We start from the raw sequence: 129309 nt of genomic DNA on the forward strand, positions 1-129309 counted from the left end.
GGTTTCGTGCAGGAACCGGAACCTGCGGTGCTTGAACAGCCATATGGTGAGGATGGTGAGCGTTAAGAGCATTATGAATATGAGGAGATTGGCGCTGTCCTGGCGGTGGCTCTCCTCCGCCATCCGCTCCGTCGCGACGTTGTCCATCGCATGGCTCTCGCCCTGGACGCCGACCAACACGAACGTCAGCACGAACGGCGCCAGCAGGAGCGTCTTCAGCGGCTCGACACCAGGGAAAGGTCTCGGTGCGGTTCCCATCGTGGTTCCTCTGTGAGCCGCTCACATTTGCCGTTCGATTCCCGTCGCGGTTGTGTGTTGACTGGGGGGTGGGGGGGAGAGAGGAGAAAGCGACAGCGGATGACAGCCTCCTTCCGCAGCCCGCTATCAAAACACCACGACTTCCGCCCCTTCAAAGTAAAAGTCTTTTTTTGGGGGAAAGGGGGTCTTTTCAGTGCAAACGCAGATGTTTCCCAGTGTTTGAAGGGTTAAAGGTTGAGGTTTGTAGAAATTACTCAACTCGCGATTGTGCAACGAGATCCACTGGAAACCAGAACAGCACCGAGTGGAGCACAAACCTCTGCCAGAGTTCAATGGTCCCATTAAATTAAGCTGCACCACATTACACAACCTCATTGATTTCAGTTCCCTAATTATGCTTATTTTTTCATCACAATCCATAACAATAATATATTGATATGTTGATGATAATAATAATTATGATAATAATACTTTATAAAGCACTTTTCTTAACAATGTTACAAAGAACTATGTATTGTCGACCGTGGTGGTGAATAATAATAATACAAATAATAATAGTAATAATAGGGATAGTCAAAAAATAGAAGTATAAAGGAAGTATAAAATAGAAATATAATAGAAATTATATATACAATTGAAACAGAATATATACATTGGAATGCATTGCACATTAGCCATTGAATTCCACAGATAAGACAGAGTCAAATGGATAATACATTTTGGATGTCAGACTTGTGAGTTATTTGACATTAAATCCACACAGCATGAGGCCTAACTATAGATATATCATCTTGATCTGTCAACTAATACGTTAACAGTTTCCTGACAGGAAACAAAAGCCACAAAAGTCAAGCGTAGAGCATCAGAGGCAGAAATACATCATTCGATGCAGCAATACTCTGATGTAGAAGTAGACCTACGCTGATCCTGTTTGTGTTACACACGATGGCGACTAGACTGCTCCTACTTCTCTGTCTGTCTGGACACGTATTTTCCAAAGAACCACCTGGTAAGAACATTTGAAGACAAATAAACTTTAATTTATAGATTATAGGCATGTTGTGACAGTAATAATAACTGTTTTAGTCTTTTTAGACATGTGCGAGAGGTTATTCCGTTTGCTTGAGGCATTCTAATGATATCTTCCAAGATGACAATGTCAGACTGCTGTATTTGTTGATATCTACAATGTCAGTTAAAATTCTATCATAAATCAAAATCTTGAAAAACAGTGAATATGATTGATTTGAACTATTTTCTGATCATTTTCCTTAGCGTAGACTCAAGACAACAAATGGAAAAAACAGCACAACTGCCTTGAAATAGGATTACGCCTTAATAAACCAATTAATCAATGTCAATGTAAAACATTAGTAACTTGATCAATAACAACTGACAAAATAGGTTAAATAAGTTTGAGGTACAAAGTTACTTCCTTGATGATGCATGAATTCCCCTTGTCGTCATTTTACTGCCATTTCCTCATTGTGTGTGTGTGTGTGTGTGTGTGTGTGTGTGTGTGTGTGTGTGTGTGTGTGTGTGTGTGTGTGTGTGTGTGTGTGTGTGTGTGCGTGCGTGCGTGCGTGTGTGTGCATGCGTGCGTGTGTGTGTGTCAGGCATTAGTCTGCTTGTGTAGGTTACACAAAAGTAGCCCTAATGATGTTTATTCTGCTGCCTTAATAAAACCTTTCTATTGTTATCAACCTCTTGTGTGTCTCTGACAGATGTGGACTGTTGGGTGATTCATCTGGAACATGTCAACTGTTCCTGGAATAAACAAGGGACCCCAGACGTCAATTACACCTTCTACAGTTGGTTCGTAATGTGGTGACAGTTACAGGAACAAATCTCTTTTTAAGTCATCTGAATTTATCAAATGGGTAAAAGTAAAATGTTTAACTTGAGGGAAAGTAAAAGTCCATTTCAGACATGTGTTTTAAGTTAGATAAAGAATCATAGGTGATCACACCTACATTAGCTGAATAACTATTTTTTTAATTAAAAAGAGGGTATACTAGACTTTTGCATTTTATTTTGAAATTGAGAGGAAGTTATACCACTTTCTGCAGACAAAGATGTTTGATATACCTTGAGTAATGATTTTACATACTTTTTTGCTTCAGTTCAGTTTTTTTGTGTTGGTTTCTCATTACATTATTTTATATAAATTTAAATCACATGTTTTTGCGAAAAGGCTAAATGCAACACCAGGAGCACACGTGATTAAACCTGAAATCTGAAGGACTTACCTGTAAGTGAATGTTAATAATAAACAAATGTTTCTTATTCCTCACTAAGAACAAACTTTTAAAAACTTTTTTTATTTTTTTTACTCCAAATCTTGAACCATGACATATTGCATAACTCTTAAAGGTATGATGAATAGAAAGCCTGATACGATATCTAAATGCAGCAAACAGGCCCATTTTCACTGCAGACATCTCACAGCAGGGAAATAACAGGTATGACTAACAAAATAAATAACGGCTGAATTCCATTTAGCTCATTCGGTGACATGTAAAAATGTCTGCTGTGACAAAGGCAGATTACAGACGAAAACATCACCTAGAAAAGTACAAGCCCGGGACTGATTGGATTTAATATTGCATTGAAATAATCCCTATGTACAATATTCTTATTACAGTTGACATAGCTGTATACTTTGCTTTGAGTGTGAATGAATAAACAGGGATTTCTACACAGGTTCCAGGGTGACGAAAAGAACTGCACCACCTATGTGTCCGAGAACAGCATGAACACTGGATGTATCCAACCCTACGACGAGCTGTTAACCAGAAGGTTCCTCACGTTTCACACACGACTGTCACACGGCAACAAGACATGCGAGGAGCCGCATGAACTGAAAGAAAATGGTGTGTTTATTAACTGGGGTGCAACATAACACTGTGATTAAAAATTCAATGAGAGATATTTACACCCACTGGTGCATCAGTGAAATAAGTTGGATTTATAATTTTTAAACATGGAACAAAAAACAATTCCCAGATCTGGCTTATTCTCTTCTCCTAATACAAGAAGTATTCTCTGTCACTGAGTGGTCTGTCTTGTCTCCAGTGCTGTTATATCCACCAATCAACCTGACTGTCAAGAATGGCTCGGACTATAACCTGTGGTTTTACTGGAACCAGACTGCTGCACATTGTGCGGCGAGTGAAGTTCGCTTCAGGGTCAACGACAAGAATTGGGAGGTATGAACACAAAATCATATTGTTTATCATTCTTTGTTTACATTTTTTTTCTCACTTCCCATCTTTCTGCTTCATCTCCACAGAATTCTTCGGTCAGTATTGGGACTCAGGAATATTGCATCAACTTGCCTTCCAGCAGTTCCAGGTATGAGCTGCAAGTGAAGAGCAGAGTGGGGAAAGACTGCGGAGAGTCTTCTAACTGGAGTAGCTGGAGTGAGCCTGCAGTCTGGGGATCCAACAACAGCATAGGTAAACTAAAACTGGGTTTGTACTAGAATTGAGTGGATATGTAAAAATAGTGTGAACGGAGTGAGATACAGTAGTAAATGGAAAAGAGGAAAGATCTTCTGATGAATGGCAACACGTGGCTTCGCCACGTTGAAAACAATCTGTGAAGGGATGCACACTTCTTTGTTGGTTTCCTGACACAACACAGTTTGGCAAATAAAAGCCAGATTCAAAGCCAGAAATATAACTGAAAACCCAGTAATATTCATCCTAGGCCTATGCAAAGTATTTGATGTATGAGCCATAAAGCAGTAAAATCCTTATTTTAAAAAAAATATGTACTCAGTTATTTGACCCTGCAAATTGAACATTGTCCATAAAGTTCTGTCTCCATTTTTACCTGAGTGCACATCAAACGTGGCTTTAACGATGCATTTGCTGCTCCAAATGTGCACGAAACACTGAGGATATATGATTGAAAAGAATCTGTCCCCCTCTCTCCCTCCTACACACCAATGCAGATGTGTCTGTGTCTACGTGGACTCCACTGCTTTATGTGGTCGCTGCTGTTGTTCTCATCCTGTTTGTCGTGATGTTGGTGCCCAATGAAAGGTGGGTTGGCCCATATGCCATGTATAAATAGTGGTAGATTATTGCAGTGTGTTCATAATGTGTACTTGCTTCCTCAGTTTATTTTGCAGTAAATTGTTTAAAGCAACATTATGTAACTTTGACTGAGCAACAGTGCCCTCTGCAGCCATATGTGGTGATCCAAGCCATAGACTGTATATAAAGCCTGACATGTGTCTCCAGTTCCTCCCACTGTCCAGAAATGAAGCCTAAATACTCTGCATACAAATGCCACGATCTTGCTTATTCAAAGTCTGTGCAGTAGCGATTGGGGGAAGGAGCTGCTGTAGCGAGGTGGTTCTGTTGTTGATTGATCATGTGGGAGTAAGAATGTGTTTACCTCCCATACAGGCTCCGAATCATCCCAATCCCTGTAATTCCAAAGCCATCCCTGGTCCTTTACGACATTGAGGTGAGTATACAGCACCCAGCAGCTGATACCTCTCCCAGACTAAATGTCTACAGATATGCTAGTGGCCACTGGAGACTGAACTCGTTAGAAGGTTTACGACTTTTTCTACATCTTAGTTTAGCGAATTTCACTGGTCAAGATGGGCAAATTTATGTTTTGACCTAATGAGGTCACAAGGTCACAAACGTAATTACAACTCATCCAAGGCAGGAATATGAAAGTTTGTTACCAAATTACACGTCAACATTTCCAACAGATATTTTAAAAACTAGACATTTAAAACCACCAGTTAAGACCACATGGGGACAAAATGGAAAATGTTTTTTATGTCACCATTTGACAGTGAATTGATCGTAAAACAGGTCAAACATCTTCACTTTTTATCTTTCCTAAAGGATTGGCCTCAATTCTCCAAAGGCCTGAAGGGGAATTTGAGCTACAACGAGCACGCCTGTCCTGTCCGGGAGTACTGCCACGTCTCTGAGTCCGACAGCGACAGCTCTGATGGCTCCACCTGCTCCGTCACCACCGACCAAACCGATTGCTCCGTCTCCATCGCTGTGAACAATGCAGACGACCTTTCCACCTCCGCAGGTCTTCTCTCCTCTCAGGAGGAGGAGCAGGTCTCTGTGTAGGAGGCCTCTCAGTCAGGGTCGGGGTTTGCCGTGACTTTTCGATCAGGAAATTCTTATACTGACAGACACATCTAAGAATACATGATGTATGCTCTTTAAATTCTCCTTGTCAGATGATATCATAGTATATTGAAACACTTAAAGGCAAACAATTAAATCTAAATTATTTAGTGTGTACGGAGTCCAACCACAAGATGCAAAAACCCAGCTTCACTATTTTTGAATGTAACTTTGTCAGGAGAGACATGGTCTTAAGAAGAAGCTGCAATAAAATGACCCATTGAAAATCTATATAAGCAAAGCAGGACTTCATTCTTCACAACACTTATCGTTTAATAACATGGTAAAACCAATGAACTCTTACTTTTTGCTTCACGCAGGTATTTTTTCTTTATATGCATCTTTGAAGATAGATAATCTGTGGATGTTTCATGATAGATTTAATGAAATATATGTACACTTTTCATATATTTAACATTTGTAAGACAATGGAACAAAATGTATACCCGGGTATCTCTGCTGCACCAGAAATATGTTATCTGCTCTATAGACTCTGGAACCCAGTTTTAAATATTTGGGATCTTATTTTTGATATTATTCCAGTGGTTGACTGAAAGTTCATTTCAGTCTATGAGAGAAAATGGCTTGTTCAAGATACATTTCTGTTTGCTTTGTAACATATAGTTTTAGTTTCACGCAGTTGGATCATGACAAAATATATTATCCAAAATACATTTTTGACAAAATACCTTATTGGCAATCTAGATTACTTTTGTTATTTACTATGAAAAATAATCAGATAAATTATAGAAAGTAGATGCAAGAAACACAATGTAGATTTTTTTACAAACACCATTTGCTGTAAACTCACTTATTACGTATTACTTTACTCTGATAAGGCACCTGATAAATGTTTTTAGAGGAAACTTATAAACTCTTTGAGTTAATTGTCGGGTAAAACTCACACATAGAACTTTGATATTGGCAAGTCTATAAAATCAATTTGGCTGCTGTCTCACACATTACACTTGTTTACTCTTTTTAGTCACCAGAAACCAGAAGAGCACTGAGTGGAGCACAAACCTCTGCCAGAGTTCAATGGTCCCATAAAATTAAGCTGCAGCACATTACACAACCTCATTTATGACAGTTCCCTAAATATGCTTATTTTTTCACCACAATCCATAACAATAATATATTGATGTATTGATGATAATAATAATTATAATAATAATAATTTATATAGTTTACATAGCACTTTTGTTAACAATGTTACAAAGAGCTGTGCATTGTCGACCGTGGTGGTAGATCATTATAATGACAATAATAATGATAATAATAATCAGGAACACGGTTCTTTGTTATTTTTTTTTTTCTTATTGATATTTTTTGGGAACGCTGAAATGAAAGAAGCAGGTTACAAATGCGATAGATGGATAGATGGATGGATGGATGGATGGATGGATGGATGGATGGATAGAAAACATAAAAATTATCCTCTCTTCATCCCACAATGGGGAGATTTACTGTTGTGCAGTAATAATAGGGATAGTCAAAAAATAGACATTGGTAAAAGTAATAAATAAGTAAATCTAATATGAGCTCAAAGGAAGTATAAAATAGAAATATAATAGAAATTATATATACAATTGAAACAGAATATATACATTGGAATGCATTGCACATTAGCCATTGAATTCCACAGATAGCACTGAGTATTAAATGGATAATAAATATTGTAAAAATAATATCAAAGACAGAAAGTCTCCAATCTTTCTTTTTTAACACTTTTTACTTTATGTGTGAATCCTTGATCCCGCCTTTCCACCTTTAAATACGGAGGAGTAGAGGTCATTATGGCGCCTCCCTGCAACAACAACAACAACAACAACAACAACAACAACAACAACAATGGCGCATGGCCATACTCTGAGTCTATGAGACAAATTGTGATTTGTGAATATGGGCTATAAAAATAATATTTGATTGATTGATTGATTACTCCCTGGGAAATTTGTGAAAATGTGGTATTTAAAAGTATTTGAACAATTCTTCATTGTGTTGATATAGCCCTACAAAACACCACATGATTTGTTCCACAGGTGTATCTTCTCAATCATTATTTCTGTAACAGTTTCCGTTCACAGGAAACAAAACCCACAAAGACAACCTGAGAGTAGCAGGCAAAGTACGCGACATAAATATCAGAGAACCACTTTCTGTACTTTAGTTCAAGAAGGCCATGATGCTACACACAGGCTATACAGCGGCCCCTGAAAATCTTCAGACCATAACGTCTTGCACTTATTTGTATTGTAGATTTAATTATAAATTAAATAAATGCTGTTTTGTCTGTCACTAGACGCAAACTAAGCCAAGAGATCAGAGTGTGGGTAGAAAACAATTTTGTAGAGCTTTAAATGTTCACAGGAGAACATTGGCCTCAATGTTTTTAAATTGGGGGAGGTTATGGTATCACAGAGTGACCAAGAACTCGTGGATCACCTTTAAACGAGCTGCAGAAGTCCTCTGAAGAAAGGGGACGACCACAACATGAGCAGTGCATTGATCCAGCCTTTATGGTGGAGGGGCAAGATGGAAGTCACTTTGTGTAAAATGCATTGGACAGCTAGTTTTAAGTTTGGTATGTAAAGGACTCTGGGGACATGAGGAAAATGATTCTCTGATCAGACCTGGTTAGACAAAATTGAACCTTTAGAGCAGAACCCTTAGAGATGTGTTTACCGAATACCAGACGCTGCTCATCACCAGGTAAGTACCATCTCTACAGTGAAGTATGGCATGGAAGAAAGTTTAAAAAACTAAAGCCTCTGTGCACTATTTAAGTTTTTGATTGCAGTTGCAAGCTTTATTTTTATTTTATTTTATTATTTTTCACCTGTAAAATTGCAATTTCAACCATTTGAAATAACATTTTAAACACAACCTGGGCAGTAGACCAAATGCACGTAAGGTATCTGGTTTGTTCACTGTAAAACCAATTTATGGAAATTAATTACTTTCCATACAATTGTTGAAAAGACCAAATAAATGAAGTGTGTGGTTTCACTCACATTTATTTTTGTATGTCAGACTTGTGAGTTATTTGACATTAAACCCACACAGCATGAGGCCTAACTACAGATATATCATCTTGAACTGTCGACTAATATGTTACCAGTTTCCGCTAACAGGAAACAAAAGCCACAAAAGTCAAGCGTAGAGCATCAGAGGCAGAAATACCTCATTTGACGCATCGATACTCTGATGTAGAAGTAGACCTACGCTGATCCTGTTTTTGTTACACACGATGCCGACTACACTGCTCCTACTTCTCTGTCTGTCTGGACACGTATTTTCCAAAGAACCACCTGGTAAGAACATTTGAAGACAAATAAACTTTAACTTATAGATTATAGGCATGTTGTGACAGTAATAATAACTGTTTTAGTCTTTTTAGACATGTGCGAGAGGTTATTCCGTTTGCTTGAGGCATTCTAATGATATCTTCCAAGATGACAATGTCAGACTGCTGTATTTGTTGATATCTACAATGTCAGTTAAAATTCTATCATAAATCAAAATCCTGAAAAACAGTGAACATGATTGATTTGAACTATTTTCTGATCATTTTCCTTAGCGTAGACTCAAGACAACAAATGGAAAAAACAGCACAACTGCCTTGAAATAGGATTACGCCTTAATAAACCAATTAATCAATGTCAATGTAAAACATTAGTAACTTGATCAATAACAACTGACAAAATAGGTTAAATAAGTTTGAGGTACAAAGTTACTTCCTTGATGATGCATGAATTCCCCTTGTCGTCATTTTACTGCCATTTCCTCATTGTGTGTGTGTGTGTGTGTGTGTGTGTGTGTGTATGTTTCTGTCTGTATGTGTGTGTGTGTGTGTTTCTGTCTGTGTGTGTGTGTGTGTGTGTGTGTGTGTGTGTGTGTGTGTGCGTGTGTTTCTGTCTGTCTGTCTGTATGTGTGTGTCTGTGTGTGTCTGTGTGTGTGTTTCTGTCTGTGTGTGTGTGTGTGTGTGTGTGTGTGTGTGTGTGTGTGTGTGTGTGTGTGTGTGTGTGTGTGTGTGTGTGTGTCAGGCATTAGTCTGCTTGTGTAGGTTACACAAAAGTAGCCCTAATGATGTTTATTCTGCTGCCTTAATAAAACCTTTCTATTGTTATCAACCTCTTGTGTGTCTCTGACAGATGTGGACTGTTGGGTGATTCATCTGGAACATGTCAACTGTTCCTGGAATAAACAAGGGACCCCAGACGTCAATTACACCTTCTACAGTTGGTTCGTAATGTGGTTACAGTTACAGGAACAAATCTCTTTTTAAGTCATCTGAATTTATCAAATGGGTAAAAGTAAAATGTTTAACTTGAGGGAAAGTAAAAGTCCATTTCAGACATGTGTTTTAAGTTAGATAAAGAATCATAGGTGATCACACCTACATTAGCTGAATAACTATTTTTTAATTAAAAAGAGGGTATACTAGACTTTTGCATTTTATTTTGAAATTGAGAGGAAGTTATACCACTTTCTGCAGACAAAGATGTTTGATATACCTTGAGTAATGATTTTACATACTTTTTTGCTTCAGTTCAGTTTTTTTGTGTTGGTTTCTCATTACATTATTTTATATAAATTTAAATCACATGTTTTTGCGAAAAGGCTAAATGCAACACCAGGAGCACACGTGATTAAACCTGAAATCTGAAGGACTTCCCTGTAAGTGAATGTTAATAATAAACAAATGTTTCTTATTCCTCACTAAGAACAAACTTTTAAAAACATTTTTTACTTTTTTTACTCCAAATCTCGAACCATGACATATTGCATAACTCTTAAAGGTTTGATGAATAGAAAGCCTGATACGATATCTAAATGCAGCAAACAGGCCCATTTTCACTGCAGACATCTCACAGCAGGGAAATAACAGGTATGACTAACAAAATAAATAACGGCTGAATTCCATTTAGCTCATTCTATGACATGTAAAAATGTCTGCTGTGACAAAGGCAGATTACAGACGAAAACATCACCTAGAAAAGTACAAGCCCGGGACTGATTGGATTTAATATTGCATTGAAATAATCCCTATGTACAATATTCTTATTACAGTTGACATAGCTGTATACTTTGCTTTGAGTGTGAATGAATAAACAGGGATTTCTACACAGGTTCCAGAGTGACAAAAAGAACTGCACCACCTATGTGTCCGAGAACAGCATGAACACTGGATGTATCCAACCCTACGACGAGCTGTTAACCAGAAGGTTCCTCAAGTTTCACACACGACTGTCACACGGCAACAAGACATGCGAGAAGGAGCATCAACTGAAACAAAGAGGTGTGTTTATTAACTGGGGTGCAACATAACACTGTGATTAAAAATTCAATGAGAGATATTTACACCCACTGGTGCATCAGTGAAATAAGTTGGATTTATAATTTTTAAACATGGAACAAAAAACAATTCCCAGATCTGGCTTATTCTCTTCTCCTAATACAAGAAGTATTCTCTGTCACTGAGTGGTCTGTCTTGTCTCCAGTGCTGTTATATCCACCAATCAACCTGACTGTCAAGAATGGCTCGGACTATAACCTGTGGTTTTACTGGAACCAGACTGCTGCGCATTGTGCGGCGAGTGAAGTTCGCTTCAGGGTCAACGACAAGAATTGGGAGGTATGAACACAAAATCATATTGTTTATCATTCTTTGTTTACATTTTTTTTCTCACTTCCAATCTTTCTGCTTCATCTCCACAGAATTCTCTGGTCAGTATTGGGACTCAGAAATACTGCATCAACTTGCCTTCCAGCAGTTCCAGGTATGAGCTGCAAGTGAAGAGCAGAGTGGGGAAAGACTGCGGAGAGTCTTTTAACTGGAGTAGCTGGAGTGAGCCTGCAGTCTGGGGATCCAACAACAGCATAGGTAAACTAAAACTGGGTTTGTACTAGAATTGAGTGGATATGTATAAATAGTTTGAACGGAGTGAGATACAGTGGTAAATGGAAAAGAGGAAAGATCTTCTGATGAATGGCAACACGTGGCTTTGCCACGTTGAAAACAATCTGTGAAGGGATGCACACTTCTTTGTTGGTTTCCTGACACAACACAGTTTGGCAAATAAAAGCCAGATTCAAAGCCAGAAATATAACTGAAAACCCAGTAATATTCATCCTAGGCCTATGCAAAGTATTTGATGTATGAGCCATAAAGCAGTAAAATCCTTATTTTAAAAAAAATATGTACTCAGTTATTTGACCCTGCAAATTGAACATTGTCCATACAGTTCTGTTTCCATTTTTACCTGAGTGCACATCAAACGTGGCTTTAACGATGCATTTGCTGCTCCAAATGTGCACGAAACACTGAGGATATATGATTGAAAAGAATCTGTCCCCCTCTCTCCCTCCTAGACACCAATGCAGATGTGTCTGTGTCTACGTGGACTCCACTGCTTTATGTGGTCGCTGCTGTTGTTCTCATCCTGTTTGTCGTGATGTTGGTGCCCAATGAAAGGTGGGTTGGCCCATATGTCATGTATAGGTAGATTATTGCAGTGTGTTCATAATGTGTACTTGCTTCCTCAGTTTATTTTGCAGTAAATTGTTTAAAGCAACATTATGTAACTTTGACTGAGCAACAGTGCCCTCTGCAGCCATATGTGGTGATCCAAGCCATAGACTGTATATAAAGCCTGACATGTGTCTCCAGTTCCTCCCACTGTCCAGAAATGAAGCCTAAATACTCTGCATACAAATGCCACGATCTTGCTTATTCAAAGTCTGTGCAGTAGCGATTGGGGGAAGGAGCTGCTGTAGCGAGGTGGTTCTGTTGTTGACTGATCATGTGGGAGTAAGAATGTGTTTACCTCCCATACAGGCTCCGAATCATCCCAATCCCTGTAGTTCCAAAGCCATTACTGGTCCTTTACGACATTGAGGTGAGTATACAGCACCCAGCAGCTGATACCTCTCCCAGACTAAATGTCTACAGATATGCTAGTGGCCACTGGAGACTGAACTCATAAGAAGGTTTACGACTTTTTCTACATCTTAGTTTATCGAGTCAGTGCTAAATATCTGATGGGAATTTCACTGGTCAAAATGGACAAATTTATATTTTGACCTAATGATGTCACAAGGTCACAAGAGTATTTAAAACTCATCCAAGGGGAGAATATGAAGGTTTGTTACCAAATTACACATCAACCTTTCCAACAGATATTTTAAAAACTAGACATTTAAAACCACCAGTTAAGACCACATGGGGACAAAATGGAAAATGTTTTTTATGTCACCATTTGACAGTGAATTGATCGTAAAACAGATCAAACATCTTCACTTTTTATCTTTCCTAAAGGATTGGCCTCAATTCTCCAAAGGCCTGAAGGGGAATTTGAGCTACAACGAGCACGCCTGTCCTGTCCGGGAGTACTGCCACGTCTCTGAGTCCGACAGCGACAGCTCTGATGGCTCCACCTGCTCCGTCACCACCGACCAAACCGATTGCTCCGTCTCCATCGCTGTGAACAATGCAGACGACCTTTCCACCTCCGCAGGTCTTCTCTCCTCTCAGGAGGAGGAGCAGGTCTCTGTGTAGGAGGCCTCTCAGTCAGGGTCGGGGTTTGCCGTGACTTTTCGATCAGGAAATTCTTATACTGACAGACACATCTAAGAATACATGATGTATGCTCTTTAAATTCTCCTTGTCAGATAATATCATAGTATATTGAAACACACAAACAATTAAATCTAAATTATTAGTGAGTACAGATTCCGACCACAAGATGCAAAAACCCAGCTTCACTATTTTTGAATGTAACTTTGTCAGGAGAGACATGGTCTTAAGAAGAAGCTGCAATAAAATGACCCATTGAAAATCTATATAAGCAAAGCAGGACTTCATTCTTCACAACACTTATCGTTTAATAACATGGTAAAACCAATGAACTCTTACTTTTTGCTTCACAAAAGTATTTTTTCTTTATATGCATCTTTGAAGTTAGATAATCTGTGGATGTTTCATGATAGATTTAGTGAAATATATGTACACTTTTCATAAATTTAACATTTGTAAGACAAAGGAACAAAATGTATACCCAGGTATCTCTGCTGCACCAGAAATATGGTATCTGCTCTGTAGACTCTGGAACCCAGTTTTAAATATTTTGGATCTTATTTTTGATATTATTCCAGTGGTTGACTGAAAGTTAATTTCAGTCTATGAGAGAAAATGGCTTGTTCAAGATACATTTCTGTTTGCTTTGTAACATATAGTTTTAGTTTCATGCAGTTGGATCATGACAAAATATATTATCCAAAATATTTTTGGCAAAATACCTAATTGGCAATGTAGATTACTTTTTTTATTTACTATGAACAATTATCAGATAAATTATAGAAAATAATAATAAATAAGAAACACAATGTAGTTTTTTTTTAAACACCATTAGCCGTTAACTCACTTGTTACGTATTACTTTACTCTAATAAGGCACCTGATAAATGTTTTTAGAGGAAACTTATAAACTCTTTGAGTTAATTGTCGGAAAATAATAGTAGTAGTTACATCCCAGCAACATCATTTTCCTAACCTATTATACCTTATGACTTTGAATGTTACTTAAAATCTTTGCATGTACTTTTTTTTAATTTGCCTGGACGTTGTTGTTGGAACCTATTTGTATTTGTATTGTTCATTTACAATGTGACTTCCTGTGATGTTTGTGTACTGTTAAGCTTTCAGGCCAATTTGGTCTTAATTAGTTAATTGAGCCTATATAAACGGGGTGAATTGTTATGATTGACAGCTGAGACTGACTCGCGAATGGTCGAGCATGGGAATGGGCAGGACCTAGTTACATATTTTAAAATCTTTGAATGTACTTTTTTTTAAATTTTCTTGGACGTTGTTGTTGGAGCCTCTTTGTATTGTTATCGTTTATTTACAGTGTGACTTAGCTGTAAACTCCCACATGTATCTTTTTGTTTTAACTGGTTGGACGTTGTTGTTGGAGCCTCTTTGTATTGTTATTGTTTACTTTACTTAGCTGTTTACTCCCACTTGTATCTTTTTGTTTTAACTGGTTGGACGTTGTTGTTGGAGACTCTTTGTATTGTTATTGTTTACTTTACTTAGCTGTTTACTCCCACTTGTATCTTTTTGTTTTAACTGGTTGGACGTTGTTGTTGGAGACTCTTTGTATTGTTATCGTTTATTTACACTGTGACTTAGCTGTAAACTCCCACATGTATCTTTTTGTTTTAACTGGTTGGACGTTGTTGTTGGAGACTTTTTGTATTGTTATCGTTTACTTTCCTTAGCTGTAAACTCCCACATGTATCTGTTCTTTCTAAATAAATATGACCTGATAACAATCCCGACGCTGATTTCTGACTCAGCCTTCCCCCGGTGCAGTGATCGTCATGTCCGGTAGGGGGAGTGCGGAGTGTCCCGCACAGCGCGGAACTGAGTCAACGTATTTTCCAGATTCTCGAAGGGCAGGGCGCAGGGCGGCTGGCCCCCGCAACAAGAGACTCCAGTCGGCTACTTCCCTAGCTGAACCCACCCGGCTGCCGCTAGCGATCGATGCCTTCAGATGAGATTTAACACTCCGCCGTGCATATAGTTGCTTTGACGCTGATTCGCCGTTGGTCGTCCAAAGATTACAACCTGACAAAATGACAGATTCCACGGTGGCCGACACTCGCCGGTTGAATTCCAAGCCCCAGGACCTGACGGATGCCTACGGCCCCCCCAGCAATTTTCTGGAAATAGACGTTTTCGATCCACAAATCGTTGGAGTCGGACGGACCCGCTACACAACCTACGAAGTTCGCATGCGGGTGAGTGTTTGGAATGAGACGCACCATGTTGCAGCATTAGCTACTAGGGTTGTTCTTCTCGAAGCTAACTGGTTATTGCACAGTCGCTGCTAGCGTTAGCATGTTTACCCGCCGCGCTGATGTCAACACACGGAGCGGGCTGTGACGCCGGCGACGGGCGGTCCGAGGCGGTTCCGGGTGGGGCGCCCGGAGAACTCGAGGAACGGGGATTCTTCGCGGCCTAGCCGGTTGGTGTGGCGTTAGCATAAAGGCTAACTCGTAGATGAAGTTTCGCGAATCTATCGACGACCCCCAGCGCGCACGGAGAAAGCAGATGTAGAATGTAGTGTTAACGGGATATTTTAACGCTTTAATCAACTTTTAGGCTTCCAGATAAAGTGAAAAATTAGGCAGGAAGGGGAACGCGTGAAGCTAACAGCTACTCCTATTTACACATATTACATATAACCACGAATTTAGCATTGCCTGCCTATGTACACATCATTTACTAGTCTACGTTAATATAAAGCAAACATTCCTACTGTAATCGGTGAGGAAAGTAGCTGAGCGAGGAACAATAACAGGAGTTTTATGGTTAGCAGGTTATCCACTTCAATTCCACACGTTCATATACATAATCAGACGAATAGTAACGTTAGTGGTTCTAGTAAAAGTTAAAATTTAACTTCCTCGTTCAGTTCACAGTGAGCGTAACACGTAAAAGTGTGAAAGTGATGAAATAACAGACACGGCACATTGTCTGACATTTTAGGGAAGCTGATATTTAAAAAATTGCAGGATTGCTGTTTACTTCTCTGGTCTTGATCACAGACTGGTTATCTGTGTTTGCTGTTGTCTCCTGGGAGAGTTTCTCCATCACAATGTAAACAAGGTGCTGCTTATGGCTCTTGAAAGGCTTTTTTCTCTCTCAACGCAACGTTCATACACTCACAGGTTGGGATGGTTTCCTGCATCAGAGGTGGGGTCCACTAGTTTACGGTAGTGTCTGTGTTCTTGCGCATCTAAAACCAAATTACAGACCAAATTGGATGAAAGCAGAGTCTGTGTGGTTAACAGACACCAGCCTTCACACTGACTTACAGTCTGCCTGCAGAAGGATCACCTATACTGTAGCCACTGACTCTCTAGCAGATATGACTAATTCATCTATTAGATAAGTAACTGACAGTTATATGCTTTAAACACATTTTGAAAAAGCAAAGACATAATTTGCGCTCCACTCCAACTGGACATATCTCAGCATTTGTGTTAAACAGGATTACTTGGTAAGCATCTTGACCTGCATTTCGAATAAAACACAATATTGTCGAATTACGTTTTCATGCACATAATGTTAAACTGTGAACTTAATTTGACTGACATTGTTTCAACCAGATAAAACGATATACATACTTGAAATCCTTAGTTCAGCAAACCAACATTGCTGCATATCTTTCATTCTTCCACCTACCTACATCTTAAGCATTTACACTGACGATTATTCCACTGTTTTAATGTTTTTAATTGCCACAGGTCAGCTTTTTACTTAATTTTCAACTTTTACTCCTGTTACTTTTCAGTATGTTATAAATATCACAAATAAAATTTTGGATAATGTATTGTGACTGCCTATGTACTGTATTGTATTCTTTTGTGCGTCATACATCAGTAAAAGAGACATTTCCAATGATACCTGCATTATTGGACAATCAAGCTTTGAATCTTAATCAATTGTGTGAATTACGAATAAATCAAGGGCGGTTTTGCTTTTCTCTCCCTTTTCCTTCACTGTGTAGACAAACCTTCCCATTTTCAAACTGAAGGACTCCTGCGTGAGAAGAAGATACAGCGACTTCGAGTGGTTAAAGATTGAGCTGGAAAGAGACAGTAAGGTGAGTGAGCAATGATTGCACGCTTAAAGCTAATCATTTAAGCAGATTAGCAGGCAAAAGTAAGTATTTACAATGATCTGATGAGTGATAATATGTTAAAGTTACAAGTGGAAAAATATAATCCTTACTAGGGCTGCACGATATTAGGCAAATATGCGATATCCTTGTTGAATATCGTCTTTCTGCTTTGGTTTCATTGCTAACATAGACCTTATACAGTAAGTGATCTATGCAGACACTGAAAAAAAAGAGAAAAACATTATTTCCATTCCAACAACATGGTTTTATTGAAAAAATTCTACCTGGCTACGGCGGCAGGGACCACGGACGGCAGCATGGCCCGAGGGAGAAGGCGCACAGCCCGGCCACAGCGCCACCGAGTCGGGAGCAGACACCCAGGGAGCCGTGCACAGTTCCACTAAGTCCGCTTACAGTGATCATTTGGGGTCTTTTCATATACGGTTGGACCGTGAAAATCACCGGTCACACTGTTTGTGTGTGTGTGAGAGAGGGGGGGGGGAGCGAGCAGGACGGCTGATGAATGCGCTACTCTGAAGAAAGATTTAACTCATAAAGAAAAGTGTCGATCATTATGTGATGATCGACACTTGATATTGAGGCGCCATTTCAAACAAACCGACATTTAAACTGTAGCGAGTCACAGACGTCAGCTGAGAGAGAGAGAGAGCGCCGCCGAATCAGTGTGTGTGCATTACTTTTACCTCAGGTTCTGGGATCATAATTAAGCTACAAACTTCTTTTATATAATCAACCTCTATGATGAATCTGATCTGGGACAAAAGTGATCACTAGAAGTTTCCACAGTAGAATTTCGTCGGGAGGAGGCAGAGTGAGATCAGACGGAGCCGCCTTGCAATGCTCTGTTCTCTCTCTATTCTCTTACATTGATTAATCGACAGAAAAACCTGTCTGAATATCTTTAATTTATTATCTAGGGCAGCAGGGCTCCATCTGATTGTCCAAATATATTGACATGCAGAGCTTGAATGCATGGCACATGAAACACCATTTATCACAGTTCAAGCTGTCTTTTGCGATACCTATATGCATCTTGATATCACGACGACGATACATTTTCGATATATCATGCAGCCCTAATCCTTACTTAGTTTCTAATGTGTTAGGATTTGGGATTAGATTTCATCTTGAGCACCAATTAAGAAAAGCTAATTTAAGTTTTGTGGTGACTTTCATTAACTACTATGCCGTTGAATTAGACAATGAACGTTCAAGGTTGTAGTAGATATATTTCATCTTCACTGTTATTATTTTGACCTCTTACAACAGATTGTAGTACCACCTCTGCCGGGCAAAGCCCTGAAGAGACAGTTGCCGTTCCGTGGAGACGAGGGCCTTTTTGACCCAAGCTTCATTGATGAGCGGCGATCTGGCCTGGAGCAGTTCATCAACAGGTTAGTCAGTGAAAATACACTAATTAAGCGACCTTCTTTTTATGTATAAAACATCTAACAATCATATTTGACACATAGACTGGTTATAAAGATGGATGACATGATGGCTCCCCAAAAGTGGAGCCAAAGAGTCTCGATTGCCCCCTGGTGGCTGGCTGCAGTATAGGTTATAACCACTGTGTGTTGTATAGTCATAAAATGCACTGGCCGAGAAATTCAGTATGTCAGTGAGTCAGACATTGCAAAAAGATGTCTAGCCCTACACAAGGCTGAATCTAATCTGTGTGTGGAAAAGCAGCCTCACGTCAACTAACAAATCCACAGTTGCATTTTGCCACATCTCCACAAACAGCATTTAAATGAGCAGTGAGTGAATTGTGCATTGTCTGTGTGTCTTTGTGTGTGTTTCTGTAGAATTGCAGGTCACCCCTTGGCCCAGAACGAGCGCTGTCTTCACATGTTCCTGCAAGATGAAAGCATTGACCGTAACTACATTCCTGGAAAAGTACGGCACTAGGGTTTACTCGGGGATATGAGCATGTGGGGGTTAAACTCTGGGTCGTAAAACGGACTGACTTGCCTTTCTCTTCCCCCACAACTTCTCTTAATCTCTCTCTTTATGCTTCAATAAAATTGTATCTGCATAGCCCATATTCACAAATCGCAATTTGTCTCAAAGGGCTTTAACAAGGTGCGACATCCTCTGTCCTTAACCCTCAACCTCTTAGTAAGGAAAAACTACAACAAAAAAAAACTTTTAACAGGGTAAAAACAACGTAGAAACCTCAGAGAGAGCCACATGTGAGGCACCCCTCTCCCAGGACAGACAGAAGTGCAATAGATGCCACGTGTAATATTGCTAATGTTTCAGAGAACTCTGTGACTCCTCTCTACCCTTGTGCATTTGTTTTATAATTGTACAATAAGGGAAGCACCCCTCCATAGCGTTGATTGTATGGTGAAAGATTTGGCTCTTAATCGCAATTTTCAGGAATGGGAAAATAATGTGTGATACATTTCAATCTTTCCTTGATGAGTGTCATATATTCATCATTGTAATATAATGTGAATAAAGTAGAATTGTGTCTAAATGTGTGTGTTGGCACAAATGTGAACTATGATGCACGCAGAATGTTAAGGAGATTCTGATGATGTTTTGTTCTCTTTGTTTTTCTGTTGTTGTTTTTAGGTATGAATGAAGTAAGTTTGCTTTATTTTATCTCGCCTCTAAGAGCTTTCAGGAAGTTAAAGGTAGTTGCATGGGCGCAAAGGCGATAGTTCACAGATACTAAATTAAGATAATGCTAATGTGATAAATAAATCATCACAAAGATCTAAAAACAATCTTGTAAATATGTTGCACATAGACACTGGTTGTCACACAACACAACCAGTTATTCCCCCCAAAAAAGTTGTTGAGTCATTATGGTGTGTTGTGAAGGGAAAAACACTCTGCAAGCCAGTTTTAAATAAGCCCAATGTAGCATGTGGAGAAAGACTAATGTAAAATCATTTGCAGTGGGACTTTTTAAGCCATAAACTGGCTTGCAGACGTCTCTCAGTCCACCAGTATCAGACCAGTGGAAAGAAAAAACACCCACAGTGTTTTGAGTTCTGTGAACTATTGTTTGATAGAGAAAGTTTTGTACGTCACCTGTGACTAGAGCTCTTGTTGAAACATTTCTTTCCAAACTAATTCTGATACACTCATTAGCAAGCGCACTAATCATCGAATGCATGGCCAACCTGCACGCTTACTTTGCAATATATGTGTCTCGCCGGCAAATGATCTTACATGCAACTGATCACCATCGTGCTGTTCAGATCTTTATTTCCCTGAATCCATTTGTTTTTATGCATAAATCCGCTTCTGAAAAACAAAGCAGTATATTCTACCATGAAGTAAATATTGATATGTTCGAGTTGCCTTCGAGTCAGTTTTGAACTTGCGTCACTTAATTTGATGCAGTTTATGTCTTAAGAACATCAGTTAAATTTAATGTCTACACATAAACCTCCAATAAAAAACCCTCAGTCAAGCCACCACAAATTGCACAGACTCATATATAGTGTGTAATATATATATATATATATACCAGTTATACTCTTAATATGCCTGTGTTTTTTTTGTCACTGAGATCTAAGCGTTATTGTCAGGAAAATTGCTGAAAATTCCCCCCTATCTCACATTAAAGCATCTGATTAATAAATCCACACCAAAATGTAAAGTATTCCTTCTTGGCCCAAGTCCCATCCTTCCACCAATTTTTCTGGTAATCCACTCAGTAATTTTTTCGGAATCGTGCTCGACCAACAAACAAAATACAACCTCCATGGTGGAGGTAATCATGAGATATTGAACATTGGCAAAAAACACATTAGTGACACAACCATCTGCATTGCATGATGCTTATTGGTGAAGTTTGATGCACTGCAACTCTGCAGCACAAAAACTGTCACTGCTCAGTTCCAGCATCACGTCATGACGCACTGCATGCAGGCCTGTTTAATGTACCATGTTTAATTCGTATTAGAGCTTCCATCGCAACTTTGTTTTATTCATGCTGTCTGATCAAGGAATAGTTTTACATTTAAGTCCAAGAAGTGTTGTCAATCTAAAAACAACGCATTGAAAGAGGCCACAATCTATTTAAGGAGACACCACTCATCTACTCACCACTTTGCCGATGGAGGGGTGGGTGAAGTGTTTGAGTCCACAGAACACTTCACTCCACAGTCAAACTTTGTTAGAGCAGAATCCAATACAATGGAAGTCAATGGTGAGTCCTCCTCCATACTGCTCGTGTCCGCAAGTCCCAACATTCATATTCGACTCCAAATTAGGTCATTTACTCCATGTTTTAGGCCTAAAGGTCCACCGGAAGTGGCTTAGCTAGTGGACTTAGCACGTCCGACGTACCGTGAAAGCACCTCGTCGGAAGACATCAGAGGGCATTTTAGCTTAAAACACTGATCAAATTACCTCGTTTTGAGTCATATTTGAATGTCGGGGCTTTGCGGACACTTGGATGACACCACACGAGCAGTATGGAGGCATATTATTATTTTTTCTGTTTTATTCGTCGGAAGAGGACACCAGTTACTTCAATTGTATTAGATTCTGCTCTAACAAAGTTTACCCCTGAGACTCCTAAAGTGTTTTGTGGACTCAAACACTTTACCCACCCTCCTATCGGCAAAGTGGTGAGGAGATAATGAGTGAATTTTCATTTCTGGGTGAACTGTCCATATGAATACATTTTCATGTTAGGACTCTGCTATATGACCAAATTCTATTGTGTCAAAATAAGCAAATTCATATTAGTTGATATTGGTAATTATTACAATAATTTTGTCTTACTTTTAAGTTTAAATAATTGTGTTTGCTCCTGACTGAAGGTTGTGGTTTGAAATTCTACCTCACATTTCACTTATGTGAGGTAAATCAACTGTGTTATACCTCCTTACTGTGTTATTATATCAGAATATATTGGACTTTTGTTGTTGAGGTATCGACGAAAAAATTACACTGCGATAATTACTTATATTGTGTTATTGTCCAGCCCTGAAGTTAACTCTTGAGTGTATAACTCTAGTCCCTTGTCTATATACTGTGAATTATAATATTGTGTCGTTGTAATTAGTCAGTGCATCAGATTGTTTTCACTCAGTTCCACTTACAGCTTGAACCTGTTTGAATATTGTTTCTCATGTTTACGTGTCTTTTTCTCCCAACACAGACTGCTGCACCTGCCCCGTGTACATTTATTTCTACATCACGTCATTGTAAAGCCGCTGGAAATGTCAGAACTGATGAGTGTCAACGGTGTCGGAAAAACACAACTATTGCTCAAAACTTTATTGAAATCCATTGTATTAAACATTTGATGTTATGTCTTTATTCAGCCATTCCACATATTATATGTACATTATTTTTGATTCAGTAATCAGAGAAAATTAAAACATGTTCCATTTTATCATAGCTAGATTTTTCTTTTTTTACAATGATGGTTATGTTTTCTGAATGTCTCTTTTTTTAGTTTTTAATTGAGTCAATCACGTTTTAAAAAGAGTTTAATTTCCTGCTTCAATTTGGGTTTCTCGGTGCGAGCACATATGAGATTTTGATGGAAACCTCCCAAAGTCGAGCAACATGTAGCATGTTGGGAAATAAAGACAGCGACGTGTCATTCCAGTCAGTGTATTTTCTCCTGAGGTTTATTTTCTGGAAACACTCTTGAATCAGGATTCTTTTACAACTAACTGTTTTAACTCTGCTGTCTGAGTTACATCATCCTGCTGTGTTGTCAAGTCAGCTATTGGGAATGTTAATTTAGGTAAAATAACAATATCTAAGCACTGTGACAAGAGGTTCATTATATGAACAATATTTCATTGCTCCAAAGGCGTAATCAGCATCTGGTTCATTGATCCACAATAAGGATAGTTCTGTGCTTATTTTTCCAGTTTTCCAGTTTTGTTTTTCTTTCTGTCAATATTATTGTGAAGTGTATTAATACATGTTACCATTGCAGTTCCGCTCTGGGTGACTGGGAACCTCCTTGTTACTCTTGTCCTCCCAATTAAATTTCCTGCTGCCTGCTGTGTCATGTCTGCATATCTCTTCTGGGTTATGATTCGAGGAATTGCAACAAAATCACTAAAACTGGGCTCAAGGTCAGTGATTCGTGCGTCACACTGAGACAGATCAAAGAGTCATGGGAGCTGGATGAGTGGCTGCAGATTGGCAGGTGCCCTAATTTAACAATGACGTGAAAACAACATGAAGTTGGAAACATAAATATTATACCTTATGCATAAAGACTTTATTAAACAGGGTTGAAACATTAAAACTAGTTTTTATTTGTGGCCTGGATAGTAAAGGACTGAATTCCTGGTGTAGTGAGAAGATATGAACATGTTTTACCTTTGTAAAGTCTCATTTTTATGTTTTATTTCCAGACTTTTACTTTGAACCGAGTAAATTAAAATGGTTGTACTACTTCCACCACTAAGGAAAACATTTTGGTTAATAAATTAAGATAAATACATGGCAACTATTGTGATGTCATTATTTTTAAACATAACAGCCAAACCTTTTCTATTTGTAGCTTTTAAACTATGAGAATTCAATGCTGATTGCAAATTAAATATATTTAGGTTTTTGCTCTGTTGCTCGAATATAACAAGTAATTTGACGACATCAGCTTTGGTTGATCTAAAAAAATAAATAGATTTATATGAAATAACAGAGCACAGTCCTGTAATGCAGCAAATATAAAAACTGCCTTTTTGTCTGGAAGGAAGTAAAACGGTGGCAATGCTGGTTCTTTTTGTTTCGCCAAACATGAGTCTCAAAGTCCTCTAATCTTTTTCTTGTTGTTCACCCTCAGGAAATACAGGGATTAACAGGGGAGAGGGGAGTTCTGGCCACAGGTGGATTAAACTTGTCCCAGAATAGTGATCTTGTGATGTAGGCCTTGAACTGCAGGTGATCTCAATTAGACACAAGTGTAACTATACACAAGTAGGTGTGTGAATATAAAATAAAAGGAAATAGAAACAATTAATTGGTTATTCTTATACCCTCTTACTCACAGTCTTGCTTTTTTCCCATTTATCCTTACACAAGATATTTGCAAGAAAAACAGTGGGAAACCTCAAGAAGAGTAACAGGAGAAGGACCCCTCTTCCAGGATGACATAAACATGCAATACATGTGTTCGAGCAGTAAAGAGAAAGAAGAAAATGAATTCGGTATTTATGGGATATGTGTTTTTTGGGGATGGTTTGTTTATCAAAGAAAAACATGCTTTATAACCTTAAGTTCAATGGAACAAGAACATAATGAGTAATCAAATTAGAAAATATGCAGAAACCCTGGGATCCACACACCAACCCTGACCTTCCTCCTCAGTCAGGACCGTGACCTATAAAACTAGAGAGCTTTGATGTGCTCGCCTTGTCCTGAGTAATGAAAGTGGGCAGACAGGATGGGCACGCTGAGCCAAGGCGGAGATTAGGTGGTGTTTTGTTAGCAGTTCTAACGCTGGAGCCTAGTGTGCAGCCATGACGCTGGTTGTGTTTGCAGAGACACCCAGTTGGGTTAGGTTGATAAAGTGGAAGTAAATTGAAAGAGCAACCCAAAGCAGTGTGGCTGGGCAAGGACAAAAGGTGAGACGAGTGGCTACTTTAGTACCGTCGGACAGAGAGCGACGGGTGGAGAGGGAGAAAATGCAATTTAGGAATCCATTTCATTTCAGGTTACCTCTCGGGTTATTTCCCAAGGCAGGAAAAGCAATTCATTGGGTGTAGAACAGATGAGGAGCAGTAATCCAAACCTAAACACTGAGAGAAGAAGACAAACACTTCACAATAAGCATCAACAACTGAAACACAGAATTCCATTGTACGAGACTGTGGGTGGCTTGGCTTGCACAGACTAAATGTCTCATTCATAAAGCCACGATTGGCCCTTTGTTTCTATTTTAAATTCTATATGAAAGCATGAATCAGTTAACTTAAACTAAAAATAGTCAGCAGTGTGCTGAATTTAAATGCTGGACTGAGAATTTGGGTTGGCATGGTGGTGCAGTGGTTAGTACCACCACCAAACAGCAGGGGACCTGGGTTTGACCAGGGCCTTTCTCTGTTCTCTCGGGTCTGGATGGGTTTTCTCCGAGTTCCCCCAAAGTTTAAAAGTAATTAATTGAACTCTAAATTGCCTGAAGGTATCAATGTGATCATAGATGGTTGTTTGTCTCTATATGTCAGCTCTGCTATCAATCAATCGATCAATCAATCAAATTTTGTTTGTATAGCCCATATTCACAAATCACAATTTGTCTCATAAGGCTTGACAAGGTGTGACATCCTCTGCCCTTAACCCTCAACAAGAGTAAGAGAGCCACATGTGAGGGATCCCTCTCCCGGGACGGACAGAAGTGCAATAGATGCCACGTGTAATGGAGAACATCAGCAAGATAAGAGTATTTACAGCATTGATAGAATAAACAGTTTGTAGCATAATGCAAAGTAAATGAATTGAGGAGTTATTGTCAATAATGGTTGAGTATCTGAGTCGGCATATTGTATATCAAGCAGTCTTGTTAAAAATAATAGACCACGATCAGCTGCCCCCATGATCAGATGCCATCGTAATCCACATCGTCATGCTATGGCCTGATTTAACCTGTCTCCCACCCATGGTCAGCTGGGATCGCCTCCATGCCCCTGACGACCGACAAAGAATAAGCGGTACAGATAATGGATGGATGGACAGTCAGAATGATGTGTTCCTCTGCATGGCTGAACTGTTCACAAGGCAAAGTGGGAAACGTCATTTGGAAATATGAGCACCAAACCACAATATAATTTGAAATGATTTATCACAGTCAAGAGAGAATGTTAAATTTATTAAATTGAGGTTATTTATACATGCATTTGACTCATTTTCTGTGCAATTATGTGTATTCATAAATGTGAATTTAAATAATAAAATATATGTATATGTTAATATTGCCCAGATACACACTCTGTCTACAAGTCTGTGAGTTCTGGCACCAACATTGAGACTCCAGTCTCTGTCAGACTATATTTGGCATTGGTATGCTGATACTGTATTTCGGCCACTGTATTTATTATTAACTCTGATGCCATATTGTATTGGCGTTGCATCAGATGGTTTTAATTTGAAATTATTTTTGTATTTTGTGCATCACCTCCTCATCTAGCCTACTGCACATACATGATGTCATAGAATGTCATATCATACAAAGGTGGAGTACAACTGAGATAACTTACTCAAGTGAATGGTAAATAGTCTGAGTTTATATAGCACTTTTCTTGTTGACTACTGAAAGTGCATAACAGTACAATATATTGCCATTCACCTATTCAAACACACATTCATACAGTGCATCTATGGGCAGCACTTTTTACTATGGGGGGCAATGTCGGGGTTCAGTATCTTATCACTCTACATCGCCATGTAGATTGGGGAGGTCTGTGATCGAACCGCCAACCTTATTTTCTGTCCCAATACATTTGTCTGACTGAGGTAGTAACTTTACAAATACAAACAAAATATACAAGGAGTTAATAAAGTATGATACTTTGTCAAAATGTTATTACCCAACAGTACATACAAATGGATCTAAAACGACACAGAACTATTGTGATCATGTTTCCTGTTTAGTAGAAAGTATTTCTAAACATTATATGATCAGGAGATCCTGATTCATCCACAATGAAAAGGTTTTTTTTTGTTGCAGCCTTATGTAAAATAGCACGAATGAGCCTCACCTGAGCCAGTTACCACAGTAAAATCCACCTTTACACATGGACAGAAACCACATGCCAGTAATATGACATTATAATATATTACAATTATTATGAATATAACAATGCACTAATGTAATCTTATAATCAAATAATGTGATTGCCTATATTAAATAGTTGTATTTATGTAATCTGGAAAATGCATTTAAAGTATCAAAAGTATCACCCTGATGACTTTTGAAACTTAAAATACATTTTCCAATTTATATACTTTCATTTTAGATCCATTTTCATCTCAGGACTTTAATTGTTGAGTGTATAGAATTGGACTTGTAAGTTAAAGTAACTTGTGTGTGTGTGTGTGTGTGTGATGTGTGTGATGTGTGTGTGTGTGGTGTGTGTGTGTGTGTGTGTGTGTGTACAGTTTCTGTGTAGTCTTAGTTCATAATGTCCTACATCACAGGTCAGGATTTGGACGATGACCTCAATGAGCTGGAGAGTAAAAAGTTCAATATCACATAGTTTGGTCAACATCCCAGGGCACAGGGAGAACTCCTGTTCCTTTGATCTACAAAGCACTGGCGTATGTAGCTGCGGCGTCGAGGCCGGATCCAAACGTGGCTGACGCAGACTGTCCATATATGGACATCTCTACTACGGGACAGCGCCAGTCTATGAACAGCACGCGGACACATCAACACACAAATTCTCTTTCGCGCGTGCTCACGTTCTCCTGCGTTTATACTTTTCACTCAAACTCTGGTTAACAACAATCGATGATTTTAATCGGAAGCGTGAAAAGATCTACGCTGTTTTCCGCGGTGTCGAATCGTGGCAACGTTATTGTTCTTTCCGCCCCACCCCTCCATCGATACGGAAAACCCCGCCCCCACCTGCGTCACATTGTTTACACGCCTCCCTTCGCTTAAAAACAGACACGCACACGAGCGAGCGGTAAATTTCATCAGCGGCCACGATAACGGTTCCCGGGTGTTTTCTCCTGTGTCCGCTCACCGTCATCCACCAGAAGACAGTGAAGGTAAACCACCTTTATGTTTCATTTACACGACAATAGGATTTGTTCTGCGTTCATCGCGCTGTAACGACGTGTTTCCTATGTCCACTCGGACTGATGCAATCCCCCCCCCCCCCACGCGTGTGTCGGTGTCAGTTGTATTAGCGCTAGGTTTCATTTTCTAACAACGTGTCTTTCGCCGTCTAAAGTCGGCGTAAACTTCTTTTCTTTGAACGAACCGACAATGTGGTGTTGTGCGTCGTTATTCATATTTGCGCTTCGTCCCGTGCGGCTGGGTGTTAGCGAGGCGGCTTAACGTGTCACTCGAGCGGGGACTGAACCGATGTAGTCCCGGGAAACTGGTAAGTTGATAAAAGGCGGCCATTGTGGAACATGTTAAACCCGCTTTCTGCTGTTTGTAAACCCGCCGCACGACGTTTGGCGCGTGTGCACCGATGGGTTTTATTCATTGCTTTGCCCGGTTTAGCACCAAATTAGCGCCCGGTTAGCACGCGACCGAGGCGTGGACAGACCAATACGTGCTGCTTTCAATGACCCGAGGAAAGCGTGGAACTTCTTGCAATCTAGTGAGTTATCGATACATAAAAACAGAGTGTGTCACTAACGAATGTAGCTATCGATCATAAGTGCATGCATTTGTATTTAAGCAAACACGTGACTGCTGTGCAACTGATGCAATACAACAACAGTGGGTTCACGTGCAGTAATGCGTGTGTTTAAAGCTACAACACACAGACACTGATGCAACATTGCGTCTCAAGTCAATCACCTGCGGCGGCTGGCATGGTGCATACAGCAGGGCACCAGGAAATGCAAAGTGAACACAGATGGGTTAAACCAGTTGTGTTCACGTCAATGGCACATTCTGATGTTTCCGGGAGTTGTGAAGGCGGCATTAACACCACGCGAGAGCCGCGGCCACGTAGTTGGTGTTTCAGCCTCCGACAGACTTGACAGCTCGGTGTCTCCCCGCGCGGTCCACTCTGCGTGTAAGTAACCGGTTTCTGTCTAACGTGGATTTCTGTTTATTTACACCAGCTTTGATATCCGTCATCCCGCGAGTGGCCGCGTCAATGTGACTCATCCTTCCGGGTTCGTTACCCCCGTTCTCGGGTGCTCGGGAGTGCCACCCCATGCTTCCGTTGCATCAGCCGGTTGAGAGCCGCACCGCGTTTAAAACCTGCCGTGCGAGTTTGGACAACGTGATCCAGACCCGCCGGGTTGCAGCTCAGATTGAGAAAAGGAAATGTAACCCTAATTGGGAGGCTAGATTTGTCAAGTTTGGTCTTACACAGCCTGTTAATGGTTGTTTTTTTTTTGAATCCACAGAATGTTGTGGTGTCAATTTTACAGTTGATACAATTTAATTCTGTTGAATTATGTCGCTTTATACTGAGCTGGTCGATTAATTGATTAGTCAGTTCACAGAAGAAGAAAAAAAGTTGTAATCAAATTTTTTTATTTTAAGAAACATTTTCTGGCTGAAGTTTCATAAATAGATTTGTTCCTTTCTCACACATGATGATAGACTGGTGCCTGGAGAAAACAGGATGTATGAAGACACGTAAGAGGGAATTAAAATAATCACTTTCTCTAATTTTATATAGACAGATAACTGAAAACATATCAAACTAGTACCCCAGAAAACGATCAGCAGGTTAATCGATAATGTAAATCATAAGTTGTATCTGTACTAGTTAAAAAAAAAAACAGGTTATGGACAGGACTGGTTTTGTCAGACAGCGTATATATTAGTTGTAAATATGGGCTGTCTTGCAGTTTCCCATTGACTAGGAATACTTGTGTTTCATAACTTAGTTGATTTAAATGTTTTTAGTACATCATTGCATTAGCCATCACCAACCAGGTTATACAAACACGTTTTATATGTCTGGGCTGTCTGTTCTGCTGCCTTTGTAACATCCCCCTTGTTAAAAATCCTGAGGAAATTCTGACCATTTCTCGTCAGTCAAGGTAAACCTGTTATTTGCTGTTTTCGAGAAGTGAGGTTGAAAAGATTATTTTTGGACAGGCTTCCACCACACCCTCAAAGTCACTAGTTTAAAAATTGTTTACCAGCCTCGTCTTTGTGCCCACGCAGGTCTTTATTGGCCAGTTGTCCTTTGACTCTAACGTGTACTTCTGTTCTTGTGGCTGGTGTTGTTATTGTGACGATAGTGTTGGCATTGGTCGTGGGAAAGTGACCAGATCCCGAGACTGTCACATTCAATTTCACAGCGATCACAGTTTCTTGGCAGGGGCCGTGGTGTCCGGCCAGGTGACTTAAAGGGTCGTTCGGTTTGGTCTCAGCGGTCGGTCCGATCACCTTGTACAAGTTCACACACATGCATCGGTGCAAAAAAACCAAACGCATACAAACTTCTTCATGAAACTGCACAGAGTGTACCTTAAACATACAAACACTGGGGAGAACATTGTTTGTAATGGCTAGAATAATAGTTCACTGCGTCCGGACGTGATATTTGTTCCGTCCAGGGTTATGCAAGGTCATGTGTGCTCTTTTTCAATAGCTGCCCCGGATCATGTCGTCCACTTCGCTCGGCTGCTGGTCTCACAAATGATGATACAGTTGTATTATCACCAGAATTATTTTTTACTGATTTAATTTACAGTTCATTTTGCTCTTTCCATTTCATAACTGGTAACTATATAAATGCCGTTATGATTCTTTTTGGAAATAACGTTGCTGGTCTTGTCATAGAACCCAGGTGCTGTGTTACTGTTGACAACAATGGGAGTCAAACCAAAGCCACGTGTTGTTTATATGTACAGAACGAGGAGCAGCAACAAGCTAGTGTCTATTAGGGTCAGCAGTTTTGTTACTTGTCCCAATAATCCTCTTAGACTGCACGGCAGCAGTTGCAGCAACGCTAAGTCAAGGAACAGGGTCATTATCCCTGTTGTAACCGAGGCAGTGTTCGCTCAGGTCGTTGATGGTCTTCCTCGAAAGATAAAGAAACCCTTTGGCCTGACCCATGTTTGACAGAAAAACTGAAATCAACTTCTCTCCCCTTTTCATAGTTCATATTTTCTTCCAATTGAAAGTTGTGCCTTAATTTTTTTTTTAATTACAGGACAGAAAAATGGCTGCAGGTAGCACACCAACCTTTTCCTCTTGCTGTGTGCGGGCAGTTGCGTGGCGGCGTAGTTCACAAGACGGCACATTTGTGAACTACACCTACGTGCAAAGAGGGCACCCTCGTGAAAACCACAAGGAAAAGATTAGCTGGTAGATGACGTGAGGGCAGACTGACATTAAGGTGGTTCCAGCATAACTTTAATGAGACCACCCCTAAATGAGCTGTGCCAGAGATGATGGAACTGTGACTCAACTTGGCCTGTAGACATGAAAGGAAGGAAAAAGGACATTTCCTTATAAATTATCATTCTTCCTCATCTTCCGTTAAGGATGAACTCTTCGTCCTCCTGGTCTTTGACAGTTTGCCCAGTTTCAGTTGCACCTTTGTTCCACTTGGTGAATGTATGTGCAGCGTTGGGGCGAACCCCCGAGGAGATCACAGCCAGCTGGGCACAGTAGTTTAGTAATAAATGTTTATTGACACAACATTCACACTCTCAGATCTCAGTTCCTGGTGTGCATGTGGAAAATGCTACTGGAATGTCACACCAAGTGGGGAGTGGGAGCGTTTCCACCCAAGTACCAGTTTCCCATCAATCTTCAGAGGGCCGAGTGTTTATTATTGCGGCTGTCGGGTGCACCGTGCTGTTTTTATTTCATTGTTTCACTGTGTTTGTCTTTTTCTCTCAACACTTAACTGTACTAGGCAGGATATTCTCTTTTGAAATTGTGAGGTTAGAAGTGCTTTGATAAATAGGTGATATTGTTTTTATGGTATTAATAGAATATTGCTATTGTGCTGAAACACTGAGAGCATGTATCCTGCGTTTTATGAAAAAGAACAGACCAAATTTAGATTATAACATAAACGACGTTTTTTTCTTCTGCGTCTTTTTTTAAATTCTTTAGCATACCCTGTGACCCGAACCTCTGTATGAACTGAACTTGTCAACCTGTTGAGGTTTTGGTTCCTCTTTGCATTTTCATGCTTTTTTTTATAAACAAGGAAGCTTCAGAAATACAAGATGGTTAATAACCCAAGACAGTGTTTTACCATTTTGTGTTTTGCATGTTGTGGCCTCTTTGTTTTCTGTTTTTTTTTTGTTTGTTTCTGTTTGAAAGCACCTGCAGCCTCAGTTGGTGTCACCTCTTGAGCCAGAATGAAAGCTGACTTTAAAAATTTTGAAAAGCACAAAAGAAGGCGAACAAAAAGCCAGAGCTGGTGATCACAGCTTCAGGCTGCGTTATGCTTCATTAGCTTCCTGAAATGGAGAATGTGGATATTCTCATGTTCTGCCCGCAGCAGCTCGGGTTGACACGAGGTTAACAGGAAAATCGGCACAACAAAAAATGACTGTGAAAATCTGAATAGCGGCCTTGCAATTGTCACTCCTCTGAGAGTGTTTCTTTTTTTTTTTTTTTGCCCAGCCTCTGATCCAGGTAGAACCAGACTGTACCACCTGGTCTGTGTGGACTGGGTTAGTGTTTCTCTTCTTCCCTTTGCTCCCTGACTGATGGGCCTGAAATGTCCATCTGCCTTCTCAGCATTCACACCAGGGAATCAGGTGTCATTGCCTTAATAGCCTCGGACGCAGTTCAACGTGGCCTTGACGCCGCTCCGCCCCCGCAAGTCCTGACTTCAAGCTGTGTGTTGGAGAAAAAAACACTAAGCTGATCCTTGCCACTGAATTTCGAGTGAAACTGGAATTCAGGGCAGAAGTTTTTTTTTTTTCTTCTCCCTGCGTAGTGAGACATACGAGTAGAGAAAGAAGTTCTTTCCTAGATTAGTGATTAATATGTCGTCAGTCCGCAAGAACAGAATCTTTTAGATCAGAACAGCACAGTGGAGTTAAGGCTGTAGTCCTGACAGTAGCAGTTGTGATAGTAATGCTAGTGAAGGTAGTGTAGTATTGCAGATAAACTATGCACAACTCGCCCTTGAACGAGAAGCCCGGCTTTTTTACAAACAGTACATTACGTAATACAACATACATATGCCAACAAGTGTGTTACCTGAAGTAGCAATTAAGTAACTTATTTTGTCATTACTTGCACACGGGCATTAATACTCTTCACTTCATATTTACTGTTTAAAACGACAAAAAAAATTCTCTTTGGATCACGTCTCTGCCAACATTTGTCCACATTTTGTCTGTGGCTGAAAAACACCAAAATGTTAATTAACCTGTGGTGTTTTTTTGCCTGATGCATTACAGCAGCATTACATTTCTGATATATTTTCCCCAAGCCCGTCTGTGTCGATCCACTAACTGCCTCCGAAGTCTGGTTGCAAAACACTGCGTCTGTCTCAGATTGTCTTTGCCAAGTGTCCTTGGCCAAATATGAACTATTGTGTTTGTGTGCATGTTTCACATGTGTCCCTCACCCTTGAACTTGACAGGGTCGTCACCACTGATGTATATCACGCGGCTGTAGTCCTTGACGATGGTTTTGTCTGTGTGTTATTCTTCAAGCTCGAAAGTTCATATCATTGATAATGCACTGGTCAATAATCAGTCAGTGTAAATATGTTCAACACTTTGATTAGGCGACAACAACAATGAGTATCACTCCAAAATGGACACATTGCACTTTTTCATAAATATTATCCGTGCAGAAAACAACCTTTTTTAAAGGAGATAATTGTGATCTTAATTATTTGAAGTATTTTAATTCCTCTTTGAGGGTAAATGATTTGTTATTTGACATTTTCAGGGAGTTGTTACTTTGGGTAAGGGCCAGTTTTTATAGAGGGTCTTATCCATATCAACCTTCTCCCAGTGCAGCTGGTTTGCCTTATCAAGCCGCTGGTTCGCTCTGTCCTCTTCTCCCCCTGCTGATGTTAGTGTCTCCTCACAGCCTCTGGCTTTCCCAGGCTTCTCTCTGTCAGCCTCCATCTGCTGAAAAAACACAATATGAGCAGAAGGGCGCCCTTTTACGCAACAAGGGAGTGGTGAGGAATTAGGCAGGATTTTCTCTTGTTTTTACAGGGGTGTGTGTCATAGCAGGTCTACTCTCTTATTTTGATTAGATTTAAGCATAGTAGGATAGCGTTGAGTTCTCTTTTTGTCTTCATGAGGGATCTCCGTAGCCTGCAGCGTGTTGTGAGTCCTTACTACACTGCGAGAGGTTGAAGTATGAATTCCTGGAAGTTATGCAACTGTCTGGTATTTATACAGATTATAATGTCGTGGAATTGAGCTTGTATTATCTATCTAAACCAGCCCGGTCTCTCCAGGAAGGTCTCCAACATCTGCGGTGCTACCTGCGTTCACTAGAAATGTATCTAAAAACCTGCTGAGACATTGTATGTAAGATCAGACTGTGTAAATACGCTTAGCAACTTATGTTACAAAGTTGTCCAACCCAGGTTCGCAGGGAACGTGTCCTAGATTTGACCATTCCTTCAAGCCCTTCAGTGTTGGGTTTGTTTGTTTTTTAATCCTGTCACAGTTTTTCGTGGATTTTGAACAACTTTCTCTGAAAATATTCACTTCTGGATTTAAAGAACAGAATAATCCGACCGCACAGAGCTCTGAGAAATGTAACCATTAGCAGTTACCAAACAGTTCCCCTGTTCTGAGCTGTTGTTTTCTTTTTGTGTTTCATCACAGGTCCTAATCTGCTGCTTCTGTGACCGGACCTCCCACTTCCTGTTCTGTCTGCTCGACTACACCTAAGTGAACACACCTACGCCAGTGGACCAATAACAAACAAGTTATTTGCTGAGTGTACCTACCCCATCTGCCCTAAGTACTTCTAATCTCAGTCGTCTCATACGTGTTGTGTTTAAGCAGTGTCAGTCACACAGCCACACTTGAAGGATTTCAAATGCCTAGCCTGCTTCAGCACCCACGCACAGTCACAGCAAATATGGGCACCAAGCTGACCAACTTTGGCAAAAGCCTGTTGCGTCGCAGGGCTTTGGACTTATCCTGTGAAGAGACCCGATTCGCCCGCTGCCTGTCCACCCTGGACCTAATTGCCCTGGGGGTGGGCTCCACTCTCGGTGCCGGTGTCTACGTCCTGGCTGGCGAGGTCGCCCGAGAGAAGGCAGGACCGGCTATTGTCCTCTGCTTCCTCATCGCCGCTCTGTCCTCCATGTTGGCTGGGCTGTGCTACGCCGAGTTTGGGGCTCGTGTCCCCAAGACGGGCTCTGCGTATCTTTACAGCTATGTGACAGTTGGAGAAATCTGGGCCTTCATCACTGGGTGGAACCTCATCCTTTCCTATGTGATAGGTGAGATTTAACACTAAAAGTTATAAAGAGTGAAGAACAAACGGAAAGGATTGTTTATTTCCTGTCACCACATTGTTGACATTTCTGCCTTCTCTTGTAGGTACTGCCAGTGTGGCCAGGGCGTGGAGCTCAACCTTCGACAGCCTGGTGGAACAAAAGATCTCTATCTTCTTTAAAGCCTCCATGACGATGAAAGTGCCAGGGAAAGTGCTGGCCGAGTACCCGGACCTGTTCGCCCTCATCCTGGTGCTCTTGCTCACTGGTGAGTAAGCCCTTCTCATTACTCTCAAGCATTTTTCTGAAGAACTTTTCGTGCCAGCATCCTAGGAATCTGTCCATGTGAGAATACAGCAAGATAATTTCCAGAAACCTCACAGCTGTAAACAAAACCACACTATTTCCAGCGCAGAGTTTATACATCATGTCCCGTCTCCTACAGAGAGAGCATAATTCATACAAAGGGAAAGAAAATTCTTGTTTTAATAAAATGTCCCCGAATGATTCTAATTTAGTTGTTTAATGAGTGACAAGCCAAAAAGGTTGATTTTGAAAAAACGATTATTTTTAAGAGCAACCCCCTCAATTAAATACTCTTATATAAACACAGGACATTACTTTGATTGTCGCAGTCCATGCAAACATAGCCATCGTCAGTGCTGTGTTAAAACATTGCATAATAGCCTGAACAGTTGTCACACCAACATTGCAGCTAGTGTGTTTTGCCAGTAGCCGTGTTAGAAAGAAATGATTGGTGCATTAGTGTCGCTGACTGATGGTATGTGTGATGAAGAAGGAAAACATCCACCCACATAGCAGGACATGGTTTTGATGCTGAAGTATGAATTCACATCCCTCTCCCTTTCTTTTCTCTCCTCTCTTTCTTAACTTTCTATCCTCAGGACTTCTGGCCTTTGGCGTGAGCGAGTCAGCGCTGGTGAATAAGATCTTCACGGGCATCAACCTGGTGGTCCTGGGCTTCGTTATCATCTCTGGCTTTGTGAAGGGGGACACGTCCAACTGGAACCTGACAGAGGACGACTACATCGCCTACAAAAATAGCACCAACAGCAGCGTGCCATATCCGTGAGTATTTACACTCAAAAGTTTTACCGTCTCTTCTGTGTTTGATTGTTATTCATGACTATTAACCCGCGCGTGTCGTCTTCTGCCACTCAGAATCGAGAAGGAATTCGGTGTGGGTGGATTCAGTCCCTTTGGCCTCACTGGAGTCTTGTCTGGCGCTGCCACCTGCTTCTACGCGTTTGTTGGCTTCGACTGTATCGCCACAACAAGTGAGTGATTCTAATACCTCTATGGAAACTTTCACATCATATTTCGACAATGCCGGTGTGTTGACGCACCACCTGTTGCGCATATTTAAAGTCCATGTTATGTAACTGAGTGAACATGGAGAGATGTCACAATCTGGAAACACCCTCGGGCCTTTTCAGGTGCTTTTAAAACTGGAATGTATTATTGCAATCAAGCATCAAATCTCACCACTTCATTTCATCGAACCCTGCTGTTTTGTTTTGTTCTCAGGTGAAGAAGCAAAGAACCCCATGCGGTCCATCCCCGTTGGCATCGTGGCCTCGCTGCTCATCTGTTTCTTCGCCTACTTCGGTGTGTCCGCTGCTCTGACCCTGATGATGCCATACTACAAGCTGGACTCCCAGAGTCCTCTGCCTGAGGCCTTCAGCTACGTCGCCTGGGCTCCTGCCAGATACATCGTGGCTGTGGGTTCCCTCTGTGCTCTGTCCACCAGGTAAAGACAAAAAACATTTTTCTTGTCACTATGCTTTCTTTTACTTAACACTGTAAATCTATTTCACACTAAAGACTCAGATAATTTGGTGACCGTTTATCGCTCCTCAGTCTCCTAGGCTCTATGTTTCCCATGCCTCGAGTTATCTACGCCATGGCAGAGGACGGACTGCTGTTCCGTGTTCTGTCCAGGATGAACGATCGCACAAAGACCCCTCTCCTGGCCACCATCGCTTCTGGTATTGTTGCCGGTAAGTTCACTCTCACTACTCGTGTATTTGACATAACTTGTCTTCTCTTTGCATTTGCTTCTGTGAGCGTTTATCTTGCAGATATCCCTCTTGTCATGTTTTCTCCATTGCTTTAGGCCAGAAGGCTGTTTGTTTCTGTGTCTCTCCGATAGTGTCAAGTCTGTCGAGATTATATGTTGATTGTGGTTGGTTATTTTTTTTCCCACGGTCACAGCACCTGTCTGCTGCTTCCGCTCTACGTCTGTCTTTTCGGGGTCAATAACAGTTTATGGGTCAATGACGTATAAGGATTTTCAACAGGCCAATTTTGAAATACAATCTATCTATTATAATTATTCAAACATTAGGAATGTTGTGTACACAAAATCATATACAAATTTCAAATGATTTGATTTTAGTGTTTTTTCATCTAGATGAATTGGCCGTGGCCTTAAAAAATGTCATGTGGTGCAACTGTAATTTATCTTAAAATTAATTATTTACAATTTCTCAATAATATAAAGTCATTGGTAACAAAGTAGTTGCATTTCTTTTGAGTTTTTGTAAATAATGATCTCATATTTTTGTCCTATAATCTCACCATCCCCTTATTAAATGTAGTTAACAGACTTATGTTAACTACAGTGCAGAAAATAAATTTTAATGATTTTGAGTAATTTCAAAGAGGTTTTCACAGCAGCAGTCATGGCCGGACGGTCGCACCACATGATATTTTGACACTTTAAAAAACAGAAACATTGAAATAACTAATGGTTTTTGGAAATTTAAAGTGTGTACATATACAGGAGAGGTACTACATATATATGGTATTTCTTTATGTATTTAAACCTTTTTTTAACATAAGAAAATGCAGTCGGACAGAAAATATAGGCGTCACGTCAATGACCCTTATACTATAGAAAGTCTGCAGAAAATGGATACATGTTTTTTTTTTCTCATGCATTGTGAGCAGTCTGAACCATTAAAGCAGCAGTTTGTTTCTCTGACATGTATAAACTAAAGAAATCTGCTTTTGCCTTTCCTTACAGCTCTCATGGCCTTCCTGTTCGACCTGGCAGCTCTGGTTGACCTCATGTCTATTGGAACTCTGTTAGCGTACTCTTTAGTGGCCATCTGCGTCCTCATCCTCAGGTAAGCACCTTTCAGTCTCTGCTAGCGCAGTCTCAAAGTCTTCTGAAGTTGTAATCATGTGTTAGATACTCTCCAGCAGCTGCTGTGCTAATGTCATTGCCAAGTACGAGTATTATAATCTGTGCAGCTGAAACACAAGGTTCACAGAAGCTTTACGCTGGTTCTCAAATGGCTGTGATCGCCTTCTAATTGGACTAAACAGGACAGGAATGTTGTGATATTTTAAAGCTCTTATTTGTGCGTAGCCAATCTTTCCAGCTGCAGCATAAGTGTTTTTTTTAGCCACCGTGAAAAAAATACCCACTCAATGACACACTTCCTCCCTCCACAGGTACCAGCCAGGCACCCTGAATTCCTCCAGCCAGACGGAGAATCTGGTGGAGCTGGTGGAAGGGGAGAAAGTGGCTGTAAGCGGAGGGGACAGCGGCGACGAGTACGGCAACGAGATGGAGGAGAGGCCGCTCCAAGAGGCCTTCACTGTCAAGCTGCTCTTCTGCCCAAGTGGAAAGACGCCAACGAAAACCTCTGGGAACATTGTCTACGCCACCACTGCTACTATCTGTAAGTATGGGCTCAACGTAGAGCAGTAATTCACACTTTGCTGTGACCAGCTTCAGTAACCTTTTCTCTGTTTTGCTTCTGTCTTTGCAGCCGTTCTTATCACCATCCTGTGCGTCATCCTGGCCAACTTCTTGAATAAGCTGCTGACCGGCCACCCGGGTGTCGTGGTGCCCTGTGTCATCTTGACTCTGCTGTGCACTGTCTGCTTAATCATCATCTGCAGGCAGCCTGAGAGCAAAGAGGCTCTCACCTTCAAGGTGACGATCAAACCCTGCGAATGCAGATTTGTGTGTTTTAGTCTTTACTTCTTTTTTGGGGGGGGGGGGGGGCTAAACTGTTGAATTAGCAACAGTCTTAGCAGCTTCTTCCTGCTACCTAGAACAGAACTATGACCATTTTGAAATCTAGTTATGCTGACTTTGTCTGTGTCCTCTCAAGGTCCCCCTTCTTCCCTGGTTGCCCCTCTTCAGTGTCTTTGTCAACATCTACCTCATGATGCAGCTGGATAAGAGTACATGGTGCCGTTTCGCCGTTTGGATGGCTATTGGTACGTTTCATCACTACTTATCCGGTTTTCTAGTGCCACACATTCGTGTAGCTGTTTTGTAATTTCCTGTTTCCTCTCCTTTTCTCCTCCAGGTTTCGTCATCTACTTCTCTTACGGTATCAAGAACAGCAGTGAGGCTGCCAACAGGTTATCTCCACGCAAATATGAGCCTGCGCTGCAGACAAAACGCCCGATTTACACGGGCGCCCCTGACTGCAGTGACATGGAAGCGGGCGACAGCCCCTGATACAGACTGACATAGACCTGGGAAGCGTTGCAGAGCATCTACACTCATTTTGGCAGTGTAGGCAGCCTGGAACACACACCCGGGTTTAAAGGGAGGAGAGGCAAGAAAAACGCCACACACATCTTACCTCTGACTCGGAGGCTGAATAACTTGATGGCTTGACACTGTGATAGAGCCACTTTCTGACCCATGTGTCTGTTCTTAATCTTTTTTTGGTAGTTAGCCTTAGCCCTCTTGAGATATGTACCTGCCTATAACTCATGCTTCGAACGGACCGAACTAACAGAGTACTCGGTACTCCTCGTGTTTTTCATTATTTGTTTCCCCTCCATACGATGGCGCTGTGGCTGTGAGGAGCCACATGGCCACTAGGGGTGAATTAGTACTACTGTGTACATTACTAAAAGAATCCCAGCGGAAATCAGTGAGTTTATGATCGTCATGACTCGTGGCTAAACTTCATACTGTTTAGGAAACCTGATGTCACGTAGACCGCACGCACAAAAAGAGGATGAAAATCGTCTTGTAGTTGTGAAAAGCTTTGAGTAGAGTCGACATATCTGGTTTGTTGCACCAGCCTATTTGTTTGTGTGTTAACAGGGTAGTGCTGAGGCTGTGACGTTTACAGTGTCAGGTCAGGGCCTCGCTAGGTCAAAATCACACGGTCGATGATGTTGATGTTACTTTGTCGAGGCTGAAGTCCACGCTCTACACGTTGGATGACGTTTTTAAACATACCATTGCTGCTGTGCCCCCTGCTCACAAAGAACAGATATAGTGAATTATCCGTTTTTTTTATTATTTTTGTTTCACATGTAGACGTAAAATGGAAGTCGAGGCCTTTGTTTCAGCAGAAACCAGGTAACTTAAATTATTTTAATTCGACTAAACATCCAAAAGGCAACAAACAAACCTTGAAGTACAGAAAAATTGAATCTCTACCATTCGTTCTGGTATTTGCTGTTTTGTAAACCCCATCGATCAGTTGTACATGGAACGATGTGTCCGAAATTTAAATCCTCCATGTTGTCAATTTCCAGACTTCAGCCACGCACTTGCATTTAAACCCCTTGAATGTCTGTACCCAGATATTCTTACATCAACACTAAAGTATCAACCTTTTTTGTTTTTACTTCCTTGTGAAAATACTTTTTTTCACAAAAGTTCTTGTTTAGTTTCAATTGAAACGTGTTCTTGGCAGCTTTGTCTGTTGAGCTTCAATCACCTTTATTTTATTTTTACTACTGTATTTACTTATTCTTCTTATAGAACTGTTAATATTTAAATGTTAATAATATTGTTTGTTTAGGATAGCTTTCTTTTTATTTTTGTTTCGAGCTTTAATATCAACCTCAGTCGTAGATGTTCACATGATTTTGATTTTCAAATGCAGCTTTTTTTTTTCTAGTCTTTTTTTCACCAAGTGATTTAATTTTAATATTTTTCTTTCCTTTGCGAATAAATCAACATGTTTTGGGATATTAGCTGAGCTGTTCGAAACAAGTAATGACCACTGAAAGTTGGTCTCTAAATTGTGACTTTTATTATGTTTTACTTTTTTCTCCTCATCCTCTGAATATGTTAAGTTATTGTTAATAGTATTTTTTTGTTGTAGTAAAGTGTTTTACTGTAGAATGTACAGTATCTGTTACGCATCTTTATTTGTATTATGCTGTTAATTATACAAACCTCTTTTCTTTAAAATATGGCCTTTAGTGTAAGTTTGTAAAAGTTGGTTATAATAAATTACACAAAGGCCTTTCATTTAACACGATGCTGCTGTTCGAGGCAAAACTAAAGCATTTCTGCAGACTTAAACAGGATTTCTCTTGTGTTCACTGTTTGCTGACATATCAGAACGTGACAGATTTTTGATTTTGATTCGGACAGTGTTTCTAGATGTTGTGAGTCTATAATCTTGTGCCTAAAGAACCATCTTTCTGCCTGAGAAAGGCACCGGGGCTGAAAGCAAAGGAGTCGTGTGTGTGTGTGTATCAGACACAATGTGAGACAGATGAAGTGTAAACCTCTGTCAGTGATGGACTCCTGTCACGCAGAGCTCTTCACACGCAGCCCTCGTTGCCTTTCAAAAATCCACTCGATCATCTCCCTTCTAGATGCTGTCTTATTAACCGCAATGATCTATCATTGTCTTTCTGTTTTGTATCCTGTACAAATGGCTGTCATGTATAAAGCAAGCTGTATTTTCAACATTTTTTTAAAAATAAAACATGGTTCATGCGTATGTCAGATTGAAAGCGTCTCTTTTTCATTTAAAGAACACGGAAGACATTATGTTGGTATGAGCTGCATTTCACAGTCTGTTGAATCCGGCTTTACCGGTTTTGTAATGAGTCATCGGTGACACACCCCTTAGACTTCATTCACAATGTCAAATATCCAAGTTACAACATGACTCAGACCTCAAGCTCACCAACTGCTCAAGTTCCTACATGAATCTTACAAACACTAAAACCTTGCTTCTATTAATATACAGGAATTGACCACACGTTCTACGCCTAAAACACTACTCCATATAGGTATAATAAGATCTGATACATGTACCATGTACACAGAAATGTTCTACTTCTACTACTGCTTACCATTTCACCTGTTCATAGATGTCAACACTCAGCTCTCTGCATTATTTGTTGAGAAATTCCCAAAAATTACGTAATGTTGTGTAATGCAAAACATTAGAAAAGAAACCTGGAAGTAGTTTTGAACATTACACGGTTATTTGTAATTTACGGTATGTTGAGAATCGAGACTTTCATCCGATAAAGCTTAAAAAAACCATTGTCTTTAAAGGGGACATAGGATGCCCATTTTACCACAAGTTGATATGGTTCCTTGGGGTCTTAATGAAATGTCTGTAACATACTTTGGTCAAAATACCACAAGGATCATATAAAACAGCACCCTTTTTACCCTGTCTAAAACAGCCCTCCACAGAGTGACCTGTTTTGAGTGCCTGTTCCTTTAAATGCTAATGAGCCAGCTCCCCCCTCCCCCCTCATGATTTTAAACGATATAAATTACATATTTTATATGATATAAATTATCAAATATGCATCCCATACTTTGTATTCCCCTTGTTGTCCTGGAGTTTTAATTTTCCCAATCACATAATTAAATGTCCCCCTCTGCCCATCCACTACAAGCACACAAGCAGACAGACAGAGAGAGAAAGAGAGGGGGGGGGGAGTTTTGGGGTTGGTAGACATGCCAGATACCCACATTAACCTGTAGAAGCACTAACAAAGTGGAATTTGCATGCTATGTCCCCTTTAATTAAAAAAAAAAAACTGTGCATTAGGACCCATTCTCTATTTATTCTGTCAATATTTGGGTTCCCACTTTATTCAAAAGTAATGTCTAATTTATTTTCTATATTTTTATTTGTGTTTAGTTGAAAGAATTTTCCCTTTTCCCCTCCCTCCCCTCTTTCACGACACACTGACGCCCTCTAGTGGTTACAAACAGCATTACACCAACAGTTATTGAGTTATCCAACTCAAAGTAAATTTAATGATTAAAAAAAAAGAAGCAAGGTTTGCACAAATTTATATTTATGTTTCCAGACGTTAATTATTGAGGATACTTGATGTCACAACAACATGGAACAGTCGACTTTGTCAGGTTTGGTTTTAGATCAATTATTTACAGTCGTGTGATGTGATCTCCACACGTTTCCTGCCTCCTTTCAGTTTATATTCACAAGATTAACACACAGTTGTATGTTTGGATGTGTGGACAGGAAGTTAAGTGTGTGTGCTTTGGCATCGTTCCTCCAAAAGGCACTCGAAAGACTTGTCCACTTCAAAGTGTTTCTCATCCCTAAGCAACAGATGGAGGGACATTGTTCCTTCTGCTCTTTCTGCCTAGAGTGAAATGGTTATTTATATTATATCAAAAATAAAAATTCTTTTGTGTCTTTGGAAAATTTCAGTTAAAACGGAGACATGCACTGATTATAAACATGGACACATTGACTTTATATAAATGGACTGTAGGCATAAGAGAGAAAGTGTTGTGTTCAGACTCATTAAATATAGGTGGGGTCACAGGAATAATATTGTGCAAACTGTATAAATCAAACAAAAACTGTTTTCTTTCTATTGTTAGTTCATTTGTTTATAAAGCCACTTCTTATGTTGTCACAGGATAAAAGTTAAGTCTTAAGTTTTTCTTCATTAGTCCATTAGACATGTTTTGTTATTATTATTGTATTATTCACAATTTATTCTCATGTTTATGAATGTATTTTATGTTCATTTTAACCGAGCACACCGGGCTTCCATACGAAAAGCTTTAAGGTTATTATACCGTACCTGTTCTCACCATAGACTTTATATAAAGACGGACGACATATGTGTGTGCTCCCCAAAAGTGAAGCTAAAGTGTCTCGATCACTCTCTGGTGTATGGCTGCAGGGTAGGTCATAAATCCCACCTCCTCCATGTTAGCAGATGTGACATGTACCAAATTAATAAGTTAAAGTTCACTTCAAAAAAAATGTTTTTGTGTGATTTTAGGTAGTTCTTATCACACTGATGTTTTGGTCAAGTGTTCAGCATTCCAGTAAATTTGGTTTGAATTTATTTAATGCAATAAAAATGGGGTGAAACATCGTAATTGACAGTTGAGACTGACTCGGCGAAATCTTGACACTGAAGTTCTATCTCTAGATCGTCACTGCTCAGAGTCTGATGGTGGCGTTCGCATCCAGGATATTTTAGCTGCATTTCTGGATAGTGAGAGGAGGTGAACACGCGTCGTCCATCTTTACAAACAGTCTATGGTTCTCACCACCACAGACCAGTCAACATGTATTTGGTATTAACCTCTAAATTCTTCCCCCGTGGTCCAGTAGTTATCAGTATAAGCAGCTACAGTGTCGATTCCTTTTCAGCGAACAGAACAATTCTCACAGTGGAAAACTCGTTCTCCAGCATTCACACAAACAGTCATGACAACATCTCAAACTTTGGTTCGATTTGATTTCACTTTCCTTATCGCATTAAGCCACTTGGATTTGTAGTGCAGCACAATCGGTGAAGATCTCTTCCTGTCTCCTCTGTCCCACTGGACACAGTCTGTACAAGTTCTGAGTGTTCTGTACGAAAGTGGACTTGAAGTGTCGGTAAGAGCTGAGGGTTAAAGCAACACTATGTACGTCTTCTGAGCAACAGCGCCCCCTGCAGCCATGAGTGGTGATTAATTCTGGTGTGTCCGAGCTATGAAGTGGTTTTCAAGATAAAAAAAATCAGTCTGTCAGTCTGTTGAGCGCAGCACTGAATGTGTAGCCCTACTCACTGCACTGAAACACAAGTGAACAGTGTATATTACCCATGATCCCCGTCTTCCTGACCCAGAAGAGCTGCGGCTGTAACAAATCCACCCAACTCTGTTCAGAATTCTTCATATTTTGAGTTTCCTCACTGAATATTGGAGGAACGCTGGTTTTTAATGACGTCCAAAGGCTCCTTTATGCCGCGTGATACAAACGATGTAAACATCATAGCCCATATTCCACATGTGCTTTACGTTGGCATGGTTATTAAGCAATATATCCACTAGAGGGCAGCGCAAAGGCAAGAGAATATCTAACGGGAACACACACGGCGACAGTGGAGGAGGTTGTGATAATGTACCTCTTCAGAAACGGGGAAAAGCGGCTGACTTGTAACGTTTATCCTTATAACCGGGTGAAGTAACATCAGCCTGTAGTGTCGCAAAGTGTCTCCTCAAAAAGTTGTTGCTGAAATGTCCTCCTTGTGTCCTATAGTCGTCTTGCTTGAGCCATTGGCTGCACTGCCCCCCTGAGGATTCCCGGTGGTACTTCTCTGTCGTCTGTTTCGTACACTTTCAAAAGACGCGCATAAATACAGACCAAATGAACGCAGATTACGGAGAGAAGGCTCTTTACGTTTCCGTATACGTACCTAACATTGAGCATAAACGAGCCTTATGTCTTTTTAACCAATCTACAGTTCAGGCTCACAGTTGAACTTGCTGTATCTGATTCCTGTAATTAAAGCTGCAGCTATCAGCCAGTTCCACGCTTCTCACAGGAAGTCGTACCCACTCGCCAAAGTTACATTGAGCAGGAACAGACAAGATTAGGAGTGAGAATGAAAGAGGCTCAATTCTCCATATTTAAAAGTCAGTGAACCATCAAACTCATTTTGAAGCTGCTATTTTAAGGTTTAAAAGTGACGTAATGTCCCCCCCCCCCCCCCCCCCACACACACACACACACACATATGCACACAGATCAGTGAGGGGGCGGAGGATGTCTCCTGTGCTTCTCCACCTGTTCGGAGGATCAAAAAAAGGTCCCACGTTCGCCACAAACAGGCACTGACAGTCAAAACGATGTCTTGTGTGTAGAAGGAACATGTTGACACTGCCCACATGAAGTATTCACCCCCCCCGTCACCCCCTCATGCTGCAGCCAGGTAGATCAGCAGAGGCACTGCCGGCTGCGTTTGGTGACCTCCTCAGAGGAGTGGACGGTGTTGGGAACGATGCCGCTCTTGACGCCCTCCCAGCCGTCCTGGATCTTGATGTCCCCGCTCCGCACCAGGTCAAAGATGTCCCTCGTCAGATCCACGAAGGCCTGAAGTAAAGACCAGAAGCAAAATGACACCTGGATAATTCATCAATACAAACACGTGGAGCTGAGACGAGGAGTCAATTGACAAGACAATGAATTGATAACATTTCCAATATATAAATATGTTTTTAAAGCAGATTTTTGAAATGACTTTTTTCTTTTGATATTTTTTGATATTTCATTAAACTAATAATTAAATGAGAATTTAAATGAGAATAATCAGCAGATTAATTCACTGATGATTAAAATGGTTGATTGTTGCACTACAGAACTATTTGTTTGGCCTTTATCCTTGACTGTTAAAGTTGTTTTAGTTTATGTTGCATTGAATTCAAATAATACAAATCTCCTTCTTTCTTGTGTAGAAAACCTGTGACATCTGATCCAGTGGTGAGTTAGAGGTGCATGTGTCACCTTCTCCACGTTGATGGCGTCCCGCGCTGACGTCTCCACGTAGCACAGCCCGAAGGCTGCTGCCAGCTTCTCCGCCTCCTGCCGGGTGACCTGACGCTGGGCCTCCAGGTCACACTTGTGACCCACCAGCAGGAAGACGATGCTGTGAGGCTGCACGTGGCTCTGAGCCTCCTCCAGCCAGCTGTGGACATTTTGGAAGGATCTGCGGTTTGTGATGTCAAAGAGCAAGAGACCACCCACTGAATTGCGGTAGTAGGCTCTGGTGATAGACCTGGAGGAATAAATGAATTAATAGATAGATAGATAGATAGATAGATAGATAGATAGATAGATAGATAGATAGATAGATAGATATATAGATAGATAGATAGATACTATGGATAGATAGATAGATAGATAGATAGTTTTGTAAGAAAAAAACAACTACCAATAAATAAATAAGGTGAAGAGCAGCAGAGAGCTATGCGAGTTTAGTTTATAGGTCACGATGCAGTTTAGTGTTTAGAGTTTCATCTTTACCTGAACCTCTCCTGTCCGGCAGTGTCCCAGATCTGAAGTTTGATCCGTTTGCCCGGCTCGATCTCCACCAGCCGGGAGAAGAAGTCCACCCCCACAGTGGGGTCTGACACCTGGGCGAAGCGGCCCTCGGTGAACCTGCGGATCAGACACGACTTGCCGACTGTGGAGTCTCCGATGACGATCAGGCGAAACTGATAAAGCCATATCGTCTCCATGTCTCATGGGAAATAAGATCTGTAGCAAAATTCAGAAATAATCACTCAGTTACTATATTTTTCATACTGGGGCATCAAAATGTTGAATGGATGTAAAGTTTACCATAATATAAAGGATCAGATTTTCAGAAAAAAATCACTGCAGAAATGGCCTTGACGAAATATACAACGTAAACATGGTCTTCACCTTTAACTGCAGTTTTCCCTTTGTCACAATATTAAGCTGTGAAAAAATATACTGTTTTATTTGTAGGTCTTTTTACGTACATGAAACAGCAGGAAACCATGTGTCCATGTCATTGTTAAATATTAAAGTAATGATTGTGACACAGTCAAACATTATTATAAGACCAAAAAGTATAGAAAATTGAAACATATGAATTAAATCAGCTCTGATTTAACTCACTTTAAAGCTTCTACTCAGAGTTAAACCAACAAGGAAAAAGGGATGTGTTTAATCCCCATTTTCTTTTTCGGATGACTCACAGATCAATGTGCAGTTAATCCACAGACTGTGTTGACCACATGTTATGATACTGAGATTATCACAGGAAGAGAATAACAGGCTCAGCTCATCTCAGCCGTGTGCATGTGATTCACAGTAGTGATCTAATCTGAGGGGACGGACGGGAGGAGGAGGGAGGCCACTCCTCTACTACTCAGTAAACACACTGCCACAGTCATCCCCCAGGTGGCTCGCAGACAGGTTGCTAAAAAGCAAATGAGGCCCTGAAGGTAGAAAAGTGGTTCGATATGAGATTCACAGAAGGCCTCCAGCTGCAGCCATAACAACATATAAGTTTACAGCAAATCATGAGGCCCTGCCCTGTTAGTCTAATGTCAGTTTATGAGTTTATTATTTACTTGAATAATTCATAATAATAAAAACAGCAGGTGATGACTTACCGTAAAGTTATCGGCTCAGTATGTGTAAAAAACAAACCCCATAGCGATGGTTGTGTTTTCAGGAGATGATGGTCCGGACTGGCTGCTTCATAAATTACATCATATTTATAAACGTCCCTCTCGTCTGTCGTCAGTATTTTAAGGTGGAATCGTCCGGCTGTGTGGTGGTGATGGTTAAAGGAAGCAGAGCGGCTGCTGTGTCCGTGAAGATGTGCTGATGAAATGGCAGCAGGACACAAACAGCAGCATCACACATCTCCCCCTCGCCCTCATCAGCACCATTACCGTAACTGTACACACAGAGGCGCAGCAGCATCAGCAGAGCTCACAGTGAGGCCTTCACAGACTGTGGGAACAAAAACACATGAACATGGGTTTAGTTTTGATGCGTGAGATGACAGACAGTTTTCTTTGTTGCTGTCATTTAAAAAAAATATTTTGTTCTTAGCTTTATTTAACCAGTAGCAGGCAACAACCAAGCTCCTCTAACCTCAAACTTTAAAGAAACAAACAATGAATTCTAGATAAAAGGATAAAAACAAATGTAAATGCAGTAAAAAAAAATACTCATTCTATTTTACATTATTATTTGACAAACAACTTTAGATTTTAATAAAAAAAAATTATCTTAAGAATATCTACTGTATACTATTGTATTGCTCGACCTTAAAGAACCTTGGTGAACATATGTTGTGATTTGGTCCCATAGAAATAACATTGAATTGAAATGTTTGAAAATGAAAATTAATGTTGGTATTAGTGTTAATGTCTTAAAGTTCATCCAACATTCATAAAAGAAAAAACATACAGTGCTGTGCACTAATATAGGCTACAAAAAACTGACACCTTTTGGTGTATTACATTCACTCTGAATTACAGTCAGGGGTCGGTCAAATAAAAGAAATTAAAAGTCACAACTTGACAGCTTTTATGGATCTAAACATACAATTATTTGAAATACGTTTGTGATTAAATGGCAACCCAATGGTGAAAAAAATATTTAAGGCCTAATAGAGCAGTCGAATCAGTGCTGGAAAATAACCAAATACATTTATTCAAGTGCAGTAATAAAGTACAGTTTTGAGGTAATTGTACTTTACTTGAATGTTTCAACTTCATACTTCTTCTTGGATGTCTTAGTACATACCAGACAGCTGTGTCACAATTGAAGATTTTATGTATAGAAAAATACTGTTCAGCCTCTAAATATGAAGATTACAATATGATATTTTGTTTTAGCCTTAGTATTTAAAGTTTAGACATTAGAGATGACGAATTTCAAATAATTTTATGTGATTTTAATATTTTATTTTCATTGGCCTTTGAATAATTTGTGATTTAATGCTTATTGATATTTCAATGCTTTTCATGTATTTTCCACAGGTTGCAGATCGTAGTGTGTTCTAATTTTATATTTTTTTATTTGTAATAAGAATATGCTTCATCCTTGATCATTAACTGGTAACCAAACTATTATAATCTAATTCCAACCATATTTAAAGTTAATGGTTTGATAAGCGCAGCCTCCAACAAATTTGATAGTTAAATACTGATTACACATCAATGTATATGTAATAATTGTGTCATTGTGTGATATACAACAGGGTAGTAAATTTAACATAAAGAATATTTTTACTTTAGTTCATTTTTGAATACTGGACTGTAACTGTTTGTGGTATAGGTCCTGAGAACATCTTTCTGCCTGAATCTCTTGTTTACGATGAGTACTTGAACGCACCAGCTGCTATGAACAGCTGTATTGAAGTTGCTTGCAGAGTGAACTGCTTCAGACTGAGAAGAGAGGAGGACTTCAGAGATCACTGCATTATATTTTAGAAGAAAGGAAATGTCCTATTTATAATATTTTTCTACTTTCAAGGACTTTACTTTAACTAGTTCAGTCGTGTTTTTTTTGGACTCAGTAACTAAGTTTTCTTCATTATACTGAGGAGGCTGTTCTTCCTGCAGGGCTGCAGCCATGCAGCAGGAGCTGTTGTTCAAAGTGTTGGTCATTGGGGACCTGGGGGTCGGGAAGACGTCCATCATCAAGCGGTACGTCCATCAGATCTTCTCCCAGCACTACAGAGCCACCATCGGGGTGGACTTTGCCCTGAAGGTGCTGCAGTGGGACCACGACACAGTGATCCGGCTGCAGCTGTGGGACATAGCAGGTCGGTCACACTTTGTCACAGGTTTATTACACATCAGGTGACTGTTACAACTGTGTGTGTGTGTGTGTGTGTGTGTGTGTGTGTGTGTGTGTGTGTGTGTGTGTGTACTCATTTCCAGCATAAACACTGACCTCAAGCTTGATCCTAATGAGGCTAAACCTCATTTCTGAGGTCCTGGCTAAAGTTAGGCGTAGGCCTGAATTAGTCATGGTTAAGGTTAGAAATAAGGTTTTGGTTAGGGTGTCCACAATGAATGAAAGTCAATGCAAAGTCATAAAGGACAGCTGTGCAAACACATGTGTGGGTGTGTTTGTGCTTCAGCAGCTTTTAAAACAGGTCAGATGTAAAAGCTACTTCTATATGGGTTTAAGAGCCTTTTTAGGAGAGGGAGCACATGTAACTTAATAACATAAGTACTAACTGGACAGTGCCGGTAGATGTCTCAGTTTATCATGCAAATCCCTGAAAGTTGTGTTGTCTTGAAAGTGATTTCCAGTGCAATCACCTCAGCATCTGGAAACAGTACAGGATAAATGGAATTGAGCCTCTAACACAAGCTAAATGTGAGAAGATGAAGTGAGCGACGTGAACTCCCAGTGAAAGAGTGTGACAGTGGACTCGTGCACTGGTCCCTCCCTGTCATTTTCGTGTCTAGTTGAGGAATGTAGATCTTGTGGCTGGCCGTGACTCAATTGACCCCATGGTCATAATATCACTCACATGACAGCGACTAATGTAGAATATACACACACACACACCTACTCTTATACCTGTCAGTAATGAACGTGTGCTGAGTTGATTTCATTTTCTGGAACTTTAAGGTAGCTTCACATCCAGCATTACTTGTGTGTGTGTGTGTGTGTGTGTGTGTGTGTGTGTGTGTGTGTGTGTGTGTGTGTGTGTGTGTGTGTGTGTGTGTGTGTGTGTGTGTGTGTGTGTGTGTGTGTGTGTGTGATGCCTCCCAGGACAGGAGCGGTACGGGAACATGACTCGTGTCTATTACCGGGAGGCGGTGGGAGCACTTGTGGTGTTTGACGTATCGAGGGCCTCTACGTTCGAAGCTGTGCTGAAGTGGAAAGACGACCTGGACTCAAAGGTCAGATCACAGCTCCGTGAGCTCCACAAAGAAGTCGACCCACCGGTGGTCCACATCTGGCAGAGAGACTCAAACTCTCCTTGTCTCTCTGCACCTTTTTTAAAGGTGTAAATAAAAACCATAATGAACATACCTGCACATGCTGGGCCACGACCACACACTACAACAATTCATGTCAAGGTTATGTTCAAAGCAAGCATAATGTTCATGGTTGTATAAGATTTAGTTCTACTGAAAAGGAAAGCACAGTAGAAATGTTTTTCTTCAAGCACTGGCATTGAAAGCAGTTGGTGATGCATCATCCACTTTACAGTTTAGTCCCATTCACGGGCTGCATCCCAAGGACTCAGTCTACAAAGGCCACATCTTCATTTACTCCTCCGTCTTAGTAGACTGCAAATTCAGAACCGAAATGAGACGGCAGATTTGGCCGATTTTCTATTTGTGTCACCAGCTTGTCCGCCCCTTGCCGGCTGCACTTTCATACATAGCTTGTTACCTTTGTCATCACAATGAATCCTGGACGGACTGAAAGGGGTTCCACTTGTTGGATCTTTTGTTGCTCTGGAATTGAAGGCCAGATTTCTCTGCCACGTTTGAAGGAGCCTTTGAAAAGGGACAGACTATAGATGTGATGCAATCAATCTTCAAATGCAGCCATCGAAGGATGCAGCCCTTGAATTGAATCTGAGCCTCCCCTCATACAAACCTTGGAAAAATGAAAGAGAATTAGTTTTGCTTAATTCCTGGATTCCAATGTGTTTAAAATCATCATTTCCGTTTGCGATAAACAATACTTTCATAAAGCACAAGTTTAGACGAGCGGTTATTCGACAAATGAAAATCTAGCCACATGCAACACAGACGTAGGATCCATATTTTACTACAGTGATTTGTATATCTCTTAATACTGTCACTAAATGGTGAAAGTATCATATGTCGTCAGAATTTCCGAATTTCTGATTGTATATTGTACAGAGGGAAAAATTTAAGTACAAATATGACAATTATAGTACTTTTGGTAATGCTGAGGGGGATCTGGTACAGATTGATGAACAATTCCTCTGTTTCTGAAAAGAGAGATGTTAATGCTGTGCCAACTAAATCTATTTTTGATTCTTATTTTGTTTATTTATTTATTGGTAATTTGGATGACCTGAAGTTTTTTATTAAGATTGAGAAGTGTTTGCAGAGGAGGTTATAATTTCACTGTGTCTCTTGTGTTGGTTTGTTTGGCCTTGGCAGAGGCATGCACTCTACTGAATGCAACTCTAGTTATTTATGATTCATATTAAGAATTTAGAGGAATATAGTTCACCTCTGTGAATCACTGTAGCTCTCATGGCGGTGTTGCTATAGCTGCAGCGAAAGCAAATAACACGTCAATGTTGATTTCACATCTTGGCTCTGCGTGCTGCCTCCAAGTTACTGAAGGTTTACCTTTCTGAAACTGGAAATTCAGCACAATTAGGGACCAATGTTCCTGTTGAATAAGTCAAACAATTATTTATTTCATTTTCTAAGCGTACAATGACACAAATCCCTTCAAGTAAAGATAGATAAGACAAGGGTCATTTACATACATTTAATGGTTAAACCTTTGGCCTGTAAGGAAGTTGCACTTTTCCACAACCATCACGTAACCCATCTCTCTTCTTTCATAAGGTGACTCTAAACAATGGGAGGCCAGTTCCCGCTGTGCTCCTGGCCAACAAGTCCGACCAGCTGGGTTCCCAGCAGCCCAAACTCGACTCCTTCTGCAGGGAAAATGGCTTCGTCAGCTGGTTCGAGACCTCTGCAAAGGTACAAGAGGGGAGACGTGGGACATATGAGGCAGTTACTGAGGGGAGAGGGGAGATGTGTGACCAAGGAGGTAGTTACTGAGGGGAGAGGGGAGACGTAGAAGGTAGTTACTGAGGGGAGATGTGTGACCAAGGAGGTAGTTACTGAGGGGAGACGTGGGACGTAGGAGGCAGATAATGAGGGGAGAGGGGAGATGTGTGACCAAGGAGGTAGTTACTGAGGGGAGATGTGGGACGTAGGAGGCAGTTACTGAGGGGAGATGTCTGACATAGAAGGCAGTTACTGAGGGGAGACGTGGGACCAAGGAGGTAGTTACTGAGGGGAGAGGGAACAGGTGTCAGTTACTGCAGCTGAATTTCTGTCCAGGTGTTTTGACTTGTTCCAAAAAGTCAAATCACAAGGGAAAGAAATTCAGAGTTAAATCAATGCCATAGTGATATTTTGCATTGACTTTGATATAATAGATTTGTTGGGTTTCTCTTTAATATTGTACGGGCTCGACCTTATTATGTTAAGTGCCTAAAAGGGATAGTTCACCCAGAAAGGAAAATTCACTCATTATCTACTCACCACTAAGCCCTAAAAGTCCACCAGAAGTGGCTAAGCTGGCGGACGTTAGCATGTCCGATGGTCCCTAAACGCACCTCCTCAGAAGATATCAGTGGACTTTAAGGCTAAAAACACGATGTAAATGACCTCGTTTCGAGTCGGATATGAACGTCGGTGCTTGCGGACACTTGGATGACACCACACGAGCAGTATGGAGGCATGTTATGTTTTTTCTGTTGTTTTATTACGTCTGAAGCTTTGGTCACCATTGACTTCACTTGTATTGGATTCTGCTCTAACACTGTTTACCCCTGAGACTCCTAAAGTGTTTTGTGGACTAAAACACTTGCCTGTGGGGTTTTTCACTGCTGACACTAAAAGCAAGAGAACACTATTTGAGAACTAGAGGAGCTTCTGCAGTCTGGTGTGAATTATTCCTCCGTTTCTTTCCCTCTCGTGTGGGACCTGTCTAATGAGTTACGCACCAGAGTGCAAGTCAGAGACGGCAGCGTTGGTTGGTGAACATGAGAGAGCTCAGCACACAGGTCAGACAGATTAGCATACAGAACAGTGTGTGACATCCCGGCTTCTAATTAGTTTTGTGGGCAGTGTCCAAATGAAAAAAAGAAAGAAGAAATGACCAAAAATAACCACAGAAAAAAAGAACAGTTTTATTATCGGAGCTACAGTACGTGTGAACGTTTTTGGATTCTCATAGAGCAGAGAAATCCTGTAATACTAAGATAAGAAACTAAGATAAACCATCAATTCTCTGATGTTCTGGTGTTAAAGCTAAAATACTTTTGGAAAAGGAAATAACTCAATGATCCTCTTAGAATATATGATTCTGAAGCAATAAATCATTGGTGCAACAGCTTCACTTGGTCTAAAATGACCAGGAGCTTGTGGATAATGGGACTTTTTTCAGAAGACATGATGTGCTTCTGGTAAATACATTTATAATTGCAAATCCTTTAAATCATTTGGGGTCTGTGTTCCTGAATTAAAGCGAGTGGAGAGTGTAGAGGCAACAGTTTGGACTAAAACACTGGACTGATGAGCTCAATTTAGTTGCCCACTATAGTAACAAAAAAGTACATGATCTTTTTACATGTGTTTTTTTTTTTCCTGTCACAGGAAAACACAAACATCGAGGAGGCGGCCCGCTGCTTGATCAAGCACATCCTGGACATTGAGGAGAGTACGATGATAGAGCGAGACCCCGGCTCCCTCGTCCTGTCCGGATACGCCAACGCCACAAAGGATCACCTCAAATGCTCGTCCTGTTCGAAATGGTGACGAGTTTCCGCCCAAACCAAGGAGTTAACAGCTGTGAGGCCACGGCCACAGAGATGGGTTCAGCTCAGGGACTGTGTTCACTCTGCAAGCCAATGTGTTATCTGTCACACAAAAGAATGGGTGTTCAAGAAATTACTGACATTTTTTCCAAAATATTCTAAAAAATGTGTTGTTATTTAATATTGTGTTGGAACTATTGGAAATACTCAACTTTATATTCTTTATATTTTTGTCATAAACCAAAACGTATATTTCACAGCCATGGAAAAAAAAACTATTTGTTTGCCTTCCTTTTCCACCACAGAATTTTACAGAGTCTTATTTCATTTATATTTATATAATATTATAAATAGGCTATATATCCTAATGTTTAATAAATCACTACATTGGTAGAATAAATTCTAGTACACATTGTGTTTGATATGCTCAGTTTCCGCATCCTTCTTTTCTTGCTTTGACCATATCTGACACTGCGACTCTGACATTTGGCTGAAGTGACAGCTCCCGGTGATGTTGTTTCTGTAGCTCTTACATAACTTGGACAAAAAAGAAAAATCCACATTTTGACATTTTGATCTGTGGTGTGCACACAGAAATATTCAGCCTTCTTGTTTTCTTTGACCTTTACCTCAGCCCACCTTAATGCCATCTTTATCAAGTCAGGGTGAGAGAAATTAAATCTTTAAAATCACGAACAAGGACATAACTACAAGTCTGACCATGTAGAGTGGGGTTTATCTGGACTAAAACACACAGATCAAAGTGTGAGGGTTGTACTCAGCAAACACCTGAGATGTTTTCACCAGTTTAATCATAACTTCAGCAGTGATGATGTCATGAGAAGCTGAATTTGTAAAGACGGACGACACCCGCTATCCAGAAATGAAGCCAAAATATTCTGGATATGAACGCTGCCATCTTGCACTGATTTTATTACCTTTACCTTTTGAACATTCATTACGTTATAGCTTCATTTATAAATTGATAAAACTCAATGCCCCTTTTTTTGCTCATCAGTCTACACAAGTAAGTAAAATGATCCAGAGAGGAGCACATGGCCCAGCGCAGCCCCCAAACATGAAATATCATTGCCTTCTACCTGAGGGAAAAGATGATAGATAACTGTTAATATCAAAACGTCTGTATGAAGTGATTGATTCCCCAACAATTACATAAGATGAATAAGAAATGACAAACAGAGACGCAAAAAACGACAACAGACAGATAAAACGTCCCCCGAAGTGACGCAGCATGATCACAAAGAGACATAATCAGGGCTTCAAATTTGCCTTGACACATTTTTTCCAATCCGTGCTCCCTTCCTCTTCTGAGTCTGTGCCCCAGTTTGCATATTTGCTCCCCTCGTGCTTTGAATTATTTGGCGTGTTCCTAATCTTGGCTTAACCGGTTCCTCTGGGTATTAACCCAGCAGGGTTTGGGCAAAAGTATGTTGTGTGGACTCAGAAAGTTAACTAGCCCCCCAGTCTGTCACCACAAAAGTCATAGTATCGATCTGCTGAAGATCACAGACGTATTGTACCACCTGAGTAAAGAGCATGCATCCTGTGCATTAACAACTGGCCTGTAAATATGTGAAGACATTTTCATTCACGCTGATCATAAACTGATGGGCTGGAAAATCTGTTTTTGCACGCTGCAGAGGAAGAAAACTCACAGGACTCCTTTACAGTCGGAAACAAACATGTGGAGATAACGGAGGAGAAGCAATTTAGCAGATATGTCCATTAAATTAACAACGTAATTAGCTGATAAAAGCTAAACGCTATTAGCAAATTGAGAATTCCTTTAATTAGAACAGCCCTGATGAAGTATCAAGCCCTTCACCAAGTCTCTTGGTTCTCCCAGCGCTGCTCAGTCCTCTCATGATATAGCATTGTATGGGTTTCACTCAGTGGTCGTCCTCTAAATTCCAAAATGAAAGTAAACATTGTTAAAATGACTTTACAGCAAACCTGATAAACTGTTGAATGTTTTCTCGGTATGAGGCGTCGTCTTCCTTTTTCATTTCCAGTCAAGAACCTGATCTGTGGCGCTCAGAGACCACAGCACAGCCTTTGTGGAGTCGGCCTCGAGTGTCATTTCATATTCCATGTTTTCAAATTAGGCATCTGCTTTATGTTTTATTTCGCTCCCTTTGATGTGTAATAGCCCGGCCTTGTAATGCAACACATTGGAAACGGCGTTCTCTGCGGATCCAGACGCCATGCAATAAAAATGCATGTGTGGTTATATAACACTGCACCATACATATTCAAAGTACATATATCTGTATATTTGTAAAATATGTGGTTATTCACACTCATGGGAATTTTGTGATGCAATCAAATAAATCTTAAGGCCAAGGGGCCCCTATTGTCTCTGGGGCCCCAGGCACATTCCCATTTTGCCTGTGCTATAATCGATCATTGTGAGAATCAAAATGAGTAAAGGTATTTTTTTTTTTTACCATTTTACATTTTGAGAATGAAGTAGAAATGCTGAGATAATCATTTTTGACTTTATTCTCGACATTTTGACCTAATTCTTGACATTTCGACTATATTTTTGATATTTAATTAAAAAAATTGGACATTTCAATTTATTTTTCACAACTTTTCGATGTTATTCATGGCATTCTGACTTTAATGTCGACATTTAAAAATAATATTTGAAATGCCAAAAAATATCATCTTCTGATTTAGTTTGACTTTAATCTCAACATTTCAAATATATGTTTGACATTTCGACTTTATTCTCAACGTTTCATTCTTTTTCTCAACATTTCACCTTTATTCTTGAAATTTTGACTTTATGCTCGACATTTGACTAAATTCTCGACATTTCGACTTTATTTCAAACGTTTCAAACTTCGACCTCAGGACAATTGTCGTCATTTCAAAAAATCTGCATTTCAATATTCTTTAAATGCAAAAGGGAAAAAACAATCCTCCTCCTCTCATTTGTCTCCTGCCTGCATTTCACATACAACCCGGTATATTTCCATTAATAATCAAGGGGCAGATATGAATGCACCTTGCGATGACACGGATTACCCTCAGTGTGTCAACATGTCATTGGCCAGCAGGTACTCAGGGAGAGTTTGCAGCGGGGTGATGAACCAGCTGATGCACCCCCCCCCCCCCCCCTTCGCCTTGAAAACCCGGGGCAGCCTTCTGCTTTAAGATGCCCTCCCCCGGACCCGAGAAGTGGCCCAATCGCCCTCCTTTCCCAGTCACCTGATTCCATGTACTGCCATTTTACGCACAAGTTTGACTGATGAAAAAAAAAAAAAAAACCCCGGTGTCGGCCTATCGGCAACCTGAACACAGAAATACACCCTTTTGTAAGAAGATGAGAAGGACCGGATAGAAAGAAGAAAAAAATAAAAAAAAACCCGGCGGAGGTTGTGTGCAACCAGCGCGGGGAGCTGTGAGGATCAGACTTGGGGGGTTTGCGCTGCGATCTGTGCGCACATTCAGAGGAGGAACCGGGTGAAGAAGAAGAGGAAGAAGAAGAAGAAACGAAAGGGGGGGGGGAAGGACAATACTGGCTTTTTTTTTTAATCGTCTGTGAGAAATGACGCTTCACTCGTAGGGGATGCCGCATAGATTTGATGATAGTCACCGGTAGTCGGCTGCGATTATTTCGGATTCAACCCTCGTTCGGGCGCATCCTCCGGCACCTCACCCTCTGCCAGCGGCTATTTCAGGGACTCCACATTGTCTTATATGCAGGATCACCAGATCGGACATTGATTTATTCAGGGGTTACATTTGATTTCTGCAGCCGGACCCTCCTCATGCCTTCGACTGAATTTTAAATCGCTTCCCTGGATGTGACCGTCTCACGTTGAATTTTGGCCGCCGCATGAATTCTCCCACCGGATCCTGGTCTGTGTTCTCTCCGCTGTCCTCCTCCTCCGACACCCCCCCAATCCTCGCAGAGGGCACTACCCTCCTCCCTGCCGCTAAAGACATTTTGATCGTCCTCCCCGCTTCCCCCCCAGCCGGACTCGACCATCATCACTCCTCCTCCTCCTCCTCCTCCTCCTCCTCCTCTTCCTCCTCCACCTCCTCTGGAACATGTCGGGACAGTCTTTGACGGACCGGATCGCCGCCGCGCAGCACAGCATGACCGGGTCTGCCATCAGCAAAGCCGTCTGCAAGGCCACGACGCACGAAGTCAGCGGACCCAAGAAGAAGCACCTTGACTGTAGGTTAAACATGCCATCACTAGCCTTGCATGCATTGCTTTCCCTCACAAAGGGCAGCTTGTATAAACAGCATCTTATTATCCCCCCCCCCCTCTCTCCTCTTTCATCCGGCCCAGTTATGTTTGCAGCCTCTTTAATTAGCCACCGTTAGATTAAAAATGGGTTTTTTTTACGCACGGAAAGCTAAACCCTCCTCAGTGTATCCAAGCAGTAAACGTGAAATCCAGGCGAGGGGGGGCGCACAGGCGGCCACTATCTGTGCATGTCATTCAGGGGAAATAGGCCACTCACTCTGGTACAGGCTAATCATATTGCAACCAGCCGCTTTACAGTGTATAGGCCCATCCATTATTAACGCCACTATCTTCAGCAGCACTATTATCCTCTGGAGACACCTCATGCAGAATGGGCTTTTATTCCTGCAGTAACATTTTTTCCGCTCATTTCCAGAAATCCAAGTTCACTGCCACGTCCTCTGCTGCATTATTATCATTAATGAATGTGTCAGTCCTGAGGTGCAGAGAGTCGGCGTGTCTGTACTGTGTCTGTACTTTGTGTGTACTGTGTGTACTGTAGCCGTGATGGTGGGTGTTACAATGGGGGCTTTTCTGTTTTTCCTCTCGGTGTCACCACAGATTCTCTTATCTTCCCATCCTGCTAATTACCTGCAGCAATTATACACACATGGGAGCGAGAGGATTCCTCACATGTAGATTTTGCCAGTGATTATTAGGTTACGTGGCTTCTCTGCCTCACCATAATTACTTGACATGATCGATAGAGAGCACGGTGCTGCCAGTCAGACTCACATGGCAGGGGGGGTGCAGACAGACAGACAGATGGGCAAAAAGCAAGACGGCTGATCAAGGGGGGGAAAAAATGTGGATGCATCAGTCGGGGAGAAACAACGAGGCAGGTAGCCAGACAGCCTGAGAGTCAGTCATCCAGCTACACACCCAGCTAGTCAGCCGGCAAGTTTGGCACCGGATTAGTCAGTTGTGTCCACAGCAGAGGTGACACTGGGAATTCTGGGGCCCATACCAGATTTGCCAGCAGGTGCTTCAACGCTATACATTTAAATTAGGGGCTGTATCACTTTGCAGGACTAGAAAGGCCCTAAAAGGTCCAGAGAGCTAAGTTTATATCTGCATTTATGAGAAAATAAGCCATTTAGTGACTAGAATTTCAACACATGGGTAATTACTGCTGCTTTGATGTCACACAAATCTGCTTATCATGACGTTGACCACCACCAAAGGGCTAATTAATGTGGTTTACAGAGGTACGGCTGCCATTTGTGAGGCTCGTGTTCTAGATTTTGTTGCGCCATTCTCAACAGGAGCAGCGTGGAAACCCCCGCTAGTACAGAAACTGGAGGATTTCTACAGAGAGCGCTGACTACTGACCTAATTTCTGCAGAAAATCGAGCCAGTTGATGATTCCAAATGAAGTATTGTGTGTAAAAGGCATATAATCAGATGAAGTGCACGGTTATTGGTTTACTACTGCTTATTACCAAGCCGCAGTTTGAGAAGACCTTGTTACGAGTGCAGATATTAAATGCCAGAAGGTCGTCCACCTTTGTCACCCGCCATGAGTCAGAGATTCTCGGAATCCATAGCGATTGTCTCTCAGATATTCTGAAAATAGCAGAGGGCATTTATGTGACAAATTGTCATCTAACAAAGTGGTGATAAAATGGTTTGTACCACCACTCTGGAGAATGACGGCGTTTCTCTCACAATGAGTCAGGTTGTCCTGGTCGAGGCGGTTACATCAGGCGTGTGTTGTTCTGATCCCAATCTTATTCTGATCATTTGTAGAATAAAACGCTCCGAAGCAGAAACTGCTGGCTTGGCTGCGTTCACCCCTCCTGGAAGCTCGAATTTAGTTTTTAGTTGAATGAGTGTTTTGTTGTATAGCCATTCAAATGCAGCTGTTCTAATATCCACGGCTAGCTTCCACAATGTATATTTCCTGTAAGAGTTCCTCTCCTCTCTACACAGGAAATGATATACAGTTTTCTATCCGTCTTTTATTGAGAGGTGAAACTGCACTTTATGGTTAAAGAAGGGCGCAGGAAGACGGTTTGTTTGTAATCCGGAAGACGCTAATGGCACTAATCCCTCCACTGTCTGGGAGGACCAATTGGAGTCGAAGTGAATAAAGATCGGAAAGAAAAAAAAAGATATAAACTCCACAGCTCCCGGGAGATCCTGGTGAGTCGGCTGTACAACACTGTGGGTCAATGTCAGGTCTGAGAGCTCAGATATGTGTGACCCACATTGTCTCGGTGCAACTCACCCGAACCACCACTGGATTTGAGGATTTTCTTATTGTTGTAAAATAGGATTTAGTATTATTGAGTAAAAGGAAGGGTGGAAGGATCCTCGGCAGGAATTCAAATCAGTTTGGGGTTTTGTCCCAGAAGTGGCAGAAAACATAAAAATCTCACTGACATTTGTAATAACTATTCTAGTAACATTAATAATTTAAAATACAGCTTTGGAAGTAAGCCTTTTATGAGGGAGTGGTTCAGTTCATATATTTAGATCAGGGAGGACATTTTCTTTTAATTGTCTTAGTTTATTTCCTATTTCTGAGATGAGCAACAGTTAATAAACACCATTACCCACAATACCTAGGTTTGACAGAGCCCACAAGTTAAGGGGCCGGGTGAGGTGAACAGGTTTGTAGACAGCAGAGATTACAGATTCCAAAAAATTAAGCATGCCACGCAATTGAAAAGTTTCATACGAGCTGTTTTTGTTTAACATGCTCACAAATTAATTGTTTTACTTTAATCTGTTTAATTCTGTATTCAATGTGTAGTATGATTTTTCCAGGAATGTGAAAAATAAACCCCGGCAACATGCCTCATTTTCTCAGTAGGACATCTATAATGTAACTCCCATGAAAAAGTACTGCAGCTCCTTATGTCATTGCATCTTTGTTTTATATCCAAAACATTTCAGAACAACTCATCTTTTTGAATCTTTCCCCTGCGACCCCTCAACGTGCTCCAGGACTCTCTTCTGTCATTAAACCCACAAACGTATATGGTTTCTGGGCAATGTTACATGTCGATAAAAGCCATAAATATCAAATAAACACTGAAATTAAATACAAACTAGTGTCTTTATGTAAAAACATGAAGTGAGCCATACTCTTGAGAAGAAAGGTGTTCTAGGGCTTTGCTAAACTGTCAAATGCCAACATGACAAACAATAAATGAACGTTTTTTTCTTCCTGCTGGAACAGAACTCAAAGGTTCCACTTTCATAATGATAATGAAACAGATGCTACTGACAGAGTTGCCTGTCAGTAGCATTTAAAGTCTTCCTCCTTTGGTGAAAACCAGAGAAAAAATTATCTTTAGAGAGATTTGTTTTATACATCAAATGCACCTGGGCAGAGATTCTGGACTGGATGACCTCATCGGAGAGGTTTGATGAATACAGACAACATTTCAATTACATTTAAAATTTACTCGACATGTTATCGATCCATTCTTTCTGAGGCACTGTGGGAAGAAAAGATAAATGGCTGTACCACTCCTCCGAATACAAAACATGATAAATCAAAAGCAATGCTGGTCATTGAAGCTAGTCAGAGGGTCGTGACCTTGACAGACTGGTCGGTGACATAAACGGCCAGGGTTGATTATTCACTACCCACAGCAAATGACCAGCACGACACACAGAGTTATGGGATTTCACTCTCACTGGACAATATTCTGCATGGCTGAGATAGTCGAGCGCGGCAATAGAAAACCAGATTTATCTGCCGTGGAATAGTAATCAGGCCAAAAATGACCTCCTTCCCTGAAAGCACAGTCATCTGTGTTATTCGGCATTTGATTTCTGTGGTCGTGTGTCATGGCCGCAGCAGAGATGTATTCTACACGTTTGCCAAAGAAAATACAATGTGTTGATAAGAAGTGCGAACCCTCTGCACCGCAACAGGCACATTTATGGCATATTAGTCAAATGAAGAAGCTGAAATGACTCATGTGTGGTCTGCCTTGACGTAAACACACAAAATGAGTGAATGAATGAATAATCCTCCTCATTTACTCCCACATCTATGTGTGTCATTACAACAACCTGTTCTTCTGTTTCAGGTCCTGCAAATTACTCATTCTATCTGACGCCAAGGTCTTAAAGGATATCGAATAGAGTTTTTATTACATTTTACAGGGAGTCTCTTTACGAGGGGGGAAATCTCTCCAGCCACACATACTTTAAAAACACTGGTCTTTTATTTTATCCTAACTAGCTTGACAAAAATCCTAAATTTTAATTTGATGATGCTTCATATCATCATCAGTCTTTGCATACATGTTTACAGCACTGATATCCCAGCGCTTATTTGTAATTGTGTTATTGACGTGGACTGCGGCTTATCAATAATCCCAGCCGGCAATCATACCGTCAATACTTCATTACATCCCTGCACCGAATAAATCCTAGATGATGTATTATCACATCGAGGCGGACACAGCATGGGCAGCTCTATTATTTAGGTGTAATTGTGTTTAAGTAGAGGCGTACTTGTTTTGCAGTTATTCGCCTGAAAGTAAACGATATCTTTAAATCTGTAACAAATGATTTTGATTGTGTCCCCAACAGTTGATGCAGCGAACTCGTTGACATTCTCATTTTTTCTTAAGTTCCTGTATCAGACCAGACAGAGAGCGGAGCGGGATCCAGTAAATCCCAGAATTGTTTTAACACTCTGTTGAATTTCTTCTGGTCTAAATAAACGAACAAGAGTAAAACAGTAGAAATCTGTAGGAAATATGCCACAAAATGTAACCATGTCTCCACGGAAACAAACAATATTACAATTTTGTGAGCATTTAAACAGACAATAAATAGCCTCAAATATTGTGAGGCTGCCAATTTACCCGCCATGTTTGATCCTAATTAGCTTCCACTGTTGTTTATAACAATCAAAACGGCAATAACCACTGGAGCAAAAGTTAGAGGATCATTAAAGTCTTTAGGATCCAGACTGGACCAAAGTGGTGGAGCGGCACTGTCACTAGCGTGGCGAAAAATAGCGTGCGGCACGTTCAGCTCACTAAAGTGTGTGTTGACTTTTGACAGGAAACATTAATTAGTTGGAATCAATATGGTCCCAGTAATTATTGAGCCAGAAGGAAATTCACAAACAGGCCATTAGCGATGTGTAAAGCATGACTGAACGCCACCATTAGCATGTGCGATTGTGATATTAATGCCCTGAGATCTAATTAGGTGAGGGGACTTTGAAAAACACAAATTCCTCCGAGCAAAAATTAGACACATAATGTGGTGACTCCAGGGTGTGGTCATTTAGATGTACAGTCAAAGATCTACAATGACCAGGTGTAAATATATGCATTGTTTTCTAGGTGTTACAGACACTAACTGAGTGGTGGTCTGACAGCCGATGCAGAGTTCAATCAATATCTCCACAGAACCTGCTGCTTGTGTCGCTGTCACTGAGCTTTTCACACTTAAAAAACAACAAAGTGAAGATGAACAGTATTCAAAACGTTAGCTGCAGTGAATTGCTGGTGCTTCAGATGCCATTGACATTCATTAAACTTTAACCAACTGGGACTCAGAGTTCTTCTCCACTCCTTCCCTCAGTGGTTTCACTGGCTGCACCACAGCATTTTGCTTTACTTTGTTCGTTTGTCATCTTTTGTCAAATTCAAGTAAAATTGTTTCTCATCTTGATGTTTTTTTAACAATATTCACTTATTTATTTATCTGATCTGATCAAATTTAAGATTGATCCTTTTATCCCTTTGTTCCAATGGTCATATATGTGGTTTACAGCAAAATTAGCTGAGTTTTAAATAATCTTAGTTTTGATATATAACAACATTGCATTTTTTAAATGGAAACAGTTTTTCTTTTATTGCAGAATAGTGAGATTAATGTAATTCGTTTATTCAGGAGAAGACCATAAACTCACTGAACCTGACATTTTACAACCACTCACATAAGAAGCTTGTTTGTGCCATTTAAAGTCCGGCCCCTCAGTACTTTTTTGTTTAAGATTAAACAGATGCCAAACATACTTCACATTTTGTTCTCGAGCCAAAATCCTCAAGGAATTTAGGGCATTGTTTTACAATCTGGCCCAGTTTTACATTTACTGCTGAAATCTTAATCCCCTCTCATCTGCATTTCACTGTTAAGAGGACATTGTTTAAAAAACATTATTGGAAACTTTATTCCTCTGCTTTTAAAAGAAATTATCTGTGTTCGTTCTTTAATAACACATGGCACAGCCACACACACACACACACACACACACTCAGCCTGCCATTTGCCGTACCTTTGGATCCGACACGCACAGCAGACCACTGAGCTATTCTCCCTTTAGAAATCTGTTCCACGTTTGCTTTGAAAAGGCAATTTACACTCACGATGTGAATCTCAGAGGGTAAACGCTGGGGTCAAGTCGGTGTTGGTCCATTACCAGTCACAAAGATGCTCTGGATGGAAATTCAGTCTCAATATTCATCATCGGCCTATTCATTTGACATCGGTCTATTCGTTTTGGTTTGTAAATTATGCAGCCTCTCAGTTGATTGTGCTGCAATGGCATTGACCTTGTGATGTAACTTTCCATCTTGCGAGTTGATATTTTGTTGACATGTTGGTGGAGTGGGTAGTTAGCAGCGTTGAATCACAGCCAGGAAATAGATTTTTCGATACAGCAGCTCCGTGTATATAGCGTCTGCCATTAAATGATCATTTGGTCATTGAACGTGCGCTGATATAGAGTGAGTCAAAATTAATGTACCAGTCGATGTGGCTTCATTCATTGATTGATAATTAACTCAACCCGTGAGCTCTCTAAGGTTTTAAATGGTGACTTTTGGCTGCTGCTTTTATTCACAAGGACGCACCATTAGTGAACAGGCAGAGATTGAGTTTGAGGACACTGCGGAAAAACCGGCCACTTTACACATGGTCTCTCCCCTGCTGGCCCCAAATCTTCATCTATATTCCATGCTCTACTAATCAGTTGTTTATTTATGTGCCTCTTGTCCCTACTTGTCCAGATTCGTTCATTCAGGCTGTTTTTTTTTCCTGTCCTGCAGACCTGATCCACTGCACCAATGAGATGAACGTCAGCATCCCCCACCTGGCGGACACACTGCTGGAGCGCACAGCCAGTAACAGCTGGATAGTGGTTTTTAAAGCGCTCATCACCACACACCACCTCATGATGTACGGCAACGAGGTGAGTCCAAACCACAGAGGTATGGAAGCCCAGAAAGGATAAAGATGATTTTTCAAAATATATTTTCACAATCGTGAGAAAATAGTTTTCATCTGGTTTCTTTTAATGACTAACACAACAACAATAGTGACATTTCTCTAGTAGTTATTCACAATATAGGAATATTTTTACATATTATGCTCATATTTGTATATGGTTTATTTTGAATATGCATACACACTTATAAAGCCACAAGTACCTTACCCTCCTATTTTAAGTCTTAATGTAGACAGGGATAAACATCTATACCTAGATTACATTGTTTGGTTATGAATTAGTATTAAATAGTCACTTGACAGAAAACTTATCAGCAACATTTTAGATGAACTATTAATCAATCAAGGCATTTATCAGGAAAGAAATGCCAAATATTTGACTGAACTCTTAAATTTGCTAAAATAATTGTTAATTTTATATCTTTGGATATTCTTTAATTATTTTATAACCCCAATAATTGTTTTATTCATAGTGACAATAATCCGCACATTGATCCATGACTTATCTGCCTTCCCCAACCCACCCACCCACAAATATGACAGGGAGCGGCGTTTGCCAGTTGTCCAGGGCGAGTTATCAATCTGTCCAGATGCTGACATTTTGCTCACCTGGTCATCGTAATTTCTCTCCAGCTCTTGCAGTGAGTTTCTTTGAAGCCTTATCTTCCACGTGTCCAACAAGGAACGATGAAGTGTCCAGCTGACATTTCAATGGCCACTGAGGCAAATTGCCTGACTCCGCCGCTCGCTCCTACAAGAGCAACAACCAAAACATCAAACGAGTTAAACTATGAGCGTCTCAGTCTGGGAAGAGGAGCGAGTGCAGCGATGACTGCGCGGCCATGACAGCCCACCCAAAGTACAGGAACAACAAAGGGTTTAGTGACATGAGTAGTGACATGTTATTCTTTTTTACAATATGTCAGGGATAAACTGACTGTGCCTGATCTGAAAAATGGTTTCGTTTAAAGCAGCATGATTTGGCATCTTTATTTATTTGAGTAAGAAAAGTTACAGAAATAAAGGCTTGATAAACAAAAAAAGGGGCATGTGGTAGTTTATCATTGGTTAAAATAAAACACGTTTTTGTTTTGTGCTTTCAGTAAAGGATTGTTGTTGTTAGTTTTGTGCATTTGATTCACTGTAAGCTCCTGGTTTTCGTGGACCATGTGGTTTTCGTTTTTTGCAGCCAACTCCACTTGCACTGCCTGTGTCAAGTCCAGTTTTCTCTAAGGTCAAAATGTCAATTTCATTACTTTAAGTCAACAAACTCTGCCTCTGTGAGCTCTTATAAAGCTGCCACTCTTCAAATGAACTCTTCACTCACACACACACACACTGCTGATGTGTCTGCGTGGACATTACCTTGATATTGTCAGGGAGCAGTACCAGATAAAACACTAACTCTTCCCTCTATTCTCCTCTTTTCCCCATCAGAGATTGATGCAGTACCTTGCCTCCAGAAACACGCTCTTCAACCTCAACAACTTTCTAGATAAGGCTGCACTACAAGGTGATTTAATGCCATTTGGCTGTTTGTAAACTCAGCAGTGCTGTTCGTCTCACAAAATGACTTTATGTCACACTCCCCCTGGCTCTGTAACACCATCAATAAGCCTATTTCAGAGGAAAAAACACATCCCGGGATTGCAAAGCTACAAAAGTGCTTTGACTTTGTTAAAATGAGCTGTTTATGGAAAACAAACATGCAGTGTCTTTTTAATTGAATATGTTCAAAAGAGGAAAATGAATAAGTAAATACATCTCAAGGTGAAATGGTGCCAGAGCAAGTTGAAACATTGGGGGAACAAGTTTTTCATTAGGAAGTTAGCACACTTCAGATGAAAAGGATTATGGTTTTATAATCTGATTTGTCAACCAGGCAAAAAGTAATCAGTCTCTAACTGCAGCGCCCCCTCTCCCCTCCCCAGGTTACAACATGTCAACTTTCATCAGACGGTACAGCCGCTACCTGAATGAAAAAGCCATGTCTTACAGAATAGCAGCGGTGGACTTCACTAAGATGAAGAGAGGGTAACAAACACACACTACTGACACGTCACTCATACATAAAGACATTATGGATCAGTTTGGTCAAAAAACATGTGAACGTTACTTTACACTTTTCAACTTAAAATGATGGGCTGACTGTATTTTGACTTGGAAGCTCGACTTTGTAAAAAAAACAGATTTGATATTTTCCTGCTTTTAAAAAGCAGCAGCTATGATGGCGTCAAGTGTTATGGGATAATGGTGAATGCTAAAACATGTAGTTTTACAGTAGCACAAGTAGAAAAGAGTCATTAAGTACGTGAACTGAACCTGTAGTAGCTATAAAGTTGGTTCACATTAGCTAACATGAGCTACAATAAGCTACTGGTCATACTCATAGACTGTAAATAAAGTCTCCACTTCATCCCGTTGTACCAAAATGAAGCTAAAATATCCTGGTACCATCATTTTACACTTTGACGTTACGTAGTGCAAGAGTCTGGGCAATAGTGATCGCGGTGTAGAGTCAAGGTATTGAGGTCCTGCCGATACACGCAGCTAGACCGCTCATGAGTCAGTCTCAGCTGTCAATCATAATGTTTCAGAAAAATCGGACTCTTTAGTTTGGTCCATGTCTTATCTGCTAACATGGAGGAGGTGGGATATTTAACTTATACTGCAGCCAGCCACCAGGGGGTGATCAAAATGATTTGGCTTCATTTTTGGGATGCCCTCATATCTCTCATCTTTATATACAGAAAATGGGTCATACCAAACTAAATAAGGATCCAGTGGCAAAACCATCTGTTTTGAACTGAACATGTTATTACTTCCTTCTTCTTTAATTGTGTGCATTTCTTCATCATTAATTCCTGCGTGTTTGCTGTATTTGTGCTCCTGTGCTCTTGTGTGTTACCAGAGCCGAGGGTGTGATGCGCACCATGAACACAGAGAAGCTGATTAAGACTCTGCCTGTCATTCAGAACCAGCTGGATGCACTGCTGGATTTCCAGGTAAACATGTCTCTGCATCTTAACAACTGCAGCCGTGTCTGTTCATACCGGGTATAAACATCCGTCCTGAGTGATGCGATCACAAATGGTCAGCGCTACGTTACACACACACACCGACACACACTCAAACATTGCCATTGTACACATCTGTAAACTCTGACTGGTTAAAAACATCATATATTGCTCTTAGCGAACACAAATAATGGTGGTTGTGATTATTTGGATATGGAGCAGGAAGTGAGATCTGAGCACAAGTGGTCCCAGGAGACACATTCAGGACATTTAAATGCCAGGTGTGAACAGACAGACTTTGCGCTGTCCACTTCTGACGGGATCTGTCGGGACAGATGTCAATACCGGGTGTGAACAGGGCCTGAAATATCTTGATCTGATCTTCTCCTCCTCCTCCTCTTCCTCCTCCTCTAGCCCAACTCCAACGAGCTGACCAACGGAGTCATCAACACAGCTTTCATGTTGCTCTTTAAAGATTCCATACGATTGTTCGCTGCTTATAACGAAGGGGTCATCAACATGCTGGGTAAAGCACACACACGCCACAGTTCACACACATACACTGTATATATGGGGTAATGTCCCTGTAAGAGTCGAGATCACAAGACCGTGACTCCACTCAATCTTTCTTCGGGGGGGGGAAATCGATTTGTCCTGCTACTGTCTCTCAAAGTTCAATTAAAGGCGATAAAGATCATCTTCTTATCTCCAATTAATTAAAATCCAGTCAAGGGGAGAAGACCATTGCACGCCTTGCAGCAAAGTTCATTAAATGACTCATTACTTAATTGACCCGATCTTTATAGTAAAATAATTTATTTAATCACTGGATGATCAGGGACATCAGGACAAATCCAAAACAGAAAACACCCAAAATACTTATACCACACACTCATTAACATTATCATGAAACATCTCAGGGACCTAGAATGCATAACAAAAAAGTATTTGTTGCATGTTTTCCTGTTTTTTGGGGAATAATGCTATTAATATGGTCTTATTATCCACAGAGAAATACTTTGACATGAAGAAGAATCAGTGCAAAGAAGCCCTGGAGATCTACAAGACCTTCCTCAACAGGATGACCAAACTGTCCGAGTTTCTCAAAGTGGCTGAGGTAACGTCTGTTCGTCCTCCTCTGAGGAGGGAACGCAGAGTTAAACACCACAGGAGAGGGCGGGAATATCCGTCTGGAGCAAAAACTCAACGGTCTCCTCTCTTCTTGTTCTCACACTAAATATCCTTCTCTGATTTTTCTGATTCTAACCTGCAGCAAAAAATGCACTTTGACCTGTTGAGATTTGCTCCAGACTTCTGTTTCCCTTTGGGCTCTGATTTACGGTCGATATTTTCCAACCCGAATCGACCGCAGATCAGCGTCCAGGGTCTTCTTCTTCTCCCTTTCTTCTTCTCCCTAACCTTCCAAGTCTTCTTTTTGCATCTAGATTTTCTGTCCTTCTCTTGCCCTGACCTGGGGAGGGGGTTATACTCCGAGACAGCGATTAATGGCTGAGTTTTTAGCCAATCAGAGAGCCACTCATGTAGAGCTTCCAGCTGAGGGACCCCCTCGCGTGCTGCCTTGTTACATGCCTGCACTGCATGCCCAAGCAAGCTCCTCTATCACTCTCTCTGTCTCCTCTTTCTTTATTTTAATTCCTCCCTTTTCTTCAGAATATATATTTCTTCATAATGGCTGTTATTGTTAGCAGTTGCAGTCGTCGCTAGGCTTCACAGTGACTATCAACAGTTTTATCCTCTGCGTAGCATTTATCCCGTGCGCCATCTCCAAAGGCTTTCTCACTGCTTGGTTTGGTTCCCATTTGGAAGAAGGTTTGGGGTGCGGCCGCTCGATCCAAAGAAACTAAAAACAACAGCAGACTAACGTTGACTTTAAGGACCCATTCATTTTACCTGTCTAACAAAATGTGTGTTTGTCTGTTTGTGTGTCATCTGTGTCCCTCCCTCCTCTTTCTGTTCAAAGTCAACATTAGTTGAGTGTCTTCCTTTTGGATGTGTCTTTACCTCACGCAGTCATGTGACCTGTTGTCTGCCCTCTCCGCCCCTGCCTGTTCAGTCAGTCGGTGTGTGCTCGGCATTCATTTCAAACCCGTCTCCAGATCTCAGTGTGCGTACGCGTGTGTGTACTTATAAGTGTGCGTGCGTGCACATGTACTGTATTTATAGGTGTTTGTACGTGTGTGCATGTGCCCTCCTCCCCTCCTCCTCTGTTGTCTTTTGTTTGTTTTCCTTTCCAGCCACTGCATGAAGTAATGAATGCTTGGGTTTGATTCTTCTTTCTCCCTCCTCCTCCTCCTCTTCCTCCTTCACATGCCTCTTCCCTTTTTTTACTCTGTTGGGTTTTTTCTTTTTGGTTTACTCCTTGTTTTATTATTACATTGGGTTTATTTTTATTTTGCCTCCCTCCTCCCTCCCCTATCCCCCCCTCCCTCCTCCTCCTTTTTTGTGACACAGCGAGTTGGGATAGATCAGGGCGACAGCCCCGATCTCACACAGGTCAGTCCACATCTCATCTCAATCAGTCAATCAACCAGTCAGTCAACCAGTATTTAAATCCGTCAAGTCAATCCCATAATGCTTCATTCTAAACGCTCCCGTTCCCTACTCACCCTACAGACCTGCCTACACTGCAGCTGCCCCGTTCTCCTCCTCTCTTCTTCACTCTCCTTAACTCCTTCGCTTTTTTTCTCCTCTTCTGTCTGAACAGTCTAGAATAGAGAGGAAACAATAAATGAAGACCTGCAAACAGCCTTGAAGCACCTTTCACAATATTTAAGCCTAAGTGCAGGAATTTCATTTTTTTCCTCCTATTTGAATCTTTGCAGAACAAATTTGACTCCGAGGTAAGATTTTTTTTATGACTTTAAAAGCAGCGTTTATGCAGCTGCCTCTTTTTTTTCTATTTTAGATGTCCACGACTATGGCTTAGTATCTGTCTGAATTTTTCTCCAGCAGTCATTGTGGCATTTTCCCAGTCTAAATAATCAAGGCTTGTTTCTCATCATGCAAAATAAGTCAGCACAACTTCCTGAATATAGTCCAACATGAGCAGTGTTCAGACCAATTTCCTGAAAAGATTACATCCCGTTGCATTAGCTGTGGGGAGAGCAGCGAATGGTTTTTTATTAAGTAGGTTTCTGCAAATATGACTTGGATAGGTGTACATAACGCCATCATAAGCACTGCACATCATGCAAAAGGCCTTAAATTCAACCTATTCTTCATAATTGGAATTTCCAATATCTCAAATCAGGTCAAAACAATGAGAAAGTGTGACTTTATTTAAATTAGCGTCATGTTTGCAGTGCTCATGAAGACCTTATATGCCCTTATTCAACAACATAATGACCCATGCCTATACTGAGCCCTAGATATGTGTCTGTTTTACTTTTAAACTCTTTAGCATATTCTAGATTTCTCTGAAGAAGGATATCAAGAATTCGCATTTTACTCTCTTTTCCCCCTTAAAATAAGTATATGAGAAATCTTTTCTTTGCTTGTTGTGTTTGCACTGTGTTCTCTTGGCGCTGAAATGTGAGACTCTGGGGGTGAAAACCGTGGTATCACATGATGTCAAAATGAACCATCCATCCCTTTTGTTTATCAATGAAAAGTGGCTGGCCAGCTGCTCAATGTGTATACCTGGTTTTTCACCAGATGTTTACATTTCACCGAGTTAACTTCCTTGGTTTCCAGTCGGAGAAAAATGACGGCCTCTTGGTTACGTTGCTGCCTAATCTCCAAACTGAATCAAAAGAATGCTGCGTTAAATCTGACTCTTAACCTTAAATGGAATCCACGGGTTAACTCCTAATTTTTTGGACTGTGATTTACTTTCTGTGCGTAAGTGTGTTGTTACGAGAGCGTCTGTGCGCTGCTGGCGTCTGCATGGGCTGGTTAAACGGTTCAGAGATGTGTGTTTGTTGTGTTTCTCCTCTGGAGCCCCCGCAGCAACGATGCTCTAATCTGTCCTGACCCGTCAGTCCCGCTGCGGACTCGCTTGCATGATCCAGGGCTGACGTGTGCATGCTGGTCAACCAAACCTGATGAAACCAAATGCAAAAAAAAAAAATCAAAAAGTACGATGAGCTGTCCTAGAATAGCTAACAAATCCCAAGGTGATGTCTTAATTTTGCTGCTGCTTCTGTGTGTCTGCGCGTATCTTTAAGTGTGTGGAATAAAGTGAGGAGGTGACGAGAGGGGAGTGAGAGAAAACAATATGTCCCCCTTTGTTTGCTTGGCTGTGGTTCTAATATGACCTCCTGGCCTCCCCACACCCTTTAACCCCCCCTCCTCGCAGGCTCCCAGCTCTCTCCTGGAGGCTCTGGAGCAGCACCTAGCTTCTCTGGAGGGCAGGAAGCTCAAGGACCTGTCCACGGCCAGCAGGTACGATCAGATCAGAAAGATGCTCCTCAGATCTGTACTTGTGATCAATCTGCTAGTACAGTATACGTGTAATCCCCAGATTCTGCTTGGGAATCTGCAGAATGTAGGTGAGGGACAGGATTTTTGGGCATGGCATTTAGATAGATAGATAGATAGATAGATAGATAGATAGATAGATAGATAGATGTACTTTATTGATCCCAATTTGGGAAATTATTAAAATGATTTAACATTTGTCGACACAAATGTTGTGCTAAAAAGAAATGTATCCAGACTGAAATCTGTCAGTAACTATTAAATGGAGTGCCATAAAATAGTACAGGCATTCCTGGCTCCCAGGGGGGGTGCAGTGTCTCAACATCTTTTCGATAAACTTAAATTCACTTTGGTGCAGACACAAATGTTGTGTTTAGTGATCGCTTGACGTTTCATCATCTGCAGCTATACAGTCGAACATTCTCCATAAATTTGATAAATCATTGAGTTGCTTTTTTTTCTTCCCACACCGAGCAGTACAGCCTCAGCCAGTTTGGCTTAGTCTAAAAAATAAAGTGAAGGTTACAAAGCACTATAAAGTGCAACTCAATAAATAGAGCAATGAGGAACAAAACAAAGCAATCCATAAACCCTGCAGCCTTTGCAAAAATGTGTGTGTTTGTGTGTCTCCCCGCTAAGATCCAGCAACTTGTCCAGTGCAGTGTCCTCTCTCTCCAGCACTGGGATCTCTCTCAGCCGCATGGACGACAAGACAGAGGACAACAGACTGCAGCAACACAAGGCGAGACATCTGCAAGACATTCTGTAACACCCACCCACGCATAGAGATTAGATAAGCACAGTGAATACTACACATAAACAATACTGTGCTGAATGAAACTACAGTGAATTTTCTACAGTGCACACACCTTTTCACAAATCAACTGTTTGTGTGTGCGGTAAATACAACTGTGCTCAAGTTTATTTCATTTCCACACACTGTTGTTGAAGCTGAATGAACAAGTGCATTAATCCTGCAGCACAGTGAACTACAATGTGTGTCTCAGGCTGTTTGTCCACAGCGCACAGAGCTGCACAGAGCGCAGAAGTGGACTCACAATCTAAATCCCTTCTGCAGTTTATTTGTTTTTGAAGGCACAGGAAATGGACATTTTCAATGGCTACGCTACTCGATGCAACAGAAAAACTGGGATCTTTCTTTGACAACAACTTCAATCATGTTCTCTCGATGCTTTCCATGCAGGAGGACGGCCATAAGGGGCTCGACATTCAGACGCCCAACGTGTCCCCCGGCACCCAGTCAGTGGGAAGTGCCAACAGCAGCGGAGGGGCCACAGATCTCTACTGCAACTCCCCCATCGTACCCATCAACAACCAGTGAGTCCAGCGTACTCATGTCCCCGCACGGTGTCAACACTGAGGACAATGCGACAAATGCAAAGACTGTTTGTTTAGTGAAGAATAAGCAAAGATTTTGTTTTCTGTATTGTCCGTGAGCAAGTAGCCTTCAGTTTGTTGCTTCATTTTCATGCTTCCACACCCGAGACAGCCAGTGGCCAAAGGCATTATGATTTCAGGTTGTCCCTCCCTTTCTTGTGAACACTTTATGAGAAAATCTTTTTCCTTGTGGGGAATTTCTTCAAATTTGGCACGTTCACGTAGACTTAAAGAATAAGTGATTATATTTTGGTGGTCAACGGTCAAGGTCACTTATCTTGAGAACACAATTTTGCACAATTTTTCCGTGATACTCAGATGAAGTGATTATATTTCAGTGGTCAAAGGTAACTCTGACCTCATATGGATCCAGAAAATATTATATAGACTTAAACTGCAGTGGTTGGCGAAGGCATACAACCACAGGACAGTAATTCCAGTTATCCCACTGCGTCAACAAAAGACCTGTCAGTGTAAATCACATTTTATAAATAATTTTTTCTGGTTACATAAAATAAAATGATAAACACAACTGTGCTCTCCGTTCCGTTTTCCTCCCTGCAGTGTGCCAAATCTGACCAGTGAGCTGTTCACCCTGCAGCCAAACTTCACCCACATCCAGACCACACACACTGTGCCCAACAATAACAATGCCTGGGGAGGTAGGATGTGCACACACACACACACACACACACACATATAATCATGGAATCATACAATGGAGTGTACACATAGGTGCCCTCTCTCTCTCTCACACACACACACACACCCTTCTTAGAGCTGGATAAGCTGTGACAGTGAGTTGTTTCGTGCGTTTGACTCATTTCCCCTCTTTTCTCCTTTACATATTACCACGGCAACCTCTGCGTGTCAGGTGACCTGATGAAGCCAAACCAACACACTCACATACACAGCCCAGGAGCCCAGTTGTACTCTGGGAAAATGCTGCCCAATGATTTGGATTCTTCATTAGCCAACCTCGTTGGTAGTGAGTGTCTCTCCAAATGTCCAGTCATCGCTCCCTGTTCCATTCCTGTTTCACTCTTCCTGCTCTGTGTTGTTTAGTTTTCAGCTGATGTTGTGTTTGTTTCTATTTTTTGTTTTCCCTCTCTCAGACCTGCAGTTTGGGGGGACGCAAGCGAAAAAGTGAGTGGGTTTTCCTCACAACTAAAACAGAGCCCTGAGCGAAACTCTGCTGTCTATTTAGATTGCTCACTGTTTTATCTCCCATATGAGTCACGATTTACAATTAGCTTCCTCGTTGCACCTGTAAACGCTGTGTGTACGTGCGTGTGTGTGCATCAGGCCGGAGCTCCAGTGGAGTCAGCTGGTGGAGAAGAAGCCAACAGGAGGAAATGGCTGGCAGTCAAAGACAATGTGCACCAGCACCAACTGGACTCACACCGGCCATCCCATGGCACCTGCACCCATGCAGGTCCCCCAGATGGTAAATTAAAAGCTACGTTCACGTGGTCATGAAGTTTGGACATGCACACTTTACCCCGTGCACATCCTCACACAAGAGTTGTCAGTAATGATCCTGTATACAATCTGACGCCATGAATGGGACAGTTAAATGGGAAATTGTCTGTGTTTATAAATAGAAATGTTCTCATCTCAACGACCAATCAAAGCGCTTTACAGTACACACATTACACAGCTGTCAGGGGCAATTTGGGGATTCAGTGTCTTGCCAAACGACTCTTTGCCAGGGATCGACCCTTCACCTTCTGGTTAGTGGACGACCTCTGCAAGTCTGTAAATGTGTTTTTTGTCGGTGAAGCACTTAAAGTATTCGGTTCAAATTATCATCTTATCAGTGAAGTCGGCTTTAAAAAATGCTGGGTTATCTCATTCTGGATTTTAATTAATCAAATTTATACCTGTTTGCCAAACGTAACTTTGTGCTGCATTCAGGGCTTTTGAAGGAGCTCAGGCATGAGCCTGCGTCCTTTGTGCTCCGCTCTAATTACCCACACGTCTCTTCCATTCAATCTGGATTCATATTTTTAATTTTCAACTGATTGACCTCTCAACTCAAAACGGTCATTTGTCGAGCAAATGGATCGGAAAGCCGGCGGCATGGCTTGAATAGAAAGTAGAAGGGATTGGAACGTGAGGAATAGTTTAAGCTCTGGTTTTTCGTCTCTGCACATTTTGAGATGAATTGTTCTACGCAGACTTGCATTAAAAACCTTTTTTTTTCTCTTGTCCTTTTCCATAACTTTTCACAGAATGGGATGATCTATACTGGCTATGTAAGTACCTTTCATTATTTCAACCTTTTCCTTTACTTTGCTTTTTAAAAAACTCAAAATGAACTATTTGGCTTTTTGTGCTGCATTGGCACTGACTGCAAATTTACCACCTCAATTCAGCTTTACTACATGTTGCATCTATTTTTGTTGCTCACTTGAAGGTGTTGTGTTATGGAGCTGTATTGCTTCCACGCCAGAAACATTTAAACGGATCACATTATATCATGAAAAATGTATCGTAGTAACATGATGTATTTTCACATTATAACTCAATAATTTCATGTTATTACAGAATAGAAATGTATCACATTATGAAGTATTATGCATCACATTACAGCTTAATAAATGTCTTTATTGTAAATATCATGTTACAACGTGATTATTACAATAAACTTTTCATGTTACAACATGACACTGATCCCTTTTCCCTTTTTCTGACATGGCAGCAATATGCTTCCGTACTATAACAGATGGATACTTAAGAAAGTAAAAGGCCGACAGTATCAGGATCATGTTTGTAACTGATTCTTCTGTACAGACTGCAAAGGCTAGAAAGTGATCTGTTGTGTTTTTCTGCACAGGCTCCAGCACCAGTGGCTTTTCCTATGACGTCACCCCAAGTGCCTGTGTATGGAATGGTAAAGAACGGCCTCTCCTAGTCTTATCTCAGTCACGCATTCACAAATCTCTGATTAACATGCCGCAGGCTCTGGTCTAAGCGGCACCCAAATTATCCTGTTTGTTCCCTCGCCCATTATCCCACCTTCATGCTCTCTCACCTGTCGTCTCGCCAGCTCCCTCCTCAGATGAGTCATCAGATGGGGGGCGTTCCCATGATGCCCCCACAGCATGTCATGTACAACCAGCCGGTCCTGAGACCTACCAATCCCTTCGGACCCATCCCGGGGACACAGGTAACACAAACACACACATAAAGACACACACCTACAGTGGATTCATTTATTCATTTATACACAGCAAGGCAGGGGGCGCTTGACCTGTAAGAGCTAAAAATAGACATAAATTAGACAATGGCGAAGTGTGATATCTCTCATTACGCCTCATTTCAGAGCAGGATCTGATGTCATCCGTTTCTAACTCACTGTCCACGTGTGGCGACAGACCGACTATTGTCTCTATGTCGGATTCTGTAAATCTCTGGGTTGTTAAGAACCATCAGGGAAATGTACGCTGAAAAAAGAAGTTAACAAGCCCAAAAATATTTTAAAAAACAAAAAAACAAAAAAAATTTAGTTATCAATTGTGTTGATATATATTGTTACTTTTAATTTGAACAAATTTAATTAGTTTGTGGATTTACCAATTTGAAGTTTTTTTTTTTCAGGTTAGTCCAACACTTTTCATGCTGAAACAAAAATAGATAAGGTGCAGAAAGACAAACTTCATTTCTTTATCCTCAAAATGACGGGGATGCATTTGAACATCCTGAATTGATATAAAATACAAGGACACAGCAGCGGTTCCTTCGACCACTGCTGCGTCTGTGCCTCGTGTCTATAAGTCTTCTGGAATCATTGATGCATTTATTTGTAGCTACACTTAAAGATTGATAAGTCGCTCTCTAGCTGTGGACCCCCTGGAGAAACAGGATGAATCATGTTGTCAGATAATTTGACCAGCGAGTGTGAAAAGTGTTTTTCACTGCGAATAACCATCAGTTGGTGCAGCTACAAGACTCTCAGTAGAATAAACAAGTGTATTTTGAGCATTTATTCAAAACAGAGCTATATAATTGCTCACTGAGCATGTACGGCCCCTAGAAGCTGTTTTCTTGGCACTGCGGCAGGTAATATGCTTGTCAATAGATGCCTGAGCACTTGATGAGGTGTTTTGTTGAACTAAATTACTCTCTATTCTCACCCGGTCCTCTGCAGATGCACTTCATGTAGGGATGATCTCGTAACCATGGCAGCAAAGCTGAGAAAGAGAAGGCGAGAGGAAAGAGATGGAGGCAAAGAGTCAAAGAAAACAAATCCAGAACCAAATCCCAGTGCAGGAGGAAGGAAGACAAAGACAGAGAGGAAAGAGGGAGCGGAGAGGAAGAAGGAGAGAGGACCAGAGGATGGATAAAGGATGAAATGCTGATCTCTCTTTCTATGTCGCCTGACCCTCTAATCTCCTCTCCTCTCTCCATGTGGCTACTGATCTCTCTGTCTTTGAATCCATAATGCCGGGGCACCAGAGGCTCCTCGTCCGTCCCACTCATCCTCTGTTTGATTTGCCAGTTCAGACGGCGAATACGTCCTGTGATGAGGCTACAAAAACTGACCGCTCAATGGAAGTGCAGACGCTCTACAGGCCACTTCCTGACCTCCTCATCCAGATAATTTCCTGTATTAAAAACTAACCCTCTTCCCTCTCCATCCCCCAACTGAATCAAACCTGGAGGACGCGCGCCTCTTTCTCCGATTGGATCGTTTCCTGGCACTTTACTCAATGTGAACTTTGCCAAGGGTGTGTGTCTGTGTGGGTGATTTTAGCATCTTGTTTAGATTGGTTCCCGGTTGCGTGTCATCCATCACCTGATGTCAGAAGTAATCGATTCAAATGCAAGCGTGCGTGTCCCTTTTTCTACATTTCAGTGTGCTGCATCAACATTTACTGTTTTGAGTCTTTTTATGAGCTCAATTTGTTCTTAATTGCCAACTTCACATTCAGAATCTAGCATGGAAGGATAATTTGCAGGCACGCTTGTGTATGTGTGTGTATTAATGTGTGTGTGTGTGTGTGTGGATGGATGGAGCTGTGTAGGGTAAGTACTGTACGTTTCTCTTTTGGTACCTGATGTCATTGCTGTGTTGCCAGGTACCAATGTGTTACTGCACTGGAACTAACTGAGGAAAGCACTGATCCACAGCCAGGCATCATATTTGGATGTAAACAAACCTCTTACACTAACTTTGCTACTTGGGGATGTGCTGTACACACTGTATTCTGTTCTTTTTGTTCCTCCTCTACAGCTGTGCAATATCATGCAACCCTGTCACGTCTTGTCCACCCATCTGTAGCTTGTCTAGAAGCCGTTTCCTGATGAAGTGTTGTACCTCTTGTGTGTCCACATCAGGTTTCTGTACAGAATGTTGTCTTTTTTTTTGTTCTTTTTCACCATGTTCTGTTAGACCCGTACTGCTCTTAAAGTAGGGAAAAATGCACTGAGAGCCAGATAGAGACGTGACTGGATATTAGTTAGATGATTCCCAGTCTTGCCAATCAGAAAAGGTCTAACTCTCAATTGTAAGATGTCCTCCCTGTTATGAGCATTCGTCCTTTACAAAAATTAGTCTCTTGAGAAGTCCTCTATGCACTCCAGAAAAACTGGGTAGGTGTTATTACAGCAGCAGACGTCTCATCTCTCAACAATTGGAGGAATTAAAAGATTTCGCCAGCACAGAAGAAAGTTGGTTAATGTAGTGTTAACATTTGTGGACAGGATTGTTATAAGGTCAGTTGGAGGAGACAAGTGAAGACCAGACTGTCGGAAAGCCACTGAGGGAATCGTCTGCCGGTCACGACCCGAGTATTGCCTGCAGTGAAAACGCACAGATTAATTCAGACAGCCGGAGGCGGGGAGGCTTTAATGAGACGTTTAATGTTAATGTGGCTTTTCTCGCAGATCCAAGGTCAAGTTAAACCCACAGACGGACGATATATATATATCCTTATATATATATATATAGCACAAACCTCTTAGGAGGGAACAATGCTCTGCTGCACAAAAACCTAAAATCATTGCTGGGATGTACAGTTATAGGGGCAATAATTAACTGGGGTTGAAGTCGTTTTCTATTGATTGTGTCTGTTCTATGTACTGTACGTGTGTTTGTGTGCACATGCCTTCCCATAGAGATAAACAGGGTCATGTTGCTCGGTTAGAGATGAAAGGTCTCTAGCGAGCTGGTAGCGTGTACTAACTTAGCAGTGAGTGCTATTGTGACCGTGTCTCAGTCTGTACTACACCCCATCAATTCAAAGTGGTTCTAGGAACAGTCAAATGACGAAGAGAAATGCAAAACAAAAAGGCCAGAGTCGGCAGACCTGGAATCTCATAAAGTGAATCTGAGGTGAACCTCTCCAGTCGGATCTGCACAGGGTGGTGATTTCTAACAAAGCCGCCAGAGAAGTGCAACTGCACGGTGCTGTATCGCACATGATTAATCCTTGAAATGTAAGAGCTGGATTTACGAGTCTACTACCAGCAGCGTGTTAGAAATCATCACCAAGCAGGCGGACAGTCTCTGAGGTTTCTAAATAAGCCGCAGCTGACATTTGGAAATGTCCTTTCGGAAAAATTTGTTGATCCAGCCCCCCCCCCCCCCATTACTTGTTGTTCCAGTGGTTTGTCTTTCCCCGTCAGCTGAATGCTCTTTTCATTGTGCACTTCATTCCCACTACGCAGCTTGTTCCATTCTGGGCCAACCTCTGACTGTTACTGTGTCCTCTGTATATAGGTAATGCCGTTCATGTGTTTTTAGACGTGCTCTCTCTGTAAAGTGATCGAAGCCCCATTGGATGACGTTACTGTATGTGGGACAACTTATTGCTGTATCTGTGTTTGAATGGTTGTATTTTGAAGGTGTCATCATCCAGGGATGGGTAGGGGTGGGTGGGGTTGATGTTTGTGATGTTTGTGTCCATCTCGAGGAGGAAGGGGGTGGGGTTTCGGGGTGGGGGGGGTGGGGGTCAAGGGTAAATTATCACAACTGGTTTATACCAAGAGTGTCTTCATCAAGGAGGTGGACAGGACAGGGTCTGTCCTCTTCGAAACAGGAACATTTTTTTGCACCAAAGTCATCATCAAAGCGCAGCTTCTTCTTATTCAAGGTCACAATGGATGGATGATATCAGAACTCTAATGGATTTTTTTTGTTCTTTTATTTTTAGACAAGAAAAACCTGTCTTTTTTTGCATGATTAAGTGTCGTCTTTTTATTGGCTTGTGTGCCCGGTAAAAGCATGACCATTGTGTGAACTCTCACTTACCGGTGTGTTTGGAAAAACGAGATTTTTTACTTACCTCTTGACATGAACCTTCATTGACATTCATAATCAACGGTTTTACAATGTAGGGTCTGTAACTCGTTTGAAGGCTGTCTCGCATGCAGAAATGCAACTTGCAAGTAACCCATCAAACTTCAAACCCAGTTACCATAACTGCATCTTTGTAAAACACCATGGATGTCAATGCCAGATATCACCTAGCTAGCCAGACATTGCAGTCTTGTAAAATCGCTCTTTATTAAAGCGTTGCTATTTTCAATACTTATGTTTGAATGCTCGCTCCTTTTTCATACTACGCCAGCAGCATCATGGGAAGTCGTGATTGAAAGTCAAAGTACTGTATCTATGTGTTTGGTCTGGTCCACATTGTGTGGTGTTTCTTAATGTTTGCAAAGTCTTGTCATGTCTGTCTCCATCAACTGGACTTAATAATTCCCAGTCGACTGCTTTACTTGAAATCAGGCTTGGATTCCCCAGAAGCTCCAACTTTATTTTGAGACAATTCCAGCAACCCAGGGCAGAATGTGTACAGAAGTGGACAAGGGGGTTTTCAGATGGGTAAAGTTTCCATCTGTCGTAACATCAGTTATGTCTCTGTACACTATATTTTTGTAGCCATGGCTTATTTATCAATTACATTTACCTGAATGACCTTTTCTTTTGTTTTCCTCTACCCTGCTAAATCAATGTAAGACACACAGCATGATCACTTTGAGGCTAACCAGCATCCACAGTATTTAATGAGGTTGGATTTAGTATTAGTGGTTTGACAAAACCTATTTCAATGGATGAGTAACTGAGAAAGTATTTTTCTCTTAAGTTTATTGAACTAAGATGAAAGGAAGATTTCTAAAACATTTCAGCTCCAGTTTCTTATTTTATAAGAGTCAGCACACACGATACTTCTAGATGCTCTCTAACTTTACAAAAACAACACTGGAGTGGTACTTACAATGGGTTGCTTGTAGTGTCGTGTCCTTCATAATGGAAGACTCCCGAGACCATCATCTAAAGATTCAAGTGGCTGCAGATACTTAACAGAGACGCTCACACACCGAACCAGTGTATTCATCACTGAAACTACTTCAATCAACTAATCTGGCAGCTGGAAACCAGATGTTTCCAATGCAGAAAATGCTGATGTCTATTCAGTCTCACAATCCACTGTTTGTCCATTCAGGAGCAGAGACCTACTCCTCGTATTACCTCAGTATACTGTCAGTATTGTGTATACTGTTTTCACCACACATTTAATAGTATAGCATCCATCTGTAAACTGTCATTGTTGAGACCATTTAAAGTCTTTTTAGCAGGGAGTGAGGTTCCATACCTTCTATTTCTTCTCATTTTCCTTTTGTTTGTTTTTTGTGAATCAAAGTGATTGAATTATCAATAGGTTTTGATTGTTATCAAATTATTGGTTTTTATTTGAAAAGCATAGGTTGATGTTTTTGGAAGAAAATGGAATAAAACGTCATCTCAAGCTGAGCTCAGTTAGTTATTTGATGCCTCCTCCACAAACGCATTAGACAAATGATAACAGTGTCTAGACAGGCACTGATTCATGACTGGTTCAGTTCTGCAAGTGAAACTCACAGCTTACATTAATATTCACACAGAAGTTCAGATGAAATTCATTTATTGATAATTAAGCATTTCAAAGAACATGGAACAAAATGTAATTTAAAACAAAATGATAATATTTGTGTTCATTGTTATTCATACAAGTTGAATGTGGCATCAAAAATCGTTGATTTGGGGGGGGGGGAGAATGGGAGTCGTTGAACCAGCAACCGATCCTGAGCCAGGTTATTCAACTCTGAAATTGAGGGCCTACAGACGTGCTCTTAAGCAAGGCACTTAACCCCAAAGTGGCCCCAGGGGTACACGTTTACAAAAACTAGAACAATGCATCCTACCTACATGTCCCACGTTCAGCTCTGGATGTGATTGCCTGGAACTCTTGAATGACAGGCCGTCAGATACAGGACGTACTATCAACAATGTGCCTGCTTCAGATTTAGACTAAACGATGGCGTGCGTGTCCTCAAAAGTTGGTGTTCGAGCAGTCGGCATGTTGGGAGCTGGAATGTATGAGCAGAGAATGCTTGGGGGGGAAAAATGTTGGGATGTGAACTGGAAAATCGAAAGCAGGAAAAAATTTAAAAATAAAAAGAGTATCACCCATTTGAAAAAAGATGGGTGATCCATTCCCAACTTTCTGAAATTCCAAACGTCGGATGAGGAATGGAAAGTGTTGCCAAAGGTGTGTCTGTTTGTGTGTGTGAGTGTGTTTTGTGAGTGTGTACGTGTGTTACAGGGAGGGGCAGGAGTGTGTGATCTGCGTGTTTACCTTAGTGGGGGGACACCCCATCGTCCACAGCAGTTTCAGGCCTAACGCTGCTGTTTTCCCCATCCCACGCTACAGCTGCGTGTGGCGTACGTCCAGGGCAAGGGCTCAGTTTGGCTCCCTCCCACTCTAGCTGCAATAATCAGCAAGAGGAAGAAGGTGGCTGGAGCAGCAGCAACAACAAGGCATGCAACTAACAGTTCACATGGAGAAGGTGGAATAATGTGGAAATGTAGAGAGGCTATCTGTCACTTAAACCTAACGTAGCACTACCAGTTCAGGTGGCGAAACAGAAACAGGAGTAACTAGTGTGTGGTACAATTATGAACAGGACTATTGTCAGTCATAAAAACAAAATTCAGGCGAGATCAGGTGTAGATTATGATCATTGGCCCGTGTAATCTGGTTGACATGAATCAATGAACCCAAATACAATGCATCTAGATATACATGTGGCGTCAAACAACTCTTGAGGTGTGATATGGATGCAGAGACAGCCAGAGATCTTAGCCATGTGTTTCTGTTGAGATCACAAGAGGGGAAAAAGGAAAGGTCACGACCCTTCTCGCTACTGCTCGGGAAAGTCAGCGGCATTTACAAAAACCAAAACAACCCCAGTGTTCACCTACGGCGCCAAGACCGTCACCTCATATCCACTCAGTGAAGAGCCCTACGCTGTGCACATCAGCAACACGCCAAAGCACTGCATTTAGAAGAGACACACTCAGCCACTGATATCATTTCTCACCTTTTTTCTACAATTTCTAGAATCTGCATTTAAACTCGTTTGCGATGTCTTATTTTCCAGCGTGTTTCGTTCATATGCCAGAGGCGCAACCCCACTCAACACATGCTACAAGTATGACAGTCTTCCTTCTCAGCCAATAAAAGGGCTGCCTTGTATATACACAGACCGGTACAACAAATCAGTAGTCCTACATAATCTTGTCTACTAGCTATCTTCAACTGTTTAGGAGGAAACACAATCACTTCATCTTCAAATGAACAGTCAATATTTTTACCAAATGTTGGTTGAAATTACTTTTGCAGCTTAAAATATTTACACAAGTAGCAAATTGTACATTTTCTGGTATGAAAACTAGCTCCACTTTCCCTCTAAATCACTAGTGGTTTACTAATGTGAGCTGAAGCGTGACGGCAGCTGATGAGACCGGAACAAAACAAACGGTAGGAAAAGGTCAAAGAAAAGAGGAAATTCTTAATCTATCAAGGTCTGAATCTTTTGACATCATTGGCCAAACAATATTTGCAACCATTCTTCTGGAGTTTAGAAATTCAAATATGTAACAACAAAACCAACACGTCTCTTTAGGCTGGATTCTTCTACCAAGTTCTACCAAGGATCAAGATTCGAGTAGGATGGAGAGCTTGCTCCTCACACAGGATGCTCCGACAGTTATTCAAGACGAAACTAAAATCTGGAGGAAAAAATGCAAATGACCACAAGATTGCTTCTTCTGATAACCTTTGACCTAAGACTGACAAGATAAACTGTATTTTGTGTTTGCGTCGACTTTGAGATACATGGAGAGGCTGGGCTAAAAATAAAACAAGCGACGTAAATTATGACAACTCAGAGGACAACCAAGTCTAATAACATCCACTCAGTATTTTTAACCTGTTCTCAAAGTTCTTTCAAAAGCTGCTACTGAGCCAAACTATGAAATCCTGAGCCTGCACAGTCACAGACTGATGACATCCGTCTGAAGTTAAACTAACTCCCACTTCAACAGCATGACCATCACTCCGTGAAAACAGGTTGGCTAAAATAAAAAAAACTAAGTCAGGGCAGGTAACCACAAAATCACTTTCTGATACAGTGAAGTTCGCTGCAGAGTAAACTGATCGACCTGCGACTGAGACAGTTTGAGTTTGAACGGTTTCAGTAGCTTGAAAAACCCGTCTGCTCAGTGAAACCAGCCTTAAACTTACTCGTACCACGACCCGGTCAATTTACACACATTCTCTATGTTAACCAGGTGAAGATTATTTACTAAGAAGGCAACAAATGATGAAATGTCTCCCGTTTAATGTCTGGACAAACAGTCTGGCTTTTACAAACAGGTCAATGTGACAGAATTCAAACCAAGGCCTGTTACATTCTCTACACAGGGCAGTGAGTGTGTGGACACAAATATAAATTTAAAATTGGTCATTATCATGGTGTACAAGCTTGTACAAACCTGAATGTCTGTTACTGCAAGAAAAGTTGTAACAAGTGGAAGAAAATATTTTGTATCCATTAACAAAAAGTGTAAGATGGATGAGTTCCTGATTTTGACATAGCTCCACTCATCTGTTCAAACAGATGAACAGTTTTTTGCGACTCAGCATCTAAACGTAATTTTTTTTTTTTTAGATGACGCAGTTACAATTTTTATTTTGCACATTATACAATTAATTTAAGTAGAGTATGTAAGAGGCCTTAAACCAGCACTAAACAAAAAGCTTCAATGGAACCCAACCTTTCTGTAACTTAACCAAAGAAACGTTCAGCTGTGCCTCAGTAACATCAAACAAAAACTGATGCTTGAAAATATTCAAATATTAACTGTCCCACTCATCTCCACCTTTGTCCACTTGTTAACGCATATAATCAACCCTCTTAACAACGATAACCGACGGGCTGGCAAGTTACAGACTTGGGTAAAATGTACAAAAGGGGTGGCGCGCTTCATATTTAAAGCACATTCGAATTACAACCTTGCTCCCTCTCGGATTTTCCTCTTTAAACTGTCCCTCATGTAAATACACATGCACACACGCGAGCACACACAAACACACGCTCACACATCTGCAGTGTGGTAGGAGTGTGCTGGGGATGGAACTATCGATAAGGGGGTTCTGGCGTGTGGTAAGGGTAATCATGGCGCTGGGGCATGGGTTGCCCGTGTGCGGGTGTCTGCTCATACGGTGTGGATGCGGAGTAGCCTCCCGCTGCTGTGTAAGCTCCTGATGAATCATATGCTCCGTAGCCTCCAGATGGGTCATAGCCAGCCGAGGCGTCGTAGCTTCCTGACGAGGCGTCGTAGTTCCCCGAAGCGCCATATGTACCGGGCGGCGCGTAGGCTCCCGGTGCGGCATATGATGGGGGTGCCGTGTACGTCCCTGGGGGTGCAGGATTTGTGGTGGCGGCCTGTGTGGCTGGCGGAGGCGGAGGAGGTGGGGGAGGAGGATTGGTGTAGGCATACTGGAGGTACTGGTACTGTTGCTGGTATTGCTGCTGGTACTGTTGGTATTGGTGCATTTGCTGATAGTACTCTGTGTAAGACCTGGAGTGAAGGTTACCGTTGAAAAGGTAAGAGGGAAGTAAAAGAGAGAAAGGTCAGAGAGCAAATGGATGTTTTCAAATACATTTGTGAAGTTTTGCAAGTGCTGTACAAAAACTATTTGTTATGCATTAAATTAAAATGTTTCATGTACCTAGCAACAGGATCTGACCCTTCAGGTGTTGTGGCAGCTGTGTTTTCCTCTGGTACACCTGGTGGCGTCGGCAGCAGGGCACGTCGTTTGGGTCGTATCTGAGCGAAGGAACCCGGAACGGGGTCAGGGAGGAGGGGGGCTCGATTTCCTCTAATTGGACTGCGGTCCCGCTCGTTTTCTGAAGACGCTCCTTTTCTCCCCGCCTGCTGCTCTGCCAGAACCTTGTCAGTAAATACACATTACATGTAGAAAATTGTAACCAATGCACAAAATATAAATGGAAAAGAAAATTATAATTTTACACAAATAAAAAATTAAAAGACCTTCTGTCCTTCCTGAAAGAACTTGGCTCTTGCTGCCTCAAAAAGCGTTGTTGGATCTGGTCCACTCTGTGAGTCCGATTCATCAGCAGCGCTTGTTATGGTATTGTGATTGGCCATATCGGTGTACACCTGGTCAGCTACGGCACCATACACCTGGCTGGCAAGAGCACCGTAAATCACCCCATCTGCACCTTTAGCACTGGTAATGCCCTTCAGAGCTGCATAAGTGGGGTCGAAGGATGTGGTGTTGTAGAATGAGTTATGGACACTTTGCTGAACCTGCAAAGACAAATGAAAGACAACAGCATGTAAAAGTTAGGGAAAATATTCAAACCTGATTTATCTAAACAATACATCACAACATTATTGACTGCAAAGTTTGACGGTAAGTTTTTACACGGATCTAACCTTTTCAGAAATCATTCGTTTTCCCATGATAGTGGGCATCCTGTTCGACAATTTGGCTACATCTATATTAATGGGTTTTTGTTTTAAACACTTTTAACAGCTATAACAATTGCCGCCCTGATAAGCATTTTTACCTCTGTATAAGTAATCTCCATCTATAGTAACAACTGAAAACCAATGTCACATGATCAAGTACAGTGCATTCTAAAGGTTTTCGAGTTTCTCACATTTTGCAGACTTCTTTCTTTCAAATCAATCTACACACAATACTTCACAATGACAAAGCAAAAACAAGTTTTTGGAATGTTGTAAATTTATTAAAAATAAAAGACTGAAATATCCCATTTACATAAGTATTCAGACTGTTCACTAAGTACTTGGTTAAAGCACCTTTGGCAGCAATGACAGTCTCAAGTCTTCTTGAAAATGAGCCTACAAGCTTGGCACACCGTTTCTCCCATTCTTCTTGGTGGTCATTATCTTAAATCCTTCCCCAGATCTGTGTCTCGACAGAATCGTGTCTCGCAGGTCTACAGACAATTCTCTCTACCTCATGGCTTGGCTTTCACTCAGACATATATCACCTGTGAGACTTTATATAGACAGGCGTGTGCCATTCCTAATTATGTCCAATGAAATCCATTAGAATCAAGTTGTAGAAGCATCTCAAGGACCATTAATAGAGGTAGGATACACCAGAGCTCAGTTGCGAGTGTCATAACAAAGGGTCTGAATACTTATGTAAATGGTATATTTCTCTTTCATTTTTGATAAATTTACAAAACACTCCAAAAAACCGTTTTGCTTTGTCGTTGTGGATGAGTATTATGTGTAGATTTATGAGAAAAAATGAATTGAATCCATTCTAAGATGAGTCTGAAACATAACAAAACGTGGAAAACTCAAATCTCGTGGACTCGTGTCCAGCAGGCGTAAATATAGCAAACTTGAAGCACTTCAAACCTAAAAAGCTATTGGTGTGGATGTAGCATTAACTTACCTGTATGGGTAGTCCTGCAGCGGCCGCTGCAGCTGCTGCTAGCACAGCTGCTTGACTCTGGTGATGTTCTAATGATGGAGGAGGTCGGGGAAGAAGACCTTCTCTGCCGCCTGGGAGAAGAAAGACATGACGAGAGCTCTTTACAGCATTCAATTAAATACATAACATTGTTCAGGGAATCCTTCATCTCGAGCTTCTGATACAGTACCAGCATGATTGCCTCCATTTCCACCGGCGAGCTGGTTGATCAAAGGTTGTGCTTTGGACAGCTCTACGGCCAACTGACGGCCCTTGAACATGGTCCCGTTAAGTGCCTCGATAGCTACAAGGGCCTCCTCCTTCCTCTCCATATGCACAAAGGCATAGCCGACATTTGAGCATAATCTTGCTGTAGAGTAGAGAGGGAGCAGTGAGATCAGTGTTAGCTCTGAGGTCCATCTTATATTTTCATTCTCACCTTTTGTCCATTATTAACTTGATGGATTTAACACTTTAAACTTTGAAACCCAACTGTCTAGATAAAATTGCACTCACATAAACTTCTAAATAAAACTGCTGTAATTACACAATATGTCCAATATTAACAATAACAGTTCACAGTATATTCAAAGAAATTGCTCATTTCAATGTATTTAAGATCTGATTAACAACGCACCTTTGACTTTATCACAGTCTAAAACTCTTCCGAATGTTGAGAACAGCCCATGCAAGTCGTCTGCGGAACATGTTGCACTGAGGTTCCCTACAAACACCTTTGTGGAGTTGGGTGGGCGAGCACGGGATTCCTCTACCACCAGGGGTCTGCCTCTGTACTCTTTGCCATCAAGATGCCGTATGGCCCTGTAGGTACGAGAATTACCTCTGTTATTACCAGGTGAACAGCACAAGGCACAGAGTAACACAGCAGACACATTAGGCAATAATGAACTGTAAAAAACCCTGCATTATTAAATATGTATAATATACTCGGTTAATAGGTATCGTGCTGCTCATCTTTTGAATAAATAAACTTCTGTCTTATCTTAAGGTAAGATAATCCTTTAAGTACCACAGTGGGGAAATTTGCAAAGTTAACTAAGTTAAAGTCGTGTTTGACAGTTGACATTAACAAGCTCTGACAGGTTGGACTGGAGAACTCAGCAACAATTTGATAAACTGGCTCAAACCTGATGGAAGTGGTTTGAAACTAAGCTTCCTGAGATGATTAAAGAATATAGAATTTGATATGCCCACTTCCGTTAGTCGTAAAAAATACACGAGAGGAGCGAGTCCTTCATCACATCGCACAGTTGAATACCTGTCCGCTGCCCCTTCTCCCTTCAGAGTCACAAAGGCGTACTGTCGGAGCAGGGAGCAGGTGTTGATCTCCCCATACGGAGCGAAGAGCTTGTTCAGCTCGTCGTGAGTTGCATCTAAAGGAAGGTTCCCCACAAACAACTTCACGTGGTCGGTCATCTCTGAATCAACCAGACATCTGCAAGAGAGTAAACAGGAGGCATCGGTTACGTTCGCCACGTAGGGTAGAGCTAATTAATCCGATAATCCAAGTTGGAAATCTAGATTAAAGCAAAATTCGGCCTATACCCTACTTGTTTGTATTAAACTGAGGTTATTATTAATATAATGGAGTGTTTACACTGCCGCTAGCTAGCCGAGTGTTAGCTAAGCGAATAAAATTAACTTTCCCCGTGCGAAAAGCTGATCGCATGAAGTTAAAAGCAGTTTGGGAGCTTGCTGGGTTGTTTAACATCAAAGAAACACCAACATAAAACATCTTGAATGAGACGACGTGACGCCAGTAACATTAGCAGCAGTTAGCTTACAAACTACTGGCCATCTTGTGGAACGGCAGCATCGGCGACGTAGCTAAGCTAGGTAGCTAATGCTAACGTAGTGGGTTTTATCATTGTACACTGGAGTAATTGCTACAGCTAGATGTATATGAATGGCACGCGCTGCCATAACGAATATAAAGTACTTCTGCTGCTTTCAGGTTGAGTCTAAATAAAGCGGAGAAAGACGTTAAATACGGCAGCACGGTGCAGACTTCTTACCCAACGCGGTCCCGTAGCTGTATTTCAAACCTCACTTCCGGTTCCGGTGTGTCGGGGAGGAAAAGAGGCGACGCATCATCATCAGACTCACACAGGTCAAGTTCTTTTATTTTTAAATATACAACGTGAACAGCTACAGATTACTTTACTTCAACATAGCTTTAGTTTATTGTTTTATCAGTATTTGAACATGAAGGGATTTTTAGGCGATTTTCTGCGAAGTGTGTGTGTGTGTGTAATCTGATCGATGTTTACAAGTACAAACACAAACTACTCATGTGAGTAAACATTAGAAGACTTTTGAGCAATGTTTGTGCAATGAGAGAATCAGAATAGGGTTTTATATATTTTTTAATTATTTTATTTGCTGTGGTGTATTTGTGCACAAGTATAAATATAACAAATATAAAAGTAGGAAAGACAAATTAAATATAAAATATACTGTAAGCACCAGGGGAGGGATTTTGCAATATGTTGTAAGTAAACACGAGAGACTGGATTGTGCAATGTATCGTTAGTCAGTTGTTTGCCTAGGGAAGTTAAAGAGTTATCCAGTTTGAGTTATTTATTTAAATTATGCAGGTTTTTAATCATTTACATTGTTTACCAACCATCGCATTGCTATAAAACTTTACTTCAAAACCCCTTTTATCTCACTGAAAAGTCAAACCACTCCAAGGCCTGTGCAAAACACTTTGAAGCAGTACTAAAGTTTTACCTCTGGAGGATGCTGTTTCTTTAATAAACACATACACACACAGAGTTATAATATAAAGTTAGATGTTAGATGTTGTACCATGTATCTGTCCTGTATCAAACATTGTACATTACTGTTTTATTATCTCATTAACAACTCATTACATCAACAGTTCAGCTGAAGGTGCTGCTGGTCAAGCTACACTCGGACTCATGACTCACAGTCAGTACAGTCCTGTGGTGCAGACATGTTTTCAACAGGTGAGGTCAGGCGGGAGGAGGAGGAGGAGGAGGAGGAGGAGGAGGAGCCAGAAGAAGGAAGCAAGACGACTCCAGACCTGTGGACTCACCGGAGTTAGAGGAGAAGTTGACTTTCCATGTAGTAAACTTGGCTGCTGGAAGAAAAAAAAGGAGTATGGCATCATAAAGGGGATTAAGAGAAGGATCAGGCCAAAGAGGTAAACAACAATCCGGGCTGTGTTACAGTGGGAATCACGCTGTAGCTGATGTTAAAAAGTGTTGTGGTTGTCAGGAAGAGAAGTGTGTGAACAGTTAGAAGAGGAAATGTAGTTTCACAGGAATGCACGCTGCAGATCCAGGCAGATGTTGGCCTGTAGACCACAGCTTTGACAGAATGGAAGCCATTAGATATGTTCACATGTTATTATTATATCACTAATAATAGTAATAGCGCTTTATGTGGTGTTTGGTGTTTGCTGCATGTTTCCTCTTAGCATTGAAGCCCTGTCTGTGCCTGAGCTGCTGCACTTTACCAAGTCTGGACTTGCTGTCTCAATCCAGGCAGATTTACAGCGCAGGTGTGTGTCTGCTGCAGGCCCACCTACCTCCCTGTTAGAAAGACATGCAGCATGTTGAGGGGTGCATGATCAGCTGCAGGACTATTCATAACAATGTGTGTGTTTGTGTGTAGATGGCACAGCAGGAAGAACCCCTGTATGATTTCCCGGAGCCCACCCAGACACCAGAGCGGCCGTTCCAGGGGCATCAAAGAGGACAAGGCTCCTTGAGAAGCGTCAGCGTACTGGACCGCCTCCTGCTCACGGTCCCTGTCTGGCTTCAGCTGTCAATCAACCCTGCTACCGCACTGCACATACTGCAGAGAGAGCCTCCTGGGGTCAGATACACACGTTTAGTTCTTAAATGGAGAAAATCACAAGAAAGCAAGCACACACACACACTCAGTGACCTTGTTTAGACCTTGTATTAACATCCGTCCTGAGATCCGATCAATCAGACCATGTCTGGGTCACATGTGACCACATTTTTTTCACCGTGTGAACGCAAAACCGCCATGGGCCGCCTGCACAGCTGACGACCTCCGAGCTGCTACCGCTTCTTTGTAAATCAAATTAATTGTTATGCTTCTCAGTACGTTGATTTATTTGTGGCCACTATATCAACATTGACACTTTTCTTAAATTGGTGAAATCCTTTTTCATAGCAGAGCTGGGCATTCATTCAGTCCCTCCTGACTCTGCTCTCTTTCTCTTTCTCTCTCTCTCACACACACCGACACCTACACACAAACGTCTGTGAACTCAGACTGGGTAAAAACAGCATCATTTGGTCTTCACAAACTCACATACCTATGTGAATATTTGCATATAGAGCGGGGAAGTGAGATCCCATCACAAGTGGTCACTGGGGACACATTCAGGACACATTTTAATGCCAGGTGTATACAGACAATGTGTTTCTATGTCTTCCCAGCTAATCAGTTGTGTTGTCCTGCAGACATTCCTGGTGCGGAAGTCTCGCACATCTCAGAGAAACGTGCTGTGCGTGCGGCTGGTGGATGACAGCGTGCCATCCTTCGTGCGGCAGTTTGGCATCAGGGAGGACCAGAGCAGTAAGTGCCCAACACTCTTAAACCTTAATGAGCTTTAACATGTGTCTCATCCCAAACACAGAAGATGAAATCTCTGGATCAGAAACATATAATCACAGCAGTTTGATTACACATTCATGTCATATTAACACTTAAAGACTGATTTGCACTGCTGAGGTCATTTGGATGAACATGTACATCCTGCCATCCTTGTGTGATTACATTGTTTTAGTCCGTTTTCATATACTGTGTATGCAACTGTTTAGATTACTGTGATTTGGTTAATTTGGATAAATTTCAACAGACACAAAGCTGAAACACGGAAAACTTGGTTTTAATTATTTATTTTTATATCCCTGAAACAGCCAGTGGCCTGAGGCATTATGTTTTCAGATCGTCTATCTGTTGCATTCTTGTGAACATGTTATCTTTAGAAGGCTTTGAGGGAATTTTTCAACTTTGGTGCAAATGTTCAGTTGGAGTAATTGATTAATTTATTAGATTTGGGAGGCCAAAGGTCAAGGTCACCTGTCAAAACATGTTTTCGGCCTCTTAAACACGATATCGCAAGTCTGCCTCAGGTCTAAAATTTTGACTAGGTGTCACTCTGACCTAAAGATGAACTGATTAGATATAAGTGGTAGCTTACATACAATAAGAAGTGGCTGAAACTTTATATTGACAATAAATGATCAGAATGGAAACGTATCCAATGGGTGCCAATTAAAAATCTTTGTATGTATTATATACTTTTAAAATGGTTGGTTATTCACTCAGTGTGCTGTTATAATATAGACTTAGCCCGACTGGCATGATCCACACATCTAACTTGTAGATCACAGAAAGGATGAAATTGCCACTGTATCCCTGTTTACAGTAGTTTAATCATAATACAAATAACCACATTATCCCAGTAAAAAGTCAAATAACCATAGAGGCAGTTTAACCACATCAATCCCATCTCCCTCACCCCAGCTCTGTGTCTGGAGACTTCGGCCATCAGTTTTCCAGATATGCCGAGACTCGTATCTTTCTACTGTGTCAGCAGGTAAAAGTTTATCTTTCTTGTATAACAACATTCCTTCCACTTCTATTGAGTCACCATCTATTTCCACATCGCTTGTCCATATTTATTGATCAACAGGAACCAATATTGTTTGTGTTTGTGTGTGTGTGTTTCAGAGATGTATTACCTTTCCCTCTGGAGCTTCCTGAAGCCATCGCAAAGGCAACATCACACAAAGAGCTGGAGTCCATCTCACATATGGGAATAGGTTGGTGAACACAACTCCTCGTTTCCTTACACATGATTTAGTAAAAATAACCTTAAAGGGTTTATTTACACAAGGCGCTCACATATTAAACATAAAGTTACAGACTTCCAGCTGCTGGGAAACAAACATAAACTCTTCCATTGATGGATGACCTGTTTATCCATTCATGCAAAAACTATACTAAGATTAGAATAAAAACTGAATGCAAAATTAACAAGATAAAGACAAATATTATTTACAATCACAAGATACAAATACAATATAGACTCACTCTATATGTGTAATGTCAGTGAAAAACTGACATTTATGTATTCCTGTGCAATATGTCCTTTTAATCCAGTTTTTTATTGTAAATGTGCAATGTGTCCATGAAATACAGACAGAAATACAGATTGTTTGTGTTTGCTTTTTAACATGTTACAAAATAAAATTTAGAGGATATTTACAATGTTTTCAAGACATATTTTTTACTTCTTGTATTCAATACATTAATTATTGTTTTGTAAATTTGTCCAATTATCCAGATTAAGAATGACAATATTAATCCCTCAAAATTGACCAATTGAGCAAAAAATAACAGTTTCACCACACTGAAAAAAACATCTGTATTGTTTTCTAGAGTTCTGGAGTTCACATCTGAACGTCCGAGGGCCGCGGGAGGCTCCCAAGTCCCGGAAGCACAAGGAGAAGAAGCCAGACTCTGTAACGCCAGCGCCACCTGCTGCTTCTCCACAGACCAGATCTGAAGGTACTTCTCAGCCCGACTCAGACCACCGGCCCAAGGCAGCACCTGAACCAGACGCAGCCACCAATCAATCAGCTCCCAACCCCACTCTGTTCCATGAGTTTTGTCCAATCACGACGCGCAGCCCCGGAGAGTTGGACTATGGATCCGGCTTGGGCGCTCTCTGCTTCATCAATCCGCTTTTCCTGCAGTCTCAGAACGTTTTGTCCCGACGGCGACAGCTCAAACACAGCCTCAAAATTCGACTTTCCACAGAGACATCCACCATGCTGCCACCGCCGCTCGCTCCGCCACCTCCACCGCCCCTAATGCCCAAAACTAAGGGGAGGTGTAAAGCAAAGAAAAAGAAACAGGGTGATGGAGGCGCCCAGCTCAGTGAAAGTCTTTCTCAGGGTGGGAACCCAAGTCAAGCCACCACCCAGGGTGATCCCGCAGCTCAGGACACCTCAGAAACTCTGACACAAACACAGGAAGGTCCCACTGGAGCACAAACACAGCTTCCGTCTGCATCTCCTCTCTCCCAGCCTGTGGAGCAGGAGCAGGAGCCGGGTCAAACTAAAGCTCGAGTCGAGGGAGCAGAGGCTGCCCATCTCCAAGAGGACTCAGACTACATGCAGCCCTCTCCAATTATCAGCTTCCCCGATCCTCCCTCACTCTCTCCTTACATCTCCCCTTACATGGCACCTCCTCTTTTCCTGAAATCATCATTGTCCCACTCTCCTTGTGACTCCCCCTGTGCCTCACCCTCCCTTTCACCTTATCAGTCCCCATCACTTTCTCCAAAGGCCGCCTTCCCCCTGTCACCCTTCTCTCAGCTGGCAGAGCAGGTGTATCACATACCCTCTGCCACCGCTTTAAGACCCGATCAGCAAAGATCAGAGCCAGACGCTGAGGAGAAAGGAGCAGCCACCGATGGAAATAAGGAGGCAGAAGATGAAACAAATGAGGAATTGGAGGAAGAGGAGGGTTTGGTTTTACAGATGAATGCTGCTTTTCTTAATGACACGGACAGCTGCAGTTCCTTTAGCAGTCTCGAGGGGGCAGCAGAGACTCACTCACTGCATGATCAGAACAGTGTGAACCTCTAGCAAACAGAAATACAAGACTATTAATTATGTTATGTGATATAATAAAGTATTGTGTAAAATTAGCACAGATATGTTGACAGCATTCAAGGAGCGTAGAATATTTTAGAAGCACAAAACCAAAACTTATCACGCACATACCTGATGTTTTGCATTTATAAAGTCGTGTTAATAGAAATTTTGTACAGTTTCTATCACCCTCTGTTTCCCGAGCATACAATAAAATATTTGACAGATTTTGTACCTGACAGGGTTTCCGTATCTCCTGACAATTAAATTGCAGACTTGAAACTTTCTTGAAAAATCACTGCAGTTCAGCATTAAACATCAGAATGACTTGAGGGTTTCTTGCTGCAACGCGAGTGGTTTGTTTCTTCTTTGAATCCTTCAGTCAATTGTCATTATTACATTACATCTAATTATAACCTAAATAATTTGAATTTCATTTATTTTGTGGCTCTGGTAGAAAAAAAAAATCCACTAAGATCTTATCAAACAATTTTTATTGTGTAGATCAACACTACATTTCTTCAGTACACGTTTTTTAGGCCTTCCAAACAACAATATTTTGAACAGTCAATTCATCTTTTAATTCTTTAAGCATTAAGTGTTTTTGTGTTACCATAATATCATCTTAAGCTTTCAGATAATCATGAACGCCGATGCTTGACAAACATTTAACTGAGAGGACTAGTTGTAAAGAACCTTTTTAGCCAAAAGTCAACTGTGAGTAGAGACAAAATATTTCTCATGATCATTTTGGGAAGATTTGTGAAGCCAATTTGTGACCAACAGTAATTTAAATAGACTGTTATACCCAGCAGTAACCGTCAGGCAGCACTGGTTTAATGGAAACTTAACAGTACTTCTTATCAGAAAAAGAACTTTTCTAAACTCATCAAAAGGAATGATGTTGTTGTACTAAACTGAACTGGTGCTTTAAGAATATATGAGCTGGTGTCTTTTGACAAATGTGTTATGGCTTTGTTTGTGGTAATTTAGTCTCTCTATCGAAGTGTCCTCTTATAGTTTTTTTTTAAACATTCAATAAGTAGCACCTCTCTAATAACATTTGGCTGAACTTTTGAAGCCTATGGATGGGACGTCCATCAACACCAGCAGGGGGCGTCTTTTTTGCTCATCTCCAGAAGGTCGGCCTCCAGCTTCTCTGCATCGTCCTGGAAGCGCTCGGTGAAGGAGCAGATCAATCCTGCCGCGCTGCCTTCATATTCCACCAGCTCAACACTGTCCCCTGGAAACCACACAGTCAGACAAACACTGAATTATCAACCCAAGAGGCTACAGCTGCTCCTGCTTACGTACTATCCATCTATGAGTGTGAGATAATCCCCATAACAACAGGTCAAAAGTACACACCGTTGACTTTGGTGTTGGCCTGGACAAACATCTTTCGTGCTTCCTTCCTCAGCAGCACTGTCTCCCGAAGACGCAGGAAGTTGTGGGTGCCGGTGTCGCTGACAGTGGAGTAGAAAGCGTACAGAGCCCGGCCTCCTTCCACATCCGCGGTCGACTTTAAGACCTGCAAACAGGTGGAATCATGTTAATAAAAGAGGTTGGTAGTTAATTTTTTGTTGACTGATTTATTGATTAATTTGCTGATTGTCTTGATTAAACCACAATTATGTTTAGTTTATAAAAACATCAGAAAATAAGAAAATATCCATCACTGTTTCCCAAAGCCTGAACTGAGAGGTCTAATACATTCAGTCTATTATTATTAAAGACTAAGAAAAATCGACTAATAAGATCATTGAAATATCAAAAACAGACCAGTTCTATGTCGGTTAACTAATGAACTTATAGTTTCTGCTCTAACTTTGATAATAGGGAATTCTCAGTAGTGTATTAGTGCAATAAGTTTATTTCCACAATATTGCTTTATTTCTTTAAAAAAGCCAACACATTTTTTTCTCTACTGTTCGAACCATTGAAGTAAAGATTTACCTGCAGTTTGCAGAGGAACCTGTGGATGGCGTTCTTGCCCACAGTGTGGATCTTGCTTCGGTCCAGTGTGATCCGAGCGTCGGGCTTGCCGTCCACCCCGGTCACTTCCTCCAGGCCCACCAGGCCCTCCCCGGCCTCCAGCAGAACACCCAGGATCACGAAACGAGCCTGCATGTGAGCCTGAGACAGACGCACAAAACGCACACATGTGACATACAGTGTGTACACAATCTGACACTCATGTTTAGACTGAGGCAGACATACTATAAGCTGAATTATAAAACAACACAGACACATGAGACTGAGCCAGTCGGGCTGTGAGAAACAGACGGTTAATGGTCTCTACATTGACGTCTCTTGTAAACACTGATCGCCCGACACTATGCGTCTCTGATATTCTACATAACTGAAACTTATGAGTCATTTTATAGGTTGTGAGCCAAGGCCTGTATTATCCAGGCCAATTATCCAAGTATAAACTATTTGACTGATACAACATTATAAATATTTTGCTGTTCCTTTACCATGAGATTTAAAGATTTCACACTAAAACTTTACAAACAACCACCACTGAATAAACTAATGACTTTTTGTGTACAACATAGCAGATGTAGAGTCAAACTACCAAACTATTCTGCATCAATCATGTGATCACTTCAGTTTTCTTAGTAAATGATATACTTTAATGTCAGAAAGTCACTTTATAAATCCAAGAACTTTTTAAACATGTTTGGCTTTTATATGATAAAAGACATAGATAGATCTATATATATATATATATATATATGAGCAAAATAAGCAGTCAGCGCCGTGACTGAGTAAACAAATGCCAGTCTGAAAAATTGGATTCCAACAATCAGGCTTTGTGATGTCACAAACCTAAGAAACCAATCCTGTCAACTTGTGGGAGGAGCTCAGTAGCTGTAAAAGGTTCCTTAAGTGCAGGTGATCACTAACTTGTTGATTCCAGTCACAAAATGGAGAAGGAAGAAGTAAATCTAAGCTATTTTAAGGGGAATTCTTTACAGAAAAAACATTTAAATATGTAATTTTGATGAACAAATAGTTTGGAGTGGGCCTGTTAGTGTAATACAGGCCGAGTCCAAGAAAAGAGAGATGGCTATAGAGATTACCTGTCTCCAGCTCTTGCTCTCAGTTGTGTAGAACTCCAGGCCCAACAGTCCAGCTCTGACCATACTGAGCCAGTTGATATACACTACGTCCTCGGCGTCCTCGCCTTCGTGGCCAAAGATACTGGAACACACAAACACACAGACACATCAGTAAATAGGTTGGTCACCCGGATTTATCAGTACTAATAACCTCTCCACTCAGATTATTTGATTGGGCCTAAATGACGCGATGAGATCCATAACTTGTTTTGTCAATAATTGATGTGGATGATTTGAAAGCTACAGCAAAATCTTTGGATTATATTTTATGAAGATGTTTTTTTATGTCTTTGATGTGTAAAAAACATTTTCTAGTCTACAATTTTAATTTTCTATTGGCTCGCCTTGCTACATAAATCACACCCAATAGCAAATCACGCCGACATACTTCATTCATTTTGAGGTAATGCGGCCAAAGTCTCACATCATAAATAACACTCACATCTAAAAAGCCACATATTCAATGCAGCATTAACTTCCCAGATGTGATTAACTGAACGTCACTGAGCAAAACAGCTTCAGTGTCAACAACTCTGTCGGCTGGCAGAAGCTCAAACGTAAACGGGTTGACGATGGCTGGGATAAAAAAAATTTAAAAAATCCTCTTTGTCCTCATTCTGTTCCTGAGAGATGGAAGAGGTGTGTTCTCTTCTGCCGCCCCTGTCAGCATCCATTGTGCACACTTCTCTCTGTTACTTATACATTTCAAATGTACAGAGATACAGGTTGAGGAGGGTTTATAAACTATTCAACACATACCTGAGTACTTTCTTGATGAGACACAGGTAGAGTCCGACACACTCGGCGCGGCATTCTTCATAAGAGGAGGCGATGGTGGAGAATTTACTGTCCCACGTCTCGCTGCCCCGATACCAACTGGACACCTGAAAGACAAGCTCACACTTATCAGTCACTTGTTCACCAGCTGGATGCAAAGTGAAACACTGGAATTACGTTCTGTCTGTGCAGTGAGCAGGTAAATGTACACACACAAAAGAAAAACTCACCGGTTCTCCAGTCTCTGGGTTGATCACCTTGTTTTGGTCGAAGTTGAACTTGCCTTCGTCATCCTTCGTAAATAAAAACACACCAATCCCGATTTAGATTTTACAACCCTAGTTGTCCAGGTCCCAGTAAGTGGTAAATGGACTGCATTTAAATGTTGCTGACTGTATACTGTTTAAATTTCTTTCCTTAACATAACATGGAAAGTTAAGGGCAACAGACATTTTCTAACTTAACATTGTGGTTGTTGTTTTCAGCTAATTGCTTGTGTATGTGGTATTTAACATTCATGTGACCACAAATGGTGCAGCCTAATTCTGTGGTGCTGACATCACTTCACTTTAATGGACACGCGACCACAGTCAGTGAACTGTTTTCCATCAGTAGACAGTATCAACTACACAATGTACAGCCACAGAGAACACTTACACAATAAATTAGAATCACAATATTCCCATGTAATGTATCACAATTCCATTTACAGGATATAAAACCATATGTTCGACTAACCTTGACAAACAGTTTGCCGCTTCCATGGCCCAACAGCTCATGAAGTCCAACCTGCACCTCGAACGATGGGCCCTTCCACTTGATAAACAGATCCTAGAGCAACAACACACAAACACAAAGGATTGGAGTGTGTGACAGACAAGAGCAGTTGTGTAAGAAACAGGCTAGTGTGTTACCTTGTCTTCCTCTTGCAGGAAGGTGAGTTTTTCTTTCTGTGTAGCGTAGGCCACAGCCAGCACGTTGCCTAGCGACACGTTTTTAAAGCCCTCTGACTGTCTGATGTCGTCGTCTGTACAAAAACACACACAAACACTATGTAAGTGTAATACCGCACAGTAATTTCACAATTTAAAACCATGTGAAATGGGTAAATGTGAAGCTTTTCAACAGCGTCTGACATCTCAGTGCACGTACAGTTGGGGATGTTGATGCCAGCTGGTATTCCACTGCCAGCGAAGGTGAGAACATCCAGCGAGGTGAAGTCGGGTTTAAGGAAAATGTCCTTCTCAAACTCCCTGGGCCAAGGCAGCTCAGGAAGCAAGACCTCCGCTGAGCTCACCAGCTTCGCGAAACGCTCACTCATCGCCTTGTTCACCACAGCAACAAAACCTGGAAGTGAAACCACAAGACCGGAATTAAGAAGAATAAAAAACCCACAACCCTAACGACGAATCAGAAACTAAATCACAAAACTCAAGAAAAATCATACTCCTTTAAAAAAAGAATCAATAAAGACTATGAAATATGAACCCTCCTGCATTATGAATTATGTAGACATTCTGTACACCATCTTTTATTCATTCACACATGAGCTGCTCTCTTTGAAAGTGAGTAAAGCTACATTTTATATTAAAAACAATTACATATTGACAATGGTTGGCTAGCAGCATTCACTCATTTTCTTTTTTAACACTAAATTGTGATGAAGATTTAAATTTAATTTAAATTAAATTATTTTTGTATATGTGGTTAAGTGTTTTAGTTGCTAAGTGACAAGGTTAATATTTCCCCAATAGTCTTCAACTTTGTATCACAGCCATAAAACCTGGAGAGGTCCAGAGTCTCACTATCATCAGTCAGTGCAGCGTTACCTTCAAACTCTCCTCTGGAGCCAAATGGGTCTCTGTAGCTCTCTATGAAACCTATGTAACTGAGAGAAGAAGAGAAGGAGGTGTCATAGGGAATAAAGGGCAGAGGGAGAAAGGATCAGGTGATTTACACAATAGAGATTGATTAAACAGCAGATGCAAAGGTCAACAACCAAGAAATATTACGAATGAAGGTTTGGTCTACAAGGAAGTGACAGATTGATAAGACAATAATTCCTCACCGTCTTATGTTTATATATTTGAATGTCTATATTTGGCTTTTTTCTAGTTGACTGGTTTGTTGCATCACTGCTTTCACATGCACCTGGTGATGTGTTTAATATATTTGGACATGTTTTGAATAAACAGGCAACCAGTACTCCGTAGCAGCAGCTGCTGCTGGGACTCATCAACACAAGTGCAATTGTTGATCACGACAACAGCAATGACAACTGATTCTCCAGTTCAGGTTCTGTGCACTGAGCCCAGCTTCATTGAACTTTGAATAAACAGGCGAACAGCTCTTTGTGCAGCCTGTCTTCAGTCACTTTTACGGTTTCAGAAAGAAAACTGCAACCATGATAACCACAGGCGAAACAAACAGCCCAGTCCAAACTGGCATGTTTAGAAACCTGCAATGAACTACTAGTTTAAATAAAGAGTCCTCTTGCATCATATAATCAAATAGCAAAGTCCACAGATCTTCCAGCTGCACACTTTGGTTTCAGTTATACACAACAACAGGTTTGTTTTCTGCATTAACTCCATCTTTCATAAATATAATATAACACAATGTTAAAATGCTTTTTTATCGCATGTAAAGACATCAACGGTTCTTTCAAATTATGAGTTCTGAGGTTTCATTTCCAAGATCCGTTTGGAATTAAGCAGGCACTAAATAATGGAGCCACCTTCACTTCACATGTTCAGTAGATGTTACTTTGGCTCAGTGGACTCACCTCTCAACAATTGGTCCTTTGTCTTTGATCCAAAAGCGAGAGCCTTCTTTGTGGGCTTCAACTGAGCCAAGGGTGAAGCTGCGTTCATACTCTTCCAGCATTTTTCTCTGGTTCTCATTGGCAGCGTAGCCCTGTGTCGAAAATTTGGAAACAGAAAGATAATATGAAAGTGGAAAGGTGGCAGAGGAAACTGTTTCTAGGAAACTTGGATACATTTATATTGTTAAACTTCATATTCTGGTGAATTTGTTCCTGTAGTACTCAACAGAATTTTTGGGAGCACAGACTAAACATGGACTACACACCCCATTTGTTTCCTGATCTCTCACCTGTGCTTGTTGGAGGTAATAGCTGACTTTCTCCATGAGAGGAGCGTAGTCTCCTCTCTTCACAGTGAACTCTTTGTCTTCAAAGCTGAAGCTGCCGCAGGACGACTCGCATTCACCGTCCACAGCACAATCTGAAGCAGCAGAGAAGATTTAGACTGTAAAGCATCGTCAACTTTCTCCAAATTCAATTGTCAGTAATAGTTGTGTATTTGAGATCACAGGGTAGAATGTCTTTGATACAACATGAGGACTAACATGATGTGATACAAGTTCACATATACACATAAACATGGTTAGTGATAGTTGCTGATAGTTATAAATATTATTCTGATTCTCATGTGAAACTCAGTTTACGTCTCTCTACAATTCTTACCTTTCTGCACAGCTGAGGCCAAGCGCACCTCATAGCAGGCTTTCCCTCCATTGTCCCTCTTGAAAAGACGTGTGTTGTATGCCGAAAGTTTCTAGAGTAAACACAGCACAAGTCAAATTAGACTGAAATATACACGACAAGAGCAGGACAAAACACAAAGACAGGACGAGCCATCAAAATGCAAGAGAGATAAAAGGAATATTATAAGTCAGGCTTCAGCCAAAATCAACAACATGAGAGAAAAGCTTACATGTTACAGGAGAAATGGACAAGAATGGTGGCAGCAAGAGTATTGGATGTGGGGGTGAATTCACTTTACCTTTGAGTCAAGGAACTTCTGAGCCAGCTCAGCATCCTCCAAGCAGCAGTTTCCTGAGAAGTAAGTGGTGATTCCCTAAAGAGAAGAAAAAAGCATTAATCATGGGGTCAGAGAGGCAGGTCACTTGTTCTGCTCACTGGAAATTTGAGGTGTGGCAATGGTGTGGTTGGCAGCCAATCTGAAAACACCAGCCTGTCGACAGTTGGACCTGTGACTTGAAACGTTCAAAGTCTGACACGGGTAACATTTAATAAATGAAACAGGAAATACCTGCTACAGAGACAAAACGCCACTAATGCCAGCCCTAAAGCAGTGTGCAGAATTTAACTAATCAAATATGTCAAGTCTTGAAAACTTAAAACAAACCTTTTTGTTAAACAGGCAAAAATGATTCAGTCCAAGCTGGCTGAACTCTGCACTGAACCCACCTTGTCACCCAGACCCAGTTGTTTCTGTCTGTCTTCCAGAGAGTAGAGAAGACACGAGCAGCTGTTCCACAGCGCCTCCATCTCAGTGGGCTGGTCCTGAAATGCCTGGCTGGCCTTCACCAGAGCTTTCAGCTTGTCCTGGGTGGACATACCACAGATGAAGAGGGCTTCAAAATATATTGCAGCAGTAAAGAAGCATTATGGATCATACACTGAAGCTTATATTGACACATTTAAGGTGTTTAATGGTGTTCTTGTAGTATCAGAAGACTGTACAGGTGCTTTTTGTGTCCACCACCTATAAAACTGTTCACAAAGCAGGAGTGGGTTTTACATATGAGACAGCAGGTCTTCTTACCTGAGGCAGATTTGGGATGAACTTTGTGTCACCAAAAGACTTGTAGTTTCCCATGTTGGCATACAGACCTGCTGCATACACCAAGAAGGCCTACATGTGAAAAACAAGAAAAAAGTATTTAAGTATTTTAAGTATGTGGCAAAAACTTTCCATGAGTCTGTATTTGGTTGAGGATGAAAGAGTGAGCTAAGACAGGAGGAGAAACAGCCACAGATTACTAGACGGTGTACCTGGTACTCCTCAGAGCTGAGTCCAGCTGCTGTGGCGACCTGTGCCAGCTGTGAAGGTGTCTGCTTCCTGAAGATTTTCTGCAGCAGGACAAAGATGTCCGCCGATTCAGGGGACGTCTGCAGCAACACTGCAAGACCACCATACCTAAGACAGGCGACAGTTTTTTGATCAGGTGGGATATTGCTTTTTCGCAGTACCCATTCCATTAAAACCTATTGATTTGTTTATGTCAATAGTATTGACTTCAACTTGCAACATATACAGATTAGTAACGTACCAGGCGGAACGCGACAGGTAGTGGGAGTACATCTTCTCCTGGGGTGAAAGCAAGCGGAAGGCCTCCCCACAGTCAAGTGCAGAGATGCCAATGTCATTCGGGAGGTAGTACTGAGAGTCCACCATCTTCAGACAGAGGTTCACCGACGTTGATAAGGAACTGAATTAAGATGGGGGGGGGAGGAGAAAGAGAAGGAAGGAAGTATATGTTTAGTAGAATATGAGAAAAGGAAAAAAAGTGGCTGTTGTTTTTTGACACCATGAGCTCTGCCTGTCTGCAGCAGGTTCAGCAGCCTGATTATTGTACAAACACGCGTTATCTTTATCTATCATTATGGAAATAGCTCATTAGTTTACTCAGCAGTTGCCAATTTAATAAGTAACGGTAGCTGTAGTAATACAAAAGTCCCTCCCTTCATGAAAAATGAACTAATCCTGTTTCCTGGTAACTGTTTTAAATAGGTGTTGACTTGTTTTAGATGCTGTTGAACTGTACTGTATTATACAGTGAGCTGTTATTTAACATACCCCAATACAAATACATTGAAAATTGGTTAGATACAAGAATAAGTACTAAGTCATAATCAATCATTAAATGACATTAGATGAGAAATAAGTTACTGTCCACTGACTAATCTAACAACAATAATATTTCAATCACTGATACAGATTCATTAATGGATTCTGATGTTTGTTTTGTTAAAGGTGGGGTTTTCTTATGGTTCTTGACAGCTCTGAAGAGACAGACGATGAACTGAAGTGTTGACACTGTCAGGATACAGTTACAGCATCAAGGAGGTAAGTTAACACGCAAAACTGTTGGGACTCAGACAGAAGTGAAACACCTGCCAGCAGACAGTGTCCAATAGAAATAAACGTAACTGAACCGTGAGAGTAGTAAATCACCGAGGCCAGGTTTCTTTTACACTTTTCATTAAAAAAAACCAAAATTAGAAAAGGTTGCAGAGAACGAGCTGCAGACCGAGAGCAACGTGTTTAGAACCACGAGTCTACAAACAGCGGGACAACAATAAAACCTCACATTTAAATAAACAGCGTTCAGACGCTCAACGACTGCTCAGCTCAGTGTTAACATTAGCTCCTAGCGTGCATGCTAAGCCGGCTGCTGCGTTTGTAGCGTTTAAACGCACCAACCACGACTTCTGTGAGCAAAGCATCAGGCAGAAAATACAATTTAACCTCTTCCTGTACACGCCCGGCTGCTATTCAGGGCGTTTGAACAGGTATAAATGTTAAAATAAACTCAACAGCTTGTTACCGTGATTTCCTGGAAGAGCTAAAGTCAAATTGCAGTCTCACGCTGCACACTTCCTGCATCCATTCAAAAACCAGCCCGCCCCTCGACCAATCGCAGCTCGGATACTGTGATTGACAGCTGGTTGAACCAGTAGCGTCGCCGGACTGCACGAATATCATCGCAGCAATATATCGACGTTCAAAGTCAAACACACGAGCTCTAAAGTAGATGCTACGGATCACATAACAGCTCCTAATGCGATATCAGCTATAGTTGAAAATTTTCTCTTTGACTGGAATAAATACCGCAGGTTTATCCATGCACGGACACGCGACGAGGTGGCCGAGTGGTTAAGGCGATGGACTGCTAATCCATTGTGCTCTGCACGCGTGGGTTCGAATCCCATCCTCGTCGAACACTTTTTCCATCTTTGGAGCAGTTTTAACATTTTTTACCTCTGAACGAGACACGTTAGCAACAGAGGCCACAAACGTGTTCGTCTGGAAAAGGTCACTTTTATCTTCCTGTGGTCTCAAGTCTCTTCTTCTTCTTATTGTCGGGTTCAAACTGACGTCAAGGCGCATTACCGCCACCTGCTGGATCTACTTCTTCTTACATCCTTGTTTTCTGTCTACCCGAGGTGAGTGACGACCCGCCTCTTTACCTTTGCTTCTAATTGGCGAGTACTCACTGCCTTCGTTGGTTGGTCTCTGGTTTTGGCTTGAAGACCTGTGATTGGTTACGGTGAGTGTCAGAAACTCAAGGTGAGCCAATCAGAGGCAGGGTAGGGGGCGGGTCAGCGCTCACCTCCGGTGGGAATAAAGTCGTCTCTTCTTGCTTCTTCCTTGTTGAGGCTTAAAAGGATAGTTCACCCAAAAATGAACATTCACTCATTATCTACTCACCTCTTTGGCGATGGAGGAGCGGGTGAAGTGTTTGAGTCCACAAAACACGTTTGGAGTTTCAGGGGTAAACAGAGTTGCAGCCAAATCCAAAACAATTGAAGTAAATGGAGATCACTTCTTCAACCATAAAAAAAAGCAAAACAGAAAAAGCCTCCATTCTGCTCCTGTGGTGTCATCCAAGTGTCCGTAAGGCCCGACATTCAAATTTGACTCGAAATGGAATCATTTACACCATGTTTTAAGCCTAAATATCCCCTGTTATCCTCCTACTAGTTACTAAGAACTTGTGAGTATCGTAGTTTATGTGTTTTTTTTACATTTGAATAAGTGGTCGCCATTTACTTCAATTGTATTCAGGTTTGTTAGATTTCCCTCATCATTCCTCTTCCTCATATTCAAAGGTGTCCGCTCTGTTCCACCACTTCAGCATGCTCTGTAATCCTGCTCATGTTAGGCTAAAGTCATTTAATGCCTTACATAATTTTCTGTCGCTCCAATTCCTGCCACTAACAAGAACAAACAGTTCCTGCTTCATGAGGATGTTTGCAGACTACTTGGAAGTCCATTGGTTAGGGTTATCCTATCCCTAGGGTTCAGGGATAACCTTAAACCCATGAACCATGAGACCTCAGTGCCTTTTTTTTTTTTTTTTTCATGATTTAATTCATTATGTTAAACTGTCAGTTCTTACAATTCCTGGATGCCCCTGACAGAAGACAACACGAAATGGAATCACTAGAGCCTAGAACATCAGCCACCATAGAGGCGAGTATTCACAATGAAGGAAACTGAAGTGCATTTGTCTGTCTTTCCTTTCCCCCATTTTTTGTTCCTTCTTAAAGAGAAAATTTGGAAAATTCTTCGTTTTCTTTGCACACACGGAGCCATAAAGCCATAACCACACATTCTTTCCACACACTTTCCCCTTGATTTCGAAAAGTGTTTTCTTTCATAAGTTAGATAGGCTTACAAACCACACAGTGTTTCGCCAGTTTCATGGTTTTATTGAATTTTAAAAACATGATGAAAGAGTGAATTATTTACAGAGAGTGTGCAGCAGAAAGAATTAAGTTTTCCTTGATGAGGGCGAAGCCGGTCAGCTGTACTATATCCAAATGGTAGCTTCGATGACCAGTCCTGTACCATAAGAGAAATGTTAACAGACATCTGGACATTCAGCACATCTGTGTGTGTGTGTGTGCATGTGCTTCTTCGTTTGTTTATTTTAGGGTTCATGCTTGGGTTTTGCCATTCCTCCTGTCAGGAGGCGGTGTAGGGAGTACCCAGCGATAGCAGTTTGAGAAGCTCAGGCTCTTGTCCACCGCACAGCTGGTGCAGTAGACAATCCCCAAGGCCAGCATCACTACAAGGAACACACACAGAGGCACCAGCAGGGCAACCAGCAGCCAGCTCTTGTCATGTTTCTGTTTACCCGCAGCGGATTCATCTCCCACCTCCTCCGTGCCGCTGACATCCTCTGCACTGTCCATCTTAGATCTGTCCCCATTCCCAGTGGCGGCCCCATTTTCAGTCTCAGTTCCCACCCCACCATCAGCCTCTCTACCTCCTGTCTTAGCCTCATTATCGATTTCATTGCCCGTGTTGTATTTTTGCGTGGGGGACGGGGCCGTCTGATATTGCTTCGGTGACAGGGCATCCCATTGGTTCAAGTGATTGTCTCCCCCTTGAGCCAGGTCAGGAGAGAGTCCTTCAGGGGCTTCCGTAAACCATAAAACGTCAAAGTTAGTTTCAGCTTCAAAGTTTGGATCCGGGGTGAAAGAAGTGGACCATGGATTATCGTGGTCAGGGTCCATATCTGATATGTGAGCCGGGTCGCTTGGGTCAGGGGTCAGAGTGGAATATTCTTCATCATCTGGTGAAGGCAGGCAAGTAAGTCCATCTGTCTGCAGGTCATAGCCATTGTCACAGTAACACTGGTACCCTCCCATATAATTCAGACACTGTTGCTGGCAGGGCGACTCCCCCACACACTCGTCCACATCCACACACTCTCCTCCGCTGACCATTTTATACCCAGGGTTACAAAGGCATGTGAAGGAACCCACAGTGTTTTCACAAGTGCCTTCACAGCTGCCCTCATCGAGGCACTCATCGACGTCCACGCACTCACCCTCATCGTCTTGCTGGTAGCCAGAGTGGCAGGTGCAGTGGAAGGTGCCTGGGATGTTGACACAGTGTTGCGGGCATGGCTGCTGCCGGCATTCGTCTACGTCAGTACATTTGCGTCCATCTGGGCCCATTTGGTAACCCGGGGGGCACGTGCAGCGTTTGCCCCGCTGTGTCTCCACACAGTTGTACTCGCACCCCATCTTCAAGCAGGCCTCACTCATGTGGGTTTGGTCGGTGGGACCAGCGGAGTCGGAGGGCAACTCAGGGGGATCAGTTGGGCTGAGAGGGTCGGGCTTGCAGCTGTATCCATCCTCATCTATTGTAAAGCCCTCAGAGCAGTAGCAGTAGTAGTCGTTATCTGTGTTTTGGCAGAAGTGGTCACATCCATGATCCCCGCTACACCAGTCCTGGTTCTTTGGAGCTGCACTGAAAGAGCAGAGCGGGGCATCCCTGGACCAGCCCACTGTCTTGTCATCTCTCTCCATACACAGTATGGTTTGCTCAGCAGGAGCATCCGGGTCCGAACTGTCTGCAGGACACGGCAGAGCAGCTACAGACCCATAGGGCACATGAGTCAGCAGGGTGCTGACAAGGTGAAATGGGGTGGTGTAAACAGCTGGACCGTTACCCTCGTCTTCCAGCGGTGGACACATTCCTCTGTAGTTGTACTGGCAAACATATCCATCCAGCGGCAGCGCGCAGGAGCCATCGAGCCACCGGAAGTTGTCGCTGCTGTCACGTCCACCCTCTGAAGTGTGGACCGCCATGGCCACACAGCGAGGGGCGGCACAAGTCCCGGGGGTGTCTTCACGGAGCCAGTTGGTGAACTGGCCATCCTGGTCTCCTATTGGAAAATAAAGACAAATACTTTATTACCCCTTAAATTAATGTTTGAATTTTGAATAAAAAGTGACAGCCTTACTATGAGTTTAATTCAGTGGGGGTGGAAGTGTAGCAGAAGGCTATGTGTTGCTCTCAGAGACATTGTCTGTTTTTGATATTGCCACTAGGACTCACCATAACTCTATATATTAAAAAATCCTGCATAAATAGATATTAAAGTAAAATAATTTTTATAGCAATACTATTCTATAGCCCCTCTATTTCTGTCATTGGTGAATATAGGGTTATGCTGCCACCAAAATGAGCAGGTTTTTTTGTATTGTGCTAACAAGTAGGCAGTAATAAATATTTCAGAAACTTGTTTATTCCTTCCTAAAGTGGTGCTAGCGTCTATATAAAGTACTAAAGTTTCATGATGCATTGTGGATTTTATCATATTGTATAGAATTCAATATCAATATTTGGGTTTGGGTTTGGGCATGCTGCCCCATAAAAACTTTACTTTTGCCAGATTGAATTTATCTCATTATTCTCAGTGGTAAAAATAAAATCAAATAAAAATGAAACAAATTAAAAAATATCTGTGAATATGGCTAGTTGCTATAAAGGATGGGTGTGAAACAATTTTTTATAATTTGGGTAAACTAATCCAGCCACATACCTCATCAGACGTTTGTGTCTTCTCTGACTGAAGACACATTGAGTGATAAAATACCCATCTGGTTTTTAGTGGGAGAGGTTTGTGTGATGACTAAATCAGGTTGAGAGGTAATAGTGAGGTCAAGGGGGGGTTAGAGCCTCCCCTGTCGCGCCAGCTCTGTCTCGGTGAAACAAAAGTAGTTAATGTAATAACCATCTAGTATGGAGCTCTGGAGGCCGGCCCCTCTACCAAAGTCTGACAAAGAGTTTAGAGAGGGGACATTTTGACTGGAAACACTGTCAGAAACAGTTATGTCAAGATGGTAATTCTCTAAGTGGTGAGTTTCTGACCAGATTCAGCCTCAGTTACACTGAGATTTTCCTTTAGATCACTGTCAGAAACTTGAGAAACTGAAATTGTTAATTATTTTTCTCTCTCTGCCCTTACTTTTAAAAACCCAATAAGATGTCAGATATGTGGTGATGAGGGTCAATATCACAGTGAGGGGTCAAATGTCAAAAAAGTGAGTCTTTGCCTGTGACCCAGACGAATCCTCTGAGTGGTCGAGTGGTTGAACACTGGCGTGGAGGTCTGTGCAGCCCGATCCAGAGACGAAGCCTTGACCTGGTCCCCTGCAACTCCATAGCCGACAGCAGCTCATGGACCACACCCGCTGCCTCACGGGTATGCATGGTTGCCAGGGTCCCACCTCGCTCCCGGCAGCTCCTCCCAGCCTCCCTGAAGGCCCTCTTCTGGAGGAAGACCGCGTAGCATCCCTCCTGGTGGCAGACTGCGTCTTCCTCTGCCAGCTGAGCCCTGGCTCCTTGCTGATCCCCATCCGTCTCCCTAAGCCTCTGGCCTTGGCTTCCAGGAGCCAGATAGATGGTCAGCAGCAGGACACACAGGAGACTCATGCTGCTGCAGCTGCTACTGCTCCTGGTCTTTTGCATCCTCCACCGAGACATGAGTTTTTAACTAGACCAACATTCAAATGAGTGCCACAGCCTTACTGTCAAAATAAATAACCTAATAAATGTAGGTGACTATCTTTTCTGGCCTCCTGTCCAAACAAATCTGACCAAAATTCAACCGCTTCACTTAAGTTAACTGCAACTTGCCAATGTTGACTTTTCTACCCTGTTTGTGTGTTTAAATAAATAATCTGGTCTAATAGTAATCTGAGACAGATTAGTCCAAAATTGATGCCTGATTACTCAAACCTTTCGGCAGACAGTCCTACGGTGCAGAATCAGTCAAACTCCATTCATCAGCACTGCAGCCAAAGTGAGATCGATTTCCAAACTAATATAAACCAACACAGAACGGTGGCACAGCCTTGATGGTCCAATACAGCCCAATATGGTCAAAATAAAGTCCAGTGAAGTATCAATAGAGTTCCGAGTTCAAAATTGTTGAATGGACAAATCTCCCCAGTTGCATCCAAAAGGTTCTAATTAGAGTCCTGAATGAAACTGATGAGTTTCAATGACCAATCCTCTCCTGTGTCTGATCCTGCCGGGGCTTTTCTTGCCTCTGCAAAGTTGGTTTTCTGACTGAACCTCAGAAAGAGAGAAAGATGGGGGAGGGTGGAAGGGAGGGGGGGCTACGTAGAGGAAAAAGAATTGTGTGTTTTTGGAAGAGGGGGCTGGTAAAGTGTGTGTGAGTGTATTAGAGAGGGCTGGAGGGGTTGACGGGTTGGGGGGGTGGGGGGGAGGGGGAGGGGGTGTGGTGTGTGTCTGTGTGTGTGTCTGTGCGTGTCTGTGTGTCTGAATTGAACACCCTCAGAGAGTTATGAAAACCATACGGCACCATTCTGTCCCCCCATCTTGCCTATGGCTTCAGACACACACACACGCACACACACACACACACACACACACACACACACACACACACACACACACACACACACACACACACACACACGCGCACACGCATATTAGTGCACACTGCACAGCATCCACAGGAGTGGAAAGAGTTGGTCAGCTCTGAGATGCAAAGATTGTCTCCCCCTCCTTCTTCTCCCTTCTTCACCTTCTGTCTCTCCGTCTGTCTCTCTTGTTCTCTGTCAGCCTCTCTATTTTTGTGTCTCATTCTTTCTCCATTTCTTTCTTTACATCATATTTCATTTGGTTTTCTCATCATCTGCTGCCACCCCTCCACTTCATCTGTTTTTGTCTGTCTACAGAGTTGATGGCAGCTGGACGTTTTTACAGGCCAATGGAAACATTAGTAGCAGGAATACCTGTTGAACCATGCATGAATGCATGTGTGTGTGTGTGTGTGCGCGCGTGCACGTGCACGTGCACGTGTGCTAGTTAATTCTGATGCTGTTTACAATAACCCTGTATGGGCCCAGATGTCTAAGTGTATGTGTAAGTGTGGCTATCACTCGGGGGCATGAGGAGAAGAGGAAACAGGAAATGCCAGATGTGCATCAGCCTGACCTCTCAGTAGCTGGGGAGCAGGGGTGTAGACCAGGGGCACCTCCACTGCCGTCACATGATCTGTCCGCCATGAATGGCACGTCTGGCACAAAGTCAAAGGCCGAGTTTGTATTTTCCAAAGAAAAATATAGAAAAATATGATCTGTTTCTTTTCCTTTTTTTCCCTTGTAACTCTGCAGCGGGTGAAGCCAATTACTCTGATTTGAGGATTCAAGGAATGTTAAAAACAACAACCGGGGTGAGAGACTGCAAAATATGGTCCACCGCACAAACAAGCTAAATTGAAAACTTCACAATAATGCACATCACATTTTCTCTTGTTTGTGTGTGTGTGTGTGTGTGTGTGTGTGTGTGTGTGTGTGTGTGTGTGTGTGTGTGTGTGTGTGTGTGTGTGTGTGTGTGTGTGTGTGTGTGTGTGTGTGACCTGCCACACACAGCAAAGCTGAAGCAGCTTGATATCATTATTACATCTGGCAGCTTTCCTCTATATTCCTGGTGTAAAATGGCTCTTTAATGCAACATAAAAATAACAGTAAAGTTTCACCCTCTGAACGCAGGATGATGGGATGGAAAAGCCATTGTCTACGTGTGTGTGTGAGTCAGTTATCAGTCCCAGTCAGTGTGTGTGTGTGTGTCTGTGTGTCTGTCTGTGTGTGTGTGTGTGTGTGGAAGCCTGTGTTCTCTGTGTGTACAGCAGATGAGTCGCCTGGCCATGGCATGTTGGTTTTGGCACACACAATATATACAGCCTAACGATTCAGCAGTCTTTTCCAGTTATGTAACGACTATCGGAACTATGAGGGACAACGAACATAAAACCTCAGGAACCCGGAGAACCCGAAGAGCCTTTTGGTCTTGTTCCCCACTGCCTCCTCCTCCTCCTCCTCCTCCTCCTCCTCCTCCTCCTCCTCATCCCTCATCCTCCTCCTGTCTTCCTTTGCTTTTCTTTTGGACTACCCCCATCCTCCTCTCCTCTCTCCCTTTCCTTGTTATTCCTTCGCCCCCTTGTCCCTCCTGTCGTTTCTTGCATCCTTTTGCTCTCCTCCCCTCTCTTATCTTCGTGTTAGTCCTCTCCCCCTCTCCTCTTTTAAGTCTCATTACTTGGGCTCCATGTCAACAATCTTTCCCCTGCATTTACCCCAAACCTCCCACTCTTGGTCTGTTTATTCTATCATTGAGCCCGGTTATACCCTCCTCCGGCTCAGACGGCCACGCCTCCACAGGCGCATTCCAGAAATGTAATTGATAGAACAGACTAAACTTCTCCTTTCCGTAGCCCTGCGCTCCCAATTCCCCGCTTCCACATTAATCAACTTACTGTACCTCCAAGATGCTCTATCTCCCAACCCAATGACCTCTAATGGAACCTACAGATTTCTTGATTTTGTATTCCTGCACCTCCTCGGTCGCACACTTCTTTCTACCTCCTTGAGTCCTAGCCACTCGCCACATATCTTCACTGGCTCTGGTACATAGTCAACCTCCAGCTTCCAAGAGGTGGAACTGTACCTTCCAGCTCTAAAGTCTCCCCATTTCACTTCAACCCACTAATTCTATTTTCTTAAGCAGCCCAGTAGCTGTTATTGATTTGATGTGCTTTGGCAGCTAAACCTCTGGTATCTGGATTTTAGGAACATTTCCTTCACTCAAAGATCATGTGACGTGTATTTAACACTGTAAAGGCTGGGTGGAGCTGAACAGAGCCGGTTTGTACAACATGTTGTTCGGCCATGTTGGAAACCAAGTGTTTACGCATTTTACAAATGGCCACATTTGAACTCATCGTAAAATGGCAGCCATCAGAGCATGGAAGGTGGAGATGCCATAATCATTTAAATATGGGGATAACATATGACGGTAAACATTCGGACAGTTTTCCCTGCAATTTTTTTAAGTGTTTTGTAGAAATGAGGGATGGAAAAAAAACGTGCCTATTTACTCACCTCTGTGCATCTAGCCAATGTTAGCCTGATGTTGGTATGAATGTTGGATTGTGGCTCAGAGGAAGTTGGACACAGACCTTCAAATGTGGAGAGCCAACTTCCAGGTGTGAGTGAGGAGAGCATGAAATTATTGGATGTATTTTTGCACCTATAGCATTTACTTTCTTTCACATTTTTAGACAGGTTGTTGGTATTTTCACCGATTTCCCAGGGATTCATTCATTAATCTATGAGTGTGTGCAATTTGGTGCAGATCAAAATACAAATCTGGATCGAGTGAATTTAAATGTGGTTTGATAAGGGGACTGCTGTTTTCAAAATTTTGTTTGATTTCTCTTCTCTTCTTCTCTTATGTTTTTCCTCATGTTTTCTTTATGTAATACTGGAATAAGATGTATGTGTTTGTGAATTAAGTGTGTATTGTAATCTCAAGAAGAGCATTGGCCATGTATGTATGTATGAAATACGAGTCATCACAATTGCATGTATAGAGAATAAACTTCTGCTCTTTAATTCAAGATTCAACACTTAATTTATTAATTAAGTAATTTACAATTACATACAGCAGTCATTGGCAATTAAATGCTTGGGTGACTATTCTCAGTGGAAGTAATAAGACTAACTCAATAAAGGACAAACAGTCCATAAAGTAATTTATTTTACAAGTGTCCTACTTTTCCCTGTTTTTGCTTTGATAATTAAAAGAAAACCTTATTTCTTTATTGCTGGTCCATAGGTCACCAAACGTCCACACTGATGTCAAGGCAACATTGTTATTTTCTTTTCTTTTCGTCTCGGGTCGGTGGGGGGGTATAGACTCGAAGCATTTGTACCATATGAAATTCAGCAGGACTCGTCGATTGTTCATTTTTCCCAACCGCTGGTTTCTTATGTCACGCACACACACACGCACAAGTGCACACACACACACGCACACACTGAAGCAATTAGCTGCGGCCTTGTGGTTAAATAATGGACTGTAGGCATTCCTGCTGATTTCTGTGGAGTGCAGGAAAAAGACGATACTTTTATCCACGTCCTCGACAAGGTCCACATGTTTCATCTTTCACAGCCTCCACGAATGCCCTCTATCCACACCCAGGCTCCTACCATTATCTACTGACCAGCTCCATTGGAACAACTCATGATCTTCATATTTAGGAATGGGAGCCTTAAGTGCATAGATTATGGGAAATGTGATTAGTTTCTGCATTCATGTACTCATAAAACAAGGTGTAAGAGATTCTCATTTACAAGAATACTTGCGTTGCATTCTTTAATCTGTTAAGAATGGAACAGCGGAGAAAAAAAAAATAGCACTGTGTGAACAGCTGCTACTGAATTTCCAGTAAGGAGTCAAATGACAAGTTTAAAACAAACATGGCTGCAGATGGAAACTGCAAATGACGGAGGTCTGTAGCTGCCCAGAACACTGGAGAGAAAATAAAAAGCAGCATGACTGAGGCTCGAGTGACAATAATAGATGATGAGCTGGATCCATTCAAAGAATCAGACAAACAGAAACTCTGATAGTTAAGGGTTTTAAAAAAGTGCTGAGAGGCAGAAAGAGAGATGGAGAGAGAGAGAGAGAGAGAGAGAGAGAGAGAGAGAGAGAGAGAGAGAGAGAGAGAAAGAGAGAGAGAGAGAGCACTGGGAGAGGAGAGGATAAGTCCTCACATATTATTCCTTTACCAGATGATAGGCTCAGCTTTTCCATAGACACAACCATGCACATACACACACAGACGCACAGAGAAACCTTACTCTGCTTTGTAGTGTCTTTCATCATGCACCTCTCCAAAGAGGGAGAAGGAGTGTATTTATGTGTGTGTGTGTTTGTGTCTGTGTGTGTGTGTGTGTGTGTAATGCTAAAGGCATTAACAGTGAGAAGAAAGGACGATGACTCCCCAGCAGAGGGACGGGACATAATTAAAGCCTCGACAGAGACAGACAGGCGTCTCGTGTGCCGGACGTTTGAGATAACCGACCACACGTCTGGCTTCTCTCCGCACCCATTCCTGCTTTTCTATCTGGTCATTTTCTATACAAACCTCGCAATTTGTGACCACGGTCTTAATAGCTGCTCACAAAACAGCTGTTCTGGGAAAAAGAAGCTGAGAAACTGTAAAGTGCATGACTCAACACCATGCAGCAGAGGAAGGTAAACTACTCCCTGAGCACATTTTTGTGCAGTCCACTCAAATAAGCAGGGAAGTCGAATAAAATTGTTTCTTTCTTTTCGCTCCGTTGTTCTACTGTCTTCATCCAAATCGGAGGTTATTGGATTATATCTCAGCGAAAACACTGGGGAGGTAAAAAGGTGATACTTCTTGCAAAAACTGCAACGTCTCCAAAATCGGATCCGTTGTTATATTGGAAAGAACCCAAGCACGACTTGCTGAGTTGAAATATATGACAGCGAAGCAGAGCGTGAGCATGATAAGTCCATATCCCTGAATAAATAAAGATTTGGGGGAAAAAAAACAATCCTACATAATCCCCTTAAACCGAACCTTCTCCCGGCACTGGACAGATCATAAATCCGGGATTGTCACCAGTTGTTAGTATTAAGACTAATGTGGGTTTCTGTTACACTCACTGCACAGATACTCACAAAACTCCAGTTCGTACACTGTGAAAATGAGAACTTCTAATTGAATAAACTGAACAGAAAATTCTGAATGGCATTATAAACTGCTAAAACTAACATCTTCAAGTTTCTTTTGTAAAGATGTCCTCAGTACGCGACTTAAGACAGAAAATTTAGTCCAGACCAGTTAAAGCCCAGGTTAGAGAGGGGTCTATGGGACAATTCTATCATTAAGCCATCTTACCTGTTCTCATCACGTGAAATATGATGTCTGAAAGGTGAGTGTTTGGCTTGTTGACTTTATCAGAACATTTTTATGGGAACAATTTTTTGCAGATTCAGCCCATCAAATGTAATCAATACTTTTCTAATCAATATTTTTCAGGTACAAATACAGGGAGTAGCTGTGTGTCAGGGGGTAAACACATACTCAACACGTTAAAGGAACAGTTTGACATTTTGACAAATATGCTCTTTGGATTTCTTGACTGGAAAACCTCGAATGAAGATGTTAAATTATAATATATTTCATAACACAGTAGAGACTTCTCCGAGTCTCTGCTGTTTGGACCAGGTCCCTAAAATGAACAAAATAAATATATATATATAATTTGACATATTTTGCTCCATTTGAACAGAGTCAGGCTGTTTCCCCTTGTTTTCATGTCTTTATGCTAAGCTAAGCTACGTATTTAACAGACATGAGAGTGCTATTAATCTTCAAGAGACTCATATGACTCACAGCAAGAAAGCTAATAATCTAAATGTATTTCCCAAATGTTGAACTGTTCCATTAATATGTCATGCCAGCCATATAAAGTGAAGATGTATTTTTCTTGGGACAACAGTTTGAAAGCCAAAGCTAAGTTTAGAGCCAAATGCCAAAATAGAAAATGCAAATAAAAAAATTCAAAAGACCAGACATGAACATGTCTTATCAAATGCACTGAAATGGAGTGAAATACATGCTGCAGTCTGGTGCTGTGAGCATCTGCAAAAAGTATGTAAGTGAATTTACTTTGTCCTCAAAGCCTTAAGTTGTAAACAAAGCTTTTATGAATAGCTTGTCAGTCTGTTTCATAAATCTTCACTGACACAACCTCTCACCCCTCCCTCTGAACCCTCGTAATTTCCATTGACCCTGGATGACCTCTCTCCTCTCCTCTCATTCTGGATTTCCGAGGAGACGTGTTAATTTCCCCCCCCCAATCACCTCCCCTTCTTCTCTTCTCTTCTCTTCTCTTCTCTTCTCTTCTCTTCTCTTCTCTTCTCCTCTCCTCTCCTCTCTTCTCTTCTCTTCTCTTCTCTTCTCTTCTCTTCTCGTATGTCGGCTTTGCTCTTGTTGCTTCTGGCTGTGACCATTTTCTGACTTTCATGGCCTTATTAATTGTCCTCATAATGTGACTTAACTGGACATTGTGACTTAACTGGACATTAGCTGCTCTCAGTCTCTCTTTCCTCTTTGGTATTTGTGTTTGTTGGCAACAGTGTCCCTGTTTCTGTCCATTTGTCTCTCTCTCTCTTTCTTTGTCTGCATATGCGTCTTTGTCGACTGCTGTCTCCTCTACCGTCGTCCATTTTCAATCATTCGCTTTCACAGTTCATCTGTTTTTCTCTCAGACACGCACGCACACGCACAGATACACACACACACACACACACACCCTTCTTTCTTTCTCTCAGCCAGGCAAAGTTGTTCTGGTGTTTAGTTTCAATACAGTAGGAAATATTTTCGACTGTGCAGGAAATGTCTGCTGACTGCTAGAATCGTTACACACACAAACACACACACACACACACACACACACACACACACACACACACACACACACACACACACTCACCCTTCTTCTTAACTCGTTATACAAATATATCTTTTATTTGAAAACCTTATACAAAATGAAATGCAGGATAAAATAACAAAGTGTCTTTAATCTAGCACGCAGACTCGGGGGCAGGAGCCAGGCGGCAGACGGGAATGGTGCCGTAGAAGAAGGGGTCTGTCAGCAGGAAGAGCAGCACCACAAACAGCAGGACTCCCGTCAGATATGAGAAGAGGAGAGCCGAGCGCTGAGGGTGTTGGAGGGCAGAGCCGATGTCAGGCAGGACCCACAACGTGACCTTCAGAAAGAGACGAGAGATGAAATGAGGTGTGTTCTCTCTGAGTAGCAGGGAAACGTGCTGTTCACTCCACGTCTCACCAGTTCTCATGAATAGAAAGGCAGAGAAGGCACCGAACACAGTGGTGTACAAGAACTGCATTCCTGCAACAGAGCAGTTGGACGCATTTATGGTGTTCCTCTGCAACATGTTAAAATCTATAGCTTGGATATAGGTTGTGTGATACATAAACGGAACATGAACTGCTGCATAATCTAAGCACTATAAAGATGTCTGTGGTGCATGTGTGACATTAGAGGAGGAAAAGTTGATCCTTGCAGTTGCAAAAATAATGCATCAACCATGGAAATTACATGTTTTTTATCATTTTGCTTGTGTTTGAGCATTCTGCAAAACAAAATGTGTCGTTTTGGACAGTGTGCTTCTGCTTCAACCAGTGTATGATAAATAGATTTTGTTGGAATCAGAGTTGACTTGACTGTTTAAGCAATCGAGAAAAACTTCATTTCAGTCTGGTTTACTTGAGGAGAGGTTTGTGAGTCGACTGACCTGCCACCAGGAGAATGACACTCATACTCTCTTTGTGGCGGCGCCGTTGCTCTATGACGTGGTGGAAATGAGCTAGAATAAGACAGGACAATAGCCATGATGTTGGAATGTTGGTTAACAAATCTCATTGTAGCACTCGCTGACAGATCTTAAGACAAATATTTAATTAAAAGATCCACTTTCATGTTTTTTTTGTAAAAGTTTCGAAAAAATAGATGTTTACAGTTTGAAATCCTGGTTGCCCTACCAACACCGAAGAACAGCGGTGCTGTGAAGATGGCACCCGTGGGTCCTGCACAGGGCACCAGCATGGGCAGCATGGCCCCCCGGAACACCAGCTCCTCCGTCACTGGCGCCACCACCTGGTTCCTGAGCCACACTGCGTCTCCTACACATGACCTCCATGACTGAACGTCTGGGAAAATTTAGTCACACATGAAATACATGCAAGTACACATGTAAAACTCCTCAACCCCAATTCAATCAAAGGTCAGAGATTACTTTATTTAACTCACCAAACGCTGAATGCAGTTCCAGGGTGAAGCCACCAGGGTTGTCCATCGCAGAATGAACTAATGGGCCAAGATAAAAACCCTAATGTTTAGAATAAAATCAATTGTTAATAATATTAAGAGCGAATATCTTCAAAAAGATTAAAGATTCAGATTAAGAAACCGCAGCGCATAATTATGACTTCCACAAAGGAGGTTATGTTTCCACCTGTGTCTGTTTGATGGTTTACTTGTCAGCAGGATTATGCAAAAACTACTGAACTGATTTCCAGAAAATGTGGTGGAGGGATTGAGCCTGTGTCTTCGAAGAATTCATAAAATGTTGATGCAGAGGCGGAGGTATTATTTTCCCAGCTACTGTCAAAAGAGAGAGAAAACTTCCAATAATGTGTAGCTGTGATCATGTGGATCCGGGAGGTAAAAATGGCTTCTTAATTTTTACTACAAGAACTAAACAATCATGTGTAGGATTGTATGGCCTTGGCAGACGTGTGCACTCATGCACTGCAAAATGCATAAATCTAATGGAAGTTGTAAAACTGTGCTGTAAATTTGGAGGAAACTGAATCTCTGTTGTGTCAAAACTGTCTTTTACATTTCATAATTGAAACAGGATGCACAGATGCTCAGCAGTGATGTCGTCATTTCGGTCCACTTTAATCCAACTTTACCCTAAAGGTTGACTTTAGGTTGAGAACTTAATCTCAACTTTGGCAGGTTTAAGAAAAGAAGGAAGTAAAAGTAAAATCATGTTTTTTTCTATTCTTTTCTATATCACCTGGAAAAAGCAGCTGCTCAATTTGTCATATAATCTAATTAATATTACAAATGTTCAGCAGGAATAGAAACATTATCTTTTTCCTGGAGGTGGAGACTTACCACGGTCAGTAGCAGTGGCAGTGTGACTGCAGGGAACTCCCATCAACTCCCACACAGACACGTTGACCTGAAAGGGCAGAACGCAACTTTAATAACGTAGCTTTTAACCTAAAGTGATTGTAAAGTTAAGCCACTGAGCTCTTAACCTCACAGAACTTCTTCTGTTTAGCTAACGTGCCCCTGGGCGTGAGGACACGGCTCTACTGGACGCGCTCAGGGTTCAATCCCCTCTGTGAAGTGTCCTTGAGAAGGACAATGAAGCACATGGAGGATGTTACTTTTGATACAGATCAGGCATTATAATGGAAATAAATGTGTCTGTTTACACTTCCTTGCCAGTTTATTAGGTACCCCTGGCTAGAATGAATGCAGCCTAATGCAAGAGACATAGGGTAGACATAAGGCTCACTTTTTATTAAAACTATTTTAGAGAAACTCAACGCCTGTGGGATGTACTTCTTGGTGGGATAGCTGCTATTTACCCTATCCACGTTTACATAAATGTTGTGGACAAAATAATAGATACCCCTGTCAGTATAATGCAACTGTCCTTTTCATAGCAGACGCCATTTTTACGTATCGCAGCAGGAAAGGCAGCTCTGTCCCACTAAGTGCCCCATCAGCATAGAATACTTTGTACATGTGCAAGCTTTTGTTAAAGTTGTGTTTCATGTTTGACATAAAAATACTGTATAGTCACGGATGTATATAACCTGCTCTGCTATTTTATTTTAAGGTTCACAAAGCTTTGTCTGCCAAAGACGATTGTGAGAGTGAAATGTTAAACATTAAGTTTATTGATTAACAGTTGACATGAGGCATCTGGATGGAGAAACTAAATGCAGGCAACAGAGGAGCCAGGTGGAATCAGTTGTTTTAGAGGAGATGATGATGATGAAGGTTTTCAGGCAGACAGGCCGACAGAAACACAAACAGGGTTCAAGATGGAACGACAAATGACACAGCAGTGTGACAAACGACTGGGGAAAGATGTATTTGTACTGGGAGCTGATAAGGGAATGAGAGACAGGTGAGGTGGGTGTGTGGAGTCAGGGAGGAAAGTCGGAGGACATCTGGTGGGCAGGAGGAGAGTGGCAGCAGACAGGGGCATGTGTTCATAATATTAGGGTATCAAAATAAAATGGACTCTCCCATACTGCCGTCACAGTTTCACAATCAATTCCAGAAAAGTGTCTTGAACTTTTATTATGGCCCGAGCACCTCCGGTGGGAGGCCCTATTGTATTTCGAAGGATTTGTATTTCCCTTTTGGGGGGTTTTCAGGGCCTAGACATGCTCAAATTGTTACCAAAGTATGCAGGGAATTCAAAACCCCAAAAAGTAATTGTATGCTGGAGTAATTTGAAATGGGCGTGGAAAAATGGCTCAACAGCGCCATCTAAGGAACAGCCCCTCAGTTAGCTTTCACCGATCTTCACAAAAATCGTAGCCCAGGTGTATCATGACAAGACAAACAAAAATGGTCGGAGGTGCAATTGGAAAAAAGCAACAGGAAGCCCGCCATTTTGACTTTAGTGGCCATATTGGCCATTTTCCACATTTTTACTTTGACGAACTTGTCGTAGGGCTTTCATCAGATCAACTTCATATTGAGATGAGTGTCATTTAAACAAGATGGAGATAAAAACTAACTCAAAGATCGATGTTGTCATAACTCCAGTGTGCATTGTCCTATCACCGCCAAACTGATGTCTCATGATCAGAGACCAAGCCTGAACAGCTCTATGTGTCAATATTTCCTCAGTGTCATAGCGCCACCTACTGATTCGCCATGAAACAGGAAGTACTTTGTAAATCCACTCTGCATTATCCAACCGGCTCCGAACTACTGACCTATGATCACAATCCTGACCTGAACACATCCATATATTAATATTAGTTCAGGGTCATAGCGCCACCTACGTTACGTTACTTTTCGTTACTTTTCGTTACTTTTCGTTACTTTGTAACTTTTCGTTACTGTTAGTTACTGTTAGTTACTGTTAGTTACTTTTCGTTACTTGTCGTTACTTTGTAACTTTTCGTTACTTTTAGTTACTTTGTAACTTTTCGTTACTTTTCGTTACTTTGTTACTTTTAGTTACTTTTCGTTACTTTCGTACTTTTAGTTACTTTTCGTTACTTTCGTTCCTTTTCGTTACTTTCGTTACTTTTCGTTACTTTCGTACTTTTAGTTACTTTCGGTACTTTTAGTTACTTTCGTACTTTTAGTTACGTTTTAGTTACTTTTGTACTTTTAGTTACTTTTTAGTTACTTTTGTACTTTTAGTTACTTTTTAGTTACTTTCGTACTTTTTAGTTACTTTCGTACTTTTAGTTACTTTTTAGTTACTTTTGTACTGTTACTTTTTAGTTACTTTTGTACTTTTAGTTACTTTTGTAGTTTTAGTTACTTTTTAGTTACTTTTTAGTTACTTTCGTACTTTTAGTTACTTTTTAGTTACTTTTGTACTTTTAGTTACTTGTTAGTTACTTTTGTAGTTTTAGTTACTTTTTAGTTACTTTCGTACTTTTAGTTACTTTTTAGTTACTTTGGTACTTTTAGTTACTTTTTAGTTACTTTGGTACTTTTAGTTACTTTTGTACTTTTAGTTACTTTTGTACTTTTAGTTACGTCACGTCACTGTACGTTATGTTACGTTACGTCACGTCACGTCACGTCACGTCGCGTTGCGTTGCGTTGCGTTACGTTGCGTTACGTTACGTTACGTTACGTTACTTTACGTTACGTTACGTTACGTGAAGTAACGTACAGCAACGCGACGTGACGTGACGTGACGTGACGTGACGTGACGTAACTAAAAGTACAAAAGTAACTAAAAGTACAAAAGTAACTAAAAAGTAACTAAAAGTACAAAAGTAACTAAAAAGTAACTAAAAGTACGAAAGTAACTAAAAAGTAACTAAAAGTACGAAAGTAGTAAAATGTCCAAATAGAATCTTCTTTTAACTGTTTCCCACAATCAAATACTGATGACTCTAATACATCAATGTATCAAAGATGAGGCAGTAGAATATATGTCCTTACAAATTCTACTAATATCATCATATCATACCTATTATCTAATAGCAACAAGTAAAGTCAATTTTTGTGTTTATATTAATTTGGTGAACTTTTTCAATGTGGACTTCTGATGTAGTTGTTGGGATGAGACAGAAGATATGATACATAAACATGTATTTATGATATATAGAGTGCTGTACCTGGACTGGCTGTAGACACCGGGGCAGTAGAAGAGAGCCGTCATGACATACTGCCGAGGGACAGATGCGGCAAAGCACCAAACTGATCCCATACAGAGAGGTCAGCACGAACACCAAGAGGGTCAGCAGGAAACTGCGGTGGTTTGCCAGTCCGACACAGCTGTTTATCCTGCAACACCTCAACACAAACACACAAACACACAAACACACAAACACAACACAGACCCACAAGACAAAGATCTGTGAGACCCAAGCTGACCTGGATATGTTGGCTCCATATACCTGCTGTATTTAAAATAACTCAGTAGATGTAGTATTTGAAGTTTACATTTGAAAGACTATTGAATATTTCCTGGTCAGACCATCATGTGGGTTATTCTAGTTTGGTGGTAATATATTCAGTATACTCACAGTATATCATGGTTGGTTCTGGAGTTTCTATCTATATAGTAAATGTGAATAATAAACAGGAAGATTAACATCATATATACATGTTATTCTTTTGTCTTTGAGGTTGTAAGTCTATTGCAGACAATGAAACAATTCAGAAACTGTGCATGAGGTATAAAGAGATTTATAAAACTGACATCATCATCTTTAATGTTCTTGGCAGTGTGCAGTTCAGGAAAGTGTCTGATAAAGCTCACAAACAAATAGACACCCTGTCTTCCTGGTTGGCCTGAGACAGATCCCAGTTTACCAGTTTTCTAGTTCAAGTTTCCATTTCAAGACATTTTTGCTGGGAGCAGTTTCCATTTAAAAATCAATTTTTGGATGCAAAGAGTTTTTCACTTGAGCCCCCGCTCCCCAAAATGTCTGTGCACGGCCCTGAGGAAACCAGTGGGTACAGTAGGAGTCTTTGCTTAAGACATGAACGTTGTTGTGTAATTACAGGGCAGTTATCTAATCTGTCATAATTCAATATTCACTTTCATGATGTGGTGTGAATGTACAATTCAAAGAAGTATAAAGATGTTATAATATCAAATCCAACCCACCAGACACAGTGGTGGTCCAGACGCTTGAAGCAGGATCCACAGGTTCGACAGTGTCCGGCCCGCGGGGGCGGCATTGTTTTGCACACAGAGCATCTGCTCCACTTTTCTGTCAGGGCAGGAGGAGAGGAGGAGGAGGCCGCTGATTGGATGGATCCATTAAGATGTGTAGAGTCCTTGTTAACCTCCTCACTCTGGCTGTGATAGGAGGTGGTGTGAAAATGCATTTGAAGAAAATGGCTTTCAATTCCATTTTTTATCCATTGTCTCTTGGATCAACATGTACAAATTGTAATTGCTCTATGTATTTTCTTTTTAAATACTACTACTATTACTAATAATAATAATAATAATAAGCAACAGAATATTCTCATTAAGGTTAAAGTTGTGCACCATGTGGATGGTGAAGACACCTTACTGCAAACACCTTAAGTTACCTTGGTCGTTTCAATGAAGAACAAAATTCATGCTGACATTCAAACGCATCAGCTAGAACAGGCCCATTGTGCAGTAGGGAAAAATCTCTTATTCCCTGACCGGGAATCGAACCCGGTCTGAATCCTAACCACTAAACCACCAGGGAGCCACGAGTGACGTCACCGGAAAAGTTTACCTAATGTACTAAAAATGGAGACGAAAGGGATGGCTGCAATTCTCTTTTGGCTGCACATTGTGTATGAATAAAAAGAACAAAGAGAAAAGGCTTGATACTGTTCCCTAAGATTACATAGCCAACATTTTGAAAAAACTTTTTATTTTCCGTCTTACGGTTAACCATGCTGCTTTCATGAACCTCCATGATACAGGTTGCAAATATAACTTCCAAGATGTAAATCGAAAAATCTTATTTGGTATTTTTAGCTTCAAGTAACCAGTTGCACCACTAAATATAATAATCCAATACACTAACTTTCAGCGTCAAAACTTTAAACAGATCCATGGAGTGGATTACATTTCATAATTAAAATATATTCGGCTTCTATACCAATTTCACTAAGTCTGTGTTTGTTGCTGGGACATTATATTAGATTGCATTAAAGTTGTGTCCAAAGCAGAGTATGGGTGTGACAGAAATTCACTGATCACAGTTGTGAGCAACCAATGTTTA

At 41.3% G+C, this 129309-nt stretch overlaps 13 protein-coding genes, 1 long non-coding RNA gene and 1 other non-coding gene across 25 annotated transcripts in view; 8 read left to right on the top strand and 7 right to left on the bottom strand.

The window, feature by feature from the left end:
• Nucleotides 1–423, bottom strand: part of LOC117773889 (sodium/hydrogen exchanger 6-like) — a 10435-nt gene extending 10012 nt beyond the window's left edge. Inside the window, exon 1 of the mRNA XM_034605717.1 lies at nucleotides 1–423. This exon is cut by the window's left edge and continues 19 nt beyond it. Coding sequence (XP_034461608.1) covers nucleotides 1–258 — 258 coding nt within the window. The 5' untranslated portion in view covers nucleotides 259–423.
• Nucleotides 424–1135: 712 nt separating this feature from the next.
• LOC117773908 (cytokine receptor common subunit gamma-like) lies at nucleotides 1136–6075 on the top strand. The gene is made up of 8 exons (XM_034605751.1): nucleotides 1136–1267; nucleotides 1983–2073; nucleotides 2962–3131; nucleotides 3334–3467; nucleotides 3551–3731; nucleotides 4217–4307; nucleotides 4677–4737; nucleotides 5133–6075. Exons 1-8 carry the CDS (start codon nucleotides 1204–1206, stop codon nucleotides 5370–5372), a joined length of 1032 nt encoding a protein of 343 aa, XP_034461642.1. The 5' UTR covers nucleotides 1136–1203; the 3' UTR covers nucleotides 5373–6075.
• A 2514-nt stretch (nucleotides 6076–8589) lies between these two features.
• LOC117773898 (cytokine receptor common subunit gamma-like) lies at nucleotides 8590–13102 on the top strand. Its single transcript, XM_034605736.1, has 8 exons — nucleotides 8590–8746; nucleotides 9588–9678; nucleotides 10566–10735; nucleotides 10938–11071; nucleotides 11155–11320; nucleotides 11809–11911; nucleotides 12275–12335; nucleotides 12755–13102. Exons 1-8 carry the CDS (start codon nucleotides 8683–8685, stop codon nucleotides 12992–12994), a joined length of 1029 nt encoding a protein of 342 aa, XP_034461627.1. The 5' UTR covers nucleotides 8590–8682; the 3' UTR covers nucleotides 12995–13102.
• Nucleotides 13103–14287: 1185 nt separating this feature from the next.
• Nucleotides 14288–14774, bottom strand: LOC117773910. The gene is made up of 2 exons (XR_004615991.1): nucleotides 14709–14774; nucleotides 14288–14522 (listed from the first exon to the last, which is right to left on the bottom strand). It is a non-coding gene; the product is annotated as an uncharacterized LOC117773910 (long non-coding RNA).
• A 103-nt stretch (nucleotides 14775–14877) lies between these two features.
• On the top strand, nucleotides 14878–23148 carry snx12 (sorting nexin 12). 2 transcript variants are annotated; one of them, XM_034605748.1, is made up of 6 exons: nucleotides 14878–15239; nucleotides 17015–17110; nucleotides 18419–18543; nucleotides 18958–19048; nucleotides 19733–19743; nucleotides 22284–23148. In XM_034605748.1, exons 1-5 carry the CDS (start codon nucleotides 15075–15077, stop codon nucleotides 19736–19738), a joined length of 483 nt encoding a protein of 160 aa, XP_034461639.1. In that variant the 5' UTR covers nucleotides 14878–15074; the 3' UTR covers nucleotides 19739–19743; nucleotides 22284–23148. The 2 variants fall into 2 exon arrangements, with proteins under 2 accessions (XP_034461639.1, XP_034461638.1); XM_034605747.1 differs by lacking the exons at nucleotides 19733–19743; nucleotides 22284–23148 and having other exon boundaries at nucleotides 18958–19060.
• Nucleotides 23149–27716: 4568 nt separating this feature from the next.
• On the top strand, nucleotides 27717–41950 carry slc7a3a (solute carrier family 7 member 3a). 3 transcript variants are annotated; one of them, XM_034605718.1, is made up of 12 exons: nucleotides 27717–27862; nucleotides 34574–35199; nucleotides 35300–35461; nucleotides 36099–36282; nucleotides 36376–36491; nucleotides 36742–36964; nucleotides 37075–37214; nucleotides 38243–38345; nucleotides 38677–38906; nucleotides 38997–39163; nucleotides 39345–39453; nucleotides 39546–41950. In XM_034605718.1, the coding sequence occupies exons 2-12, from the start codon at nucleotides 34791–34793 to the stop codon at nucleotides 39698–39700; spliced, it is 1998 nt and encodes a 665-aa protein (XP_034461609.1). In that variant the 5' UTR covers nucleotides 27717–27862; nucleotides 34574–34790; the 3' UTR covers nucleotides 39701–41950. The 3 variants fall into 3 exon arrangements, with proteins under 3 accessions (XP_034461609.1, XP_034461611.1, XP_034461610.1); XM_034605719.1 differs by lacking the exon at nucleotides 27717–27862 and adding an exon at nucleotides 28663–28848 and having other exon boundaries at nucleotides 39546–39700; XM_034605720.1 differs by lacking the exons at nucleotides 39345–39453; nucleotides 39546–41950 and adding an exon at nucleotides 39244–39338 and having other exon boundaries at nucleotides 38997–39191.
• Nucleotides 41951–45528: 3578 nt separating this feature from the next.
• Nucleotides 45529–48631, bottom strand: LOC117773904 (ras-related protein Rab-39B-like). The gene is made up of 4 exons (XM_034605745.1): nucleotides 48377–48631; nucleotides 47256–47489; nucleotides 46737–47007; nucleotides 45529–46325 (listed from the first exon to the last, which is right to left on the bottom strand). The coding sequence occupies exons 2-4, from the start codon at nucleotides 47468–47470 to the stop codon at nucleotides 46170–46172; spliced, it is 642 nt and encodes a 213-aa protein (XP_034461636.1). The 5' UTR covers nucleotides 47471–47489; nucleotides 48377–48631; the 3' UTR covers nucleotides 45529–46169.
• On the top strand, nucleotides 48580–62233 carry LOC117773903 (ras-related protein Rab-38-like). Its single transcript, XM_034605743.1, has 6 exons — nucleotides 48580–48706; nucleotides 50345–50547; nucleotides 51513–51643; nucleotides 53309–53446; nucleotides 55133–55367; nucleotides 62221–62233. The coding sequence occupies exons 1-5, from the start codon at nucleotides 48594–48596 to the stop codon at nucleotides 55292–55294; spliced, it is 747 nt and encodes a 248-aa protein (XP_034461634.1). The 5' UTR covers nucleotides 48580–48593; the 3' UTR covers nucleotides 55295–55367; nucleotides 62221–62233.
• LOC117773892 (phosphatidylinositol-binding clathrin assembly protein-like) lies at nucleotides 58569–84412 on the top strand. Of its 4 annotated transcripts, none has more exons than XM_034605721.1 (19): nucleotides 58569–59506; nucleotides 66616–66758; nucleotides 68231–68306; nucleotides 68725–68827; nucleotides 69705–69798; nucleotides 70225–70336; nucleotides 70821–70927; nucleotides 72283–72324; nucleotides 74129–74214; nucleotides 74890–74992; nucleotides 75455–75588; nucleotides 76213–76310; nucleotides 76523–76636; nucleotides 76764–76794; nucleotides 76954–77095; nucleotides 77871–77906; nucleotides 78488–78544; nucleotides 78701–78820; nucleotides 79802–84412. In XM_034605721.1, exons 1-19 carry the CDS (start codon nucleotides 59377–59379, stop codon nucleotides 79814–79816), a joined length of 1743 nt encoding a protein of 580 aa, XP_034461612.1. In that variant the 5' UTR covers nucleotides 58569–59376; the 3' UTR covers nucleotides 79817–84412. The 4 variants fall into 4 exon arrangements, with proteins under 4 accessions (XP_034461612.1, XP_034461615.1, XP_034461613.1 ...); XM_034605722.1 differs by having other exon boundaries at nucleotides 59377–59506; nucleotides 77883–77906; XM_034605724.1 differs by lacking the exon at nucleotides 72283–72324.
• Nucleotides 84413–85048: 636 nt separating this feature from the next.
• On the bottom strand, nucleotides 85049–92569 carry rbm14a (RNA binding motif protein 14a). 2 transcript variants are annotated; one of them, XM_034605728.1, is made up of 9 exons: nucleotides 92504–92558; nucleotides 91747–91923; nucleotides 91105–91289; nucleotides 90658–90837; nucleotides 90450–90559; nucleotides 89042–89320; nucleotides 88719–88939; nucleotides 88208–88567; nucleotides 85049–85407 (listed from the first exon to the last, which is right to left on the bottom strand). In XM_034605728.1, exons 2-9 carry the CDS (start codon nucleotides 91902–91904, stop codon nucleotides 85404–85406), a joined length of 1497 nt encoding a protein of 498 aa, XP_034461619.1. In that variant the 5' UTR covers nucleotides 91905–91923; nucleotides 92504–92558; the 3' UTR covers nucleotides 85049–85403. The 2 variants fall into 2 exon arrangements, with proteins under 2 accessions (XP_034461619.1, XP_034461618.1); XM_034605727.1 differs by lacking the exon at nucleotides 85049–85407 and having other exon boundaries at nucleotides 87305–88567; nucleotides 92504–92569.
• Nucleotides 92566–98493, top strand: LOC117773893 (ras and Rab interactor 1-like). Its single transcript, XM_034605726.1, has 6 exons — nucleotides 92566–92598; nucleotides 94131–94334; nucleotides 94955–95069; nucleotides 96024–96096; nucleotides 96231–96322; nucleotides 96942–98493. The coding sequence occupies exons 2-6, from the start codon at nucleotides 94131–94133 to the stop codon at nucleotides 98153–98155; spliced, it is 1698 nt and encodes a 565-aa protein (XP_034461617.1). The 5' UTR covers nucleotides 92566–92598; the 3' UTR covers nucleotides 98156–98493.
• A 145-nt stretch (nucleotides 98494–98638) lies between these two features.
• On the bottom strand, nucleotides 98639–109011 carry dpp3 (dipeptidyl-peptidase 3). 3 transcript variants are annotated; one of them, XM_034605711.1, is made up of 19 exons: nucleotides 108879–109011; nucleotides 107167–107325; nucleotides 106889–107033; nucleotides 106659–106748; nucleotides 106301–106438; nucleotides 105873–105947; nucleotides 105554–105644; nucleotides 105181–105311; nucleotides 104852–104982; nucleotides 103896–103954; nucleotides 103219–103413; nucleotides 102981–103093; nucleotides 102805–102897; nucleotides 102297–102359; nucleotides 102049–102173; nucleotides 101251–101371; nucleotides 100118–100297; nucleotides 99530–99692; nucleotides 98639–99404 (listed from the first exon to the last, which is right to left on the bottom strand). In XM_034605711.1, the coding sequence occupies exons 2-19, from the start codon at nucleotides 107289–107291 to the stop codon at nucleotides 99262–99264; spliced, it is 2181 nt and encodes a 726-aa protein (XP_034461602.1). In that variant the 5' UTR covers nucleotides 107292–107325; nucleotides 108879–109011; the 3' UTR covers nucleotides 98639–99261. The 3 variants fall into 3 exon arrangements, with proteins under 3 accessions (XP_034461602.1, XP_034461601.1, XP_034461603.1); XM_034605710.1 differs by having other exon boundaries at nucleotides 108729–108943; XM_034605712.1 differs by lacking the exon at nucleotides 108879–109011 and adding an exon at nucleotides 108445–108528.
• On the top strand, nucleotides 108756–108837 carry trnas-gcu. The gene has a single exon. It is a non-coding gene; the product is annotated as a tRNA-Ser (tRNA).
• Nucleotides 109012–110316: 1305 nt separating the features above from the next.
• On the bottom strand, nucleotides 110317–114511 carry LOC117773888 (endosialin-like). 2 transcript variants are annotated; one of them, XM_034605716.1, is made up of 3 exons: nucleotides 114162–114511; nucleotides 113477–113892; nucleotides 110317–112302 (listed from the first exon to the last, which is right to left on the bottom strand). In XM_034605716.1, the coding sequence occupies exons 2-3, from the start codon at nucleotides 113889–113891 to the stop codon at nucleotides 110561–110563; spliced, it is 2157 nt and encodes a 718-aa protein (XP_034461607.1). In that variant the 5' UTR covers nucleotide 113892; nucleotides 114162–114511; the 3' UTR covers nucleotides 110317–110560. The 2 variants fall into 2 exon arrangements, with proteins under 2 accessions (XP_034461607.1, XP_034461606.1); XM_034605715.1 differs by having other exon boundaries at nucleotides 113477–113916.
• Nucleotides 114512–121856: 7345 nt separating this feature from the next.
• Nucleotides 121857–124011, bottom strand: LOC117774827 (CAAX prenyl protease 2-like). The gene is made up of 5 exons (XM_034607483.1): nucleotides 123983–124011; nucleotides 123107–123185; nucleotides 122839–123006; nucleotides 122592–122663; nucleotides 121857–122185 (listed from the first exon to the last, which is right to left on the bottom strand). Exons 2-5 carry the CDS (start codon nucleotides 123150–123152, stop codon nucleotides 121857–121859), a joined length of 615 nt encoding a protein of 204 aa, XP_034463374.1. The 5' UTR covers nucleotides 123153–123185; nucleotides 123983–124011.
• Nucleotides 124012–129309: the final 5298 nt, after the last annotated feature.

The sequence above is a fragment of the Hippoglossus hippoglossus genome, chromosome 14 (assembly GCF_009819705.1).
Source record: "Hippoglossus hippoglossus isolate fHipHip1 chromosome 14, fHipHip1.pri, whole genome shotgun sequence".
Classification (NCBI taxonomy): domain Eukaryota; kingdom Metazoa; phylum Chordata; class Actinopteri; order Pleuronectiformes; family Pleuronectidae; genus Hippoglossus; species Hippoglossus hippoglossus.

Bases quoted from the DNA above. Each gene is read 5' to 3' on its own strand.
- LOC117773908 (XM_034605751.1), top strand. From the start codon at position 1,204: ATGGCGACTAGACTGCTCCTACTTCTCTGTCTGTCTGGACACGTATTT. The intron at 1,268-1,982 runs GTAAGAACATTT...TGTCTCTGACAG, and splicing joins ATTTTCCAAAGAACCACCTG to ATGTGGACTGTTGGGTGATT. The intron at 3,468-3,550 runs GTATGAACACAA...TCATCTCCACAG, and splicing joins TCAACGACAAGAATTGGGAG to AATTCTTCGGTCAGTATTGG.
- LOC117773898 (XM_034605736.1), top strand. From the start codon at position 8,683: ATGCCGACTACACTGCTCCTACTTCTCTGTCTGTCTGGACACGTATTT. The intron at 9,679-10,565 runs GTTCGTAATGTG...ATTTCTACACAG, and splicing joins AATTACACCTTCTACAGTTG to GTTCCAGAGTGACAAAAAGA. The intron at 10,736-10,937 runs GTGTGTTTATTA...TCTTGTCTCCAG, and splicing joins GCATCAACTGAAACAAAGAG to TGCTGTTATATCCACCAATC.
- snx12 (XM_034605747.1), top strand. From the start codon at position 15,075: ATGACAGATTCCACGGTGGCCGACACTCGCCGGTTGAATTCCAAGCCC. The intron at 15,240-17,014 runs GTGAGTGTTTGG...TTCACTGTGTAG, and splicing joins CCTACGAAGTTCGCATGCGG to ACAAACCTTCCCATTTTCAA. The intron at 17,111-18,418 runs GTGAGTGAGCAA...CTCTTACAACAG, and splicing joins AGCTGGAAAGAGACAGTAAG to ATTGTAGTACCACCTCTGCC.
- slc7a3a (XM_034605718.1), top strand. From the start codon at position 34,791: ATGCCTAGCCTGCTTCAGCACCCACGCACAGTCACAGCAAATATGGGC. The intron at 36,283-36,375 runs GTGAGTATTTAC...TCTGCCACTCAG, and splicing joins AACAGCAGCGTGCCATATCC to AATCGAGAAGGAATTCGGTG. The intron at 37,215-38,242 runs GTAAGTTCACTC...CTTTCCTTACAG, and splicing joins CGCTTCTGGTATTGTTGCCG to CTCTCATGGCCTTCCTGTTC.
- LOC117773904 (XM_034605745.1), bottom strand. From the start codon at position 47,470: ATGGAGACGATATGGCTTTATCAGTTTCGCCTGATCGTCATCGGAGAC. The intron at 47,008-47,255 runs GTAAAGATGAAA...TTATTCCTCCAG, and splicing joins GCCGGACAGGAGAGGTTCAG to GTCTATCACCAGAGCCTACT. The intron at 46,326-46,736 runs GTGACACATGCA...TCTTTACTTCAG, and splicing joins ACGCCATCAACGTGGAGAAG to GCCTTCGTGGATCTGACGAG.
- LOC117773903 (XM_034605743.1), top strand. From the start codon at position 48,594: ATGAAATGGCAGCAGGACACAAACAGCAGCATCACACATCTCCCCCTC. The intron at 48,707-50,344 runs GTGAGGCCTTCA...TTCTTCCTGCAG, and splicing joins CAGCATCAGCAGAGCTCACA to GGCTGCAGCCATGCAGCAGG. The intron at 53,447-55,132 runs GTACAAGAGGGG...TTCCTGTCACAG, and splicing joins GGTTCGAGACCTCTGCAAAG to GAAAACACAAACATCGAGGA.
- LOC117773892 (XM_034605721.1), top strand. From the start codon at position 59,377: ATGTCGGGACAGTCTTTGACGGACCGGATCGCCGCCGCGCAGCACAGC. The intron at 66,759-68,230 runs GTGAGTCCAAAC...TTTCCCCATCAG, and splicing joins TCATGATGTACGGCAACGAG to AGATTGATGCAGTACCTTGC. The intron at 74,215-74,889 runs GTACGATCAGAT...CTCCCCGCTAAG, and splicing joins GACCTGTCCACGGCCAGCAG to ATCCAGCAACTTGTCCAGTG.
- rbm14a (XM_034605727.1), bottom strand. From the start codon at position 91,904: ATGACCGACCACGTGAAGTTGTTTGTGGGGAACCTTCCTTTAGATGCA. The intron at 90,838-91,104 runs GTGCGTTGTTAA...TCTACTCTACAG, and splicing joins AGACTGTGATAAAGTCAAAG to CAAGATTATGCTCAAATGTC. The intron at 88,940-89,041 runs GTCTTTTAATTT...TTTACTGACAAG, and splicing joins TCTTTCAGGAAGGACAGAAG to GTTCTGGCAGAGCAGCAGGC.
- LOC117773893 (XM_034605726.1), top strand. From the start codon at position 94,131: ATGGCACAGCAGGAAGAACCCCTGTATGATTTCCCGGAGCCCACCCAG. The intron at 96,097-96,230 runs GTAAAAGTTTAT...TGTGTGTTTCAG, and splicing joins TCTTTCTACTGTGTCAGCAG to AGATGTATTACCTTTCCCTC. The intron at 96,323-96,941 runs GTTGGTGAACAC...ATTGTTTTCTAG, and splicing joins CATCTCACATATGGGAATAG to AGTTCTGGAGTTCACATCTG.
- dpp3 (XM_034605710.1), bottom strand. From the start codon at position 108,871: ATGTTAAAACTGCTCCAAAGATGGAAAAAGTGTTCGACGAGGATGGGA. The intron at 107,034-107,166 runs GTACGTTACTAA...CGCCTGTCTTAG, and splicing joins TACCTGTCGCGTTCCGCCTG to GTATGGTGGTCTTGCAGTGT. The intron at 103,955-104,851 runs GTGAGTCCACTG...TTCTTCTCTCAG, and splicing joins AAAGGACCAATTGTTGAGAG to TTACATAGGTTTCATAGAGA.
- LOC117773888 (XM_034605715.1), bottom strand. From the start codon at position 113,906: ATGTCTCGGTGGAGGATGCAAAAGACCAGGAGCAGTAGCAGCTGCAGC. The intron at 112,303-113,476 runs GCAAAGACTCAC...ATTTTCCAATAG, and splicing joins AGGATTCGTCTGGGTCACAG to GAGACCAGGATGGCCAGTTC.
- LOC117774827 (XM_034607483.1), bottom strand. From the start codon at position 123,152: ATGGACAACCCTGGTGGCTTCACCCTGGAACTGCATTCAGCGTTTG. The intron at 123,007-123,106 runs GTGAGTTAAATA...AAATTTTCCCAG, and splicing joins GGAACTGCATTCAGCGTTTG to ACGTTCAGTCATGGAGGTCA. The intron at 122,186-122,591 runs GTCAGTCGACTC...GCTCTGTTGCAG, and splicing joins TGTCATTCTCCTGGTGGCAG to GAATGCAGTTCTTGTACACC.